The sequence below is a fragment of the Salmo salar genome, chromosome 10 (assembly GCF_965601325.2).
Source record: "Salmo salar chromosome 10, fSalSal1, whole genome shotgun sequence".
In the NCBI taxonomy this organism is placed as follows: Eukaryota; Metazoa; Chordata; class Actinopteri; order Salmoniformes; family Salmonidae; genus Salmo; species Salmo salar.
This window is the reverse complement of record NC_138300.1, coordinates 76,593,551-76,737,729: the sequence shown is the minus strand read 5'-3', so window position 1 is coordinate 76,737,729 and position 144,179 is coordinate 76,593,551. Positions and strand designations below refer to the sequence as shown.

Here is a 144,179-nt window from a genome sequence, read left to right as displayed (position 1 = left end):
ATGTCTTGCAGCTATTACTTTACAGAAAAATAAAGACAAAAATAACACGTTGTGTTCCTCCAATAGACCAGTGTCACTTTTAAATGTTGATTATAGTTGATTGATAAAATATTAACTCTGCACCTAGAATCTGTGCTGCTCAAACAGGTTTTGTGCAGGGTCGTCTCTAATCTGATCATTTACGTAGATATTTTGACATTCTTTTTCATATTAATGATCTTAATACCCTAAATGTTGTAGTGTCCCTTGACACTGAAAAAGCATTTGACAGAGTGGAATGGAAGTACCTTATGTCTGTATTATCAAGGTTTAATTTTGGTCCAATATTTATCTCTTGGATTCAAATTCTTTATAATTCACCAATGGCCAACACCCAATACTCAGCCCCCTTCCTGTTGTCTCAAGGGACAAAGCGAGGCTGTCTGGTCAGCGCAGGACTTTTTGCTTTGGTCATAGAACCCTTTGCTGCCATTGTTATAGGCTTTGGTTTTTCTATTTATGTTTTAAGGTTGGACTTTAGCACGTATAGCTCTTTAGCATGTAGGGTGCACCGATTGGTGTCATCTCGTTAGTCAGTATGTGTTACAGCTGTGCTGGTTGCCATCTCGTTAGTGGGAAGGTGTTTCACCTGTGCTGGCCCAGGTGCTATTTAAGAGTGGCTGGCCTAGTGCTCCAGTTGTCTTGAGTGATGTGGAGAGTCAACACCCTTAGTTGGCGTGCCCTATTTGATTTATAGAAAAACATTCATTTTTCTGATTTCCCTGGGTTTGTTTAATGTCTTTAAGTTTGGTGTGGGTTTTTCTTTTGTTTGCCTCTTCTTGGGCAAATTTAGTGGGTGTCTTTTAGGTTCCAGTTGTTGCTAGTCAACTTTCAGTGGACACCCCCATGAGTGTCTTTCAGAACCCCTCCTAAAATCCCACCTGTTTCAACCATTCATTGGTTGTTGTCAGTGACTCTGTTCGTTCCCCCTTCTGTTTTGAGTGCCATTTTTTGTGTTCTTGCTGAGGAACATAACACCATGATTAGATCACATGACCAAATTTAAGGAATTACAATTGGAAAAGAATACCATATTATATAATGGTATGCGGATGATGTCTTGCACTATCTTCAAGACCCCTCATACTCAATTCCAGTCCTCTTGTCATTGCTTGAAGATATGTTAACTATCTGGTTATAAAGTCAATTGGTCCAAGACAGAGATTATGCCTTCAGAAAGTATTCACACCCCTTGACTCCACATTTTGTTGTTACAGCCTGAATTTAAAATGGAATAGATTGAGATTTTGTGTCACAGGCCTTCACACTATACCCCATAATGTCAGTGGAATTCTGCTTTAAGAAAAAAAAAATATATATATATTAAAAGCTGAAATGTCTTGAATCAATACGTATTCAACCCCTTTGTTATGACAAGCCTAAGTAAGTTCAGGAGTAAAAATGTGCTTAAGTCACATAAGTTGTGCAATAATAGTGTTAAACATGATTTTAGAATGACTACCTCATCTCTGTACCCTACACATACAATTATCTGTAAGGTCCTTCAGTCGGAGTAGTGAATTTCAAACACAGATTCAACCACAAAGACCAGGGAGATTTTCCAATGCCTGGCAAAGAAGTGCACCTATTGGTAGATGGGTAAAATAAAAAGTAGTCAATGAATATCCCTTTGAGCATGGTGAAGTTATTAATTAGACTTTAGATGTTGTTTCAATACACCTAGTCACTACAAAGATACAGGCATCCTTCCTAACTCAGTTGCCGGAGAGGAAGGAAACTGCTCAGGGATTTCATCATGAGACCAATGGTGACTTTAAAACAGTTACAGGGTTCAATGGCTGTGATAGGAGAAAACTGAGGATGGGTCAACAACATTGTAGTTACTCCACAATACTAACCTAAATGACAGAGTGATGACAGAGCAATAAGGCACTGAAGTATAACTGCTAAAAATGTGGCAAAGAAATTAACTTTATGTCCTGAATACAAAGCGTTTGGGGCAAATCCAACACAATACCTGACGTAGTACCACTCTTCATATTTTTCAAGCATGGTGTTGGCTGCATCATGTTATGGGTATGCTTGTCATCGGCAAGGACTAGGGAGTTTTTTTGTTGTTGAATAAAAACCGAATAGAGCTAAGCACAGGCAAAATCCTAGAGGAAAAACCTGATTCAGTATGCTTTCCAACAGACACTGGGAGACAAATTCACCTTTCAGCAGGACAATAACCTAAATCACAAGGCCAAATATTTTTGAATCCAAGATGGCGTAGCAGTCAGACGTCTTTGTCTTTGTCTTGTCTCGTCCCATGTATATATCTTTTTATATCTTTTTCTTGGCAATCTTTTTAATATTTTTCCTAAACCTCAACTTCAAAATACTCTCCTGCAACCCGCCTCACCCAATGTGGTGTGGGTCTGTTTTTTTTTAAAAGTATTTATATTTACCTTCGAACTGGAATACCTCAACTGAAGCTAGCTAGCTAACTGGCTACCAGCTATCAGTCAGCTAACCTTTAGCTTGGAAAGTTCTCGCCAGTTCGTACAATGCGTTTCAAACCAGAGCATACCGGACCTATTTTTCTCTCCATATCCCCGGATTCCTACCGCAAACTCTGAATCCTTTCATCTGGATCATGGCAGCTAGCTAACCGCAACCCAGGTTGACTACTCCTGGATAATGTTTCCGTCCCGTAGCAAGCACCAACTAGCCTGGGGCTAGCCCATGCTAGACCCATCTCCCGGCTAGGGCTCCTGGGCTACTCCTGAAGCCCACTCCTCGGCTACAATATCCGAACCCCTTCTACTGCCGGTACGGTGCACGGAACCCCGCCGATCCTTCACGACTGGAATACCGACATAATCTGCCCGAGGATCCCAACAGGCCCCTCAGGCGCGACGTCCCCTGAAGGCCCTTTCTGCTAACCGCGGCCTGCTAGCTATCTATAGCATATTGGACTGTTAGCTGATCCACAGTCCAGTTTCTTGGACCACTATACCCATTTTGCCAATTGAACTTGGACCCCTCTGCTACTTAGAACCCTACTAATTCCACGACTGGTCTATCAACGTCACCCCACGAGGAGGCAAAAACAGACTTTTCCGCCATCGCGACGTCCCTCTAAGGCCCTTATGCTAGCCTGCTAGCCCCGGCCTGCTAACTGTCTGAATCGCCGTGTCCCCAGCCAGCCCAACCACTCACTGGACCCATACGATCACTTGGCTACGCATACCTCTCCCTAATATCAATATGCCTTGCCCATTACTGTCCTGGTTAGTGATTACTGTCTTTTTCCCCTGTAGAGCCTATAGCCCTGCTCAATATGCCTTAACCAACCATGATGTTCCACCTCCCACATATGCGATGACATCACCTGGTTTAAACGTCTCTAGAGACTATATCTCTCTTCATCACTCAATGCCTAGGATTACCTCCAATGTACTCTCTTCCTACCATACATTTGTCTGTACATTATGCCTTCAATCTACGCTATCGTGTCCAGAAACCTGCTCCCTTTACTCTCTGTTCCGAACGTGCTAGACGGCCAGTTCTTATAGCCTTTAGCCGTACCCTTATCCTACTTCACCTCTGTTCCTCTGGTGATGTAGAGGTTAATCCAGGACCTGCAGTGCCTAGCTCCACTCCTATTCCCCAGGTGCTCTCATTTGTTGACTTCTGTAACCGTAAAAGCCTTGGTTTCATGCATGTTAACAGTAGAAGCCTACTCCATAAGTTTTCTTTATTCACTGCTTAAGCACATTCTGCCAACCCGGATGTCTTAGCCATGTCTGAATCCTGGCTTAGGAAAACCACCAAAAACCCTGAAATTTCCATCCCTAACTATAACACTTTCCGCCAAGATAGAACTGCCAAAGGGGGCGGTGTTGCAATCTACTGCAGAGATAGCCTGCAGAGTTCTATCTTACTATCCAGGTCTGTACCAAAACAATTCGAGCTTCTACTTCAAAAAATTAACCTTTCCAGAAACAAGTCTCTCACCGTTGCCGCTTGCTATAGACCACCCTCTGCCCCCAGCTGTGCCCTGGACACCATATGTGAATTGATTGCCCCCCATCTATCTTCTGAGCTCATGCTGCTAGGTGACCTAAACTGGGACATGCTTAACACCCCGGCCATCCTACAATCTAAGCTTGATGTCCTCAATCTCACACAAATGATCAATGAACCGACCAGGTACAACCCCAAATCCGTAAACACGGGCACCCTCATAGATATCCTCCTAACTAACTCGCCCTCCAAATACACCTCTGCTGTTTTCAACCAAGATCTCAGCGATCACTGCCTCATTGCCTGCATCCATAATGGGTCTGCGGTCAAACGACCACCCCTCATCACTGTCAAACACTCCCTAAAACACTTCTGCGAACAGGCCTTTCTAATTGACCTGGCCGGGGTATCCTGGAATGACATTGACCTCATCCCGTCAGTAGAGCATGCCTGGTTATTCTTTAAAAGTGCCTTCCTCACCATCTTAATTAAATAAGCATGCTCTATTCAAAATATTTAGAACTAGGAATAGATATAGCCCTTGCTTCACTCCAGACCTGTCTGCCCTTGACGAGCACAAAAACATCCTGTGGCGTTCTGCATTAGCATCGAATAGCCCATGATCAGCTCCTTTGTCTTGCTCACATTGAGGGAGAGGTTGTTGTCCTGGCACCACACTGCCAGGTCTTTGACCTCCTCCCTATAGGCTGTCTCATCGGTGTCAGTGATCAGGCCTACCACTGTTTTGTCGTCAACAAACTTAATGATGTTGTTGGAGTCATGCTTTGCCACGCAGTTGTGGGTGAACAGGGGGATGAGCGGACTAAGCACGCATCCCCGAGGGTCCCTTGTGTTGAGGTTCAGCATGGCAGATGTATTGTTGCCTACCCTTACCACCTGGGTGCGGCCAGTCAGTAAGTCAAGAATCCAGTTGCAGAGGGAGGTGTTTAGTCCCAGGGTCCTTAGCTTAGTAATGAGCTTTGTGGGCACTATGGTGTTGAACGCTGAGCTGTAGTCAATGAATAGCATTCTCACTTACAGTTGAAGTCGGAAGTTTACATACTGTCACATCTGCTCCTGCTACACCCTCTGGTGTTCATCCGGTGTCTTCTTGACCTGCAGTTACTCCCCCTATACACACTCTCTCTCTCCTTCTTACTCTCTGTGTGATTGTGTGGTTGGAGGCAGGTGTGCTGGAGTCAGAGCAGAGTTCAAGTAACAGACACATCTCAACATCAACTGTTCAGAGGAGACTGTGTGAATCAGGCCTTCATGGTTGAATTGCTGCAAAGAAACCACTTCTAAAGGACACCAATAAGAAGAAGACACTTGCTTGGGCCAAGAAACATGAGCAATGGACATTAGACCGGTGGAAATCTTAGTTTCATCATAGCGCTTGGTGGTTTTTTGCGTCTGCGCTTGAAGAAACTTTAAAAGTTCTTGAAATTTCCCAGATTGACTGACCTTCATGTCTTAAAGTAATGATGGACTGTTGTTTCTCTTTTCTTATTTGAGCTGTTCTTGCCATAATATGTGATCCATTTCAGGAAACTAGGAGTATGTCGCACGACTTCACAGGAGAGCCATTTTAACGTTTGTAATTTTTTTGTCAAAATGCGTTTTTTGGCAAAAATGCCTTGAGGAACATTTTAACTTTCATGTGCCTTCTTATCTGTAAATACGAATAAAATTGTTAAATTACGAGCCTTGTTGGTTAAGTCACAGAAAAAGTCACCAACCTTCACACTAGCCGTGATTGGCTGAGATAATGAGTGGGCTGGACATGCTGAGAGAGGATTTCGGATTGGTCTGCCATATAGCAGGCTTCTGTCTGTTTGAGCTGGTCAGTCTGTGTTGGTAATTTACATTTACATTTTAGTTATTTAGCAGACGCTCTCATCCAGAGCGACTTACAGTAGTGAATACATACATTTTTTTTGTCCTGGCCCCCCGTGGGAATCAAACCCACAACCCTGGTGTTGCACACACCATGCTGGCGTTGCAAACACCATGCTCTACCAACTGAGCCACAGGGGGGTAATCCTGTTGAACGCGGCTTTTTTTAATGTATAGTGTAGTGGAGCTGCATAAGTTTTGAAATCAGTGGAATTAGAGTTTGATAGCTAAAGAGATGGAGAAAACACCTGTCTCCAGATTACATCTTCAAACTAAGGGCAACCGTGGCATGGCATCTGTGACAGTGAGACGCATCCATCATGCATGATGATAGTCTAGTGTTAGCCAGCTACATTTTCAGATATTACAAGTTTCTAATTTTGACAGAAAGTGGTTTCATTTCAAGCTAAAGTGTACTGTTAGCTAGCTAGCTAATGTTAGCTGTCTGGCTCCCTAGCTGACATTATTATTCGTATCCAAGAGCTGTTTGCTTTGCTAGTTAGAGCCTAATGTTAGCTAGCTAACATTGATCCTGGTTGGTTAGCTCCCAGCATATTCATGCACTGTTGTAACGACATGATTTGGAACTATGTTCATTGTTGTTTAACTAGCTAATATTAGCTGGCTGGCTAGTTAGCTAATATACGTTACGTGACGTGTGTGTGTGTGTGATCTTACACATTGTTTACCTAGCTAGCTAGCTACATGTCTTAGGCTAAAGTGTACAACACCCGTTGAATATGGCCTATGTCAGTAGATGTCTGCAAAAAACTGTAATGAAATTGTTGCCAGCAGAGCTGGTTAAGCTGTTTTCATGTTATCCATAGGTAAACAAGTCATCGGCCAGAGCGTCAATTGTGCCCTCTGAACGCTCCGAGAGCAAATCGAGATGGGTGAGGCTAAAGCTTAAGAGGGTGTGAACGATGCTGAATGGGTGTAGACAAAGAAGAGCTCTTCACTTCCAAAACATTCAAAGGCCATTTTCTCAAAAGTCAGTTTACAAGTTTATCAACTTTCAAAACAGAATTACTTCCCCATTGTTCCTCAAATGCAGTGTATGATATATCATTTTGTAGCTCTGAGTCTCTTTTATCCAATGTAAAAAACACAATTTCAACTGTTGCTACATAAGACTGAATCCAGGTGGTGAGTCACATATGGACTTGGTCTTTTACCAAATCTTCTGTATACCACCCCTACCTTCACCCCAGAACTCAAATACATTAAGAAGGAAAGAAATTCCACAAATTAACTTTTAACAAGGCACACCTGTTAATCGAAATGCATTCCAGGGGACCACCTCATGAAGCTGATTGACAGAATGCCAAGAGTGTGCAAAGCTGTCATCAAGGCAAAGGGTGGCTACTTTGAAAAATGTCAAATATATTTTGATTTGTTTAACACTTTTTTGGTTACTACATGATTCCATATGTGTTATTACATAGTTTTGATGTCGTCACTATTATTCTACAATGTAGAAAGGAGTAAAGTAAAGAAAAACCCTTGAATGAGTAGGTGTGTCCAAACTTTCGACTGGTACTGTATGTAATTAATTTCTATTGAACAAAAATCTGGAAATTCTGGAGTCCTATTTTGACAGTAAAATAGCAACTATAGTTGTAATTGTCATCTCAAAATACTTGACAATCACTGGATTAGGTTGCACATCAAAATATCTTGAATCATGCATTTCTGATTGGATGTGTTAGATGAAACAACTTATTGAATAGCTCAGTAGTCTATTATATTTCTTAATAAAGCGCTATGAATGACTTTATAAAATGATTACTCATTTGTGATGGGCTGGTGCCACCAACTGTAAAAGTTAGTGGCACCAGGGGAACATTTTAATCTGGAGCCATGTTATCAGGTTTCAGGTATGACCCAGATGCAGACAGTGTCGAAGAAACAAACATTTCTTTCTAGTACAGGGGCAGGCAAACGACAGGTCAACGGCAGGAGGTCAGTAATCCAGAGAGGGTGCAAAAGGTCCAGAACGGCAGGCAGGCTCAGGGCAGGCAGAACAGTCAAAACCGGGAAGGACTAATAAACAGGCGCAAGAACAGACAGGAGCAGGGGAACAAACACTGGTAGGTTTCAGGAAACAAAACGAACTGGCAACAGACAAACAGAGAACACAGGTATAAATACACAGGGGATAATGGGGAAGATGGGCGACACCTGGAGGGGGGTGGAGACAAGCACAAAGACAGGTGAAACAGATCAGGCTGTGACACGTAGTAGTAGTCAACACTTAGGGTAGGTGTTGCTTCAGGGGAAAACATATGACAGGCGCTAATAAGTCATTAGCTTGGCTTTTATAGCGTATAAGGCTTGAGCATACGGACGGATGGGCGGACGGATAGATAGATAGATACCAGGAAGTACAGAGTTGGTGGCGCATGCAGGTGTGTATTAAATGCCAGGGCCAAATTCTTGTCCCAGTCCACCCTGTGGAACTGTATCCCATCAAAGAGGACTGAGCATGAGAGCAAAATAGGACAGAGAACCTTGTTTATCAATATTGTGGGTACAGACATGGAAAAATACAATCCATAATATCAAGTGCTTAACAAATACGTATTTCTGTGTACTTCGGACACTTTTGAATGAACTCATGAACTTACTATGGGACATTTAACAGCAGAACGCTTAGCAAAATAAAACTCTGAAATTGCATGTGGAGACTTTTTTTCTTCTAAATTGCGTTGTCATCTACAGGTATTTTTATTTCCTGTGGTAGATAGTGAAACTTCAGGCCAGGATTCATATAGCGGTTTCCCACATTGTGCTTTCAAAGTTGTTTGATTTGCACAGCAGCATATCTGTTATAAAGGGGGTTGAAATACATAATACACAATCAGAAATACACAATCTTCTGTTGATTGAATCTCAGCCTTAATAAAGTTCCACCTGATCCAAGATCAGCTATCCTACTCTGAGACCACTTTATGAATACCAGCCCAGCAATTAAAAAAACAAGTTACCAGTCAATGTCCTCATCATAACAACTGTCTGGGTTTGCATCCAAGCCTGCTAAGATCTAATGCTATAAGTTAGTGTTGCAGGAGTTAGGTGGGTCACGAGTGGTCAATTGTTGTTCCTGAGCTACCTGGCTGCTCCTCTGGCTAATCTATTCATTAAAGTTGATAATGGGCTCTTGTGCTTTGGAATCCATCAAGTCACAATAATGGCTTTTTAAGATTAACAACTTTTACTGCGTTTGACTGATTGGCCCCATTTCCAAGCGCGGAAGGAAAATGCAATCGCTGCATCTGAACATGGTGTATTAATTTCATCGTCGCCACACCATCCAAGCCATTAGCTTCAAGACTCAATTACGCCAATGAGGGTGACACAGCCATAGAGGTGAGAGAGTAGTGTCAGAGGTGAAGAATGGGATGGCCTCCTGCCGCCTCCTGCTTCAGTTCCTCTGAAGAGATGCAACATGCATGAAGTGAATGGTGGCCATGGATGACAAGGAACTCAGACGGTGTATAGATTGTTCCAGGTCCTCTCTTCAACAAGCAGGTTGACTGACATGCGTGAAGTAGCGCTCACACTAGTCCTACACAAGAGTAACGATACAATCCATTTTCTCCCCTTAATCATCAATAAAATAGTTTTTCGAGAACATTAAGTTGCTCTTATACCTGTGTAGTAACACTTATTTATTAATACAATAACATTGTTAAAAAACATTATTTCAGTAATTGCATTGTGATTGCTCAACTATTACCATGTGATTATAATGCAGTTACTAAAGTACCATTTAACAACATGCTATTACAATGTTATTGCTGTAGCAATACAGGGTTATTACACAGGTAATAAAGCAAGTTAATGTAAAGTGTTACTGCGTTTTTCAATGACTCGGCAATCTGGTTGTAGACCAGATATTTTAACTAGACACTTCAGAAATTAAATGCACAGTTCAGAAAGAATCTGAGACTCTTTCCTTTTAAACTCCCAGCTTTGCTGTGGATGCAGAAATAACGGCAGACATTAGCGTCTGCCATGTTTCATACCCGCATACCGTTTAACTTTCTATAAATACCGTGGGACTCAGTCCAAGTTGATCAAGTGTGATTGAATCTGAAATGGCTCCAAATGTGGGAGCCAAGTTTTCTTGAGGGGAATTGCTTGCCTCCATTCTAGCTTCTGAAAGGGCACCCTTCTGATTTCTTCTCCAGTGGTGATTGAGCCAAACAGACAGTGGTGTCGCTGCAATATCAGTGCCCCAAAGCAAGATGTGTGTCTTTTAGAAGTGTAGAACTGAGCCATGTATATTGCTGCATTAGATACATGTAATGTGCCACTGTGTGAAAGTATCTCATTGGTGTTCATTAACTCTGATCAACACAGATGACTATGTTAAATGTCAATTGGAAGAGCTTCATTTGTTCCTTCATATCAAATCCTATTCCAGGGAAACCAAATCCCAATCCCATGTATAAGTGGATATGGATCCAAGGGGGATATCAGATATATGAAAAATAACCAGTGAAAATATCTGTTGTTGCAGGTGATATGAGTTGAACAGTTAAGACTTTAACAATACATAATGGCTGTAATGCATGTGATGCTCCACCTGCAACATTTCTTCTGACTATTTGTGATGAGCCATATGCATTATAACCAAACCTTGTCTCTGTGGTTGTACATTTAAGTGTTTTTCATTGTGTAACTTTCACATGCAACAACTTCATGAAATATTTAAGACATATTTCAAAGGCACTTTTCAGAAATGTTTTTTATTCTCTCAAACCACATAATTTTAAATGTCTAGAGCAGTGCATGAAGTAGAATGAAAAAGGAGCCTGTACTCATGGTACTGTATAAAGATCCAGTACTCAGATTCTGTTAGCCCAGCACCAGCCCACATCAACCACTGGTCTAGACGTTGATTGCTCTTATATCTCTGGACTCTTTTTCTAGAATGGGAGTGGAGGAAGCAGTCTACTACAGTAGCAGAGCTGTGCTTGTAGACCGCATTGGATGATGTCAGGGCTAGTCAAGCTTCCTCCCACGCACTATACGCCACTGCCAACTAATTGATGCCGCAAAGTTTCAACGATTAAATGTAATTTCCCTAACACTGGGGGAAAAGGGTCCATATCAGGGGATATCTTTACATGACACGTTTTTGATGTTCTAGAAAATCCAGACCATTTCCAATGCATATTTTGAGTTTTGTGGATTTTAACCATATTCGAATCTGGATATGTCTTTTAGACATGTACGATATTCGGATTACTCCGAATATCACACATGGACATTTCCTATGGCCAGATATGGACTCATTCAATATTCTGAGATACTTTTGTAAGTATAGTGTATGTGGACCCCCCTATTTCAGCCACACCGTTGCTGACAGGTGTATAATATTGAGCACACCGCCATGCAATCTCCATAGACAAACATTGGCAGTAGAATGGCTTTACATGAAGAGCTCAGTGACTTTCAACAGAGCAACGTCATAAGATGCCACCTTTCTAAAAAGTCAGTTTGTCAAATTTCGGCCATGCTAGAGCTGCCCTGGTCAACTGTAAGTGCTGTTATCGTGATGTGGAAACTCTTTAGGAGCAACAACGGCACAGCTGTGAAGTGGTAGGCCACACAAGTTCACAGAATGGGACCGTCGAGTGCTGAAGCGTGTAGAGCGTAAAAATCGTCTGTTCTCGGTTGCAACACTCACTACCGACTTCCAAACTGCCTCTGGAAGCAACGTCAGCACAATAACTGTTTGTCGGTAGCTTCATGAAATGGTTTCCATGGCCGAGTAGCTGCACACATGCGCAATGCCAAGGGTCGGCTGGAGTGGTGTAAAGCTCGCCGCCATTGGACTCTGGAGCAGTGGAAATGTGTTTTCTAGAGTGATGAATCATGCTTTGGATTAAATAGGACGATGTTGGCTTCGTTCATGCCTAAGTACAAAGGCTTAGATATGTTAGCATGTTGACACATACCCTTTCTGGTGTGCGTAATGATGGATCCCAGGACCGGTGGTTAGTATACCGGCGACATCGAACGCCAGAGGGGAGGAGCGGGAGTAGACATGACAGGAGTGGGAGTAGACGTGATGTTGGGATCCAGAATGCCCTCCACCGGAACCCAACACCGCTCCATACCCCGCCCAGTCCACCAGGTACTGGAACCGACCCCCACAATGTTAGGAGTCCAATGGGGATGTGGCGGCATAGGTCGGACTCCCCTCAATGTCCAGGGGGGGTGGAGGGGGGTCGTGGGGGACAGCATCAGCTAGGGGACCAGGAACCACTGGCCTGAGAAAGGAGACATGAAAAGAAGGTGAGATACGGTAGTCACAGGGAAGCTATAACCTATACGTCACCTCGTTGACCCTCCGGAGAACCTTGAACGGCCTCACAAACCAGGGACTCAGTTTCTTGCAGGGCAGGTGGAGTGGGAGGTTCCTGATAGAAAGCCAGACACGATCCCTAGGGTGGAACACGGGTCGCACTGTGGTGACAGTCTGCCTGCTCCTTTTGACAGCACGCTGGAGTCTCACATAAGCATCGCTCCACACTTCTTCTGCGTGCCGGAACCACTCATCAACCACAGGAGCTTCGGTTAGGCCTGGGGTCCATGGAGCCAGGGCTGGCTGAAAACCCAGAACACACTGGAAGGGGGTCAACCCAGTAGAGGAGTGACGTAGCAAGTTCTGGGCGTACTCTGCCCATGGAAGGAATCGAGCCCACTCTCACTGCCGGTCCTGACAGTGACTCCTTAGGAACTTCCCCTGCTCCTGGTTTATCCTCTCCACCTGAGGCCGGTACCTGGAAGTGAGGCTGACAGTGACCCCAAGCATCTCCATAAACGCTCTCCATACCCGTGGGGGCCACGGTCGGAGACGATGTCCTCCGGAAGGCCTTAATGCCAGAAGACCTGCTGAAATAGTGCCTCAGCAACCTGGAGAGCAGTAAGGAGACCAGAAAGAGGGACAGGACAGGACCAGAAATTAAACGACAGGATTTTGAAAATCTATCAACAACCACCAAAATGGTGGTAAAACCATCAGAGGAGGGGAGATCAGTAACAAAGTCAAGGGATTTATGGGACCAGGGACGCTGAGGCACTGGAAGGGGAAGGAGTTTCCCTGCTGGAGTGTCCGGGGGGATTTGGTTTGAATAGATACGGAACAGGAGTTGACTGGTGACATCCTGTGCCAAGGTGGGCCACCAGTATTTCTCAGAGATGGATTGGGTAGTGCAATAAATACCTGGATGTCCAGTGACGACAGCTGTGTGTGCACAGGTCAGTAGCTTATCCCCGTAGGAATGGAGATGTGCTCAGGAGGACAGTTAGTGGCTGCGGGATCCCTCGCCAGAGCCTAGTGGATGTCCACATCTATGTCCCAGACCACAGGGGCAACGACTCGGGAGGATGGGATTATAGGTGCATTTTGGACAGGACCCTCTCCCGAATCGTAGAGGTGGGACAGGGCATCGGCCTTGTTGTTCTTTGAACCTGGGCGATAGGTCAGCATGAAGTCAAAGCTTGTGAAGAAAAGGGACCACCTTGCTTGGCGCGGATTCAGCCTCCTCACTGTCCGTGTGTACTCCAGCTACCAATGGTCAGTGAGGATGACAAATGGTTCCTTGGCGCCCTCCAGCCAGTGTCTCCACTCCTCTAATGCCAACTTCAACACCAGGAGCTCATGATCACCAACGTCGTAATTCCTCTCTGCAGGGGACAGTTTCTTTGAGTAATATGCACACGGGTACAATTTCTGTGGATTATCCTGTCATTGAGACAGAACTGCCCCCACGCCCACCTCTGAAGCGTCCACCTCCACCACAAAGGATATCGTGGGATCTCGGTTTTTGAGCAATGGGGCGGTGGTGAAACGTCCCTTGAGTAGACAGAATGCCTCATCGGCTGCTGGGCTTCACACCAACCTACGGGGACGACCCTTAAGGAGAGAGGTGAGAGGAGCGGTGATGGAGCTGAAGTTCCTGATGAAACGGCGGTAGAAGTTGGCAAACCCCAAAACCATTGTAACCCCGTTATGGTTGTTGGGACTGGCCATGACCTGACCGCATCTACCTTCTTGTCATCCATCCTCACTCCCTGCGGGCTGATTTGGTAGCCTAAGAAGGAGACAGCCCTCTTATGAAATTGGCACTTCTCAGCCTTGATGAACAAGTGGTTAGCCAGGAGGCATTCCAGGACTGCTAGAATGTGAGTGATGTGATCCTCCAGGGTAGCCGAGTAGACCAGGATGTCATCGATATACACGACCACCTGGCGTCCGAGCATGTCTCTGAACACCTCGTTAATGAATGCCTGGAACACTGACGGAACATTGGCTAAGCCAAATGGCATTACCAAATGCTCGTAGTGACCAGACATCATGCTAAACTCAGTCTTCCACTCATCCCCCTCCCAGATTTGAATGAGATTGTGACCACTTCGCAGGTCCAGTTTGGTAAAGAACTGGGCCCTGCAGAGCGGTTCGATGGCTGCCGGCACCAACGGGAGAGGATACCGATACTTTGTGGTGATTTCACTGAGTCCTCTGTAATCAATGCATGGACATAATCCTCCATCCTTCTTGGCCACGAAGAAGAAACCAGCCGACGCAGGAGAAGTGGATATGCGGATGAAACCTTGGAGCTCCTCTTGGATGTAATCCTCCGAGGCCTGGCTCACAGCCATCGACAGAGGGTAGATGCGTCTGCGTGGAGGCGCTGAACCTGCAAGCAGATCGATGGCACAGTCCCACGGGTGATGAGGAGGAAGACAGGTGGCGCAGGTCTTGGAGAATACCTCCCGCAGGTCCTGGTATACCTCCGGGATGTCAGGCTGAAGGGCAACCATAGGACTCTCAACCGACGTGGAACCACAGGGGATGGGGAAGCACGTCCTCCGGCATTCAGGTGACCAGTCTGATTCTCATCCACGACCATGAGATGGTGGGGTTATGGCGTTGAAGCCAAGGGAGGCCGAGGATGATCTTGTGAACTGGTGCACTGGTAATGAAGAAGGGAATGTTCTCCCGATGAATGGACTCCATAGTGAGGGTGAGTGGTTGGGTGATGTGTGTAATGGTTCCGAATCCTAGTGGCCGACTATTGAGGGCTTGAATCGGGAAAGGAGAGGAGAGCAAGTATGAAATGATTTTAAGAGAGGAGGCAAGGGTCTGGTCAATAAAGTTCTCTGCGGCACCGGAATCCACTAACACTGTAGACACAATACATGAGGGACAGTCAACTAGTGGGATGGACACCAAAAAGAGTTTAGCAGAGAGTGATTAAGATGGAATACTCACTCCTGCCTCAGGAGGTGGAAGATCAAGTGACTTTCACTCTGCTCTTGTAGAGCCCGGATTAGGAAGTGCCGGACACCGCTGGAGCTGGTGCCCTCCTTGACCAAAATACCGACAGAGCCCCAGCTGTCTCCGTCTGCGTCGCTTCGCCGTGGGGAGGCGTGTGACCCCTACCTCCATGGGTTCAGACTCTGATCCAGAGTGTTCACTGAGGGGGGAGAGAAGCGATCAGAGTACCGACGCTCCCGAAGTAGGTTAGGTTATCCAGACGAATGACCATCGCAATGAGTGTGTCCAAGGAGAGCTTGTCATCTCGACAGGCCAGTTCCGTCTGGACCTTCTCACGCTGTCCTCTTCTGAATAGCATACAAAGCGCGGGCTCGTTCCATCTGCTGGATGCTGCTACTGTCCGGAAGGTGAGCGTGTACTCGGCATCCGTCTGGTCCCCCTGCCGTAATTGGAGAAGACGCTCAACCCCCTCTCTGCCCTCTGGGCAATGATCGAAGATACATTTAAACAGAGCCATGAACCCCTCATATGAATCTAGCTCCTCCTCTCCTCTCTCACAAACGGCCGTGGCCCACTCCAACACCCGCCCAGTCAGCAGAGATATAACCGTGGCAACCTTGGACCTACCGGTGGTGGGAGATCCCCTCTGGTGCGTAAAGTAGAGGGAGCACTGAAGTAGGAAGCAACGGCATTTAGATGGGGTGCCGTCATATTGATCGGGGAGGGACAAATGGATATCGCGACCTGAGTGGGTTGCTGAATGGGCTGTTGTGCTGGCTCCCTGGGTCGACTGGTTGTAGAGTATCCTCCGCTAGTTGACGGCAACGCCTCACAGGTATGTCCAAGACATTGCACACTGCGAAGAACTTCTCCCATAGCCGTCCCCAGTTGTGCCAGCTGGTCCTGTTGATGCCGTAGAAGGTGTCCCTGCTCGTTGACCGTCTGACAGATATTTTGTTCTCCTGCTGCTTCCATTGTTTGAGTCAGTATTCTGTAACGAAGACGCTGTGAGTCGAGAAGCAGGTGCAGGTGAAACGTTTAATAAAACAACAAACATGGAACGAAACAACATCACAGTAGCGTCTTTGCATAAACACAGGATGAATACTGACTGGGGAAGTTAGTACACCGGCAACGTCGGAGGGGAGGAGAGGGAGCAGATGTGTCCAAATATGAGATTTTTGGTTTCAACCGCTGTGTCTTTGTGAAACACAGAGTAGGTTAACGGATGATCTCCACATGTGTGGTTCCCACAGTGAAGCATGAAGGAAGAGGTGATATGGTGTGGAGGTGCTTTGCTGGTGACACTGTCTGGGATTTATTTAGAATTCAAGGCACACTTAACCAGCATGGCTACCAAAGCATTCTGCAGCGATACGCCATCCCATCTGGTTTGTGCTTAGTGGGACTCTCATTTGTTTTTCAACAGGACAATAAACCAACACACCTCCATGCTGTGTAAGGGCTATTTGACCAAGAAGGAGAGTAATGGGGTGCTGCATCAGATGACCTGGCCTCCACAATCACTCGACCTCAACCCAATTGAGATAGTTTGGGATGAGTTGGACTGCAGAGTGAAGTAAAAGCAGCCAAGAAGTGCTCAGCATATGTGGGAACTCCTTCAAGAATGTTGGAAAAGCATTCTAGGTGAAGCTGGTTGAGAGAATGCAACGAGTGTGCAAAGCTGACATCAAGGCAAGGGGTGTCTACTTTGAAGAATCTAAAATCTATTTTGATTTGTTTAACACTGTTTTGGTTACTACATGATTCCATATGTGTTATTTCATAGTTTTGATGTCTTCACTATTATTCTACAATGTAGAAAATAGTAAAAAAAAAAAAACCGAAATGCATTCCAAGGGACCACCTCATGAAGCTGATTGACAGAATGCCAAGAGTGTGCAAAGCTGTCATCAAGGCAAATGTCACGCCCTGGCCGTAGAGAGGGTTTTGTTCTCTATTTTGGTTAGGCCATGGTGTGACTTGAGTGGGTGTTCTATGTTCCTTTTTCAATGTTTTTGTATTTCTTTGTTTTCAGGCCGAGTATGGTTCCTAATCAGAGGAAACTGTCTATCGTTGTCTCTGATTAGGAATCATACTTAGGCAGCCTTTTCCCACCTGTGCTTTGTGGGATACTGTGTTTGTGTAGCTACCTGTGAGCAGCCCAGAACGTCACGCTTCGTTTTCATCTGTATTGTTTTGATGAGTTTCATATTTATTAAACATGTGGAACTCTAAGTACGCTGCGCCTTGGTCTACTCCTTTAGACGATCGTGACAGCAAAGGGTGGCTACTTTGAAAAATGTCAAATATATTTTGATTTGTTTAACACTTTTTTGGTTACTACATGATTCCATATGTGTTATTTCATAGTTTTGATGTCTTCACTATTATTCTACAATGTAGAAAGGAGTAAAGTAAAGAAAAACCCTTGAATGAGTAGGTGTGTCCAAACTTTTCACTGGTACTGTATAGACTGAATAAAAATATAAATGCAACATGTAAAGTGTTTAATGAGCTGAAATAAAAGATCCCAGAAATGTTCATCCCTCTTAGTGAGCATTTCTCCTTTGCCAAGATTATCCATCTCCCTGACAGGTGTGGCATACCAAGAAGCTGATTAAACAGCATGATCATTACACAAGTACACCTTGTGCTGGGGACAGTAAAAGGCCACTCTAAAATGTGCAGTTTTGTCACACAACACAATGCCACAGATGTCTCAAGTTTTGTGGGAGCGTGCATTTGGCATGCTGACTGCAGGAATGTCCACCAGAGCTGTTGCCAGAGAATTTAATGTTAATTTATCTACCATAAGCCACCTCCAACGTCCTTTAAGAGAATCTGGCAATACGTCCAACCGGCCTCACAACCGCAAGCCACGTGTAACCACGCCAGCCCAGCACCTCCAGAGTGGGCTTCTTCAACTGCGGGATCGTCTGAGACCAGCCACCCAGACAGCTGATGAAACTGAGTAGTATTTCTGTCCATAATAAAGTCATTTTTTGGGGAAAACTAATTCTTATTGGCTAGGCCTGGCTCCCCAGTTGGTGATGGTTGTGCCCCTGCCCAGTCATGTGAAATCCATAGATTAAGGCCTAATGAATGCATTTCAATTGACTGATTTCCTTTTATCTGTCAGTAAAATCAGTAAAATTCAGTATTCAGATCCCTTGACTTTTTCCACCTTTTGTTTTACGTTACAGCCTTATTCTAAAATGTATTAAATTGTTTTTTCCCCCTCATCAATCTACACACAATACCCCATAATGACAAAGCAAAAATTGTTTTTTAGAAATGTTTCCTGATTTATAAAAAAAAAAAACAGAAATATCACATTTACATAAGTATTCAGACCTTTTGCTCCGTACTTTGTTGAAGCACCTTTGGCAGTGTTACAGCCTCGAGTCTTCTTGGGTATGACGCTACAAGCTTGGCACACCGGTATTTGGGGAGTTTCTCCAATTCTTCTCTGCAGATCCTCTCAATCGGTGTCAGCTTGGATGGGCAGTGTTGCTGCACAGCTATTTTCAGGTCTCTCCAGAGATGTTCAATTCCGGGCTCTGGCTGGGCCACTCAAGGACATTCAGAGACTTCTCCCGAAACCACTCCTGTGTTGTCTTGGCTGTGTGCTTAGGGTCGTTGTCCTCTTAGAAGGTGAACCTTCGTCCCAGTCTGAGGTCCTGAGTGCTCTGGAGCAGGTTTTCATCAAGGATCTCTCTGTTTTTTGCTCTGTTCATCTTTGCCTTGATCCTGACTAGTCGCCCAGTCCCTGCCGCTGAAAAATGTCCCCACAGATCCTCTTCACCATAATGATGGTGCCAGGTTTCCTCCAGACGTGACGCTTGGCATGCAGGCCAAAGAGTTCAATCTTGGTTTCATCAGACCAGAGAATCTTGTTTCTTATGTTCTGAGAGTCTTTAGGTGCCTTTTGGCAAACTCCAAGCGGACTGTCATGTGCCTTTTACTGATGAGTGGCTTCCATCTGGCCACTCTACCATAAAGGCCTGATCTGAGTGCTGCAGAGATGGTTGTCCTTCTGGAAGGTTCTCCCATCACCACAGAGGAACACTAGAGCTCAGTCAGAGTGATCATCGGGTTCTTAGTCACCTCCCTGACCAAGGCCCTTCTCCGATTGCTCAGTTTGGCTGGGCGGCCAGCTCTAAGAGTCTTGGTGGTTCCAAAATTCTTCTATTGATTGATGGAGACCACTGTGTTCAAATCGATTTGGTGCCCATCCCCAGATCTGTGCCTCAACACAATCCTGTCTCAGAGCTCTACGGACAATTAATTCGACCTCATGGCTTGTTTTTTTTCTCTGACATGCACTGTCATCTGTGGGACCTTTATATAGACAGGTGTGTGCCTTTCCAAATCATGTCTAATCAATTGAATTTACTAATCAAGTTGTAGAAACATCTCAAGGATGATCAATGGAAACAGGAAGCAGCTGAGCTCAATTTCGAGTCTCATAGCAAAGGGTTTAAATTCTTACATAAATAAAGTATTTCTATTTTTCTTTTTTATAAATTTGCAAAAATATCTAAAAACCTGTTTTCTTTTTGTCATTATAGGGTATTGTGTGTAGATTGCTGAGGAAAAACATTTATTTAATCAATTTTAGAATAAGGCTGTAACGTAACAAAATGTGGAAAAAGTCAAGAGGTCTGAATACTTTCCGAAGGCACTGTAGATAAAGATATTCCCTGATATTGACCCGTTTCACCCAGTGTAATGTTTCCAGGATGAACAACAGCAAACCCAGCAAGTGCTTGGCTGCTCTTACAAGTCAAGTGGCACTTCCCATGGGCCTTTAAGTAATGACCTGTCCACAAATGTAAGCTTGGTATTTGTTTGAGCCTCCTATCCTGCTATCATAATGGATGAATATATTTATGTTGTAGGTGTGTTTGTGTGTGCATGTATGTCGCCAGGTGTTCAAATGTTCCCTCAAATGTTCCCAAATGTTCCCTTAGCTTGGTCACACACTTGAACTTGCATTTAATCAAGGGAGAGCATCCTTGCTGGTGGTGGTGTACAGCACTGATTAGATTCGGAGATTGAAAGCCATTACAGAAGGTTGGAGTCTGCTAATGACTTAAGTGCTGTTGTTTTTTCCTTTCTCTTGAGGAAGTGATTTATCTGGGCAGGGTACTTGCCCCGAACCTCAGAGCACCTAGCAGTGAATGGAGACAATGATAGACCCTTAGATCATATCACCCCTCTTTGGCCCTTTCACGATAAGCATGTATCTCTGATATCAGGATTTACGGTCTCTGTACATCAGATGTGATATTTGTCATCCATATTGGTGTACTTTGTAACGTTCAAAGGTGTCTATATCCTCATAAATCTTTTTCTGTCAATAAAAGGTTAAATATTTTGCTGGCGTCATCTTAATGTTATGTACTGTTATGTACTTACTGTACTTCAGATAATCCCTTGCAAAGAACAACAGTAAAACATTTTAAACTAATGAATTAACTAGAAATGTCCTGAAGAAAATGTGGGTGTTTGCTTTAGCAGTCTAAATGTATGGAGGTGTCCGGAGACCCATATTTGCATCCTAAATAGTAGGCTGTTTGGGTATGCAAAAATAGGATGTTTTCTAGTATGTTAAATTTGGAAAATGTTGTATGACATCCTGAATGCCAGGATGTCATACACATTTCGGCTTTTCATCTACTACAAATTCGCTGCATGCTACTGAGGAAGAAAACAGTGTTTACAGATCCACGTGTGTTTGACAAACAGCTGATAATCAGATAAGGGGATGGGCTGTACCAAAAAGAACGAATGGTGTGAAGCCATACAATTGCGCATTAGTTGACGCATTCTCAGTATGGGTGAGCCTAGTATGTTGATATTTGTTGCTTACTGCATACATTTTTACTAAACTGTATGTTCTAAATAGTATGTAGTATGATTAGTACACAGTATAATATGTACACAAAAAAAATGCAACATATTAAAAGTCCATATAGCTTAAATATCCAAGTTGGCTGGACTTCAAATTGGGAAATTGTTGAGCTCACGTGGAATTAAGCAAATCATTTTTGCTCAATTTGAGTTTAATTTGAAAAACAATCTTGAGTAAACTGAAGTTTGCCTTTGCAACACAAACAGCTGACTTAATCACACAAAAGAGCTAAGTTTGATGATGAGACCCGCAACATAAAATACTGTGTTGGCTTAAATACATTTGTCTCATTAACATATTACCCAGTGTGCCTTTTTGCAAGTTGTATTTCACTTTACTTTAGTCAATTTACTTGTCAGGGGACAGTTTTTTCCCCCGGTCATGTCATTTTATTAATAGGATTCCAGTAGTTAAATAAATGTAATTACAGTTTATTTTCCCCAATGTTACTTTCCTGTATGAGATTAGAGACTCATAATTGTTTTTTAACCTTTTACTGCAGTGGGCTAAATCAGGGTCACACAGTGTTTCTTGGTCATCTTAAACAAATCTACTTTGAAGCAAAAGTATACACCTCATACACATGGTTATGGGCTTAAAAAGAAGACACCTGTACCATGTCAGATATAGAGTTGAAATGCATTCAATATTGTATTCATCCCAATATTACACTTTATATACAGCACAGAAGAATGAAATACAATGTCAAGAAAAATTATGTGAACCCTTTGGCGTTACCTGGATTTCTGCATAAATTGGTCATCAAATTTGATTTGATCTTGATCTAAGTCACAACAATAGACAAACATAGTGTTCTTAAACTAATAACACACAAATGTATTGTATTTTTCTTGTCTATATTGAATACATAATTTGTACATTCACAGTGTATGTTGGGAAAAGTATGTGAACCCCTAGGCTAATGACTTCTCCAAAAGTTAATTGGAGTCAGGAGTCAGCTAACCTGGAGTCCAATCAATGAGACGAGATTGGAGATGTTGGATGGAGCTGCCTTGCCCTATAAAAAACGCTCACAAAATTTGAGTTTGCTATTCACAAGAACCATTGCCTGATGTTAACCATGCCTCGAACAAAAGATATCTCAGAAGACCTAAGATTAAGAATTGTTGACTTGCATTAAGCTGGAAAGGTTTTCAAAAGTATCTCTAAATGCCTTGATCTTCATTAGTCCACAGTAAGACAAATTGTCTATAAATGGAGTTCAGCACTGTTGCTACTCTCCCTAGGAGTAGCCGTCCTGCAAAGATGACTGCAAGATCACAGCGCAGAATGCTCAATGAGGTTAAGAAGAATCCTAGAGTGTCAGCCAGACTTACAGAAATCTCTGGAACATGCTAATATCTCTGAAGAGTCTACAATACATAAAACACTAAACAAGAATGGTGGTCATGGGAGGACACCACGGAAGAAGCCACTGCTGTCCAAAAAAATCTGTGGCATCCCAAGAATATTGCTGAACTGAAACAGTTTTGTAAAGAGGAATGGTCCAAAATCCCTCCTGACCGTTGTGCAGGTCTGATCCGCAACTACAGTAAAATTTGGTTGAGGTTATTGCTGCCTAAGGAGGGTCAACCATTTATTAAATCCAAGGGTTCACATACTATTCCCACCCTGCACTGTGAATGTTTACACGGTGTGTTCAATAAAGACAGGAAAACATATAATTGTTTGCATGTTATTAGTTTAAGCAAACTGTGTCTATTGATGTGACCTAGATGAAGATCAGATCAAATTTTATGACCAATTTATGCAGAAATCCAGGTATTTCCAAAGGGTTCACATACTTTTTCTTGCCACTGTATTAACCGTTCATTAATGTTGATTAATTATGAAACGATGAAAATATTAATAACATTCCACCCATGAGGCCACTAGGTCATTTGACTGCAGGAAAGGGCTACATTACAACTTTGACTTCAAAATCATCACTTCTTACAGTATCATAAACCTTGAGTGTTGACATGAAAACCACATGAAATACATACACATAGCGATCCAGGACAAATCTGAAGGCCTCCCTCTCCTCGAAATGGGGAAATCATTCAATTTGTTCTGTAGTAAGTTCCACTAGGATGGGTGAGCTGAACCAAGCTGGAAGAGGCCAGTCATGAAAGGTTACTGTATCAACTCCAAACTCAAGAGGTTGTTTTTCAAGAGAGAACAATGTGGACTCATGATTCCCATGGCTGCTCGTGCTGCACACTGACATAGATGCAGGAATACTCATTCTCTCGCACGCATGCACACACACACACACACACACACCCTCTCCCTTCCATCAGCAGGAGGGTCTGGGACCCCTGGACGGTCCATTTTGCAGTGATTTAGTGCCTGTGACATCCGCCCGGCTCACTCTTCAATAGCACTAAAAGGTTCATCCTGTCTAATGGGGTTCCTCTGCAACGCATGCAGGGAAAGGCCCCCCCACTCTCCTCCTCTTACACACACGCTCACTCTCTCTCTCTCTCTAACACACACACACACACACACACACACACACACACACACACACACACACACACACACACACACACACACACACACACACACACACACACACACACACTGAGTATACCAAACATTAGGAACGCCTTCCTAATATGTAGTTGCACCCCACTCCCCTTTTTTGCCCTCAGAACAGCCTCAATTCGTTGGGGCATGGACTTTACAAGGTGTCAAAAGTGTTCCACAGGGATGCTGGCCCATGTTGACTCCAATGCTTCCCACAGTTGTGTAAAGTTGGCTAGATGTCCTTTTGGTGGTGGACCATTCTTGATACACACAGGAAACGGTTGAGCGTGAACCCCAGCAGCATTGCAGTTCTTGACACAAACTGGTGCGCCTGGCACCTACTACCATACCCCGTTCAAAGGCACTTAAATATTTTGTCTTGCCCATTCACCCTCTGAACGGCACACATACACAATCCATGTCTCAATGGTCTCAAGCCTTAAAATCCTTCTTTAACCTGTCTCCTCCCCTTCATCAACACTGATTGAAGTGGATTTAACAAGTGACATTAATAAGGCATCATAGCTTTCACCTGAATTCACCTGGCCAGTCTGCCATGGTTCCTAATGTTTTGTACACTCAGTGTAGATGGAGTGGTTTAGACAGGGCTTAGACTGTTATTGGTTAACCTGTCTCCTACCTTTCATCTACACTGATTGAAGTGGATTTAACAAGTGACATCAATAAGGATTCATAGATTTCACCTGGATTTACCTGGTCAGTCTATGTAATGGAAAGAGCAGGTGTTCTTAATGTTTTCTATAGTCAGTGTACACACACACACACGCATATTCACGCACGCACGCGAGCACGTACGCATACACACTTTATGATGCTTTGCCCACTAATGAAAAGGAAGGGGAATTAGATGATGCCAACTGACGAACAGTTTTGTAATTGCTTTTGAAAAACAACTCTCGTTGTCATCACTGATTCTGCATTGATTCCCTGTTGTCCACTTCATGTATCCACTGTAGAGGGATAATCGGGGATTTATCCACATTCAAGAGGGACTGGGGCAGAGATAATCATTATAAAGCATTAGCCATGTTATCATAATTCATACCACTGTTATCTTTTGGCATGAGTATAACATGTTACATTAATAAAGCAGTTATGAACCCTCTATAAACCCTTCATAAGGGTACCTTAATTTAAAGTGTTACTGTGGATAATTTAGAAAGACTCGTACTCATAAACTCAACTGAGATGACATTAAAACCATTATCGGATGATTCAAATCTAAAATCTTGGATCATATGACATAAAATCCTTTGAGTTTCAGCCTGAGACGGTGGAATTGACTGGCGAGTAGCACCAAGCCAGGAGTGGATGGGACTGCAGTATGTCGTCGTTCCCAGTAGATGGCCCTGCCCACAAGTACTTCGCTGTGGGTTTATCGATTTGGCATTTGAAAAATAGCATGCATGTAACATTTTTGGAATCCTATAAAATATTTATTGCTGGGGAGGGTTTCTGTGGCCATTCATTAGATTAGCTCCGGTTTAATGAATGACCTCAATGCAAATGTGGATATCAAATGGTCCAAATGACAGTGGATTTTGTGAATGGAGCACTTAGTGACAAAAGAATGACGTCATTGCAAAGCCATATCCCTTATTAGTGTGCCAGAAGTAAGGGGCATCGTCCCATTGGCTCGCGGGTGCGTCTCATCGACGCGATTGGCCGACAGGCGATAATTAAACACCTACACAGTCAATGCACATATCCAAGTGGTGGATATATAGGCTTGTGCATCGGCACTGCATGCAACACAACCAAGAGTTGGTCTTCAAGTTGAGAGAAGTCAACTTAGGCGTTTCATATAAAGCTATATATTTTTTTTGCCCGTTGATTAACACAAAAGGTAAGTGGATTCTTTAAACCAGATTCACATGGTGGACGGACTGTATTTAGATGAAGGTTGACTTAATGGGTTGTGTCTTAGTGCTCCATTGTAACTCGTCAGATATGGGGAGTGTTGACCGGTGGGCAGTGTGATGGCGACGTTAATGGGATTGAAGTGTGGTCGTAGGGGTCACAACTCTCCCTCAGTGAGGGTCCGGTCTGCTCTGTGGTGGAGGCAGAACAGAAAAGAGGGAAAGAAAGATGGAGAGAGCGAGAAATATATAAAGAAAATGTGAGTAAGAGCGAGTGAAAGACCAAATAGTGAGTTAGAGAGAGAAAAAAACAGAAGGAAACAGCGAGTAAGCTAGAAATAGAGCGAGAGAGAGGGATGGATGAATGGAGGCTGGAGGCTCTCTGAGAGGAGAGATGGAATGCCTGTGTGTGAGAGAGTGGTAGCAGCTCATTACACTAATGTACTGGTGTGTCCCCCCCCCCCCCCCCCCGGGAGTTGGCACGCTGGATGGAGCCACTCTCCCCTCACATCGGCTAGCTTATGCTACGTCCCCTCAGTTCACACCGAGCAACATGCTTGGACCCCATTCATGCCTGGACACGCCAAGGCTCAACTCAGAGAATGTCCTGTCCTGTACTGGGGAAGGCGAGATGGAGGGATAGTTCGCTCCATGGAGAAGAGTGCAGGACTATCACGTGGATCCGTTTCCTTTTGGCTGTTTGCATGGAGCGATAGAAGGATGGATGTGAAGCTTGAGAGATCAGTGGTACTGAGCTGAGCTAGCATGGTAGAGCGGAGTCTGCCATCTCAATACAGAGTTAGAAAGAGCCATATATGTAGTAGCTCACTTCACAATTAATCCTTTAAAAACAATTTGTGTTACATTAGCCGTACAATGCTTAATCTCATTCTGGTAAATGTACGCTGATCGTTATTGTGATGGCGACCTGCTTCTCTCTTGTTAAATGTAGATGTTAATGTAATTGTATCAAGTCTGTGGAGCTCATGGGACTGTCTCTTTGCTGTAGGGAACCATGGTTATGTTGAAGATTTCTGCTTTCCTTGTTGCTTATGCCCTGGTCATTTGCCAGATGTACAGCTCACAAGCAGCCCCCTCCAGGTGAGACAGACAGACTTGCTGACAGACAGACGGAAATTAAGAAATGACACTCAACGCACACATACACACACACACACACACACACACACACACACACACACACACACACACACACACACACACACACACACACACACACACACACACACACACATGTTTAATATGACATGAAAATATGGATTGGAAGTACTACCAAATATACATTTATTATTTAATAATGAACATTTTCAGTGACATTTTGGGGGAAATTTATAATTTTTCTGTGATCAAAGGAATATAATACATATATTTTTTTCTGTGAATTTAGACTACTGATTTTTTGGGTAATTTAGTCTACTGTTACAAATACATAAATTCATATGTTCCTTAATCCAATATCACATAAGTGCACTCCAGTTAAGTGTAAAAGTGCTGTAATAATAAAAAAAAATACAATAAAAAATAAAAGTTATTTAATTTAGAAGAGACACATTTGATATATAAAAACATCCAAGCCACTCCCCGTTCTCATGAAGCTATTGATTTAGTCATAAATCTGAATTTGATCACTAGTCGGCCCTTTTTAGCAGGAGGACTGTTAGCAGATGGCTGTTTTCAATGTTGGCTAGGGTCCCTTCCAGTCTCACGTCATACCTTTTAGACTTAGTGACGCTCCGTGCATGTTATTTCTTTTCTTTTTTTACTGCGGTTGATAACTTTTGTTTTTATGCGGATCCCTGTGCTTCACCCACCCTCTTCCTTCCTCCTCTAGACCGGGCATGGAGTCCATGACAGACCGAGTCACCCTTACGGACTACGAGGCAAGAAGGTTACTCAACGCCATAGTCAAGGAGTTTGTGCAGATGACAGCCGAAGAGCTGGAGCAGCAAGAGAACGAAGGCAACGAAGGCAACAGGTACAGACAACTGCTCCTTCTTCCTTTCTTCATTCTTAACAATACCCGAGTTTGCCTCCTAGCTCAGGGCTACCAATTAAGGGATTGATGATGAATTAAACGTGATGGTCAGTATTGACGGTAAGAGCTACTTTCGTATGGAGTGGAAGTGCGTCAACGGTCCATTGACCAAACGTTTTAAACTAAGAATGAACTCGTAACAATTGTAACCACAATTGTGTTACCTGTCTGGAGATATGTCTTTTAGCCACCTTAGCAGTGTGTCCTGCTGGAGTTTAATTTAAGCCATATAGAGAGGTATGTGCTCAGACAAATTGGTTCTCCCCATTTTAAGGAGGGATATCCTACCTAATCCCCCCCAACAATATCTCTATCGTAACCCTCCCGCATGGATGAGTTTGATTTATTCATTTATTTGAATGGACGAATGTTAACAGCCTGTTTGCCTGCTGAAGATATTATATTAGCGGGGAATGCTTAACCTTGATGGATAACTGCATGCTCTCAGTTAGTGGAGGCGGAAAGAGTCGCATGACAGCGGGAAGCTATACCCGTTCTGTTCTGTTTGGGTTGATATGAGGGTGGGGTATGACGACGTTAATGGAGTTGGAGCATGGGGTTTGATATGTTCAAGTTCTTCAAGTGATTGGAAGGGAAGCATGATGTTTTGGAAATGTTCATTTCTTGCCAATGACAGCATGTCTGACAATGCGTTTTGTAGGGAAAATGCATGAAGGAAAGGGGGTGATACAGTACTAACATGAGTGAGAGAGCGACAGAGAGAGCGACAGAGAAGAGTGTGAGTGCGGGAGAGAGAGCAATCTGCATGTGTCCTGCTACTATGAGCCTGTTTTCTGCATGTTTATCTCTCCCCTCTTGACAGCATGGAAAGACCCATTACCAAGCGCTGCTCTAACCTCAGCACCTGCGTGCTGGGCAAACTGTCCCAGGACCTGCACAAATTACAAACGTTTCCCCGCACGGACGTGGGCGCGGGCACGCCTGGCAAGAAACGCAGCGCGCCCGAGAGCGAACGCTATGCAAGCTACGGGAAGACGTTTGACAGCATCTAACCCTCCGCCCTCCTCCTATTCCCTCTCTTTTCATTATCACGTCCTCCTGGTTTTTGTTTGACAAGTCTCAGTGCATGTGGATTTTTCCTGCTTGATTGACCTAAGAGCGAATCTCCCATTGCAACCCCCACTTCTTAATTTTTCTATTCTTCTTTTGACAATTCCTTTTCCGTTTTCGGCAAAGAATGACATGTTGTATCTGTTCAGACAATCAACTCTTGTAAATTACAATTATTCAAAAGAACGAATCAAAATATATCGATTTTTTTTTCACTGTGTATATTCGTATAATTTGATTGCATTTCAAATTCCTTATAACCCAAATTCCTAAGAGATAACCTAAGTAACATTCAACCATAATAAATAGTTTCTTCGTGCCGTCACCATGTTTCTTGTTCAATAAACCTATTTTTCTACCAGGAAGGCTTTTACCTTTTTTTTCTTAAGAAATAGAATATTAGTAATTAAACAATTTGTTTTATGGACCTAGCTTTGGCTCTTCCAACAATGGCATTCAATATTTTTTTCATTGCAGGATAGAGTAAATCATAGTTATTATAGCATTTCCAATACCCTTGATCTATCTCTAGAACCTTCACCAAGTCTCAAGGTAAGAATTATGATCGACTGAACCATTCTAATGATCTAACATTTTCAGAGACTATATTAATCCACGGTCTACTTTTATGTGTTTAGTTGTAATTGTTTTACTCCTGTTAATGACAATGATACTTTCATTTCATGGAGGTGTCGTAAAGCAGATGTTTTGTACAAAATAGAACAGTATTGCTTGATTAGATAAGGAAATAGTGTGTGTGTGTGTTTTGATAGTGTGTGTGTGTGTTTGTTTGTACGGACAGTTTGTGCGTGTGCTTGAGTATGTGTACATTTGTACGTGTCTGGCATGAGTGCGAACACAAATGCTTCTGTGCGTCTGTGTAATGTATGTGTATGAGGTACTGTTAACCCCGTCTCCATTCCCAAAGCAGCGTTACAGCACAGAAGCGAGCCTGCAACACGGCCACCTGCGTGACTCACCGCCTGGCAGACTTCCTGAGCCGGTCGGGGGGCATGGGCAACAGTAACTTTGTCCCCACCAATGTGGGCTCCAAGGCTTTCGGCCGGCGGAGGAGAAACACCCAGATATGAACATTCCAACAACCTTCAGGGATACGGTGAATACTCTTCCTCGTCTTTGTCCTTTCTGTCTCTGTTCTTTCAGCTATCTCTTATTTAAATTCTGTAGCTTTTTAATTAGTTAAATGCCTCACATCACCATAGGCAAATAGTTTACTTGACTAAATTAAGATACCATTTTTTGAATTAAGATTTTACATTGAGAATTGATTTCCTGTGTTTAATGAAAAATAATTGCTTGGTCTTGTTTTTTGTTCAGAGATGTACGTTTTGTGACAGACAGAAGGCGCTGGGCTCTAAGTTGTTGACTTGTCCGTTCTCTCTTCCTCTCTCTCTTCCCTTTCAGAGGTTGATCCTTCTTAACGCGATGACATCAGAACATATCTGGGGGAAAACAACAAAACAAACAAAGAGAAAAAACACACTGGCCCCTTCATCCACTCCCCCACATCTACAGAAATAAACCCCTTCGGATATTAGGACTCCTCCTCTCAATACCATAATGTTATGAAACTTTAATTTAGCTTTTGGCAAACCAGAGAAAAAAGGGGGAGAATGACAGCAACCTCCATTATGTACATTGACAGCAGAATCCCCAAATCCCAAAGAAAATGTCCACATTCCTTTTTTTTTATACATGAAATTCATTTAAAATGAATTGGAAAAAAGCACCAGTGCTTATTTATTATTATTTATTCTGTCTATAGAGCACATTTGTACCATGTGAACCATTCTCCCCGTCACTCATCCCTCCCTGTCCCCACCGGCACCTGTTTGCTGTGCTGTGCCCTGCAGGGATCGACATTAAAGATCAGCCTTCCCTAGGCTCCCTCACAACGGCTGTGTCTTGTGCCTTGATGTAAAACACTTTACATCACATGACTGTATAGTATGTATCAAGATTATAAGAAGACCACGAAGAGAATGTCACTGAAAAAATATTCAAGAGATTAATATTGTAACAATTGTGAATTTCAGCAAGATTAAAATGTATTTTAGATACATTCGGGTTTGGGGTACTTGTGTTGTTCTTCAAGGTTTAATTAAGTATTTAGGTGAAGAGAGAACTGTTGTGTTGTTGATTTTCTTTCACCTTTACTGTACATGCGATGAGTAGCTTTCAGACCATGCCGATTTTCTCCTGAACTCTCCTGAACTCGTGAATGCATTGGTCTCACTGTGTGACACACGTTGGTAATTCTACAGCACAGAAATCTGTCCAAACTAGTTCAGTCCAAACCGTTCACACTGTTTTAAACATACTGTACACAACTTGTGCCAATGGTCCTGTGACACAGAAAGGTCCTGTGACACATCCATTTCCATACAAAAGACAAACCTTTCATAGTAAATCCCCAAAAATGGAAACCAATATTGTCAAAGAAATATTTTCCTATTGTAAAACTAGACTATTCCACCTCAATTGGAGAATTCAAGCATGCTTTGTCCCAGTCACTAACCTGCATTAATACTAGGTTGAAGATAACATGAACACATTCATATGAGTTTGAATAAGAAAATAAAACTATAAAATAAGAGACAATAGAAATGAATCGCACAATAAAATCAGCGAAACCTTAAGCCAGTGTTCACTTGGTCTTGCTCAGTCTGTGAAAGCGTTGTGTTGCATTGTCTACGTCAGACAATTCAAGTGTAAATGGTATGATAAATTGTTTTAGCTTAAGAGGCACAACCCTCCTCCAACCAGCTGTTCCTCTGAGTCAATGAAGGCTTATAAGGATTCTATTACATTTCCATATTTCCATGATATCTATTTTTACATATACCGCTTACTGGGAACACCACTTCGTTTCAACATGGATAATTTTTACATTTTTTTTTACATTTTAGTCATTTAGCAGACGCTCTTATCCAGAGCGACTTACAGTAGTGAATGCATACATTTCATACATTTTTAATGTATAATAATTGGGTCATATTTGGTTGAGATGTTGATCAAAAGTTAGTTGAATTTCCAATGTGTTATCACTATGTTTTCAACAATCTAAAAGCACAACCAAATTCCAATGGAAAAACAATGTCTGATTTTTTTATTTAGTTGTCAAACATGTCTTGGGCTGTGCTTGGTTAAAACCCTGGATGGGAGACAAGGGTAGCTGTAGATCAATTCTCCAGTAGGAGGTGCTGCCCAGCGTTTAAAAAAAAAAAAAAAAGTGGATATAAAATTGAAGATCTGGTGTTGTTTTAAAGGTACAAATTCAATATACACTACCGGTCAAAAGGTTTAGAACACCTACTCATTCAAGGGGTTTTCTTTATTTTTACTATTTTCTACATTGTAGAAAAATAGTGAAGACATCAAAACTATGAAATAACACATATGGAATCATGTAGTAACCAAAAAAGTGTTAAACAAATCAAAATATATTTTACATTTGAGATTCTTCAAATAGCCACCCTTTGCCTTGATGGCAGATTTGCACAGTCTTGGCATTCTCTCAACCAGCTTCATAAGGTAGTCACCTGGAATGCATTTCGGTTAACAGGTGTGCCTTGTTAATTAACAGTTAATTTGTGGAATTTCTTTCCTTAATGCATTTGAGCCCATCAGTTGTGTTGTGACAAGGTAGGGGTGGTATACAGAAGATAGCCCTATTTGGTAAAAGACCAAGTCCATATTATGGCAAGAACAGCTCAAATAAGAAAAGAGAAACGACAGTCCATCATTACTTTAAGACATGAAGGTCTGTCAATATGGAACATTTCAATAACTTTGAAAGTTTCTTGAAGTGCAGTTCAGAAACCATCAAGCGCTATGATGAAACTGGCTCTCATGAGGACTGCCACAGGTATGGAAGACCCAGAGTTACCTCTGCTGCAGAGGACAGGTTCATTAGAGTTACCAGCCTCAGAAATTGCAGCCCAAATATATGCTTCAGTGTTCAGAGTAACAGACACATCTCAACATCAACTGTTCAGGGGAGACTGTGTGAATCAGGCCTTTATGGTCTAATTGCTGCAAAGAAACCACTACTAAAGGACACCAATAAGAAGAAGAGACTTGCTTGGGCCAAGAAACATGAGCAATGGACATTAGACCGATGAAAATCTGTCCAAATTTGAGATTTCTGGTTCCAGTCGCAGTGTATTTGTGAGACACGGTGTGGGTGAACAGATGATCTCCGCATGTGTATTTCCCACCATTAAGCATGGAGGAGAAGGTGTGATGGTGTGGGGGTGCTTTGCTGGTGAGACTGTCAGTGATTTATTTAGAATTCAAGGCACACTTAACCAGCATGGCTACCACAGCATTCTGGTATTTTATAGAAGGTTTGTCTATGTTGATATTTGGTTACCATGATGACAATCCTGTGGTGGATTTCATCCTGTATTTTTTTTAATTCACGTGGAATTGTCAAGTACAACTATTCATTTAAAGCAGGGATGGGCAACTGGTGGCCAATGGGCCGCATGCCCCCTTTTGTAGGCCCGCGGATCAATTTCCTTTTTTTACGAACTTTGTCGGGGACTCAACTTACTGTTGAGAGTTAGAATAGTAGAATACACAAGGTGCAATTTCAAAATGTGGTTGTGCATCTACAGTTCTTCCTTTGTATTGTCAGTCACTGACAGTCACTCAATTAGCCCATGTCAGCTACCATTTTTGAAATTGGTAAGTTAAAGACCGGGGGGCCCTTATGGATTTTGGTAGTCACTCTCACTCAGATATAAGTCAGGTTAAAATGTGTAGAATTTAAAGAAATTTGCTTAGAAACGGCAAACATTTCTCTGCACACTATTGAAAATGTGTAGAATTGCAGGGAATTAGCTGTAAATCTTCTCATTTTTCTCTCCGCCCCATGGCAAAATGAGCAGAATTGCATGAAATTAGTTATACAGTTGCAAAATGTTCTCTTCGTACATGGCAAAATGTGTAGAATTGCAGCAACTTAACTCTAAAACAGATTTTTGTATTTTAGAGCCCCTCAAAAGGTTAGGGCTGGCTCTGATTGCATGTGTGGGTATGGATGTGGGTAAGCAGACCTGTGAGCCACAGCGGACCCGATGATAAGTTCAGATTTTTGTGTTCCTCACCCCATCAAAGTTGTCCATCCCTGGTTTAAAGTGATCATTCTGTATTCTGGTTCCTAATTTAGCATCGAATTGCATTGTATTTCTTTTCCAGGACATGCTACAAACCTACATCACTACAGGTGTTAGTTTATAGGGCGCTGCTAAACTACTGTAGCCTGTCACCCATGGATGTAGGGTTTTCTTCTTTTTACAACAATGTTCCAACAGGTGGCGATAAAACAGCCTTTGCATAAATGGACTACATGTCACAAATCTAATTTTATTGGTCACACACATATTATGCAGATGTTATTGTGGGGGTAGCGAAATGCTTGTGTTTCTAGATCCAACAGTGCAGTAGTATCTAACAAATCACAACAATACACACATCTAAAAGTAAAAGAATGGAATTAAGAAATATATAAATATTAGATTGAGCAATGTCGGAGTGGCATTGACTAAACTACAGTAGAATTAAATACAGTATATACATATGAGATGAGTAAAGCAGTATGTAAACATTATTTAAACATTATTGTAGTGACCAGTGTTTCATTATTAACGTGCCCAGTGATTCCAAGTCTATGTATATAGGGCAGCAGCCTATAAGGTGCAGGGTTGTGTAACCGTGTGGAAGCCGGCTAGTGATAGCTGTAATTCTACAAGATCTACCAATATGAATTAAGTACTATTTACAGTAGTTTAGCAGATGCTCTTATCCAGAGTGTCTTACAGTATTGAGTGCATACTTTGTTTTCTCCGTACTGGTCCCCGGTGGGAACAATCACACAACATTACATGGTATCATCAGTATGGTGAAGCACAAATTAAGTAAGCGTGTGGCCTCTATTGTGAGTTGCTACCAGAATACCTATAGGTCAGTGCATAAGGCTTGCGTCCCAATTCTCCACTCTTCCAGAAGTGTGCACTTGCACACTCCCCATCATGGAGTTAAAAACATAGGATTGGTGTAAGCATTGCCTAGAGGGGACACTAAAGTCCATGGAGAATAAGAGCACCTCCTCCCAGCTGCCCACTGCACTGAGGCTAGGTAACACTGTCACCACCGATAAATCCACGATAATCGAGAATTTCAATAAGCATTTCTCTACGGCTGGCCATGCTTTCCTCCTGGCTACCCCAACACCGGCCAACAGCTCCGCGCCCCCCGCAGCTACTTGCCCAAGCCTCCTCAGCTTCTCCTTCACCCAAATCCAGATAGCAGACGTTCTGAAAGAGCTGCAAAACCTGGACCCATACAAATCAGCTGGGCTAGACAATCTGGACCCTCTCTTTCTAAAACTATCCGCCGCCATTGTTGCAACCCCTATTACCAGTCTGTTCAACCTCTATTTTGTATCGTCCGAGATCCCTAAAGATTGGAATCCTGCCGCGTTCATCCCCCTCTTCAAAGGGGGTGACACTCTAGACCCAAACTGTTATAGACCTATATCCATCCTGTCCTGCCTTTCTAAAGTCTTCAAAAGCCAAGTTAATTAACAGATCACTGACCATTTCGAATCCCACCGTACCTTCTCTGCTGTGCAATACGGTTTCCGAGCTGGTCACGGGTGCACCTCAGCCACGTTCAAGGTACTAAACGATATCATAACCGCCGTCGATAAAAGACAGTACTGTGCAGCCGGCTTCATCGACCTGGCCAAGGCTTTCGACTCTATCAATCACCGTATTCTTATCGGCAGACTCAACAGCCTTGGTTTCTCAAATGACTGCCTCGCCTGGTTCACCAACTATTTCTCAGACAGAGTTCCGTGTGTCAAATCGGAGGGCCTGTTGTCCGGACCTCTGGCAGTGTCTATGGGGTTACCACAGGGTTCAATTCTCGGGCCGACTCTTTTCTCTGTATATATCAACGATGTTGCTCTTGCTGCGGGTGATTCCCTAATCCACCTCTACGCAGACTACACCATCATGTATACATCTGGCCATTCTTTGGACACTGTGTTAACTAACCTCCAAACGAGCTTCAATGCCATACAACATTACTTCGGTTGCCTCCAACTACTCTTAAATGCTAGTAAAACCAAATGCATGCTTTTCAACCGTTCGCTGCCCGCACCTGCCCGCCCGACGAGCAACACTACCATGGATGGTTCTGACTTAGAATATGTGGACTACAAATACCTAGGTGTCTGGCTAGACTGTAAACTCTCCTTCCTGACACATATTAAACATCTCCAATCCAAAATTAAATCTAGAATCGGCTTCCTATTTCGCAAGAAAGCCTGCTTCACTCACGCTGCCAAACATACCCTCGTAAAACTGACTATCCTACCGATCCTCGACTTCGGCGATGTCATTTACAAAATAGCTTCCAATTCTCTACTCAGCAAACTGGATGCAGTCTATCACAGTGCCATCCGTTTTGTCACCAAAGCCCCTTATACCACCCAACACTGCGACCTGTATGCTCTAGACGGCTGGCCCTCGCTACATATTCGTCGCCAGACCCACTGGCTCCAGGTCATCTATAAGTCTATGCTAGGTAAAGCTCCACCTTATCTCAGCTCACTGGTCACGATAACAGCACCCACCCACAGCACGTGCTCCAGCAGGTATATCTCACTGGTCATCCCCAAAGCCAACACCTCCTTTATCCGCCTTTCCTTCCAGTTCTCTGCTGCCAATGACTGGAAAGAATTGCAAAAATCGCTAAAGCTGGAGACTTATATTTCCCTCACTAACTTTAAACATCAGCTATCTGAGCAGCTAACCAATCGCTGCAGCTGTACATAGCCCATCTGTAAATAGCCCACCCAATCTACCTACCTCATCCCCATATTGTTTTTATTTACTTTTCTGCTCTTTTGCACACCAGTATTTCTACTTGCACATCATCATCTGCTCATCTATCACTCCAGTGTTAATTTGCTAAATTGTAATTACTTCACTACTATGGCCTATTTATTGCCTTGCCTCATGCCATTCACACACTGTATATAGACTTTCTTTTTTTCAGTTGTGTTATTGACTGTATGCTTGTTTATTCTGTGTGTTACTCTGTGTTGTTGTTTGTGTCGCACTGCTTTGCTTTATCTTGGCCAGGTCGCAGTTGTAAATGAGAACTTGTTCTCAACTAGCTTACCTGGTTAAATAAAGGTGAAATAGGAAAAAATAAAAAAGGGAGTTTCCACTATTGTCAAATCTATCTTAGTGTGCAAGTGTAGACTTCGGAGAAGAGTGGAGAATCAGGATGCAGCCTACATACTTGTACTGGAATAGTGAGTTACAGACAGCTCCAGTTAAGATGATGCATCAGGATCAGTGAGTTCCAGACAGCTCCAGTTAAGATGCTGCATCAGGATCAGTGAGTTCCAAACAGCTCCAGTTAAGATGCTGCATCAGGATCAGTGAGTTCCAGACAGCTCCAGTTAAGATGCTGCATCAGGATCAGTGAGTTACAGACAGCTCCAGTTAAGATGATGCATCAGGATCAGTGAGTTCCAGACAGCTCCAGTTAAGATGCTGCATCAGGATCAGTGAGTTCCAGACAGCTCCAGTTAAGATGCTGCATCAGGATCAGTGAGTTCCAAACAGCTCCAGTTAAGATGATGCATCAGGATCAGTGAGTTCCAGACAGCTCCAGTTAAGATGCTGCATCAGGATCAGTGAGTTCCAAACAGCTCCAGTTAAGATGATGCATCAGGATCAGTGAGTTCCAGACAGCTCCAGTTAAGATGCTGCATCAGGATCAGTGAGTTCCAGACAGCTCCAGTTAAGATGCTGCATCAGGATCAGTGAGTTCCAGACAGCTCCAGTTAAGATGCTGCATCAGGATCAGTGAGTTACAGACAGCTCCAGTTAAGATGATGCATCAGGATCAGTGAGTTCCAGACAGATCCAGTTAAGATGATGCATCAGGATCAGTGAGTTCCAGACAGCTCCAGTTAAGATGCTGCATCAGGATCAGTGAGTTCCAGACAGCTCCAGTTAAGATGCTGCATCAGGATCAGTGAGTTCCAGACAGCTCCAGTTAAGATGCTGCATCAGGATCAGTGAGTTACAGACAGCTCCAGTTAAGATGATGCATCAGGATCAGTGAGTTCCAGACAGATCCAGTTAAGATGATGCATCAGGATCAGTGAGTTCCAGACAGCTCCAGTTAAGATGCTGCATCAGGATCAGTGAGTTACAGACAGCTCCAGTTAAGATGCTGCATCAGGATCAGTGAGTTCCAGACAGCTCCAGTTAAGATGCTGCATCAGGATCAGTGAGTTCCAAACAGCTCCAGTTAAGATGCTGCATCAGGATCAGTGAGTTACAGACAGCTCCAGTTAAGATGATGCATCAAGATCTTAGGCCTCTTTGTGAACCTGATCTGAGATAAGTGGAAACAATGAATAACACAATCACAAGTATGTATACAAAATCTCCCAGTTGGAACAGTTTGGAGCGGACCGCTATCACACAAAATCCACTGATTATACATTCCAGGGAGAGGCTTTTGCAGTGAAGACTACATTAAACTCATCCATATGTTTTAGAAGTCTAATGGCACTGAAACAATGCTATATACAATATGTGCCCCTGGAACGCTTTATTATGAATACGGCCCCTGGTGTTTGTATGTTCCTCTATGCTATTTGTCTACACAGAGACTAGACAGAACTGTGGAGCTGTACTCCATTCCCCACCAGCAGTATAGAGGCCTCATCTGTCATTTGGTTATTTTTACAGCCTTACCGCTGTCTCTCTCTGTCTGGGCTGGAATCAGCTACGGAGTAATCGGGGCCATGCTGGAATCCACATGGAAAGTTTTCTTGGATGACGGGGGAAAAAAACTCCATATTTTGATAATTGAGGGAGACTGGAGGTTGAGAGCTGGATTGGGGAGAGTTGTGCGTCTTTCTCTGCAAACCATTCCCTTTTGCCAATGAGATAAACAGACATACTGTAATAGTGAACATCTGCATTTCATTGGGTCATTTCAGTTGGAAATTAGATGGTTCGTAAGAGCTAGCAGAAAACAGCAATTTCAAGAGAGAAGGATTTACCATTGATCCAGTTCCTAGAAATATACAGTACCAGTCAAAAGTTTCGACACACCTACTCATTCAAGGGGTTTTCTTTATTTTTACTATTTTCTACATTGTAGAATAATAGTGAAGACATCAAAACTATGAAATAACACATGGAATCATGTAGTAACCAAAAAAGTGTTAAACAAATCAAAATATATTTTACATTTGACATTCTTCAAAGTAGCCACCCTTTGCCTTGATGACAGCTTTGCACACTTGGCATTCTCTCAACCAGCTTCACCTGGAATGCTTTTCCAACAATCTTGAAGGAGTTCCCACATATGCTGAACACTTTTTGGCTGCTTTTCCTTCACTCTGCGGTCGAATTCATCCCAAACCATCTCAATTGGGTTGATGTCGGGTGATTGTGGAGGCCAGGTCATCTGATGCAGCACTCCATCACTCTCCTTCTTGGTAAAATAGCCCTTACACAGCCTGGAGATGTTTTGGGTCATTGTCCTGTTGAAAAACAAATGATAGTCCCACTAAGCCTAGACCAGATGGGATGGCGTATCGTTGCAGAATGCTTTGGTAGCCATGCTGGTTAAGTGTGCCTTAAATTCTAAATAAATCACTGACAGTGTCACCCACAAAGCACCCCCACACCATCACACCTCCTCCTCCATGCTTCATGGTGGGAACCACACATGCAGAGATCATCCGTTCACCTACTCTGTGTCTCACAAAGACATGGCGGTTGCAACCAAAAATCTGAAATATGGACTCATCAGACCAAAGGACAGATTTCCACCGGTCTAATGTCCATTGCTCGTGTTTCTTGGCCTAAGCAAGTCTCTTCTTATTATTGGTGTCCTTTAGTAGTGGTTTCTTTGCAGCAATTAGACCATGAAGGCCTGATTCATGTAGGCTCCTCTGAACAATTCAAGTTGAGATGGGTCTGTTACTTGAACTCTATGAAGCATTTATTTGGGCTGCAATTTCTGAGGCTGGTAACTCTAATGATCTTATCCCCTGCAGCAGAAGTAACTCTGGGTCTTCCTTTCCTGTGGTGGTCCTCATGAGAGCTAGTTTCATCATAGCGCTTGATGGTTTTTGCGACTGCACTTGAAGTAACATTCAAAGTTCTTGACATTTTCTGGATTGACTAACCCATATGTCTTAATAACGTAATGATGGACTCTATTTTTTCTTTGGTTATTTGAGCTGTTCTTGCCATAATATGGACTTGGTCTTTTACCAAATAGGGCTATCTTCTGTATACCACCCCTACCTTGTCACAACACAACTGATGGGCTCAAACACATGAAGAAGGAAAGAAATTCCACAAACTAACCTTTAACAAGGCACGCCTGTTAATTGAAATGCATTCTAGGTGACTACCTAATGAAACTGGTTGAGAGAATGCCAAGAGTTTGCAAAGCTGTCATGAAGGAAAACGGTGGCTACTTTGAAGGATCTCAAATATAAAATATATTTTGATTTGAGCAGGTGTCCAAACATTTGACTGGTACTGTATACAACAACCCAACTCTTGTTTCAAAACCTAGGACTTTGACGCTGATTCAGTCAATTGAACAGTCAGGATAAGTGAGGATTACCTTCACACCTTCCAATGTGACTCTCTCTGCCACATACAGTGACTTCAAACACTTCCTGTTGCTAATGTCAGGAAATGAGCTAAAATTTATGAGGAAATTAGCACGTTTGGCGCCAGATTATCTGACACGCAATACTTGTATGTGTGTTTGTGTGTGAGTGTGTGTGCGTGCACGCTCTTGCATACATACAAACATGTATGAATGCATTAGTGCACATAACAGAACCTTAGGGCTCCCGAGTGGCGCAGCTGTCTAAGACGTTGCATCTCAGTACTAGGGGCGTCACTACAGACACCCTGGTTCAAATCCAGGCTGTATCACAACCAGACGTGATTGGGCGGCGCACAATTGGCCCGGGTTTGGCTGGTGTAGACCGTCATTGTAAATAAGAATTTGTTCTTAATTGACTTGCCTAGTTAAATAAAGGTTAAATAATTGAAAAAAAATAACCAACCAATTATTCAATCAAACGTGTAATAACTATGGTTAGGAGTTTCTGCGGACCTTGTGACCAGACCGGGAAAAACTCTGGGCCCTAGCAAGAAGCAATGCAGACCCGCCAAAGACTCCATGTGTTTCCTCGTAATGCAAACCACCCGACTCTTATTTAAAGCTACCAATTTTTCCAGGAGGTAGTCATTTCCAACCCTGACGTGCAACCAGACACCCTGAAAAGCTCATGATAAAAGTCCAGAAACAACATAGTCACAGCCACAACCTCTTACCTTCCCAAAACCCCTTTTTCTCCTGTGACTTCTCAGAGGAAGGTAAACACCCTTTCGCCGTGTTAGAAATGTGATTTCATTCTGCTGCGATGGCAAGTTCTGCCGTCTGGCTCTTTTTTTCACCCCTTTTCTTCTTCTTCTCCCCCTCCCTCTGTTCCCACATCTGGATCCCAGTTCCTCATTTATTTATGTGGTCTCCCTTGTTTTTGTGGGACTTTAAAAGTCCTTTACCTTGTTCACTTGGCAGTTTCTCCACAAATCTGATGAGGTCTACAATTACATTTTGCCATAACTGGTCAACTCAGCAATTACATGCTTGACCACAAATTCTCTCCAAAATACAGTGCTGCGGCTCATATGGCAGACAGAAATAGAATAGTTTTCATGTCTGTTTGGACGGCCGCCCAGCTGAAACTATGCTCCGCTGCTTGACTGACAGAGGGATGTGGGCTTTTTCTCCCCAAGAAAAACCTTAAGGTCACAAATCCTTACGAAAGACTGAGGGAGCTCCTTCCAGTTGAGCTACCAGTTCCTCAGTTAAACTGCGAGGAGAGAGGAGCTCGCAGGGCACTGGTAGAGGCTTGCTCCTCGACAATGAAAACTCCAGGGGACACTTAACCTTTACGACGCTGACCTGAGGCTGGGGTAAGTCTGGCAAACACTCCCCTTGTGTTTACTCCCTGGGAAATCACGTAAGACGGGTCTTGCGAGGTTGTCTGTACTTCTTTAAGAGATAAGTAACGTCACAATGGGATCAACTTGAGAGTTGTCTATTACTACCTGGTGTCTGACTAAGTCCTGGGTAGCATCATTTGCCTCTTGCTCACTCACCTCTAAGCTCATAGAAAGCTCAGGGCATCTTTGAGACCGTTTCTCACGGTTACCGCTGTTACTATGTTAGTTGATTCATAGACTCTGTAAGCCACATTACAATAGCATCTCCCATGGCAGTGCTATCTTCATCTGCGGGGCGGGATATTTAACTGGAGATGGAGTTAGTGCCCGTCAGGGGCACGGTGGTAGTGCCAATACTGACATATTAATGGAGTAACTTTTTGCCTAAATCACAGACAGGTATCACAGCTGTAAATGCTACATAACAACACTGTAACATAGTGTACCGACATTGATTAGGTTGCAAGAACAAAGTAATAACATTGTTATTACAACGGTAAAAGGTCTATGCATTACAAAGCAGAACAGATTATTGTTGAAAGTGGGACTATCACTTAAATGTTGTTCTGCCATTATTACCAGGCAACCCAATAGTGAAGAAATCCCAACTATGAAATAACACATATGGAATCATGTAGTAACCAAAAAAGTGTTAAATAATTCAAAATATATTTGACATTTTTCAAAGTAGCCACCCTTTGTCTTGATGACAGCTTTGCAAACTCTTGGCGTTCTCTCAACCAGCTTCACGAGGTATTCACCTGGAATGCATTTCAGTTAACAGGTGTGCCTTGTTAACAGTTCATTTGTGGAAGTTCTTTCCTTCTTAATGCATTTGAGCCAATCAATTGTGTTTTGACAAGGTAGGGGTGGTATACAGAAGATAGCCCTATTTCGTAAAAGACCAAGTCCATATTATGGCACGAACAGCTCAAATAAGCAAAGACAAAAGACAGTATATTATTACTTTAAGACATGAAGGTCAGTCAATCCGGAAAATGTCAAGAACTTTGAATGTTTCTTCAAATGCAGTCACAAAAACCATCAAGCGCTATGATGAAACTGGCTCTCATGAGGAACGCCACAGAAAAGGAATACCCAAAGTTACTTCTGTGGCAAAGGATAAGTTCAATAGAGTTTACCAGCCTAACAGACACATCTCAACATTAACTGTTCAGAGGAGACTGTGTGAATCAGGACTTCATGGTTGAATTGCTGCAAAGAAACCACTACTAAAGGACACCAATTGCTTGGGCCAAGAAACACGAGCAATGGACATTAGACCAGTGGAAATCTGTCCTTTGGTCTGATGAGTCCAAATTTGAGATTTTTGGTTCCAAACGCCGTGTCTTTGTGAGATGCAGAGTGGGTGAACGGATGATCTCCGCATGTGTGGTTCCCACCATGAAGCATGATGGAGGAAGTGTGATGGTGTGGGGGTGCTTTGCTGGTGACACTGTCAGTAATTTATTTAGAATTTAAGGCACACTTAACCAGCATGGCTACCAAAGCATTCTGCAACGATACGCCATCCCATCTGGTCTAGGCTTAGTGGGACTATCATTTGTTTTTCAACAAGACAATGACCCAACACATCTCCAGGCTGTGTAAGGGCTTTTTGACCAAGAAGGAGAGTGATGGAGTGCTGCATCAGATTATCTGGCTTCCACAATCACCTAACCTCAACCCAATTGAGATGGTTTGGGATGAGTTGGACCGCAGATTGAAGGAAAAGCAGCCAACAAATGCTCAGCATATGTGGAAACTCCTTCAAGACTGTAGGAAAAGCATTCCAGGTGAAGCTGGTTGAGGGAATGCCTAGAGTGTGCAAAGCTGTCATCAAGGCAAAGGGTGGCTACTTTGAAGAATCTAAAATAGAAAATATATTTTGATTTGTTTAACCTCTTACATCTAGACGTTCCGCTAGCGGAACACCCGCTCCAATATCCAATGATAGGCGTGGCGCGAATTACAAATTCCTCAAAAATACAAAAACTTAAATTTTTCATACATATGACTATTTCACAGCATTTTAAAGACAAGACTCTCCTTTATCTAACCACACTGTCCGATTTCAAAAAGGCTTTACAGCGAAAGCAAAACATTAGATTATGTCAGCAGAGTACCAAGCCAGAAATAATCAGACACCCATTTTTCAAGCTAGCATATAATGTCACAAAAACCCAGAAGACAGCTAAATGCAGCACTAACCTTTGATGATCTTCATCAGATGACACACCTAGGACATTATGTTATACAATACATGCATGTTTTGTTCAATCAAGTTCATATTTATATCAAAAAACAGCTTTTTACATTAGCATGTGACGTTCAGAACTAGCATACTTCCGGGGAATTTGCTAACAATTTACTAAATTACTCACGATAAATGTTCACAAAAAGCATAACAATTATTTTAAGAATTATAGATACAGAACTCCTCTATGCACTCGATATGTCCGATTTTAAAATAGCTTTTTGGTGAAAGCACATTTTGCAATATTCTAAGTACATAGCCCAGCCATCACGGGCTAGCTATTTAGACACCCGGCAAGTTTAGCACTCACCAATATCAGATTTACTATTATAAAAGTTTGATTACCTTTTGTTGTCTTCGTCAGAATGCACTCCCAGGACTGCTACTTCAATAACAAATGTTGGTTTGGTCCAAAGTAATCCATCGTTATATCCGAATAGCGGCGTTTTGTTCGTGCGTCCCAGACACTATCCAAAATGGTAAATCAGGGTCGCCCAATTCGTGAAAAAAAAAATCTAAATATTCCATTACCGTACTTCGAAGCATGTCAACCGCTGTTTAAAATCCATTTTTATGCCATTTTTCTCGTAAAAAAGCGATAATATTCCGACCGGGAATGTCCATTTAGCTAAACAGAGGAAAGAAAACAAAGCTTTCGGTCGACGCGGGCACGAGCCTGAGTCTCACAGTACTGTAACCAGCCACTACCCAAACGCGCTACTTTTTTTCAGCCAGAGCCTGCAAAGCCACGATTCAGCATTTTTCCGCCTTCTGAGAGCCTATGGCAGCTGTAGGAAGTGTCACGGGACAGCTAAGATCCTCACTCTTCAATAAACAGAGACAAGAAGAACGACACCTTGTCAGACAGGCCACTTCCTGCATGAAATCTTCTCAGGTTTTTGCCTGCCATATGAGTTCTGTTATACTCACAGACACCATTCAAACAGTTTTAGAAACTTTAGGGTGTTTTCTATCCAAAGCCAATAATTATATGCATATTCTAGTTACTGGGCAGGAGTAGTAACCAGATTAAATCGGGTACGTTTTTTATCCAGCCGTGAAAATACTGCCCCCTAGCCATAACAGGTTAAGACTTTTTTGGTTACTACTTGATTCCATATGTGTTATTTCTTAGTTTTGGTGTCGTCACTATTACTCTACAAAAGAATTAGTAGGTGTGTCCAAACTTTTGACTGTTACTGTATTTGAGAAGTGTTTGTGTATAGTAAGTGCTATTCTCTGCACAGTCAAACTGAGAGACAAAGATTCACACCACTCTTAACAGTACAGGGAATCATGTGCCCTAACAGAGAAACTGCCAACTCACTGTGCCCCCACCTCGCCCATACATCCCCCAACTTGCCAATTGCTGCCATCAAGACAACATCATGGCCTACCCTGCCTCTCATAGAGCAATATGTGCCAGAGCAATAAACCACTGAGAGGCCACGGCTGGCTGGAGTCTGTAAATCTGTGGAGTGGGTGTGGGTGGATGTGGACGCCAGCTTTGTTTGCTGTGGAAGATGACAGTGATTATAGTGATGCTAATGATAATGATGAGTAGACAACAATGATAGGTCTGTGTGCGTGTGTGTGTGTGCGCGTGTGTGTGTGTGTGTGTGTGTGTGTGTGTGTGTGTGTGTGTATGCCACGTGCATGCATACTTTCATGGTTGTGTGTTATTTGGATCTACTGACTGCTTGCCTGCCACATTAGAAGAGAGTCTCTCTCATTCTTCTCAGGCCTGTTGAACAGCTGGGAAGGGGAGTGGCCTGCCTGACTAACTAACTAACATGAACCAACCGTGTAGGTGTGGCCCCTAGCTCTGGCTCCTGACTCTACTACCATACTGTTTAATTAGATTCTCTCCATGGGTGGGGTAATTGGTGGCTTCAACTTTTTGAAAAAACCTCCTCTCTCTCCTCCATCATGACCCTCCACCCGTATTAACTACTCATCATAAGAGAGCTATGATGGGATAATGTGTTGTCGTCGCCTTTGTCAGATCATGGGTATAGCATGATTGTTGTGGGTGTGGCTGAGTCCAGGGACGACTACTATAGTTGGAACTCATTATGTTTCAGCTTACTTAAATGTGTTTTATTACAGCGGTGGAAAAAGTACCCAATTGTCATACTTGAGTAAAAGTAAAGATACCTTAATAGAAAATGACTCAAGTGAAAGTGAAAGTCACCTAGTAAAATACTTCTTGAGTAAAAGTCTAGAAGTATTTTGTTTGAAAATATACTTGAGTATCAAAAGTAAATGTAGTTGCTAAAATATACTTATGTATTGAAAGTAAAAGTAAAAGTATAAATCATTTCAAATTTTCTGTATTAAACAAACTAGACTGCATTATTTGTTTTAATTGTTTTTATTTACGGATAGCCAGGGGCACACCAACACTCAGACATCATTTACAAACAAAGCATTTGTGTTTAGTGAGTCCGCCAGATCAGAGGCAATAGGGATGACCAGGGATGTTGTCTTGATAAGTGCGTGAATTTGAGTACTTTTGGGTGTCAGGGAAAACGTATGGAGTAAAAAGAACATTATTTTCTTTAGGAATGTAGTGAAGTAAAAGTAAAATTAGTCAAAAATGTTAATAGTGAAGTAAAGATACCCCAAAACACTACTTAAGTAAAAATACTTTAAAGTACTACTTGAGTACTTTATCCCACTGTTTTATTGTAATGTCTAGCTTAGCTGGAAACTTTGTGCTTCTTGTAGCTAAGCTACCAGAGTAGGTTCCTCCAGGTAATAAATGGAGAATGAAGCTCTACAGAGACATTTAAAATAATAAAAACGTTAAAATATCCTTGTAAATAAAAATATACTAAATATACCATTAATGGGCGGGTTTCTAGACACAGATTAAACCTAATCCAGGACAAAAAATATTTCTCAATGGAGAATTACTATTTTTTGACCAGGAAAAGGCTTAATCTGTGACTGGGAAACCGGCCCATAGAGTTAATGTTTTATGGTTATCTTCTTAGATTGGTGAGCTGTTGTTTTCTATCACCATGAATTCTGACCTTCAATGATAAGAGTTTGGCCTCCAGTTAGCATTTTGCCATGCCCATGACGTTTTAGCTGTGTCTGGACGTGGCAAGTATCTTTTTCCACAAGTGGCTACTTTCCATCCTTCTCGGTTGTTATTCTCTGTCTCTCCTCTTCTGTCTGCATCTGTGTGGCCGAAGCGTGAGTCAAGGCGAGGTCAGTTCGGATTTCGCTCCCTACTGTCTGGAGTCCCTTGGCTTAATCCATCGCTCACATGGTGTCGGCCTGCTCTCGTCTTCACATTTCCAACCCAAGCTAATATTGTGTTTTTCTCAGGGCCCGTATTCATAAAGCATCTCAGTCTTCGAGTGCAGGATCTAGGATCAGTTTTTCCTTTTAGGTCATTATAAATAAGATTATATGGACAGGAAGGGACCTGATCCTCGATCAGCACTCCTACTCTGAGGTTTCACAGATTTCACCTTCAAACCCGACTCAAAGTCAGAATACGCTCTAAAACTTTGTCAGACCTCTTTTCTCTTCTCTTGAGATGTTTTTTTATGGAAACGTCCACTGCCAAAAGAGTAAGTTAGTGCAATCCCTGATGAATTGCAAATGTTTCAAAAGTTGGCAACAACTGAAGTGGTTAGCTGTGTTTAAAGACACAGTCATGCTGCTATTAGTCATGACAATACTTTGCCAGGTTAGCAGAACGTCCCTACGTGAAAGTCCATACGCAAAAACAAACTTTGTCTTCTGTTCAGTTTCATCAAGCTTCTCGACAGACCAATTGAGAGCAGAGATGAGAGCCGGGCCCATTCCAGAACCATTCCCAATTTTAGAAACATTCCAGGCAGGCATTGCCATGACAGCAAGCCGGTTGACTCCCAGCTGTTGACTTTTAACCCCGGGAAGGAGTTCAATGTATCGCCCTCCACATGGAGCCAGATGCTTGTCTCTGTCACTAATAATAGAGTAGGCTAGCATTACACGAGCTAGCCACCGCTTACATGCTAACTGCTAACAAGCTAAAGACAAGACACCTAGTCAATTGCAGACAAACGTTACCTAATGGGCCTGCCAAGGTTAAGCAGAAGCTTCTGCTGTCATTTTTATTTGCAGCACAAATGGATGACAGGCATTAACCGTTGGACATCTCTGGGTTCTTTATTGTGGACAGTAATGCATCGGCGAGAGAAAGGGGGCTTGTGACTCAGTGGAGGCTCTCCCCATTGTTGGACTCCTATTAAGAGGGTGCACGTATACTTTTCCGCGTCGTGGTGCACACACTGGTTGAATCAACATTGTTTCAATGTAATTTGTCAACATATTGTGACGTGGAATCAACGTGGAAAATACATTGTATTTGAAAAATTAAAAAATTAAAAAAATTCTACCAGCGTAGTAAACATTGAAATTCATTGGGTGGTTGAAATGATGTTAGAATGTTATACTTAATTAGACATATTTTATTTGACCTTGTTTCAATGTTGATAGTTAAATGGTATGTTTGAATCAACGTCATGCTGTCTACTTACATAAAGAGGTATATTGAAATACAGTATATTGTGAAGCTACAGTTAAACAATTTATGCCTGAATAGGGATTCCTACTGGTATGTGAGGGGTAGTGCACTTCAGTGAGAACAAGTCTAGCATCCAGATGACTACCTCTGTCCCCTGCTTAGCTTTGGAAGCAAACTGTGTTACTTTCAGCTGAGCTGTCACGTCGACCAGTGGAGACTGCTGAGAGGAGGACGTCTCATAATAATGTCTGGAACGGACTCAACGGAACGGGATCAAACACATCAAACACGTGGGTTTTCATGTGGTTGATACCATTCCATTGACTCCATTCCAGCCATTATTATGAGACGTCCTCCCCTCAGCAGCCCCCGCTGCTGTCAACACATTTAGACAGTGATCATCTTCCACACTCATTTGAGTAGACTACTTAAATAACAATGAATATATAGTTGAAAGTAACTCCTAACTTATCTCACACAAGCTGTATGTGAAAGTAAATTCAGAGTGAGGTTGAGTTTATTGACATCTGATTTGTCCAACAAAGGACACCGTCATTTCAACATGTAGCTTGATATACTATCATTCATCCACGGTTGATTCGTTGTTTAGAAGTAGTTACCATTAGCCCTATAAATAGGATGCCAAATGCGTAATATCAATAATACACTTTTACCTTTGCATATTGTGTATATGAAGGATGGTTGGTTGAATTTAAATGTAATCTACACGTTATTAATATGTTGGTTTCATGTCTCCATCTCAACCAAAAATCTAAGTTGAAAAATAGGACTAAATCAAATCAAACATTATTTGAAGTGCATTTAAAGTTTGATAGATTTTTGGTTGAGATGGAGATGGGAATCCAACATATCAATAACTAATTTATAGACAAACAGGATATTGTGAACGCAACGAAATATCAACATTTGTTGATGTATCTTCTGCTTGGATAGTACAGTGCCTTCAGAAAGTATTCAGACCCCTTGACTTATTCCATAATTTGTTGTGTTACAGCCTGAATTCAAAATGGATTAAATATGTTTTATTTTCTCACCCATCTACACACAATACCCCATAATGACAAAGTGAAAACATGTTTTTAGAAATGTTTGCAAATTTATTGAAAATTAAATACAGAAATATCAAATTTACATAAGTATTCACACCACTTTGCTATGACACTCCAAATTGAGCTCAGGTGCATCTAATTTCCTTTGATCATCCTTCAGATGATTAGAGTCCACCTGTGGTCAATTCATGATTTAGAAAGAAACACACCTGTCTACATAAGGTCCCACAGTTGACAGTATTTGTCAGTGCAGAAACTAACAATGAAGTCCAAAGAGCTGGTAGATCTCGGAGGTAGAAATGTGATGAGGCATATATCTGGGGAAGGATATAAAATAATTTCTAGAGTGTTGAAAGTTTCCAAGAGCACAGTGGTCTCCAAAAATATGGAACAACCCAGACTCTGCCTAGAGCTGGAGTTTGCAGAAAGACAGAGCATTAGGCAAAAGATCCTGTGGTCTGATGAGACAAAAATGTAACTATTTCACCTTAATGCGAAGGGCTATTTCTGTAGAAAACCAGGCACAGCTCATCACCCGTCTAACACCATCCCTACCATGAAGCATGGTGGTGGCAGCATCATGCTATGGGGATGCTTTTCAGCGGCAGGGAGTGGGAGACAGGTAAGAATAGAGGGAACAATAAATGGAGCCAAACGCAGGCAAATCCTTGATGAGAACCTGCTTCAGAGTACCACCGACTGTGGCGAAGATTTACGTTCCAACAGGACAACGAGTCCATGCATACAGTCCTTGAGTAGCCCAGCCAAAGCCCAGACTTGAATCCCATTGAAATTCCACATCTGACAGAGCTTGAGAAAATCTGCAAGAAAGCTTCCAATTGCCTCATTCACCCCCCCCCCCCCCCCCTCCTCTTTAACTATTTCCCGGGTTGTTGCTGTAAATGATCATGGGTTCTCAGTCAACTTACCTGGTAAAATAAAGGTAAAATAAAATAAACAATGGTATAAAATCCCCAAATCCAGATGTGCAACGCTGATACAGAAATACCCAAGACAACTGAAAGCTGTAATGTGCTTCTACAAAGTATTGACTCAGGGGTGTGAATACTTATGTAAATTAGATATTTATATATTTAATTTTCAATAAATGTTCCCAAAAATATAAGAACATGTTTTCACATGACCATTATGGGTTATTGTGTGTACAGTAGATGGGTGGTTTGAATTATTTTTTTTTTTAATCCATTTTTAAATCAGGCTAAAACACAACAAAATGTGGAATAAGTCAAAGGTATAAATACATGAATAACATATATAAAAACAATTTCCAAATGTAAAAGTGTATTATTAATATAATGAATTTGACATTCGATTTATAGGGCTAATGTTAACTACTTCCAAAGATCCAGTCAACCATGGACGAATGATAGCATAGTTAGCTTAACGTTGAAATGTTGTCCTTTGAGCAAATCAGATGTCTATTTAGCCTACATAAACCTCACTCCGAATTGACTTTCACATACAGCTTGTGTTAGAAAAGTTAGTTACTTTCAACTATTCAATGTTATTTAGGTAGTCTACCAAATGAGTATGGAAGCTGAACAACGTCTCAATGTGTTGACCTGATAGGTCAGCTGAATCGAGCACCTCTTGTTTCCAAAGCTAAGCGGCGTACATCGAGGTTGGTATTTGATTGGTAGACTTGCTCTCACTGAAGTGCATTACCCTTCATATACCAGTAGGAGTCAATGTTCAGGCAGGAACTGTTGGACTGTGCCTTACCATTTTATTTCAATATACCTCCTTATTTAGGTTGATAGCATGACGTTGAAACAATGACATAGATTAAAACGTAACATTTTCCTATCAACATTGAAACAAGGACAAATCAAATATGCCAAATCAAATATGAAATTCAACATAATTTCAACCAATTACCCAATGAATTGTCATGACTCTCCTGTGAGGACCCAACAGATCAGGTTACAGTGGATCAGCTCTACAGAGCTCTCTCTCTCCCACAGAGGAGGAGAGGGATGGATGTGGAGATTTAATGACACCTCACATCGATCGTAAACCATAGGCAGCAGATGATTCCTTTTGGTGCCTAATTTGGGCGAATGGAATGTGTTTTTGTGTTACAGAAGAGTTTGCCGCATAAGGACTTCAACAACAAACAATGGACACTGGGACAATATATTTCAACATCCGAATATTGGGAATGGTGAGAAATAGAGTATGGAAAATGAATGTCTATTTTGTGATGTCATTAAAATGATCAGAAAGACTGTATAACGTAACGGAAATACTGTAACTTAGGAAGGAAACACATTTTAGCTGTAAAGTTTCCACCCTATAGGATGTTAATACAATATGAAGAATGATTAAACTATGTTTGAAAAGATAGAAATGTGAGTTCAGACTTCTAACTAAGCCACACCCATAATGAGGTCAGAGTTCGTGTCAACATGATGGAACTGCCTTTCAGGCCAGAGTGCTTAAAAAGGCTCACTGAGAATTTAAATACAGACCAGAGAATGTGAGGATGTGGTCCACAAGTAGAAATGGTTAAAACTACAAGATCAGAAAATGGTAAGACCCTCTGAAACTCTTGACGAGCGAAGAAGGTAAAGACTAGACCGAACATTCACAGTCTGGAGCTGGGTATGTAAAGTAGTCTAGGACAATTGACCAAAGACGGGAGGGAAGACAGATCCCTCTCACCACCGTGTGGTACACTTGAAGGAACCGTTCTTAGAACACCCCAAGACAAAGAGGCCTACAACTAAGAAGGACATTGTGACCTCTGGTGGACAACCAGAGACTTACATCGAACCACTTCCCATAGAACCATCTATGCGTAAATAAACTCAGCTAAAAAAGAAATGTTCTCTCCACTGTCAACTGCATTTATTTTCAGCAAACTTAACATGTGTAAATATTTGTATGAACATAACAAGATTCAACAACTGGGACATAAACTGAACAAGTTCCATAGACATGTGACTAACATAAATGGAATAATTTGTCCCTGAACAAAGGGGGGATCAAAATCAAAAGTAACAGTCAGTATCTGGTGTGGCCACCAGCTGCATTAAGTACTGCAGTGCATCTCCTCCTCATGGACTGCACCAGATTTGCCAGTTTTTGCTGTGAGATGTTACCCCACTCTTCCACCAAGGTACAGTGCCTTGCGAAAGTATTCGGCCCCCTTGAACTTTTCGACCTTTTGCCACATTTCAGGCTTCAAACATAAAGATATAAAACTGTAATTTTTTGTGAAGAATCAACAACAAGTGGGACACAATCATGAAGTGGATGAAATTTATTGGATATTTCAAACTTTTTTAACAAATAAAAAACTGAAAAATTGGGCGTGCAAAATTATTCAGCCCCCTTAAGTTAATACTTTGTAGCGCCACCTTTTGCTGCGATTACAGCTGTAAGTTGCTTGGGGTATGTCTCTATCAGTTTTTCACATCGAGAGACTGACATTTTTGCCCATCCTCCTTGCAAAACAGCTCGAGCTCAGTGAGGTTGGATGGAGGGCGTTTGTGAACAGCAGTTTTCAGTTCTTTCCACAGATTCTCGATTGGATTCAGGTCTGGACTTTGACTTGGCCATTCTAACACCTGGATATGTTTATTTGTGAACCATTCCATTGTAGATTTTGCTTTATGTTTTGGATCATTGTCTTGTTGGAAGACAAATCTCCGTCCCAGTCTCATGTCTTTTGCAGACTCCATCAGGTTTTCTTCCAGAATGGTCCTGTATTTGGCTCCATCCATCTTCCCATCAATTTTAACCATCTTCCCTGCCCCTGCTGAAGAAAAGCAGGCCCAAACCATGATGCTGCCACCACCATGTTTGACTGTGGGGATGGTGTGTTCAGGGTGATGAGCTGTGTTGCTTTTACGCCAAACATAACGTTTTGCATTGTTGCCAAAAAGTTTGATTTTGGTTTCATCTGACCAGAGCACCTTCTTCCACATGTTTGGTGTGTCTCCCAGGTGGCTAGTGGCAAACTTTAAACAACACTTTTTATGGATATCTTTAAGAAATGGCTTTCTTCTTGCCACTCTTCCATAAAGGCCAGATTTGTGCTGTATACGACTGATTGTTGTCCTATGGACAGAGTCTCCCACCTCAGCTGTAGATCTCTGCAGTTCATCCAGAGTGATCATGGGCCTCTTGGCTGCATCTCTGATCAGTCTTCTCCTTGTATGAGCTGAAAGTTTAGAGGGACGGCCGGGTCTTCGTAGATTTGCAGTGGTCTGATACTCCTTCCATTTCAATATTATCGCTTGCACAGTGCTCCTTGGGATGTTTAAAGCTTGGGAAATGTTTTTGTATCCAAATCCGGCTTTAAACTTCTCCACAACAGTATCTCGGACCTGCCTGGTGTGTTCCTTGTTCTTCATGATGCTCTCTGTGCTTTAAACGGACCTCTGAGACTATCACAGAGCAGGTGCATTTATACGGAGACTTGATTACACACAGGTGGATTCTATTTATCATCATTAGTCATTTAGGTCAACATTGGATCATTCAGAGATCCTCACTGAACTTCTGGAGAGAGTTTGCTGCACTGAAAGTAAAGGGGCTGAATAATTTTGCACGGCCAATTTTTCAGTTTTTTATTTGTTAAAAAAGTTTGAAATATCCAATACATTTCGTTCCACTTCATAATTGTGTCCCACTTGTTGTTGATTCTTCACAAAAAAATACAGTTTTATATCTTTATGTTTGAAGCCTGAAATGTGGCAAAAGGTCGAAAAGTTCAAGGGGGCCGAATACTTTCGCAAGGCACTGTACCTGCAAGTTCACAGACATTTCTGGGGGGAATGGCCCTAGCTCTCGCCCTCTGATCCAACAGGTTCCAGACCTGCTCAATGGGATTGAGATCTGGGCTCTTCGCTGGGCATGGCAGAACACTGACATTCCTGTCTTGCAGGAAATCACGCACAGAACGAGCAATACGGCTGGAGGCATTGTCATGCTGGAGGGTCATGTCAGGATGAGCCTGCAGGAAGTGTACCACATGAGAGGGACGATGTCTTCCCTGTAACGCACAGCATTGAGATTGCCTGCAATGACAACAAGCTCAGTCCGATGATGCTGTGACACTCCGCCCCAGACCATGACGGACCCTCCACCTCCAAATCGATTCCGCCACAGAGTACAGGCCTCGGTGTAACGCTCATTCCTTCAACGATAAACTCGAATCCGATCATCACCGCTGGAGACAAAACCGCGACTCGTCAGTGAAGAGCACTTTTTGCCAGTCCTGTTTGGTCCAGCGACGGTGGGTTTGTGCCCATAGGCAAGGTTGTTGCCGGTGATGTCTGGTGAGGACCTGCCTTACAATAGGCCTACGATCCCTCAGTCCAGCCTCTCTCAGCCTATTGCGGACAGTCTGAGCACTGATGGAGGGATTGTGCATTCCTGGGGTAACTCGGGCAGTTGTTGTTGCCATCCTGTACCTGTCCCGCAGGTGTGATGTTCGGATGTACCGATCCTGTGCAGGTTTATTACAAGTGGTCCGCCACTGCGAGGATGACCAGCTGTCCGTCCTGTCTCCCTGTAGCGCTATCTTAGGCGTCTCACAATTTATTGCCCTGGCCACATCTGCAGTCCTCATGCCTCCTTGCAGCATGCCTAAGGCACGTTCACGCAGATGAGCAGGAACCCTGGGAATCTTTTTTTTGTGTTTTTCAGAGTCATGAGAAAGGCCTCTTTAGTGTCATAAGTTTTCATAACTGTGACCTTAATTTCCTAAGCTGTTAGTGTCTTAACGACCGTTCCACAGGTGCAGGTTCATTAATTGTTTATGGTTCATTGAACAAGCATGGGAAACAGTGTTTAAACCCTTTACAATGAAGTTATTTGGATTTTTACAAATTATCTTTGAAAGACAGGGTCCTGAAAAAGGGATGTTTCTTTTTTTGCTGAGTTTATATATATATATATGCTACCATTCAAAAGTTTGGGGTCACTTAGAAATGTCCTTGTTTTTGAAAGAAAAACAATTTTTTTTGTCAATTAAAATAACATCAAATTGATCAGAAATACAGTGTAGACATTGTTAATGTTGTAAATGCCTATTGTTCGATTACAGGCTCAAAATGGCCAGAAACAAAGACCTTTCTTCTGAAACTCGTCAGTCTATTCTTGTTCTGAGAAATGAAGGCTATTCCATGCGAGAAATTGCCAAGAAACTGAAGATCTTGTACAACGCTTTATACTACTCCCTTCACAGAACAGCGCAAACTGGCTCTAACCAGAATAGAAAGAGTGGGAGGCCCCGGTGCACAACTGAGCAAGAGGAAAAGTATACTAGTGTCTAGTTTGAGAAACAGACGGCTCACAAGTCCTCAACTGGCAGCTTCATTAAATAGCACCCGCAAAACACCGGTCTCAATGTCAACAGTGAAGAGGCGACTCGGGGATGCTGGCCTTCTAGGCAGAGTTGCAAAGAAAAAGCCATATCTCAGACTGGCCAATAAAAAAAAAAGTTTAAGATAGGCAAATGAATACAGGCACTGGACAGAGGAACTCGGAGTCGCCTCTTCACTGTTGACGTTGAGACTGATGTTTTGCGGGTACTATTTAATGAAGCTGCCAGTTGAAGACTTGTGAGGTGTCTGTTTCTCAAACTAGACACTCTAATGTATTTGTCATCTTGTGCAGTTGTGTATTCATATTACGGTGAGCATAGTTTCCAAATGTATGTACGATAAGTCCACTCTGTCTTTCCCCACCTCCTTTTCATTGTGTAACAATCTGTCATATCGTGTCAGTCCAACAGGGACTTTTATCTCATGTAAGTGTGTATGGTACTCTGTGTTACAGTTTTTGACAATTGCTTATACATGATTTCTGAAACTATGGCTCCTTTTCTTTAGACTACACACAAAACGCACACACACAACATGCAAAACGTCACATCTCTTGCAACACCAAACACTTAATTAAAAACTAGTTTAACTCTTCTCAAAATGTTTTTGCATCAACTCTACACACAAACCATCAAATGATTAGCTCTTATACACGCCAACTACACAGATGTGACAAATGTAATACACTACTATCTTGTGTCTTTTGCATGTTCAGTGGACTCCACGGCAGTTTGTCATATCTCTCACACGTACATGTGCACAAATATGTTCAGTATATATTTACACTATAAACAGAAATGTAAGGGGGGGAAATAAAATGTTTTCTATCTCAAAACATTGTATTTTCATCCAGATTTCAGGATGAACAGTAACAAATACAGTAGAAGTTAAACGAATAGGCTTGTTACTATAAAGAAGAAAACAATTAGGGTGCCTTCTGTCTCCTATTTGGGTCTGGCCACAGCACCTCATCAACATCACCGGCGATGTTCTCTCTGGCTAAACAGCGGGGGAAGTAACGTTTGGAGTGGCGTATCCAGCCCTGGCATGCCACCTCGTCTATGTCACCACAGGCCTTCTCCATCGCCTGGAGAAGGGGTATGGTGAGGTTGGCGATCGTATACCTTCCAACGCCACGCTGAAAATAACTCTTCTATTGGGTTTAGAAATGGAGAATATGGTGGCAAGTTGAGCATCAAAATTTGCGGATGGTCAATGAACCAATTGCGGACCAGAGCAGCCCAGTGGAAACTTACATTTTCCCAGATGACAACATACCAGGACTGCTCTGGCCCATTCCTCTGGTCATTGGGAATGAGGATATTATGCAGGGTGTCAAGGAAGGTAATAATGTGGGCAGTATTGTAAGGACCAAGACTGGCATGATGATGGACACCGTTCTGACTAATGGCTGCACACATTGTGATGTTGCCACCACGGTGTCAAGGGACATTGACAATGGCGCGGTGTCCTATGAGGTTTCTTCCCCTACGTCTTGTTTTGGCTAGGTTAAAACCGACCTCATCAATGTAGACATAATCATGATGCACTGCACCAGCATCTAGTTTCATAGCTCTCTGAAACAGACAAGACATTATTGTATGACAGTATGAATAGACAGAGCAGTCAATATGTAGCACAATACACTGGAATACAATACCAATGACAGGATAGTATAGCTTACTTGTACATATTCATAGCGCAGTTGTTTAACTCTGTCAGAATTTAGCTCAAATGGTACTTTGTAGAGCTGTTTCATACGAATCTGATGGCGTTTCAGGAGACTCACCCTATTTATGTTACTGAATGTTGTGTTGTCAGTGTTGTGGTGTTGCAGTTGTCGTAAACGTATGCCGTTGTTTGAAATGACCATATTCACTATGTGTTGTTCCTGCTGTGAACAGCCGGTTTCTTCCTTCATTGAAGGATCATCTAGCAATTATGCAAAAACATGATGTGAATGGTTATGGTGCAAGACTTCTTTCAGTATGAAATGAAATGTTACTGTAGTGCTGTAAGTGCTGCAGTGCTGTAAGTACAGTAGCATGGTATAGAGGGTGGGTTTACTTACCTGTTCTCATTTCGAAATGTCCGGATGACACTTGCTGCAGTGTAACGGCTCAAGTTAGGCTGGACCCTCTGCCCAGCCTCCCTAAAACTCAAACCACGGTTGAACACATGGTCAACCAAAGTGGCCCGGATCTCATCTGTGATTGTTCTCCTTCCTCTTCCTCCTTGTCCTCATCCCCCTCTTACTCTCACTCCTCTTCCTCTAACCCTGTCTCCAAAATTGGCCTCCATTGTTGTCCAAACCAAGAAAGCCAACCTGAAGCCTATTTATAGTGTTCAAGCTCTGATTTCTAAGTGAAGAAATTAGCTGTAAGTGTTTTCACACGTGAGCACTGGGTGTAGGTAATCGGTAAATGAGTGTGGCATTTTGAATGGAAGTGTTTCTCAAATTAAACACAAGACCTGTTAGTTTTGAATGATGTGTCTAATGAACTGTGTTTAGTGTTTTGCAAAAAGTGTGTTTTACAATTGCAAACTGAGTGTAAAGCAGATAATGTGCTTGCAGTTTTGCAGACTTGGTCTGAGGATTAGGTACATGAGTTAATGGTTTCACTGAGTGTGCCTCAAGTACCACTTTTAGTGTGTAAGCGATTGTACAAATTATATTATTTAGTTAGTTAATAAATAAATACATTTGTGTAGTACTGAATATTCAAAAGGGCTAGGGTTCTTGTGGATCCAGGGATATTGCGATGTTCAGAATGAGACTGATGAGGTAATAATTAATAATTGACTGTCATTGATGTAAGAGATATTTATGAATCTTTAAAGTTTAAGTCGGGAAATAGTAACTCGGGAAATATATTTTCCTGTGGTGCCCCAAATTCCTAATGAGTTAATTGTTACATGATCAATTGAATCGAGTAATAATTAAACGTAGTAGTTAATTATTCGATAAATAGCAGTCATCACATTAATGATAGTCACGTCACGACAGAATATAGGATGAAAAATATGAAAATGTTTTTCACATTTGTATGTGGAATTTTCAACGCACTTTCAACATATACATAGTTCTGATGATTATTTTGAAATTCAATTGATGTAACAACATATTAGTCATGTTAAGTCAATATATTTAAGTTTAAGTTTTACCCTTATTTCAATGTTTACAACGCTGGTTGAAATGAGAAAAAAACAGTAGTACTGTAGTTGGTGACTTTTTTTCAAATACAATGTATTTTCCACGTTGATTCCACGTCACAATACGTTGTCAAATTAAGTTGAAACAACATTGATTCAACCAGTGTTTGCCCAGTGGGGAGTTTCCTCCTACAGTATGTTACTCCTCTTCCCACCCCCCTCTCTAGCTACCTCGCCTGCCTCTCTTTGTACCTCTTGTCTTTCCCCCTCTGTCTCTACCTCATTTGTTTCCCCCTCTCTTCATTTCTACCTCCACTGCCTGTCTCTAAACCCCCCTCTCTCTCTAAGCTCTGATTGGAAAGGTGGAAGAGGTCTATGAGCTGGAAGGTCTTTTGTATTGGACTATTGGGAGATGGACTAGGGGAACTTTTGAGTTGAGTGAGTGGGTGAACATAGAAATCCATTGTGTATGTGCAGTACATATAAGGGTCATGTCTATCTATCTCCTCCTTACAGCGAGTGTTGATGCAGTGGAGGGTTCCTCAGGGAGTCTTGAGAGGAGACTTCTCAGCTGCAGCGCAAATGGAACACTATTCCCTATATAGTGCACTACTTTAGAACAGGGACCACAGGGCTCTATTCAAATGTAGTTCACTATAAAGGGAATAGGGTGACAGATGGAACGCAACCCTCCTCACTCTCTCCTCTAGTTTCTGTGGCCTCTCACTTGTACTCCCTCGCTACTTCCTTTACAAGCTGGTCTGTCCTTTAGCAATGCTAGCGAATGAAGAAGTGTGTTTCCCATGATCTCCATCCATGCCTTACCTCTTGGGAATGTGCCTGTTCATATTAAATGAGACAAGACTGAGTGTGTGACCTCTACACACCCACGTTTAATTTGAAACACCAGAGGTGTTTTTGAAGTGGCCTGTGTGCTTAGCGGTTATGTGCCAAGGTTTTTGTACATGCCCAGCGAATTTTCAGACTAAATTTACTTATCTCATTGACCCCATGCGCGCCCCATTTACCGTGGGCTTTTGATGGTGTGGTGGAATAACCCCCCCCCCCACCAAAAAACAGAATTCTACCTTGGCTCTGAAGCGATGCCTGTGTTTATTGGCATGCGTAGGGACTGGGCATAGGACTTGCCCCCCTCTCCACCTACACACACAATTCGCCCCCCTCTTCTAATGTCAACCAGCTGGGCCCCGCAGAATAATTTCAGAGTTGCAAAGGATCGTACTGCCCCGCCCTTTCCCCTCCCTCTCCTCCTCCCCTTCTTTCACTTTCATGCCCTCAAGCTTTCTGTGTGTCCCTTTAATGTAGGATTGATTCCCCACCCAATGAGGAACCCAACACAGTATCCACACAGTGCAAATGTATGGTTTGGGCATGGGATATGAAGGCCATTATTTACATGGCAGGTGTCAGTGGCTGGGGATGGATGGACAGCGGGTTGTACAGTAAATCTGGCCTATGGATTAATTGCACTTGACTCCTGTGTTTTGTAGGTCTGTCGTTCTCACAGGCAGCAAACTGTGGCAAAGCCATTATCTAACTGGGGAGCAGTATCACGGCAACTCCAAAGGCATTGGGAAGAGATTTACAGTAGAAGATTTAACCAAAATGGTGTCGTCTGCGATGGCTGAGAATTTACTTCAAAGGACCTTTTGGTTTGATCTCTTTCTTGCCATGGGAGACGAACACACCAATCTCATAAAACCTTACCAGAAATATTACGCTGTGGCGTATTAGTGCCAGATTTTCTTCGTGATGTGGCCGTTGTTTCATCAATGTCTGTGAATTCAGTCTGTCTCAAATGTTATCAGTACCGTTACCTGGCTAAATGTTCAGTACAAAGCCATCTTATCTTATTCATCAGGTGATGCCTTCATGCCTAAAGGCCTTAATACCAGCATGTGTCAAGTATACTACACACTCTTAGAAAAAAGGGGTCATCTAGAACCTAAAAGGCTGTTCCTATAGGAGAACCTTTTGGAGAACCATTTTTGGTCCCAGGTAGAATTTGTTTGTGTTCCATGTAGAATCCTTTCCACAGAGGGTTTTACACAAAACCCAAAAAGGGTTCTCCTATGGCGACAACCGAAGAACCCTTTTGGAACCAGTGGAGGCTGCTGAGGGGAGGACGGCTCATAATAACGGCTGGAATGGAGCGAATGGAATGGTATCAAACACATGAAAACAATAACATGTTTCATACCATTCCATTTACTCCATTCCGGCCATTATTATGAGCCGTCGTCCCCTCAGCAGCCTCCACTGTTTGGAACCCTTTTTTCTAAGAGTGCACTACCACACTACCTGGCCATGTGATAACTGGTCTCCAATAATGACCGTATTACAGGACTCTGTCACCTGTTGTGTTGTGTGGTCTCGTTCGCTCTCTCTACCCCATTCATTATTAATAAGAAGCTCCTGGTGTTTTTCCTCCCCTCCGCTACTCGGTGTCAGGTATAGCAACAATCTCCTCCATTGGACCAAGGCTCAGGATCCATTTGCAGCTTAAGAGTGTGTCTCAAATGGCACACTATTGCCAACATAGTGCTCTACTTTTGGACAGAGCCCAATGGGCCCTGGTCAAAAGTAGTGCACTATATAGGGAATAGAGTGCCATTTGGGAAGCAGGCTTAGACTTTCGTTGTGTCCCTGCTGCTTAGAACCATTCAGGGCCTCTATGAGCTGTGTGTTAGCTGTGGCGCGGCTTCTCTCTCGCATTATATGTATTTAGCTCACTATTTTTGATGGACGGGGATCTCAGAATGCACTTGGATATTTCTCTTGGCTTGCCGGTCATCTTTCAAAAGGTATGGCAATTACATCATCCACTATTTTTAAAGTCAATGATTTTTTATTTCTTATTGACCGTTAAGTATTAAAATGACGGTGTGTTTGTTTTAGCAGGCTTGTGGTAAAGCTATTGGGATGTTTACGGGCCCGAGTTTTATTTGGAAAAAAGGGTGAATCGTTGGCTCTTGGTGTCTAAGCAGATGAGATGGTTGGGAAACACTTTGAGATTACACTCACTTTGAAGCAGAGGTTCCATAATTTGTAGCGTATCTGTCTATGCTTGTTAGCGTGATGTTTAACAGAGCAGCTGACCTCAGAGCACACTTGTGTTTATGTGCCTTTGTATGATTGCCTGTGTGTGTGTGTGTGTGTGTGTGTGTGTGTGTGTGTGTGTGTGTGTGTGTGTGTGTGTGTGTGTGTGCGCACGCGTGTGTGTGTGTGTGCGTGCGTGTGTGTGTATATGCATTTGTGTCTGTGTCTGTGTCTTTGTGTGTGCACAAGCGTGTCTATGTAACCTGACCCAGGCTGATCTCATTCTCCCCGAGTTACATAAAGAGAGCAGGTTGCTATGAGATCTTAGGGAGAGAGCAGACCACTATAGGCAGCAGACCACTGGTCCTCTGATACAATGCCTTCGGAAAATATTTTCTGGGGCCCAAATACTTCACGCGGTTTTTGGTAGACCACTGTCGGCCTGACTTGGCCATACAAGGATGTCCTCTTATTTAGTCAAATCAATCTCTGACTGGAGCGTTGAGTCGTCCTCTCCCAAACTGGTGACTAACAAGGCTCCAGAGGGCAATTAGGAATTATTGTGGCATACAAGAGAAAACCAAATCTGCGGGACTCTCTCCAAAGCCTCATTACAGTGTGTTTTTACAGACCTTTTGTGTGTAGCCAGAAGTGGAACTAAAACTTTTATGCGGTGTGCGAAGATTGTGTTTTCTATGTGTGTGTGTGAGAGTTACAAAATTGTCACAATCGAAAGGCCAGAAAACCCTGATTTCCCTTTATTGCAAAAGAGAAAGCTATTTAGGGCAGTGAAGGAAAGTGACCTGGCTGGTCTAGCAGCATGCTGCAGCCTCCGTCACGTCTACAGTGTCGGCATAGGTTCAAATCTGGCCTACTGCCGTTTGACACAACTTCTCGCTATCTGTCAACCTCTCTACCTGTTCAATACAATCTGAAAATTCCTTAAAATACATATATTTAAAAATAAATAAATGGAGAGACAGGATTATGCAGGTAAAGAGAGACTGTTCCAGAGTGAGACAAATATGAGACATCAGATGCATCCATGTAAAGTCAGACAAGGAATGCATGTATTCACTAGGAAACAATAAATGTAGCTAACTCGGATACCTCCTGCGCCTCGACCTGTTGCTCCGGCCTGTTTTTTCCTAACTTTTATTTTGTTTTATTTTGTTCATACCAACTATCCAGCTAGCTAGGTTGCAATGGAGCCCGCTTCACCTGGAATAGCTAACAAACGTTTTCAGCGCTGTAGAAGCTGTGTTTATTACGCTCTTGTCTGGGACAATATTGACAATCTGGAGTTCCAATGCAGCAAATGTTTGCTAGCGGAGAATTACAGGAATGAGGTGGATATCCTAAGCAAGCAAATCTCAATTTTGTGCGAATTTATGGGGAAAACACAAATTGGAACTCTCCCGTTCTCAACTCCTGTGGCTGGACGCCACTCGGGCATGATGGATGTTTCCCCGCCTTGTCATCTGTCCCTATCCAAATGGCCTGTGCTACCTGGAACTTGCCTGCCAAGGAAGTCATCTCCATCTGCTTCTCCTCCTCTATCTTGTAGAGGAGTAGACTGAGAACAGCAAGAAGATTGTTCCAATCAGCACTGGTCCCATATCACAAGTCGTGGAAACCGAAGGCAGCGGCATGCTGCTAAGCGGACTGGATTAGCTGCAAGAGGTTCGGATCAGATTGACATAAGGAATAGCTTCGCTGCACTGGTGCCTGATCTACCTGTGCCTTCATCGCTGAGATTGCCTGTGTCTGCGACAGCTGTGATGACTCCAGCTACACTGACTCCAGCAGTGGCTTCGTCATCGAGTTCGGCTCCTTTTCCTCTTTCTGGATCTGGTGGGGCACTGCTTGCTGTGGGAGGTCTGGACCTATCACCAGGAGCAGCTGTTGTACGCTATCCTACTTCTCGTGGGCCCGTGAAAGGTTCAGCGAATTGTGTGAGGGGTAGGAATGGGCGGATTTCTCCATCCCCTTCTTGTTGTATTGGACAGTTCTATGGTGAGAAATGTCTGTCCCTGGAGCAAAAAACTTTGTGCTATCCAGGAGCACAAGTACAGAACATCAATAAGCTGCACCCAAACAATTTAAACCAGCATCAGGAAATTGATATCATATTTCATGTGGGATTCAATTACATTATAAAGGGCAGCTCAGAACAGCTGAAGATGGATTTTAAAGAACTGATTGGGTCTCTGCTTGACACCTACAAATGTCGCATAATATCTGGCCCTGTGCCATCCCTAAATCGTGCCATTGAACGTTTCAGCAGACTTTTATCCCTCCATAACTGGCTACAAGACTGTTGCAGCTCTGTGGGTATAACCTTTATTGACAATTTTGATACCTTCTGGAAACAAAGCGATCCACCCAAATCATTTGGGTTCCTGGATCCTTCCACAGCATTTATAAGGCTGCGTAGAGACAATTACTTATCAATGACCCAAGCCCAGCTCAGTTAATCCCTACCATTGTGTCGCTGAGTTGTCATAATGCTTCAGCAAATGTACATTATCCCAGGGGCGTTGGAAGACACAATGTAAGTAACCTAATGTATGTCCTCTGCTGATCCTACAGCTATTGTATGCAGTGGCTTGATGAGGAATTGAAAAATGTTATGGTTGAGAGGGATGAGGCAAAAAAATGGCAAATAAGTCTGGCTGCACAACCGATTGGCAAACATACTGCAAATTGAGAAATCATTTGACTAAACTGAATAAAAACTACACTATGAAACAAAGATAAATTATATAAAGAACGATAGAGCACCCTAAATGAAATTTGGGGCAAAAAGGCAAACTCAGCTCCATCAAAAACCACTGATATTGCCAATTACTTAAATTATTTTTTCATTGGCAAGATTAGCACATTTAGGCATGACATGCCAGTAACAAACGCTGACACTACACATCCAAGTATAAGTAATAAAATTAAGAAAGAGAAGCTTTGTCATTTTGAATTACGTAAAGTGAGTGTGGAAGAAGTGAAAAAAATATGTTGTCTATCAACAATGACAAGCCACCGGGGTTTGACAACTTGGATGGCAAATTACTGAGGATAATAGCGGATGCTATTGCCACTCCTATTTCTCCTATATTTCAATCTAAGCCTACTAGAAAGTATGTGACCTCAGGCCTGGAGGGAAGCAAAAGTAATGCCGCTACCCAAGAATAGTAAAGCCTCCTTTAAAGGCTCAAATAGCCGCCCAATCAGCCTGTTACCAACCTTTAGTAAACTTTTGGGAAAAATTGTGTTTGACCAGATACAATGCTATTTACTGTAAACAAATTGCCAAGAAACTTTCAGCACAGTTATAGGGAAGGACATTCAACAAGCACAGAACTTAAACAAATTACTGATGATTGGCTGAGAGAAAGTGATGATGAAAAGAAACGTCCCTTTTTCAGGACCCTGTCTTTCAAAGATAATTCATAAAAATCCAAATAACTTCACAGATCTTCATTATAAAGGGTTTAAACACTGTTTCCCAAACTTGTTCAATGAACCATAAACAATTAATGAACATGCACCTGTGGAACGGTTGCTAAGACACTAACAGCTTACAGACAGTAGGCAATTAAGGTCACAGTCATCGGACTGAGCTTGTTGTCATTGCAGGCAATCTCAACGCTGTGCGTTACAGGGAAGACATCCTCCTCCCTCATGTGGTACCCTTCCTTTAGGCTCATCCTGACATGACCCTCCAGCATGACAATGCCATGAGCCATGCTGCTCATTCTATGCGTGATTTCCTGCAAGACAGGAATGTTAGCATTCTGCCATGGCCAGCAAAAAGCCCGGATCTCATTGAGCACGTCTGGGACCTGTTGGATCTGAGGGTGAGGGCTAGGGCCATTCGCCCCAGAAATGTCCGGGAACTTGCAGGTGCCTTGGTGGAAGAGTGGGGTAACATCTCTCAGAAAGATTTGGCAAATCTAGTGCTGTCCATGAGGAGGAGATGCACTGCAGTACTTAATGCAGCTGGTGGCCACACCAGATACTGACTGTTACTTTTGATTTTGACCCCCCTTTTGTTCAGGGACACATTATTCAATTTCTGTTAGTCACATGTCTATGGAACTTGCTCAGTTTATTTCTCAGTTGTTGAATCTTGTTATGTTCATACAAATATTAAGTTGCTGAAAATAAACGCAGTTGACAGTGAGAGGAGAAATCTTTTTTTGCTATGTTTATATTCTTAGACTTCAGTGGGGCTATTGACATTATTGATCATAGTCTGCTGATGGAAAAACGTATACGTTATGGGCTTACACCCTCTGCTATATTGTGGATAAAGTCACCTGTCCAACAGAACATAAAGGGTGTTATTTAACTTAAGGTATTTAAGGCAGTATTTTCATTTTCGGATGAAAAGCGTGCCCAGAGTAAACTGCTTAATACTCGGGCCCAGAGTCAAATATTTGCAAAGTATTAGTAGATTTGGATAGTAAACACTCTGAAGTTTCTAAAACTGTTTGAATGATGTCTGTGAGTATAACAGAACTCATATGGCAGGCAACAACCTGAGACAAATCCAACCAGGAACTGGGAAATCTGAGAATTGTAGTTCTTCTTTTGAATCCCTATCGAAACTACAGTGTCTGTGGGTTCACGTTGCACTTCCTAAGGCTTCCATTGGCTGTCAACAGCCTTTAGAAATGTGTTTCATCCTTCTCCTGTTACTGGGCAGAAAATAGGAGCTCAGTCAATGAGTGGACTGCCTGGGACCAGTGAGTTGTTTACTGCGCAGGCACGTTTGGCGCGCCGCTCCTTCTTTTTCCTCTATAATGAATACGCTATTGTCCGGTTGGAATATTATCTACGTTTTATGTTAAAAAGACCCTAAGGATTGATTGTAAACAATGTTTGACATGTTTCTACAAACGGTAATGGAACTATTTGACTTTTTGTGTCTGGATTTACGCTTGCGCGTTATGCCTTTGGATAGTGATCTGAACGCATGAACAAAACGGAGGTATTTGGACATAAATATGGAGTATTTCGAACAAAAAGAACATTTCTTGTGGAAGTAGGAGTCCTGGGAGTGCATTCTGGCAAAGATCAGCAAAGGTAAGAGAATATTTATAATACTAATTCTGAGTTTAGTTGACTCCAGAACTTGGCGGGTATCTGTATAGCTTGCTTTGATGGCTGAGCTATGTACTCAGAATATTGAAAAATGTGCTTTCTCCGTAAAGCTATTTTAAAATCTGACACAGCGGTTGCATTAAGGAGAAGTATATCTATAATTCTTTCAATAACTGTTGTAAATTTTATAAACGTTTATGATGAGTATTTTTGTAAATTGATGTGCTCATTCACCAGAAGTTTTGGTGGGAATACATTTTCTGAACATCACGCGCCAATGTAAAATGGTTTTTTTGGATATAAATATGAACTTTATTGAGAAAAACATACATGTATTGTGTAACATGAAGTCCTATGAGTGCCATCTGATGAAGATCATCAAAGGTTAGTGAATATTTTAGCTGTATTTTTGTTTTTTTGTGATGCATGTCCTTGCTTGGAAAATGGCTGTGTGGTTTTTCTTGTGAAGTTTATGTCCTAACATAATCTAATTTTATGCTTTCGCCGTAAAGCCTTTTTGAAATCGGACAATGTGGTTAGATTAATGAGAAGTTTATCTTTAAAATGGTGTAAAATAGTTGATTGTTTGAGAAAATGCTGTTTTGTATTTCACGCCATGCTATTTCACTGGCTGTTGAATAGTGTGTCCCACGTAGCCCATAGAAGTTAATGGAAGCCACTCCAACATAATCCAGGTAGAATCAGGAATTCCCCAGGGAAGCTGTCTAGGCCCCTTACATTTTTCAATCTTTACTAACGACATGCCACGGCCTTGAGTAAAGCCAGTGTGGCTACGTATGCGGATGACTCAACACTATAGGCGTCAGCTACTACAGCGAGTGAAATCACTGCAACACTTAACAAAGAGCTACAGTTAGTTTCAGAATGGGTGGCAAGGAAAATGTTAGTCCTAAATATTTCAAAAACTCAAAGCATTGTATTTGGACAAATCATTCACTGAACCCTAAACCTCAACTACATCTTATAATAAATAATATGGAAATTTAGCAAGTTGAGGTGACTAAACTGCTTGGAGTAACCCTGGATTGTAAACTGTCATGGTCAGAACATGTTGATACAACAGTAGCAAAGATGGGGAGAAGTCTGTCCATAATAAAGTGCTGTTATGCCTTTTTAACAACACTATCAACAAGACAGGTCCTACAGGCTTTATTTTCTGTTCACTCGTGTGGTCAGGTGCCACAAAGAGGGACCTCGGAAAATTACAATTGGCTCAGAACAATTCAGCACGGCTGTCCCTTAAATGTACATAGAGAGCTAACAAGAATAATATGAATGTAAATCTCTCATGGCACAAAGTGGAGGAGAGATTGACTTCATTACTTGTTTTTGTAAGAAGTGTTGACATGCTGAATGCACCGAGCTGTCGGTTTAAACTACTAGCACACAGCTTGGACACCCATGCATTCCCCACGAGACATGCCACCGAAGGTCTCTTCACTATCCCCAAGTCAAGAACAGACTGTGGGAGGCACACAGTACTACATAGAGCCGTGGCTACATGGAACTCTATTCCACATCAGGTAACTGATGCAAGCAGTAGAACCGGATTTAAAAAAAAAGATAAAAATACACCTTATGGAACAGCGGGTACTGTGATGAGACACACAGGCACAGGCACACACACACATGATAAGATGTAATATTTTAAACTCTACATACTGTAACTGTCTTAATGTTTGTTGCTGGACCCCAGGAAGAATGGGGATCCTTAATAAATACAAATACAAATGAGACCAAGTTGATGAAACAATCATGATATGTACAATACATGTGAGGTGAGCGATGCGTGAGAGAGGAGAGGGAAATGAAAAGAGTGATAGGAGGAAAGTTCATACTTTGTGCCACCTGTCAGCTGGGGATAACACGCACACTTAATATGTCAGACATCCATCTTTGTCTTCTCTGATAGCAGGCTCTTTTTCTCTCTTTCATTCCGTAATCGGCCACTTAAGTCAGGCAGAAAGGAGCTCATATACCTTACTTTATAATATACCTCCCAATATGCTTCATCTCTCTCTCTCCTCTGTTTCCCTCTCTTGCGTCCCTTATTCCCCTATTCACACACTTGTTTTCTTGTAGTCTCTCCAATGAAACTTGGTTTCCCTATATGGATGATTCTATAGAAGTGATGCAAATTGCTGTCCCCAATAAAAAAAATGATATAAAAAAAGCGTAAGTCTCCAAACGTAGGAAATCTATTTACATCATGATATGTTTTAATTCATTAGTCAAGTTTGATCAAACACACATCATTTAGTGCGATGCAGGGATGAAAAAAGTAGTTAAAAAAGAAATGGAGCCTAATGAGCTCCACCACGTACCTTTATTAATAAACAAACAGAGTTTCGATCCTACAAGGATCTTTGTCAGGTTATTTCACCGGAAGTGTACCACACCCATGTTTATAGACCTAAAACAAGCACCAATTCGGCCGAGAGGCCAGTGTTTGGAGAATATATTGGCACAGGTGTTAGGCCCGAGACGAAGTCGTTGGCCGGCAAACCCTGCCAATGTATCCTCCAAACGTCAGCTTTGATGGCATTATCACTTTTATACAACGGGTTACCAACATATTCAAATAATGATTGACATATTTTCATTAAAAACGTTACTTTGATGAATTTATTCATACTAGTTCATCTTTCCACAAGATATAGTCCTGACACAAATCTAGGGTTGCTACCCAAGCCGGCTGGTTGTTCGTCCTATCGATTCAGTTGCCAGAGACCCGACCCAGTCGTTCAGTCTTTTTGTTCTGTATCTATGGATGCGACTCAGTCGTTTGTTCTAAATGTTCCATTGCCATACTGGTTGGCAATGTTCTTATCCCTTGCTTGGTAGCTAGCCAACTACGGCTAACTTACAGTCAGACAGAATAACAGTAAAGTAGCTGCATTTGCATTTGTTTAAGCTGTTTTCTAGTGACATTTATTTAGATGCATCCATAACAATGAGCTAATGAGGTAGCCAACAATGAGGTAGCCAACAAGACAGCTAACACAATCACTTCAAACAGAAGATGGAAAGACTGCAAACTAGCTGCACTTCGTTTTGTTTGACTTTTTTTCAATTGACATTTCTTTGTATATATCCATAAAAATTGCCAGCTGATTTATGATTTAGACTGGCTGAGAAACGCTGCCTGCCTGTCTGTCTCATCCCGACTCGTTCATTACTATGGGACAGCTGGAGATCGGATTTGAATATTGAAACAATGCTGCAAATGTCTGTGAGAAAGACAACAAGGTTTATGCAAATCTCCATTGTTGAAAACTGAATGTTAGTCTAAAAGAAATGTGAAATAATGTCTAGATGCTTTTTATAGTGGAGATCAAGTTTATAAATTGCTTGGCTGGGCTGATGAAACAGTGGATTGCACAGTCAGATGGAACAGAGTAAATAGTCATTTTAACATCATAGATATAGCCTGTGGTAACTTGTGGAATAGACACGAGCTGGAATGCAGTTTTAACCAATCAGCATTTAGGATTAGACCCACCCGTTGTATAAACATATTTAAGTTGAAAGGGGCAGCACAAAAACAATAATTCATACAGTGCCTTCGGAAAGTATTCAGACAACCTTGACTTTTTCCACATTTTGTTACGTTACAGCCTTATTTTAAAATGGATTAAAAAAAATATCCTCAGCAATCTACACACAATACCCCATAATGACAAAGCGAAAAACAGTATATATATTTTTTTGAGCAAATGTATAAAAAAATAATAAACAGAAATACCTTATTTAGATAAGTATTCAGACCCTTTTCTATTAGACTCAAAATTGAGCTCAGGTGCATCCTGTTTCCATTGATCATCCTTGAGATGTTTCTACAACTTGATTGGAGTCCACCTGTGGTAAATTCAATTGATTGAACCCGATGGAACATCAAAAATAGCTGTGCAGCAACACTCCCCATCCAACCTGACAGCGCTTGAGAGGATCTGCAGAGAAGAATGGGAGAAACTCCCAAAATACAGGAGTGCATAGCTTGTAGAATCCTACCCAAGAAGACGCGATGCTGTAATCGCTGCCAAAGGTGCTTCAACAAAGTACTGAGTAAAGGGTTTGAATACTTATGTAAATGTGATATTTCAGTTTTTATTTGTAATACATTTGCAAAAATTTGCTTTGTCATTATGGGTTATTATGTGTAGATTGCTGGGGAGAAAAATCTATTAATCAATTTTAGAATAAGGCTGTAACGTAACAAAACGTGGAAAAAGTCAAGGGGTCTGAATACATTCCGTAGGCACTGTATACCCTTCTTGAATATTCTGACTGTATAACCATTCATATCAGGTAAACAAACATTTGTTACAATACCCAACAGTGGTTGTCATAATTATAAATGAATCAGATGGCGTTCACAGACAATGTCTAATGGATACGTCCTTCTTTAGTCCTTTTGGCGACATGGTTTCCAATTGGAATATCCAGTAGGATTGTCTTTGTAATAGAGGTCTATTGATGTCCCCCCTTCGCCTTGGGACTTTGATATGCTCGATACCCATGTAATTTAATGAGGCAACATTGTGTCTGGCAGTCAGTTAAAAAAAAAAAGAATATATATATATATATATATATATATATATATATATATATATATATATATATATATATATATATTTAAACTTTATTTAACTAGGCAAGTCAGTTCAGTTAAGATCAAATTCTTATTTACAATGATGGCCTAGGAACAGTGGGTTAACTGCCTTGTTCAGGGGCAGAACAACAGATTTTTACCTTGTCAGCTCGGGGATTCAATCTAGCAACCTTTCGGTTACAATGCTCTAACCACTAGGCTACCTGCATAGTGACTAGACTTTTGGGATCTTGGTTTCTGATACTACTCCTATGTTCGGATATGCGTGTCTTGAGTGCCAGGCGCATTTTGCCCACATAGGCCAGGTCTCAAGGGTGTTTAAATAGACTGCATTCTTTGTAGCACATGTTATGATAACCTTTTAAAATGTATCAAAGGTTTCCTGTCATAGGATGGTTGAATGTGTGAATGGTTGAATGTGCGGAGAAGCAGAGTGACATGGGAGAACTCATGAAGGTTGAACATCAGGTGGGCTGCAGCATTCTGGATAAATTGCAGGGGTTTGATGGCATAAGCTGGGAGCCCAGCCAACAGAGAGTTGCAGTAGTCTAGATGGGAGATGACAAGGGCCTGGATTAGGACCTGTGCTGCTTCCTGTTTATTATAGTAGACTCCAGACACCCAAGTCATGGACTGTTCTCTCTGCTACTGCACGGTAAGCGGTACCGAAGCACCAATTCTGGAACCAACAGGACCCTGAACAGCTTTTACCCCCAAGCCAATGGATTGCTAAATAGTTAGTCCGGGTAGCTATTTGTTAACTATTTAACTATCTACATTGACTGTTTTTGCAACAACAACAAAAATGTCTCATCACATACGCTGCTACTACCGTTTATTATCTATCCTGTTGCCTAGTCACTTTATCCCTACCTATATATACAGTGCATTCGGAAAGTATTCAGACCCCTTGACCACCTACATTTTGTTACATTACAGCTTTATTCTAAAATTGATTAAATGACCTAGTGGATATTCCGATTACCATACCCAAGAAGACTCAAGGCTGTAATCGCTGCCAAAGGTGCTTCAACAAAGTACTGAGTAAAGGGTCTGAATACTTATTTAATGTGATACTTTATTTAGTTATTTATTTTTGCAAACATTTCTAAAAACCTGTTTTTGCTTTGTAATTGTGGGGTATTGTGTGTAGATCGATGACGAAAAAGAACTATTTAATCAATTTAATAATAAGGCTGTAACGTAACAAATTGTAGAAAAATTCAAAGGGACTGAATACTTTCCGAATGCACTGCAGGTCTAAGAGGTAGCTTAAAGGGCAACAAGGATTTTTGTGTTGTTGCTCTGCACTATTCTACTCATATAAATGTAACTTTGAGGGTGGTTCTCAAACACACCAAACAACAAATATTTAAACATCACTCTTTCCAAACAACAGGAAGTACTTTTATCTTCCTGTCCAAAGACTACCGTTAAAATTAGACAGCTGGCTAACTTTGGCACATTTACGTAAATGTTGATAAATGAGCATTGTCCCTGTCAAATAAACCTGCTAACGGAGAGTAAAGTAAATAAAGTTGTATTTTGAAAAGTTCTCTGACACTTTATTTCTCAGTTTTCTATTAAAATGGTGTGCAATGTGAAATCCAGGAAGTGAACAATCCACTGTGTGCATTCTACATGTCTCCCTATTTATATTACAGTTTGTCTAAACTTGGCTTTTATTGAAATAGCAACACTGCCATGTTTTATTGATTCTCCCATCGCCCACATGAGGCCTTTAAGTTGGCCTGTCAAAATAATATAGCCTTCAAAGTGCCACTCAATCATTTCAGACAGAGCAGTCAAACAGAGTAAGGGACCTTCCACGGAAAGCACTGACAGCTCCCGCAGTCAGCCTAGCTTCACGTAATCAGAGCTTCTCCGGTGCATGAGGAGATACACTCCATTCAATTTAAAACTTTACCTGACAACTTAAGGGTTTATGATATATTTGACAATATTCAAATATGGTCTACTTGAAAAGAATTTAGAACTAGAGAAGTACATTTCCTGAAGATAAAAAGATGTGGTGTGCTTGCTAGCTTTTAAAAAAATATTTACAGTTTTGAAATAAGAAGTAGTAGTGATAAGTGACTGCCATAGTAATGGTGGTGACTGATTATAGTTGAAGAAGTAGGTAGAGGGAAAGGTTGATTGATTGATTCGATAGGAACGGATAGCTTGAACATGTGAAAGTTGGTTTGGTGTATCTAGCTTGAACAGTTCAAGAGTTGTTATAGTGGGCTAGTAGTGGAAGTAGTGGGGACTGTGACAGTAGTGGTGGTAGTAGTAGTGGTAGTTAATGTAATAGAAGTGGTATTAGTAGTGACTGCGGCACAGCCGCGAGGCTGCTGAGGGTGAATTTTGTTCTTCTTCTTCTAAGTAAGTCAAATAATAATAATACAAATTATTTGCCTTCAGCAAGCACACCTAATTCATGTAAAGGGTTGGCGCAGCGTTCCTGGGGACCCCAAAGGGTGCACATTATGTTTGTTACCCTAGCATTAAACAGCTGACTCAAATAATTAAAGCTTAATGATGAGTTGATCATTTGAATCAGGTGTGTAGTGCTTGGGGTCCCCATGGCCAATTGGAGAAACGCTGGGTTAGAACCTTATAATCTCATGCGCACTGTATTTTTACCAAGTGCCTATTATATGGTCTTGCAAGTGCACTTTAAAAAATTCCCTTATCGCTATCAAAGAATAACTTGATACAATACCTATTATAGTTTAGGACCTATAGCACTAACCATTTCCACAGGCGGTCTTACTCTGCAGCTAATGACACAAAAAGGTGTAGAACGTTTTGACGTCTTCCTGAGAGATGCCTCTGCCTGCCTGGGGATGCTGACGGATAGAGTTCAGGAGCGCCGTAGATGTAAGAGGCTGAGACGCACGGAGCGATGCTGGGAAGGAGTGGGCGGGAGAATGCATTGGGAGAGGTGATTGGGAGGGGGGGTCCAGGTTTTTTGTTGAAGTTGCTGTTATCGAAAGTTGCTGCTTCCTGTTTTGTAGGTTGAAAGAGCCGTGGAGCTAAGGGGACAGGCGAGGGAGGAGGGGAGGGGAGGGAGGGAGGGTGCATCCTGTGCAAAGTGAGTCACTATACAGGAGTGTCAGGGCTAATTAGGCTCTCTGACTCTGAGAGTTCCATCTCCATGGCAGAGAAGGGAGGGGAGGGGAAGGTCGGTGAGGGGGGTCATCCAGAGCCAGGAAGAGGCCAACTCTCACTGTGCTGTCTCTCTTGTGGATAGTGGGATATGGCAAAGAGCGAAAGAGAGGGGGTGGACGATTTGGGGGAGAAGAGATAGAAGTAGGGAGGAAATAAACAGAGCAGAAGAGAAAGGGAGGACACAGAAGAGGGCAAATCAAGAGGGGGATAGAGAGAAAGAGGGGCAGGAGAGGACATGAGGAGGACGAGAATTAATGTCAGGACAGGGCACAGAATGGTAGTATATGGGTGATTCTACCGAAATGGTGCAAATTGGGGTTGAACATATTTGAAATATTTTTCATCATGCTCCATTCATCTTTCCCTCGATCCCGACTAGTCTCCCGGACCCTACCGCTGAAAAACATCCCCACATTATGATGCTGCCACCATCATGCTTCACCGTAGTCGATGGTGCCAGGTTTCCTCCAGACATGACACTTGGCATTCAGGCCAAAGAGTTCAATCTTGGTTTCATCAGACCAGAGAATCTTGTTTCTCATGGCTGAGAGTCCTTTAGGTGCCTTTTGGCAAACTCCAAGCGAGCTGTCATGTGCCTTTTGCTGAGGAGTGGCTTCTGTCTGGCCACTCTACCATAAAAGCCTGATTGTTGGAGTGCTGCAGAGATGGTTGTCCTTCTAGAAGGTTCTCCCATCTCCAAAGAGGAACTCTGGAGAGAGACCATCGGGTTCTTGGTCACCTCCCTGACCAATGCCCTTCTCCCTCGATTGCTCAGTTTTGAGAGTCTTGGTGGTTCCAAACTTCTTCCATTTCAAGAATGATGGAGACCACTGTGTTCTTGGGGACCTGCAGAAATGTTTTGGTACCCTTACCCAGATCTGGGCCTCGGCACAATCCTGTCTCGGAGTTCTACGGACAACTCCTTCGACCTCATGGCTTGGTTTTTGCTCTGACATGCACTGTCAACTGTGGGAACTTAAATAGACAGGTGTGTGCCTTTCCAAACCATGTTCAATCAACTGAATTTACCAAAGGTGGACTCCAAAAAAGTTGTAGAAACATCAAGACGCAGAAACATCAATGAAAACAGGAAGCACCTGAGCTCAATTTCAAGTCTCATAGCAAAGGGTTTGAATACTTATGTAAATAAGGTATATGAAAACCTGTTTTTGCTTTGTCATTATGGGGTATTGTGTGTAGATTAAAAATTATTTAATCCATTTTAGAATAAGGCTGTAACGTAACCAAATGTGGAAAAGGAAAGGGGTCTGAATACTTTCCGAATGCACTGTATGTTCTCTGCTTGTGTCAATGGGCTGCCACCCCAGCTCTACCAGAGTATAGCTCCAACAACATCAAAGCTTTTCTTAATATGAAGCTTCACAGTTCTCCCTTGCTCGACGAATGGAGAAGTATTTCAACAAAACAAGTGAAACTTGTCCTCAGTGAATCAGACTTCTGATATATTGTGGCACTTTCTCTTTAAAGTTAAGATGGACGACAGGAAAAAAAGGAGAAATGTGGAACATTTTATAAGTAAATATGGAATGGGGGGAATCCACAAGCCTTCCGGAAGATCTGATGAAGAAGAAGATGGTGGACAGAAAAAAAGGAGTAAAGTGGAACATGTTTTGAGTGAATATGGAGTGGTGGATGACACAGAACTTTTGGAAAAGCAACAGAAGGAAATTGAATGAGTGAGGATGAATTAACTGCGGTGGCAGGTGCGGTGAAGACCGCTGAGTTTGAGCCTCTTCCTGATGATGACAACGATGATTCTGGCCCAGTAGAAGTTAGATTTTTGTTGGGGAGAATTGATCCTTGTCTTCTGGTAGATCCATATGTGGTGTCAGGTTGGGTGGAAAGCAGGTTGGGGAAAGTGACTCGAAGTGGAATCGTGTAGATAGCAGAGGGAGCATGCGCACCACACCACGTGACTGGGGACAAGAACTGTGACTTGCTTTCCTCTCCGGAGTAGGGCGCCGTTAAAAGGAGTGATAACTAGGGTGGTGTTAAGTGTTGAGGAGGATCAACTGAAGCTGAAGAGTCCCGGTGTCTGTGACGCCCGCCAATTGGTGCGGCGCAGACCCAGTGGAGAGCGTGGTGAAACAGAGAAGACACTGTCTGTACTACTGAGTTTTGATGCAGAGTCTGTAACAGATAAAGTCAGTTATTCCTTGTGTGTTTGTCCTGAATCCATTACAGTGTTTTAGGTGTCACGCTTATGGTCATGTGGCAGCAGTGTGTAGGATGGAGATCCCTAGATGTGAGAAATGTGCAGGAGAACATGAGACAAAAGAATGTGTAGTATTGGTGGAAAAAGTTGTGTGTGTTAACTGTATGGGTGGTCTCCCATGGTGCTGGAGATCAGAGGTGTCCGGTGTGAGAAAAGCAGGTTGAGGTTGCCAGGATCAGAGAAGTGCAGAAGATGGGTCCAGGGTGAGGGATTCTAAGAGGATCCCTGTGAGTAGGCCGAGGTCAATAAAGAGTGATAGGAATAACATGTGCTTCAGTAAGGTTCGTTTTTTGGCGTTCATGGTCATGGTTGTCAATTGTACTGCAGGAATGGAAAGTAAATCACAGAGGATAGATATTGTGGTGGCAGCTGCGGAGAAGTACTTGGGTGTACGAGATTTTACTGCAGAAGAGTTACAAGATGTTTTGAACGATAGTGCCCCATCCTCCCAGGCTGCTGGCCTGGAATTGGATCAGATAGGGCCAAAGTAGTGGTATAGTGGTGAGGTTTTAATAGGTGCCGGGTTAGTTGGTAGGGCAATTTCTTGACAAAGTATAATGAATTCATACTACAGTAGGTGGCGGCATGCACCTATAACATCTGTTTGCAGACCGTCATAATACCAAAGAAGAAGAAGAAGAAGAAGAAGAAGAAGAAGAAGAAGAAGAAGAAGAAGTAGCATAGGGGAGAGCTCGTATACCTGAGGTTTGTAGAGACTTTGTGGTGTCTTGCTGTGTCTGAGAACCATTTTGAGAATTCAAAAATGGGGGGGTGGTCAATTGTACTAAGGTACTGGATGTGTTTACTTTGATTATCAGTATTTGTTTATTCAGATTTTACAGAAATATTTGTATGAACGTGCCTAGAACCTGTAGTTTGAATAGATGTTAGATAGCTTAATAGTTATGCTCAGTGATTTCATACACATTTGTTTAAAACTTACCAGCAGTTACCGCAGTCCATGGGCCTAAAATAAGTAACTAGCTATTTCCCCCCACTGTTAGCATTGGCAAGCCATAAGCTTGGGGCCCGTGACCCCAATTTGATAAATAATTTTTCATGACCCCACCATGTAAAAAAAAGGTGATGTAATCAATGGCCAATGGACTATGACAGTCTATTACAAATCAGTCTGACAGTACTTTTTACAGTATTTCAATCTGAAGGAAGTATGGTTTGACGTGACTGAAATCAATCAGAAAGGTATTGGGAAGTTCAGAAGATCATCATGCAATAATTATGTATGATCTTCTGTGTAGAAAATAAAGTTATCACTGATGATGTTCTTTTCCCCCCAGTCTGATTTAGTGCCTGGTTTTGTCCACACTGACACCTATGCGGCTTGTGGGCATTGTAGAGCAAAACAGTTTTATCTTTCAGTGATGGGGTTATAATATTTTGCAGCTTAAACTGTTCAAAAGGTAGAGCCACATTTGTAGGAAGAAAACAGAACTCCTCTGTTTATTACTGACATAACTTCTATGAACCAAGCGCAATTTCTTTACATTTTCAGTTTCTCTCGTGACCCCATTTTCAAATAAGGTGACCGCTAGTTCGGGAAAAAGCTAACTCAAACAAAAAATACCACTGTTATCTGGGGAATGCTCTACTTTTAGACTCACTTGAGATATCAGCTAGAGGGGATTTTTGATTCTGGAAAGAACCTGTTGATCTTTGCAATATTCTTAAACCTAGGGCAGATTGTTCAGTGTACCACTGATTATTTGGTCGTTGACTATTTGGTGTCAATCTGCTTAGCCACCTATAGTGTAGCTAGCAGCATTTTTGATATACTGGTTTGTTTCTTTTAACACCATCTCCACCCGTGCCCACCATGCTGGTGTTTATATCACTATGTGTTCCATAGTGCTACCGTAGTCTGTTCCAGCATAGCGAGCTTTTGTTGCTAGCATGCCTATAGCTTTTGTTAGCTGCCTCAGTCGCTGTGAACAGGCTCTGTTAGTGCTGCCCTGTGGGTCTGAGAGGACAGGGCCCACATTGAGACAGCCCACTGTGTGTGGGACTGGAATGCCAGAGCAGAGCAAAGTTCCGTCATGTTCCCACCACCCACCCAGCCATCCTACCCATCCTTCCCAGGCCTTCCCCTCCCGATGACAGCCCCGTAGCTGAGGTTGTGACCACAGTCTCCTCCTGTGAACCTCCTCTCATAGCTCAATTAGAGGACTGGTAGGACACTATGCCGTCTAGTCGCCCGTACTGGGCATATCAAGTCTATTTAAAGGCCAGGGAGGTCAGATGGCTGCGCTAGTTAGATACTTCCTGGGAACCCACTCTCCCAAGGGAAAACAGAGCTGTGGGATTGGTTTGAGGAATTTGTCTAGCACCACTCTGAATGTAAAGCTTTTTATTAGATGGTAAGTGGGTTTCCTTATTCCTTCTTAAACTGCATAGTATCCCGTTTCTTCTTCTGTTATATGCTATTTTATTTCCTCTGGCAAACTAATGAGGAGCTCTATAGGGCTGTATTTTGCTTTGTGTTTTTGGCTTGTGGACCCAATTGCTGAATCCAGGCAGTGGTTTCATGTAGAGACTGAAAAGGGCTTCATGTTCCCCCACAAAGCATTAAAAAGTCCTGAAAATGTATTTCTAACTGTGACTCTGCAATTATTAAGACCACAGACATTGAGGCCTGCAGACAATGACATGTTTGTCTGGAACTGTTTACAGTACCTTACACCAAATAAAGGAAAATAGCAACGACGGTGTGGTGTCTCAGTGACTCTGTCAATTGTACGGTAGCTCAGTTTTTAAATGGCCGACATTCAGGACTTTCATAGTAATCAGCATAAACCTTTTTGTGCAGTGTATGTCACATGGTTTGCTACCCCATACTGTTAAGGAATTGAATATTTTGTGGTGAATTAGCGAGATCGATCTCATGTACAATGCAGGGGCTGATAATACACGCTGGAGATGGATACTACATAAGACATCACACACGCGCACACACACACCCACACACACAAACTGCAAATGCCGCAATAAATTAAAGTGCACACCTGAGTGATTTCCCTCAGCAGTCCTTAGACACACAAGCCACTAGGCGGTTGTTATTCTACCCCATATGTGACACGGCTAAAACAGAAGTGTCCTTTGTTTCTGCACCTGAGCCGACCACATTCTCCATGGCACGGGCAGGAAGCCATTTGGACACTCAGATTTCCGTTCAGACTCGAAAATAACACTGAAACATGGTTTCCGAGGAACGTTAGGAAAATACCTCAGCAGCACTATCATTTCAAGTCAGTAAAAGACCTATATGTCAGATCTTTGACATGTTCTAATAGTACAATGATGTGCAAGTCACAAATAAAATCACAGTTTATTGGTCGTGTACAGTACACAGTTTTTCAGATGTTATCACAGGTGTAGCGAAAGGCTTATGTTTCTAGCTCCGACATTGCAGCAATATCTAGCAATACAATAACAATACACACGTAATCCACAATAAAATGTCAAGAACAACAAAAAAGAACAAGAAAGTAAGACATATTGGAACGAGCAATGTCAGCCCGGATCTTAAATATATATTTATGTGAATGGTGTGTGTATAGACAGTATGGACAGTGTACGAATAGAAAAGGTGTGTACAGCGGTAGTTATGTAGGATGAGTCATGACTAAAATACAGTATGTACAGTATATAGGCCAGCAATCTCTAAGGTTCAGGGCAGGGTACTGTACTGTCTCTGCCTTCTTGATGGTAGCGGAGCAACTACGGTGCCTTCAGAAAGTACTCACACCCCTTGCTTTACATTTTCCTCATTTTGTTGTGTTACAGCCTGAATTTAAAATGGATTACATTGAGATTTCGTGTCACTGGTCTACACAAAATACCCCATAATGTCAAAGTGGAATTATGTTTTTGGAAATTTGTACAAATGAATTAGAAATGAAAAGCTGAAATGTCTCGAGTCAAGTATTCAACCCCTTTGTTATGGCAAGCCTAAATAGGTTCAGGAGTAAGAATGTGCTTAAGTTACCCGAGAAGCCTGAACTGTCAGCGCCTCATGAGGCCTGAACTGTCAGAGCCCATATAGGGAATCAGAACCTGCTGCAACTCTGCTACGCGCACTGACAGTAGACCTCATGGTTCCAAGAACAATACTTAACTTGCGAGCCTGACATGTCAGAACACGTACCGCAAGGAACCGCAAGTCCAAAACAGAACCCCTGTCGTGACTTGGTGAAGAACACACGCGCTGCTGCATATTATCGACCAATCGATGAACAAGGCAGGCTGAGGCTCAAACCCACAGGAACCTGCAGTAACCTGGATACTGTGTACTCAGGCACTCCCAGGCAGCCTAAGGCTCAAACCCACAGGACACTGTGGTAACCCAGATAATGCGCACTTCATGCGCTGCCGCACCACATGACAGCCCAAGGCTCAAATCCACAGGGAACTCTGGTAACCCGAATAAATGCTCAACCTGCGCACTGCCTAACACCCACTCCTGGAACCAGCCATAAGAACACTAGGAGCCACACTTGGAGCAGTTACATCCAAGCGATAAAACTTCACAAAGGTATGTGAGGAACCCCAACTCGCTGCATCACAGATATCACCAATCATCATGCCCCTGAACTATGTCGAAGAAGCAACCACACCCCTAGTGGATTAAGGGTTACCACACACCGCTAGGCAACCCTTGTCATTTGCTGTCATATGCCAGGGAGATATACTCCACAATCCAATAAGAAATACGCTGCTTAGAAAGCACCCTACCCCATGTGAGAACTCCAAACAGGAAGCGTGTACTGATAGCTCGTGGAGATCCCCAACGAGCTTGGCTGACGCCAAGGCCATTAGCATGGTAGTCTTGTAGGAAAGGACCTTCAGGTCCACAGACTTCAATGGTTTAAACGGAGGCTCACACAGTGTCCAGGACCAAAGCCAGGTCCCTGAGGTCAGTACCATAGGCTTAGACACTGGTCTGAGCCGACGCATGCCTGTCAGGAACCGCCCCACCAGAGGATGAGACCCCAGGGTAGAGCCGTCAATCTCTTCATGACACGCCGACGTGGCTGCCATATAAACCTTTAATGTGGAAAAAGAAAGGCCCTGCTCAAAAAGTTATTGCAAGAACATCAAAATGTCCACCAAAGAACCTTAAACATGCACCACTTATGTATATAACCTTCTCGTGGAGGGCGCACAAGCCGACTGTATAGTCATAATCACTATCCGTCAATTTCAACCTTTTCAGGGCCCAACCCCACAGATCTGTGGTTGTAGGTGCCAAACTCTCCCGTGCGCCGATGACACGGAACCCTTCAAGGGTCCCCGCCCAACAGGTGGATCATCTCTGGGAACCAGGGTTGTCTGGGCCAACGAGGAGCCACAAGATTCAATAACAGACTCTCCTGACGGACTTTCGCCACGGTGGCTTGAATCAGGTCCACCAGAGGAAAATCATAGCGCAGGGTCCGAGGCCACTGATACGCCACACCACTGGTTCCCAACAGAGAGCCCAGCCAGATTGCTCATTGAGAAAAACAGACGACAATGCAAGTTCTCATGATACTTAAAGATGTACGTCGGCTCTGCTGAAACGGTCCTATATCTGGGCAACCACCGAGGGGTGCAGTTTCCACTCCGTAGAGATAGGATCCCCCCTGGAAGGTAGATCCGCACCCACGTTGAGAGATCCGGGAAGATACGTTAGAAATAAGCACTGCTCCATATGAGCCACCACCATCCTATTGTCGTACCTTACCAACATATGCTGGCCCTCCAACATCAGAAGGAAAAGCACCAGCCCCGGGCTGGGCACCTGCAAGCTGCCTCAGTCGCCAGATCGACGGTGTTTCCTCCGACATATTGGTGCGGCTGGTTAAGCAAGCCGTGTGTCAAGAAGCAGTGTGGCTTGGCAGGGTCGTATTTTTAAAATTGCAACCCCCGCAAAAAAAGGGAAATTGCAAGTTTGTAAAATGTTGTTGATCTCTATAACATAATTTAAGAATGATATAATTCCTAATATGTTGTTGTTTAGCAATGTTTGTAATTCTTGTAAAAATATGCTCTACCAGGCGGTTGAAGGAATTCAAGGAATGCTATTAAGTCAATGCTAGTGATAATAGACAATGGAGAAATATTGTTATGGGATTTATTTGTCTGTGCAAATACAAAAATCCTTTAAAATCCATATGATTTCCTGTCTGCCTGTTATCTTCAATACAGTATGTTTCACAATATCATTCAGTACATGTAATTGTACTGGTATTCTAAGCATATAAACACATTAACTTACATGCATTTGAATATTCATATTTTGACACAAATGTATCATATTTTATGAATATTTTATATCAGTCCTCATTTAACTAGGCCTATCTTCATTAAGTAAATTAAGCAGACAATGTAAATTCTTATATAATTTATGAGATCTATTAAGTCTATGCAAATTCCAATACAAAATTTGTTTACTCTAATTGCGCAACTCAACCAGCTGGTTGAGAAGTTTGCGATGCATTATCCATCACACTTTATGTAATGCAAACCCAAAATTCTTAATTTATGAAATATACTGAGTCTAAATACATGTTTTGCAGACAAACATTTTTTAAGATATTTTTTTCTTGGTGTTCCAGTTAAAGGGTAAAGGCAGGACCAGAAACTCATACGCCACACCCTCAAAATTAAACCTCAAACTTTCTGTGGGGAGGATGTATAGACACATAAAAAATGCATTCTTCAGATCTATGGATGTGAACTAATTGCTGGGACGCACCGACTGCAATAGCCGGCGAAGTGTGAGCATTTTGAAGTCCAGGATGGGACGCAACATTCCTTCGCTCTTGGGAATTAAGAAGCACTGGCTGTACCAACCGCTCTCTACTTTTGACACAGGGACCACCTGAATCTCCTCTCTCAAGACAGGCGCTATGACCTCGGGGATCATTGACGTAATGACGCCACAAAAAAGAGGAGCACAGCGATCTGCAAACTCTACCCCCTTGTCACTGCCCTCATCAGCCATGGTGAAACGCCACTGGACGGAGCACGCTGCCAGTCTCTCATACAGTATCTCCTGAAGGGGCAGAATGCTGCTCTGAGGACTGGGATCATTAGTTTTTTTCTGTCATGCTTTTTTAAATATCCACCACTATTGACAACTGTGTGTCTGAATGTGGGGAAGAAACTGTTTATTATGCCCACATCTGGACGATATCGCACTCTTGATACCCCTGAACAGAGAGGAACCTTGGGTAGAAACAATGTGTTTTGTGGTACAGCCGGTCTGATACCCGGCCCACACCGGGTTCGGCAAATCGGTAACTTGCCCCCATTGACGAGCCACTTGGGAGCACTGCAGTCACCCTAAATGCTTGGGGAGGAGGAACAAACCCCCAGCCTCCAGCTATGGTCGCGAGGTCTGCTTCTTCCCCTGCGCTGTGGAGGAATCTGCTTTCACCCCACTCTCCTTCGACCCAGAACGGTGTCTGTGCCAAGACGTCCGCCGCTGCCCAGAAGCACCAAGACGGTAAAAAAACCGACCTCTAATTCCTGGAGGAATTCCACTGCGGGGGAGAAGACAACCAGTCCACCGCCAGGTGATCTTCCGTCCTACGACACAGCTCCGTCAAAGGCGTATTAACCACCCCTTATAAATACAAAGCCGGGGCTTTAGGCTGCCACGGACTGATGTCATCTGACTCACACTCTGAAAACCCTCCAGAGCCAACCAGGGATAGTATACAGTGTATCATCCCCGTAATCCGGACTCTGAACACTGCCAAAGAAAACCGGAATGAGTCTCACTTGGCTCTCCCGGCCTCAGACAACCCCATTCCCGAGGTCGCTTCACAGGAAGACCCTTTGCCAGCAGCCGCAATCTTTCGCATAATGTCCTAAATGGCAATTTTTTTTATAAGGAATAAGCTCAGGAAATATTTATATATTTAACATATTTAACCCCTTATTTTTGTTGCCACAAAACTGCTTCCATGCTCCCATTCATTTGTCTGGGTTACCTTCAGGCGAGTTAGTAGGCCAAACCGTTTGGACGCTACAGACAATTGTGTGAGGAGACAAATCTCCAGGTTTGACAAACAGTGCCATAGCTATGCCACTTTCCACCACAGATGCGGAATGGCGACAAGCGGATGCGGTGGATTCGCAACCCATGCAAAAATTATCTGATGTCTAGCTTAAACTGACAGATTTTGATGGGGATTTTTTCATCATGTTCATTAGATTGACTCTTAAGGATTTGAATCTAGTAATTTTGAACCTCGACGTCGAAACCGGATAAGAAAGGTGACTTTTTCCTATCAACAGATTCTAGCTAGCCAGCTGATTTGTTTTCTTTTGAATTCCTTCATTGAATACCTGCATTGAAGTTATCTCCTGGAGGACTACAAAGGACCACGAAGTACAGGAATGGGAGACACTCACATATTTTACTCAAGTGGATTCCATCTTAGTCTCAAAAGGATTAAACAAACCCTTAGTAAGGAGCTCAAAAATGTACTTCTTCCACTTTGGAATCCTTGTGGAAAAAACTCAAACATCCAAGATGACGAGGCGTTAGGAAATCCATTAATAAGCCAAAAGAGTCCACACAGAACTGTATGCCTCCCTCTGTTGCCCCTCTCGCGGCTGAATGTTGTGGTGTTGACCGCAACAATTTAAGAACATTGCCCAAAAGCCCAGCCATCCCAGCCCACTCCACTCGCCAGTCACCTGGCAATTTTGCTCTTTTTAATACTCATCCCTGAACAACAAAGCCCTACTCATCAGTGACATTATTGTGGACGAATGTGTTGATGTTCTGTGCCTAACAGAGACATGGCAACAACCTAATGACTATTACCTGCTTAACCAAGCAACGCCACTTGGCTATGTTTACCTTGTCAAACCTTGTGCTCTGGGTCGTGGAGGTGGGCTTGCTGTCCTTCATTGGTCTTACTTGAAGATCAAAGTCACACATGTACTGCAGGTAACCTCTTTTGAACATATAGCCTGTACAATATCTGTCCCTCATCCACTGCTTATAGTCCTCATCTACCAGCCACCTTAAACCTCTACAATCCTCTTTTCTGAGTTAGCTGAGCTCTCTGTGTCTTGCCAAACTATTGTTAGGGGACTTTAACATTCATGTGGACTCTGAAGGATGTGCTTTTGCCAGAGACTTTATGGCCCTTTAGGATTGCTTCAACTTTACATAGCATGTAAACTTCCCCAACCATGACAGAGGCCATGTACTTGACCTTGTGTGCACAACAGGCATGGCTCCCTCCAACCTGTCAGGTCTGGAAAAACCCATATCTGAGCATGAGGCCATACTGTTCAGTGTGCCCGCCCCCATGCCCAAGCCCAACAACAAGTGCACCATCACCTAGAGAAATATAAAAAGAATTAACACAGCTTGGATATGCTGCAATCACATGACACCCCTGAACCTCATGTATCCTCAGTGACTGACCTGGTGGCTCATTATAACATTGAGCTCTCCTCCCACCTGGATGCTCTGGTTCCCCTTAAAACAAGGGTGGTCTCCGTCAACATCCCAGCACCATTGTACCCTCCTGAGCTGCGTGCCATGAAAGCCATAAGATGACAACTAGAATGGCTCTACACACGGACAGAGCTTATTGTCCATAAGGAGGCCTACCAAGACCACAAGGACTTACTTGCCACAACCAAATCTGCCTATTTCTCCAACATCATAAGGAATGAACAAGGAAACCCAAGACTACTCTTCTCAACCATCAACAAACTTCTCCGCCCATTGGACAACCCCTCTCTCACAATCACCTCTGACCTCTGTGACAGTTTTCCTGCCTCCTTTCAAAACAAAGTTGATGCTATTTACCAACAGCTGCAACAATCTTACCCTTCATATTATTAAAATGTGCTAAAAAACAGTATGTGCATTTTCCCACCAAAGGTATTACCATCAAACTGACTTGTTGCGGATAAAAGGCTGTGCGTGATGACATAGTGCAGATAAAAACAACTTTGATTCATTTTTTATCCGACATGTACTTTACTCGCATAAAATGTTGGATAAAAACCTGGCTAGTGATAATATCAGATTTGCTCTCTCTAAGCAGAGTATTGTACTTCTGGTCCCAAGACTGTAGTGAAATAGTATTCACTTTACTCTCTCTCTCTCTCTCTCTCATAGTAGATTTGTCTAATTGACTTCTGTCGTTATTTTTCTCACCAACAATGGCGATTTTAGCATGTATATCTTGGTGGGGCAATAAAATATTTTGTTGATGCATGCCAGCAAAGCCACTATTCAACACTAAACAATACATTAATTGCACTATAACGGTGACAAACGGTGCCAACAAACTGTTAGGGCCTTCCCTGTGGCTCAGTTGGTAAAGCATGGTGTGTGCAACGCCAGGGTTGTGGGTTCGATTCCCACGGGGGGCCAGTACAAAAAAATAAAATAATATGCATGTATGAAATGTATGCATTCACTACTGTAAGTCGTTCTGGATAAGAGCATCTGCTAAATGACTTAAATGTAAATGTACATAAAGCTGTCCCAACAGCAGTCACAACACCTTACCACTGCTACACCTGGCTATCAGCAGAGCCTTTTCTGGCAGTGAAACGGTTCATTCAGCCTAATTTACTGCCTTTTAAAAAAACATAGCTGATATGGCTGACTTGTTTGAACAAATGTGGTTTCTACTGACAATTGAGATGTACAAACTATGGTATAAGGGGACAACGAGCGGATAAGAGGCAATCCGTAATTTCGATGAAGACATTAATGAGCGAGCTAGGACGGACGTAGTCAATATAACTAGTTGTTCAGCCCTTTTGAAATGTACGGCGACAGAATTCAAAACATGGGCCATTCTTACAGTATTCTCCCTGTACACCAACTTAGAACCGTATGATAAATAAAGGGGGCACATAAGCAGACAATGAAAGCTCTTACAATATTTGATGATAACATTTCTCTAAAACAGGCTATAGGCTAAATTTGCACCACCAAGTCAGAACAGTAGGCTAAGTTATGTAGTGAAAAGGGAGCAAATTATTAGGGTGAGGCACATGGGCTCCTAACAGCTTACTACACAACATACACTTAGTATTACTTTCTTAGCCACAGTATACATATATCCCTGGTATATTAAATCATTTATGCAGCAGCATACAAGACATTGTTGGACTCACCTTGTTGTGCTGTGCTCACTTGAACAGGAAGGTGGTGCGGCGGTGCTTCTTGTAGGCTCTAGAAAGAGGCCCAAATCCCGACTTGGAATTCAGAGTTGGATGACCATTCAAAATATTTTCTGTATTTTCCCAGCCAGAGCTAATTTGATCTGAGTTCCCAGTTGTATTGAACTCACTGTAGTATTTTCTGGCCCATGGCATTACCCACTTTTTCGTGATATCCAAATGGTAGTTACGATCTTGTCTCATTGCTGCAATTCGCCTACGGACTCAGCGAAGGTCGAGAGCCAAGCCACACTGCTTCTTGACACACTGCTCACTTAACCCGGAAGCCAGCCACACCAATGTGTCGGAGGAAACACTGTCAAACTGACGACCGACCAGCCCACCACAAGGAGTCACTAGAGCACGATGAGACAAGGACATCCCGGCCAGCCAAACCCTCCCCTAACCCGGACGACGCTAGGCCAATTGCGCACTGTCCCATGGGTCTCTCGGTCACGGGCGGCTGTGACACAGCCTGGGATCGAACCTGGGGCTGCAGTGGCGCCCTAGCACTCATTGTTGAATTTGCGATTTCCAACTTGTTGTGTAATGTTTATGTCCAGTGGCCGATGAGCACCGATACATTTTATTTATTATTTATCTTCATATGACAAGGATTGAAAAGGATTTTCCTGTAGATTGCTGACTTGATGCATGATGATGACTCCTTGTTTAGTTTGCTAGCTAAGTCTTTGAAAGTAGGATGTGGACATAATCACTCCAATCAAAGCTAAGGTAGATATAACGTGATTTGACGTAATTTTATCTGTGGTCAATGACCTTGAGCCTTGTTGGATGGGCACTTCTAATGTAAGTCTATGGCAGCACCCAAGAGGCTTGAATCTTTTAGCTCTACCCGTACATTTTGCGGTGACGTAGTGTCTCCATGAGTGACAGAACACTGAGCCAATCACGACGCAACTAGAGAACATTACCAACCCCTACACTTCGTATTTTCCACTAGCTGCCCCACCACCACAGAAAGCACTGAGCTAGGCTGAAACACCTGCATTTCGGAGCTGCCTTACTCAAGAAAGCAGAAAAGAGACCATGTTTGTATGCGGCTTTATTAACTCAATGATTAAAAAAATATTTTGTTTACATTGTTTGCAAACTGATATGTAGATTAAAAAACATGAGCTGGCTGTCACGTCCTGACCATAGGGAGCTCTTATTTTCTATGGTAGAGTAGGTCAGGGCGTGACTGGAGAAGCAGGGATCCTGGGCTTGGGAGGAAAGCCAGGAGTGGAGGACATTCCGGACGTGGGACGAAATCATGGCAGGAGACAGAAGCCTGCCATGGAAGCAGGCGGAGGCAGCGAAGGGACAACAGCGACGACACCGGGGTTTGTGGCCACAGAGAAAGCCGAAAAGACAGCCCGAAAAAGTTTTTTGGGGTGGGCACATGGAGTCGTCGGCGGAGCCGAGGAGTGAGTCAGAGACCGTCGAGGAGTTATTGGATAAATTGGAGGAGAGTGAACAGAGGGGTGAGTTAGAGACCTTCGAGGAGTTGTTGGATAAATTGGAGGAGAGTGAAGCGAGAGAGCTGTTGGTTTGGCGTAGTATGCACGGCATTCGCCCTGAGGAGCGTGTTAGCTGTCCGATGCCACCTGATTCAGCTCCCCGTACTCATCCTGAGAAGTTTGTTAAAGTTCCGGTACAATTGAGGCCGGCTATACACACCAGGTCACCAGTGCGCCTTCACAGCCCAGTACGTCCTGTGCCAGCTCCTCGCACTTGCCGTGCGAAGTGTGTTAAAGTTCCGGTACAATTGATGCCGGCTATACGCACCAGGTCTCCAGTACGTCTCCACAGCCCGGTACGTCCTGTGCCTTCTCCTCGCACTCTCCCTCAAGTGCGCCTTCCCAGTCAGGTGCATTCTGTGCCTGTTCCTCGCACTCTCCCTGAAGTGTGTGTTCCCAGTCCGGTACGTCCTGTGCCTGTTCCTCGCACTCTCCCTGAAGTGCGTGTTCCCAGTTCAGTACGTCCTGTGCCTGCTCCTCGCACTCTTCCTCAAGTGCGCCTTCCCAGTCCAGTACGTCCTGTGGCTGCTCCTCGCACTCTCCCTCAAGTGCGCCTTCCCAGTCAGGTACATCCTGTGCCTGCTCCTCGCACTCTCCCTGAAGTGCGTGTCCCCAGTCAGGTACATCCTGTGCCTGCTCCCCGCACTCGCCCTGAAGTGCGTGTCACCAGTCTGGTGCCACCTGTCCCGGCTCCACGCACCAGGCCTCCAGTGCGCCTTCACAATCCAGAGCTTCCGGCGACAGTACCCAGTCCAGAGCTTCCGGCGACAGTTCCCAGTCCAGAGCTTCTGGCGACAGTTCCAAGTCCAGAGCTTCCGGCGACAGTTCCCAGGCCAGAGCTTCCGGCGACAGTACCCAGTCCAGAGCTTCCGGCGACAGTTCCCAGTCCAGAGCTTCCGGCGACAGTACCCAGTCCAGAGCTCCCGGCGACAGTTCCCAGTCCAGAGCTCCCGGCGACAGTTCCCAGGCCAGAGCTTCCGGCGACAGTTCCCAGGCCAGAGCTTCCGGCGACAGTTCCCAGGCCAGAGCTTCCGGCGACAGTTCCAAGTCCAGAGCTTCCAGCGACAGTTCCCAGTCCAGAGCTTCCGGCGACAGTTCCCAGTCCATGGAACCTCCAATGACGGTCCACGGTCCGGAACCTCCAACGACGGTCCACGGTCCGGAACGTCCAATGACGGTCCACGGTCTGGAACGCGTTAGTGCCCAGTCCAGGCACAGCATCCAGTCCCGCTCCATGGCCGGAGCCTTCCCCTGTGCCGATGCCCAGTCTAAGCACGGCGTCCAGTCCAGCTCCAAGGCCAGAGTCTTCTTCTGCGTTGGTGCCCAGTCCAGGCACAGTGTTCAGCCTGGGTCCAGCAGGATGAGCGGGTTCATCGGCCCGCACCAGAGCCGCCATCAAAGCTGGCAGATCCGTGGGATGAGCGGGTTCTTCGTCCCGCACCAGAGCCGCCCCGATGCTGGTGGATCTGCGGGATGAGCGGGTACTTTGCCCTGCACCAGAGCCGCCACCGACACTAGACACCCCCCCCTAACCCTCCCTTTTTGTTTCAGGTTTTGCGGTCGGAGTCCGTACTGTCACATCCTGACCATAGAGAGCTCTTATTTTCTATGGTAGAGTAAGTCAGGGCGTGACTGGGGTTTTTTGTAGTTATTATTTTCTATGTGGGGTTCTAGTTTAGTTTTTCTATGTTTGGGTGTTTGGTATGATTCCCAATTAGAGGCAGCTGGCTATTGTTATCTCTAATTGGGGATCATACTTAAGTAGCATTTTTTTCCACCTGTGGGTTATGGAATATTGTTTTGAGTTAGTGCACGTAGCATCTCTGTAGTCACGGTTCGTTTATTCATTTATTGTTTGTTTTGTATTTTGCTAAGTTTCACTTTATAATAAAGATGAGGAACGCTACTCACGCTGCGCCTTGGTCCGTCTATACACACGAACGTGACACTGGCACACACCCAGAAAAAATAGTTTGTGTGGAGGTGCTGACTAACGGTGATGCCGAAACGTTGGTAAATACCCATTCAATTGCTGGGAGTTTATACATGGAGTGTGCGACTTTCTTTATTTTGATAGTTTACGCAAACTGATATGTGACACGTATTAATGCCAAAATAACATCCAAACAGGTGGGGCTCTGCCACTGAGCAGCATAATGGCAACAACTGTTCAACAGCCCTTATTCAAATTGGACACACTTATGCAAAACATTTCTGTTTGCCATTTCACACACGTTAAAGAGTACCAGAGGAGCTGTGTATGTTAATTTGTGACTGATGGGAATGAAATAAGTGGTATATAAGGGGTTATTCACATCTATTGATTCAACAACACTCATCATTTAATAAGCCAAATCACGGTGGCCAAACCTGTTCCAAGTCACTGGGTCAGAGAAGTTGACTATCTCATATGAGTCTCATATGTAGCTATGTGCTAATCATAGTCCTACAGTAAACATGAACTCTGTAATCATTCCACAGCAGGATGCCATTAACTAAATGGATTATAATATGGGACCGGCCCCCCCTCATGCCATGGCGGGTTTTAAAAATTGACTAATCTATATGGGATACATCAATAAAAATGCAGAACAAAATTTGCAGGCACTTAAGAACTTCAGCTCCTTTGCTTGGGTTCAAAGTGGAGAGTTACTGGCTGGCAGCCAGCCAATAAATTAGAAGATAAGAAATATTATTCCACTGGCACACCGGGGCCTATAGCTATTTAAAACGGGGGCTTTATTGATAATTGAATTACTCTGGTAAAAAAAGAATAGTAGGCTTGAATGCAGATCAATAAGGAGAGATTGTAGTGGATACGGTGCCGTGGAAACTACACAGCCAAAGAGGCAGTGTGTGTATGTGTGTGTGCGTCAGCGCGTGTGTGCATCTGTCTGTGTATGATTATGTAAAGTGTTCAGGTCCTTCTTTTAAAATGTTCGATTTAGGATTCTAATAAAGTATCAAATTGTGTTCAAGTGGATACGTGATGCAATAAATTGTGTATTACTTACTCTACATTACTATATGGTGAAATTGATAGGAAATAGCAATGTGTGACTTTGGTTTGTCTAATAATAATTGAATGTTGTTTATTGCAGGTGCTGTGCTGAAGTGGTATGGACACAGATAGAATGGCTAGTCCTCAGAGCTCCAGAATGGCCACTCCTCAGAGCTCCAGAATGGCTAGTCCTCAGAGCTCCAGAATGGCTAGTCCTCAGAGCTCCAGAATGGCTAGTCCTCAGAGCTCCAGAATGGCTAGTCCTCAGAGCTCCAGAATGGCTAGTCCACAGAGCTCCAGAATGGCCACTCCTCAGAGCTCCAGACACAGTAGCTCTGTTTCATCATCTCCAATGAGGTAAGTGCACACGACTCGCATGGTGCACATATGACATAATAAGCTTTGTCTGTATCTACGGAACTGTCAGTCTCGCATCAGTCTCATGAGACACACACCAACACACACACAGCTGTGCACACATTCAAGAATGCAAGGACCTATGCATGCGTACACAAATACAAACACACACACAATAACACACACGTATAGTCTACACAATAATGTTGTGTACACTGTTGCTACTAATAGTAGTAATACTGGTAATAAAATAACTTCAGATTCAGATCTGTAAATGGGTCTAAAAATACATTGGCTATATGGTGTCATTATGCAGTCTTTGCCTGGGTTTGAGGGTGAATGCATCACCGCCCTGACGCTATTAGGGTGGGGTGTGTCTCTGAGCACACACACACACACACACACACACACACACACACACACACACACACACACACACACACACACACACACACCACACACAAACACACACACAGTCTAGGAATAGACGTATCCCTCCATGTACGCAAATACATTCAAATGCACTGTGCTGTTTCGTATACTGAAGATTCCAACATATGGCACTCACATAGAGACAGTCAGGAATGCACATGAGACGTGCTCTCACACACTTACTTTTCAATCAGATTCAAATGAATCGCATACACATGAATCACATACACATAGGAATAAAAAAAGAACATACACATTTGCAGATATTGCAAAAACATCTGCATCTACATAGACATACACTGAAATAAACCCTATAAGAAAACAGAGGACACTACTCCTGCATGCAAACTGTTTGGTTGGTTACCTTCTGCCTCAGGTTCAAGCCTGAAAGAGGCCATGTCATGCACTGCAGCCAGGATACCAGCAGTTTCATAATCAGCCAGATGTGCGTGTGTGCTCTTTTACAGATGATGTTATGTGTGCTTGCGTGCATAGGCCTACTGTGTGTGTGTGTCTGTGTGTCTGTGTGTCTGTGTGTGTGTGCGTGCGTGCGTGTGTGCGTGAGTGTGTGTGTGGTGTGTGGGGAAGTGAGAATATGGAGCCCATTCCTGGACTGCACTTTAGAGCTGTCAGTCTGCTTTGCGCTGATGGAAACATCTGGAAGTCAGATGTCTGCCTCATACCCCAGATCCCAATCACCGTCTCTTAGTCTAGGGCAGGGCATTTTTATCCCATGTGCTACTTCAGGAGGAGTGTATGCGACAACCTCAATCATGAAAGCACAGCAGGCTAATTAATTGGTATATACACCCTAGGGTTGCAAAGCTACCAGTAGTTTACCAAAGTTACCGTAATCTTCAGTAATTTTGGTAATTAAAGGAAAATCTATGGCAATCTATCGTAACTTTAATAATTGATACTTGAATAACTAACTTTTTTTCAAATTCATAAATAGTATTCATATTGTCCATGAGTTTATAGTAGATAGACCATATGGTTCAAGAGAAAATTGCCTAATTAATGAAAAAAGCATCTAATGAACTATTATTTTCAATTTACTCTGCAAGTCTTCCAACTATTGACGTTTTCTTTACAACTGCCACCAGTACGACGCCAAAACATTGACAACAAACAAGTAAAATAAATTAGTGTGTACATTTTTTTAATTTCATGCTGAAACCTTCATATTAAACACCAATGGTATTCACTAAATTGATGGTTTATAATTAGGATAATGTTTTACAGCTTTGTCATTCAATTTTTTACATTATAATCATCTTATTTTATTATTTAATATTTGACATGTGATAAGGCTCAAACAAAAGTCCTTGCAGGCAAGATTATAATAAATTGCTCCAAGTAGATGTTTGCGGTGCTAATTCTAAAAAGAGTCAATGTAAAAATATATCCAAAGTGAAAAGCACACTTTGAAAGTTTCCAGTTATACCCTCCCTTTGCAACCCTAATACAGCCTGAAACATTTGTGTGCAAAATTGTGTAAATGTTCCTTACAAGCCAGAATGTTAAGTAAAATGACCTTTGAACATACTCTAGCGCTTGTCTGTGCGGTTTATCCTTCAGCTGCTCTAAAGTTTTGACAAAATATCCACAGGAAAGTATTGTTTACCTGACTATTTAGACAGTGGGTAGGTATATTCGGCTCTGCACCGAGATAAAGTTGGTTAGTATGACCATCTGTAGAGCATCTATCAACAAACTACACTACATGATCAAAAGTATGTGGGGACCTGCTCGTCGAACATCTCATTCCAAAATCATGGACTATGGAGTTGGTCCCCCCTTTGCTGCTTAATAGCCTCCACTCTTCTGGGAAGGCTTTCCACTAGATGTTGAAACATTGCTGCGGGGACATGCACTGATGTTGGGCGATTAGGCCTGGCTCGCAGTCAGCATTCCAATTCATCCCAAAGGTGTTCGATGAGGTTGAGTTCAGGGCTTTGTGCATGCCAGTTCAGTTCATCCACACCGATTTAAAAAAAAAACATTTCTGTATGGACCTCGCTTTGTGCACGGGAGCATTGTCATGCTGAAACAGGAAAGGGCCTTCCCCAAACTGTTGTTACAAAGTTGGAAGCACAGAATCGTCTAGAATGTCATTGTATGCTGTAGCATTAAGATTTCCCTTCACTGGGCCTAGCCCGAACCATAAAAAACAGCCCCAGACCATTATTCCTTCTCCACCAAACTTTACAGTTGGTGCTATGCATTGGGGCAGGTAGGGTTCTCCTGGCATCAAACCCAGACACCAAACCCAGATTCGTCCGTTGGATTGCCAGATGGTGAAGCGTGATTCATCACTCCAAAGAAAGCATTTCCACTGCTCCAGAGTCCAATGGCGGCGAGCTTTACACCACTCCAGCCGACGCTTGGCATTGCGCATGGTGATCTTAGGCTTGTGTGCGACTGCTTTGCCATGGAAACCCATTTAATGAAGCTCCCATCAAACAATTATTATGCTGATGTTGTTTCCAGAGGCAGCTTGGAAGTCGGTAGTGAGTGTTGCAACCGAGGACAGCTAATTTGTACGCTCTTCAGCACTCGGCGGTCCCGTTCTGTGAGCTTGTGTGGCCGACCACTTCACGGCTGAGCTGTTGTTACTCCTAGGCATTTCAACTTCACAATAACAGCACTTACAGTTGACCGGGAAGCTCTAGCAGGGCAGAAATTTGACAAACTGACTTGTTGGAAAGGTGACGGTGCCACGTTGAAAGTCACTGAGCTCATCAGTAAGGCCATTCAACTGCCAATGTTTGTCTATGGAGATTGCATGGCTGTGTGCTCGATTTGATACACCTGCCAATCATTTGAAGGGTGTCCACATACTTTTGTATATGTATCGTGTATCTATGGATAATCAATTGTTGCTAAGGTTATACTTAGTGTTAGGTTTAAAGAAAGGGTTAGGGTAAGGGTTTAGTTTAGGGTTAGGATAAGGGTTAAGGTTAGGGCTAGGGTTAGTAGATAGTTAGTTGAAATGTTACTGATAGTCTGTAGAGCATCTACAGATGGAATATCCAAATAAAGTGTCACCCAAGTGGTTTCTTCATCCCTTCCCTTATCACTCATACCTTTCTGTCAATTCCACTCTGCAATGCTATCATAAACAGGAAAGACTAGACATTCTTTGTATTCATATGGAATCTCCCAGCTCAAGCACTGCTATTGTGGCAAAGACTGTTTGCCAAATGTAATGACATTTTTCAAATTGAACCTTTATTTAACTAGGCAAGTCAGTTAAGAACAAATTCTTATTTACAATGATGGCCTACCGGGGAACAGTGGGTTAACTGCCTTGTTCATGGGCAGAACGACAGATTTTTACCTTGTCAGCTTCGGGATTCAATCCATCAACCTTTTGATTACTGGCCCAATGCTCTAACCACTGGGCTACCTGCCAATGTAGTGCACGATTTTCCATTCATGTGTATTTAATGTTCAGAACCCAATAAGCATTCTTGCTTACTACATTTGTATACATGTTTATTTCTTTGTGTGGGACAAGAGTCTCCTTGTTTCCGTTTCCTCTGCTTCTCCAAAGCCTCAACGACCTGCTCTTCAAAATCTCACAGCTCATTCAGCCTACATTTTCCCCCAGACTGTCTGAATGTGGTTCTCTTGTGGTATCTGAATAATATTCATATGTGGTGCCAGACATTATATGGTGCCATTCATGCAAACCAGACATTGAAGCACATGTGGGTTCACAAGCTACAATAGAGCTTTTCTTATTGGAGACCTAAGTAGAAATCTTTTGCTGAGAAGTCTAAGAGCGTTTGTCTCTGGCTCCCATCAATTGTCCTTACTTGGGGTTGGAACCTTCCAATTGCCATACCTTTTCTGCCCCGGATGTGATTCAGTTGTTATGCATTCACACAGCACAGCCAAACTAGCCGCTTATGAAGTGAATTCAGTCTCCAAAGACATTTGAAGATTTACACAGCCCAATGCATCACTGAGTTACTGTAACGTACCAGGTGGAGGTTTCACAATTGGTGATTGTCTGGTGTAGTCCCATGTGGCTCCCATAGAGCATGGTGCTTGCAATGCGAGTTCCTCCTGCCCGATAACTCGCGCTGCGCTTGATCGAAGACAGGTGGCCTTCCCAACACCGCTGGGCTTTACTTGTCTGTTTACCATACAGCGCTTATCGACGAAGCACCCAAGCACCAAAATATAGTTATATACACATAGTTGTAACTATAAATAGCGTAGCATTGGCGTTGAAAGTTGAACGTGTTTATCTCTCCGTGCCTGGATGTTTGTCTCTGTGATGCAATTGCGTGACACACAAACAGAGCGTCAAGTCACACCAGAGAGAATGCTAGCAACATGCTAATGCTATGCTAGCACTGGGCAATGCTTTATTTCGCTCTCAAAACACTGACTCGCTGTGCGATGATGATGAATTCCCTCAGCGAAAAAAGTTTAGCCTCAGCCCCGGTTGGTTGGTCTCCATCACTAGAGGTTGACCTCTCTCTGCATCTGACGGGTTGTCCCGAGACACTGATGCATCCCGGTTACCGTATATGGGCCTCAGCGCAAGTTAAGCTTGTGACGATTGCCAAGAAGCACTGCTTTCAGCGAGGAAACTGAAAGAAGAACCCGCTTTGCCAATTTTAAGGATTCCATTTTGGAGAAATCTGACACTTTATGCAGAGTGGTGAGAGATAGTTAACATCTCAAACATAAGGAGAATGGTTCAATTATTGACGTGGCTGGTGTTATACTGTATATTCCTTGTTATATGCATTGAACATTTTGTAGGTTCGCTATCAAGAGGAAGGCTAGTAGGCTACACTATCCCAAAGAGCAGCCCCATTAAGCATTTTCCGGCGGTGACGTCTTTTTTGTGTGTTTGGTTCAGATTTGGTCCGGTCTGGACTTGATTTAGCCCAAACATAGAGGTCTGTAATTGGTTCAGATTTGGTCCGGTCTGGACTTGATTTAGCCCAAACATAGAGGTCTGTAATTGGTTCAGATTTGGTCCAGTCTGGACCAAATCTGAACCTATCATACATAGACATCTATATTTCAAGTTTGGACAGCACAGTACCTCTCATTACGGTACACTGAACATTAAATAAAAGTAGAGTATAGTACAGTAGAGTACAGTGCAGTACAATACAGTAGAGCACAGTAAAGTATAGTGTACTGTGTCCTACTTTACTCTAATGCACTCTACTGTACTCTACTTAACTAAACTTTACTGTACTCTACTTAATTAAACTCTACTGTACTGTAGTGTGCTCTTCTCCACTGAATTAAACTATTCTGTATAGTACCGTACTGTACTCTACTGAATAAAACTTGACTCTCATGTACCATACTGTGCTCTACTGTGCTTTACTGTACTAATCTGTGCCGTATTGTAATGTGATGTTCAAACTTGTGAAACATGGCCTAGACATCTATCATTCGTTCAGATTTGGAGCTGGTCCGTATCGTCCAAAATTTGACTTATTTGTAACCGTTACTGAGAATGTTATTGTAGTTGATGTGGTCTGTTGGTTTATTCTGTAAATTGGAATGCATTGAATATCATCACTGACAGTTGGAAGCACATACTATGTGACTGACCGCCTTGATTCAGTCTTATGTAGCAAAATTTGAAATTATGTTTTTTACATTGGATAAAAGCAGAGACACAAATCTACAAAATGGTATATCATACACTGGATTTGAAGAACAATGGGAAAGTAATTCTGCTTTGAAAGTTGATAAACTTGTAACCTCACTTTTGAGAAAATGGTCTTTGAATATTTTGGTACCAACTGGAGAGCTCTTCTTTGTCTACACCCATTCAGTATTGTTCACACCCTCTTAAGCGTTAGCCCCACCCATCTCTTTAAGGGTTGATCCAATCGTTCTGTACTAACAGCAGCAGTCAAGCACCCAAGCTAACTGACTAACTTGCTAGCTACTTCCAGACACAAATGAGAGAACATCTCACTGAACATTACTCGTCCTAGCAGAGCTGGTTAGACTGTTTTTATGTTATCAAGAGCGTTGGTGACTGCAACTGTGTTGTCAGATTGTCCGTTTGTAAATTGAGAGCATTTCGCTCTCGGAGCGCACACTGGATGCTCTGGACAAGAGTAGGGTTGATCCAAGCATTGTGAAATGGCAGTCAAGCACCCAAGCTAACTGGCTAACATTCACTAGCTTGCTAGCTACTTCCAGACACAAATGAGAGAACATCCCATTCTGACCATTTTACTCCCCCTAGCAGAGCTGGTTAGGCTGTTTTCATGTTACCCAGAGCGTTGGTGACTGTAACTGTGCTGCTGGCAACAATTTCATTAAGCTTTTTTGCTGAAGTTTACTGACACCGGCCATATTCAATGGACGTTCATTCATTCATTAGTTATTCTGCGCTCTGGCACACTCAGACGAGAGTGCTCTGAAATCGGAGTAGATGGCCAGACTGAATATACGAACACACTGAAATGGTTACTTGCATAGTGGAGTCTTTTGTTTAGACATGTAGCTAGCTAGCTAAACAATGAACCATAATCCCAACTCATGACATTACTACCAACCAGGTTCAATGTTAGCTAGCTAACATTAGGCTATATCTAGCCAAGCAAATGGCTCTGAGATATAAATAATAAGATCATACACGTAAAGTTAGCCTGCAAGCCAGCTAATGTTAGCTAGCTAGCTAACAGTACACTTTAACTTGAAAGGAAAAGACTACGTCAAAATTAGAAATGTGTAATATCTGTAAATGTAGCAAGCTAGACTATCTTACCCATATACATCATGGTTGGACGCTTCTTCCTGTCACGGATGCCATAGTTGCCCTTAGTTTGAAGATATAATCCGGAGACAAGTGTTTTAGCTATCATACTCTAATTTCACTGATTTTAAAACTCGGTCCTCCAGAAAGAGGAGAGCAACACTTATGCAGCTCTACTAAGCAATTTAAAAGCAGCGTTAGACAGGATTACCTACACATACTAACCAGCTCAAATAGACAGAAGTGTGCTATATGGCAGACCAATAGAAATTCCTCTCTCGGCATGTCCAGCCCACTCATTATCTCAGCCAATCAATGCTAGCGGGAAGGTTGCTCACTTTTTCTGTAGCTAAACCAACTAGGCTCATAATTTAACAATTTTATTCATATTTACAGATGGCATACAAGTTTGTTATTAAGGCACATGAAAGTTCAGATGTTCCAGAAGGCATTTCTGCCCAAAAAAACGCATTTTGATTAAAAAAAAAAAAAATACGTTTAAATGTCTCTTGTGTGAAGCAGCGACCCGCAACATACACCTCGTTTCCTGAAACGGGTTACATTTTAAGAGACTTGATTTATTTATTTTTGTTATATAATTCTTACTTCATTGAGAATGTGTGTGCTGTTGAAATTTGGCCATAGAATCAATAACCGAAAAATTCATATTTAAAGATGTATTTTTGATGTCCGGAAAATACATATTTTCACCTTTCATTCAGCACCTAAAATGCACCTGATTTCAACGTATGGAAAATATGTATTTTCAACATTTGGGAAATACGTATTTTCGACATCTGGAAAATGCATATGTTCACCTTTTAATTCAGCACCTAAAATGCACCTGTCGTCAATGTAATTTTGCTTACTGGGGCCCTAGATAGCATACTCCGCCTACAAACTACACTGGGAATGACTGCTGTCCTCTATTTATAACTACTAGTTCCTTTCCACCTCCGCAATTCATTGTGCGAAATACAATTCTCCAATTTTCTTTTCTCTTCAGCACATTGTGCCGAGACATGCTCTGTGTGCAGAATCAGAATTATATAATATTACACTGTTATTTGCGTCTATCACAGTCATAAAGATTAGGAATAAAGCTTAGTCACAGCCTACCCTACTGTGAAATGGTCTATGAGAGACTATTCATTTTTTTGGCTTTGTGTGTCTTAACGGCGCTACTCTAATGTACAGTATGTTGTGATTGTGTTGTCAGACGCAATGGACGTGTGCTTCACACATTAACATCAATTATATCGCAAATGGAACCAGGGAGGAATGATGGAGCTTATTTACTATCCACGATTCTTTTGGGCCCTATTAGCCGGTACTATGCTCTGTGACATCATTCTCAGAGGCTCATAAAGGGCATTGCCACACACACACAGACAGGGCCGGTCCTAGCCTTTTGAGGGCCCTAAAATGTATTTCTCATTTTAACATTTCAATTTAGCATTTAAGAATGTCATTTTCAAAGTAGCACTGATAATTCTCCATAAAATGCACATTTAAATGATTTAACTGTTAAACAATTTAATGTTTATGTACAGTGCCTTCAGAAAGTATTCATACTTCTTGACTTATTCCACATTTTGTTGTGTTACAGCCTGCATCAAAATAGATTAAATTGATTTCTTTCCCACCCATCTACACACAATACCCCATAATGATAAAGTGAAAACATGTTTTTAGAAATGTTTGCACATTTATTGAAAATTAAATATAGGAATATCTCATAAATATACATAAGTATTCACACACCTGAGTCAATACATGTTGGAATCTGCATTTCTTTGCCATTTTTTTTGCAATTTTACTTTAGTGCCTCATTGCAAATAGGATGCATGTTTTGCAATATATTTATTCTGTACAGGCTTCCTTCTTTTCACTTTGTCATTTAAGTATTGTTAAGTATTGTGGAGTAACTACAATGTTGTTGATCCATCCTCAGTTTTCTCCTATCACAGCCATTAAACTCTGTAACTGTTTTAATGTCACCATTAGCCTCATGGTGAAATCCCTGAGTGGTTTCCTTCCTCTCCGGCAATTGAGTTAGGAAGGAAGCCTATATCTTTGCAGAGACTGGGTGTATTGATACCCTATCCATAGTGTAATTAATTACCTCACCATGCTCAAAGGGATATGTTTTTTCCATCTACCAATAGGTGCCCTTCTTTGTGAGGCATTGGAAAACCTCCCTGGTCTTTGTGGTTGAATCAGTTTTTAAAATTCACTGCTTGACTGAGGGACCTTACAGATAATTGTATGTGTGGGGTACAGAGATGAGGTAGTCATTAAGAAATCATGTTAAACACTATTATTGCACACAGAGTCCTTGCAACATATTATGTGAGTTGTTGAGCACATCTTTACTCCTGAATTTATTTAGGCTTGCCATAACAAAGGGGTTGAATACATTTCAGCTTTTCATTTTTTCATTAACTAAAAACATAATTCCACTTTAAAATGATGGGGTATTGTGTGTAGGCCAGTGACACAAAATCTCAATTTAATCAATTTTAAATTCAGGCTGTAACATAACCCCACCTCTTCACTGCCCAATCCCACTAACATACATCATGTCTCCATGTATCTCAGACCATAGTTTTCCAGGCTCCGGAAGCCGGCTGACACCGGGGCCCCATCTCTCTGTCTCTGTATTTCTGTCACTGCGCCTCGAGTGTGTTTACACTCCAACCACTGTGTAAACGACTCTCCCTTGTCCCCCAGCCTCCAGAGGCGGAGAGAGACGCCTCATCTTCACAGTCCCCGGTCTGTGATAACACAGCCGCTGGCACGGCCGACCCCATCCCTGGCCCCCTATGTAAATATTTGTCATCTCCCGCAAAACTGGAGTGGGCTTTTTCACTCCCTTTTGGAAAACAAACCTATTATTACTATGATTTGCTTCAGCGGAGGTAGGGTCATTTTACTGGAGGTTTTGTGTGTATACATTCATGTAATTCTGGAACCTCTAGTTTTTTAAATTCCGAAATGATCTGGACTTGTACTGTGTCTGTGTGCCCCAAGTAGGTTTTAAAAGCAAATTCCCAGACTGTGCATTTTCTGACTGAACCTTAGAATAACTCGCTTCAGATCACGATGATAATCACAATATTGTAGCGTGAATTATTATATTTTTTACGTATTTTTTTTTACAATGTTAGAAGGTGGCAATTATTTAAATGAAGATTTAAATACATCAGCTGGAAAATGTGTTGCATGTGACACAATCACCAGCTTTTCTATTCCAATCCATTTTAGATTCAGTGATTTATTTCAAATGTTATGGTCATGTTGAGAGGACCTTCTACAGATAGAAAATGTCCCTCATAGTGTTTAATGAAAACAGCTATTTCTGTCAGTAAACTTTTAAGATGATCATTGCCAGCATTAGATGTAAGCATGGCATGATATTGCGGGAGAAATCCAAACGTGGTCATTTTCCTGTTTTCATTTTTTTTATACACCATTGAGTCATGTTCACCTGGTAAAATGTTGCTCGGGCATCTCTGCAGGGCTTGTGAAACAAATGGCAGGCAATTAAATCCCCTGACCCTTCCAATCTCCCCGTCACCCGTGACACATTACTAATTAGCGTCCACTCTGTTGAGAGGGGGGTCCAGGTGGGCTGCAGAAGTGCTGCCCGTCTGATTGCTGGGGTGACCTGGTGGGTTGCAGTTTTCAGCAACCATGGCTGTGTCGTGTCTCTGCAGCATGAAGGTGGGTGCACCATCAAACCATTAGAATGTGGACACACACACACAGCTCTCCTGGGCTAATTGGCTAGGGACACTATCGGCATCAGCAGCTCTATCTGGGCCTTCAAAGGAAACATTTTATTTTTCACTTTTGTATGTCCGAGAGACAAGGTGCAGCCGAGGAAAAAAAGGCCCAGCTCTTGAGTTGAGAGAGTTAGAGCTGCTCCTCTTTTCCTCAAGAGCTAGGCCTATTTTCGTCATGTCACTCCCAACTGATGAAATCAATCACATGATACCTTTTGAGAGTGTGACCTTTGACCTTGAGAGTAGCACCCCTCTTCATTAGGAAGCAAATGAGAGCATATCTCCTCTCCAAAGTGAGTGGGTTTGTGGGATAGATATTTGAACCGGTGAACCTCATCATTATGGATGATGTCGGAAATCTCTGCCTACAGCTTCCCATAATGCATCCCCACGTCACCGCACCGAGGAGACGAGTGACAGGGCGGAGGACGATGTCGATTCCCGAAGTTCAAGAGTAGAGTTAGGATTTGATTTGTTTTTTTTTGTGTGTGTGTGTGTGTGTGTGTGTGTGTGTGTGTGTGTGTGTGTGTGTGTGTGTGTGTGTGTGTGTGTGAGAGAGAGAGAGAGAGAAAAAGAGAGAAACATTTAGAAAAAGGGAGAATGCCTACACTTGTATTTCCAACAAAGTTGGAATTCTGTAGTGATAATGAAAACATGACACTTGTTCATAGTTGAGTATAGTTATTTTAACCGTTAACTCAATCAAACTGTAGATATTCTAATAGCTATATTCCAAAAGGGGATATATTCAATTATGTGTCATTGGATGACTCATTTCAGTCTGCCTCAGACAATAGTTTGGTGAAATCAGATACCACACCACTGCTGACCTCATAAAACAAATGGATGGTTTTCTTTAGTAAACAGACACACTCAATAGTGACTGATATTGAAAATACTCTCGATTGGAAACGTGCCTTCTCAATGGCACGACAATGTTTACCCAGCTCTGTGTAAAAAGCTGAAACTCGATACGTGCGGAAAGACAGAATAAAGGCAATGTTTGTTCCTATGGGTCAATAAAATTCATGATACCAGACAATGCCAGACATGCATCATCATCATCCATCATCACCATGGTCCTACAGTGATTCAGAGCTAAATTTGTCTCAAAGGCAGGCTTTGACTATTCAAATTGGATTTTTGGTTTGTTTAAAGTTCGCACATAATGACGCTTCCTTTTAGCACCCAATCACCCAATGAGATTGGGGTATTATTAGAGATGCCAAGCTTCCGGTAGTTTACCAAAGTTACCGAATCTTCAGTAATTTTGGTAATTAAAAGAAAATCTATGGCACTCTCTTAACTTGTTTCATTAATTAGGCTATTTTCTGTTGAACCATATGGACTATCTACTAGAAACTCATGGACAATATGGACACAGATATAAAATACTATATGGATACATTTTTAAAACGTTATTCAAGTATAAATTATTAAAGCATCTAATCAACTATGGCATGGGTGTCAAACTCATTCCACGGAGGGCTGAGTGTATGTGGATTTGATTTTTTTTCCTTTCAATTAAGACCTAGACAACCTGGTGAGGGGAGTGCCTTACTAATTAGTGACCTTAATTCATCAATCAAGTACAAGGATGGAGCGAAAGCCCCGCGGACTCTCGGCCCTCCGTGGAAGGAGTTTGACGTGAACTATGGCATTATATATTACACCCAACATTTTGACTTGGTCTTGGGTGTTTATGTGCTGGCTCTAAATAAATCAAAAATACTAAGCATATAACTTTGATATCCTGCATGTGCTTTTCCCTGTGGATATATTTTTACCTTGACTATTTTTGGAATTAGTGTCGCAAACTTCTACTTGGAACAATTTATTATAATCTTGGCAGCGAATGACTTTTGTTTGAGCCTCATCACATATATGAATATATAAAATAATGAAATAAGATGATTTCAACATTAAAAAAAAAAATTGAATGACAAAGCTGTAAAACATTGTTCTAAATATAATCCATGTGATAAGGCCACAGAGGGCCAGAGATAATTAGACACTTGTGAAAATCTGAAGTACCCAAAAGGGCCACTATAGATGTGTTGTGATAGATTACATAAAATCCTTGAAATATACGTAAGCTTCGAAAGTTTCCAGTAATATACCCTCCCTTTGCAACCCTAATCCTGATGCAATATCCAGATTAACTCATTGACTCAGTATTTACCATGAATGCCAGATAGTCTGAGTTTGGTGTAGAACAGCATTTCCTAAACTCAGTCCTGAGGACCTCGTTTTGGTTTTTGCCCTAGCACTAGACAGCTGATTCAATGAACTCATCATCAAGCTGAGGACCCGAGTTTGGGAAAGCTTGGCGTAGAATATAGATTGGTGAACCTCCACCCCTATGTTTACTCAAAGCAGAGGAGGGTGTTGTAGCGATCAACCTCTCAGCCTCCTTAACGCTGGGTTGATTTCACTCATCCGGAGAAACCCCTCTGGAAGCCTCCAGTAAGCCCACGTTCATTAGGTTCAATAAGCCTGGAGAGAAAGAACCCACTGGGCACAGACGTCAATTCAACGTCTATTCCACATTGGTTCAACGTAATTTCATCGATTCGACCAGTGTGTGCCCAGTGGGAAGTGTTTGGTCTGTTCGACCCAGTGGATAACGCAGTCTCTCCACCGAGGTGAAATAATAGGTTTGACTAACGAGTCCTAACACCACCAGTTATTGGTGGGTATTTGACCTCACTCCCACACTATTGATTCTGAGATCCCTGGGTATTTGATCTGAAAACTTGGCTGCTCTTGGGGATATCAACTAAAGGCTAGAGCAGCACTGACGAGATCTCATTTCATGAGCAATCAAGACTATATGTTTTGTATGGATATGGAAGAATCAACTTGGTCTCGCAAGAAACATAAAAATTGTCTGATTCCGATTCGTAACAGCCTCCTCTTTTTTTTTATCCGTAAATGCTAGCGCACCAGGTTAAGTTTAGGCATGTTAGGGAAAGGTTAGGTTTAGGCATGCTAGCGAGTGGTTAAGGTTATGGTTAGGCTAAAGTTTTGAAAACAAAAACACACCTAGATTTGAACCGTCTCGGCCCGTACCTGTGTGAGGAGATCCGAGTATGCTTGTTTCATTGGAGTAGCAATATTGGGACAAGTTACGAATATGTGATACTATCTCTGTCATGACTACCCAAAGTAGATATGCATGCTCTAAACCACTGGTCACCAACCAAGGCATTCCAAGTCGATCACCAAACGTTTTTGTAAAAAACCCAATAAAGCCTATTTTTTTTGTATTTGTTTAGTGCTGTTGGAGGTAGGTGCACTTGATTCAGCAGCCCTAGCGCCGGGAAAACAAAATGTTCCCATTTCAAACCATTTCATGTGTCTGGAGGTGGAACTCCACCTACCCGGCAGGCCCAGGGAGCAAATCAAATGCACCTAAAGGCCTACCGCTGGCCAATCACATAGCTCAGATCACTGTGTCTGCACAGTTTCCTCGAGCCACAGACTGTAAAAAGAACCCTTGAACGCACAGCAAAGTTGATACTGTGAGATTTCAAAACATGTAAAGCTATGACTAGAGAGATACTCAACGAATACACCAAAGAGCTGCTGTTTTTATGTGTAACTTCAAGTTCTTACTCAGCACTTTCAACACTTTGTTCAACATCTTTATAAACCATAAAATACGCGTTCTCACTACTTTCACACGCTACAACCAGCACTGCAGCTGCAATGAATGAGTACAGCAAAGTGTTCCGATAAGCTTACATTGTTATTATTCGCGGCGTGTGCCTTTTTTAATAGCAAGGAATATTTCACTTTCTCTGGTCATAGGAGTAACAACATGACTTGGTGCGTGAGGCAGAGCAACTTCAATTTCGTTATCAGCTGGAAGACCGCGCCCCCTTTTCTCAGTGGAGGGAAGGAGGGCGGAGGCACGGCACATCGGGTGAGAGGCAGCCTCAACGCTACTCCTCCCCTCAGACTGACCATCAGATGCAGGCCATCAGTCCATAAAAAAAGCCAATTATTATGCTCACTTAGCTGGGCTACACAAGAAATATAACAAATGATCTGTTACCAGTGTGATCATATACCTACATTTGGTAAATATCATTTCTAAATGGTCAGAGAAGAACAACATTGGCAGGGCAATTCAAGCATAGTCAATATGCAGTGATAATGTATTGGGCCTATAGCCTACTACACAAACCTCATTGACACAGAACAGTTTTTAATTGGTTAATGTTGCATAGGCTTACATTTTTTTAAGTCATATAAAAAAAAAAATCTAAGAGGTAAATCTCGACTTGCATTTTGACTCAAAGTGATCTTGACTCAGAAAAGGTTGGTGACCACTGGTCTATACTCACATTACCTGTGTGTGTTTGTGTGTGCCTGTATGTACATGTGTGCGTGCAGCAGGATGCACTCGCTCCAGGTGGACTCGGTGCAGCGCTGGATGGAGGACCTGCGTCACATGACGGAGGTGGAGTGCATGTGCGTGCTGCAGGCCAAGCCCATCGGCGTGGAGGAGGACACCCAGGGCGAACTCATCGTGGCCACAGGGGACCACGTGGCCCGCAACAACCTGCAGACGCTGCTGCGGCGGGCGCTGGTGGTCAGCACCGAGCTGGGCAAGATGTTCCAGCGGCTGGAGAAGGGCCGCTGGCAGCGGGTCCACAGCACCGCCGTCCGGGCAAACTGCCACGTGCGCTCGCTGGTGCATGAGTATAGCGCCGCTCGCAACACCCCCGCAGAGATGCAGAAGGTGAGGATGGAGGAAGGGTGGACTGGGCTGGTTGAGCAAGTGGAGGTTGGAGGGGTGGTCTAAAACTCTAGGGAGAAGGTTTAGTGTTGTGGCACTGCCCATTGTCTATTCCACGTTGGTTCAATTTAATTTAATTGAAATGACGTGGAAACAACATTGATTCAACCAGTGTGTGCCCAGTGGGTGGCCTTCTTCTGGGGGGGATGAGAACCGGCTTTTTTTTAAAGGAGTTTAGCTACTTCCTACACTCACTTGTTTAACACCAAAGGAGTGCTGTTGAATCATAACTACGCGCTTCCAGTAATCTTCTGACTGTGTGATTCTACTGTATTTGCATTTGTTTGGCTCTTAGTCAGTAACACTAGAGGGACAAATGAATAAAGACTTCCGGAATACTCTCTTGTACATTTGCCGCATGTAAATAGTCCCTATTATAGGTCCCATACGCTATTCATGCCCAGAGCAAAATTCAGACAAAAATGATATTAAAATGAGTCTCTGAGAGCCACCCGTCTGGTTCCATCTTGGACAGGCTGCTGAAGACACAAATTAGCCGCCACGGATGGCCCTTTCCCTAAAGCAGTTCATGCAGGTTTCCCGTCGAGTGGAATCACACTTGCACCGTATGATCCGGAGTACACTCACTTCATCCATTTTAAAATGATGTGAAGGTTCCGCTTCTGTTACGGCCTGATCATCCGCCGCGACTGGAGAATTGCATTAGCTTCTGCTTTGTGTGTGTATGTATGTACTGTCTGTGTGTGCGTGTGGGTTTTCTACTGTCTGTGTGTGTTTGCCTGTGTGCATGTGGGTGTTTTACTGTCTGCGTGTGGGTGTTTTACTGTCTGCGTGTGGGTGTTTTACTGTCTGTGTGTGGGTGTTTTACTGTCTGTGTGTGGGTGTTTTACTGTCTGTGTGTGGGTGTTTTACTGTCTGTGTGTGGGTGTTTTACTGTCTGTGTGTGGGTGTTTTACTGTCTGTGTGTGGGTGTTTACTGTCTGTGTGTGGGTGTTTTACTGTCTGTGTGTGGGTGTTTTACTGTCTGTGTGTGGGTGTTTTACTGTCTGTGTGTGGGTGTTCTACTGTCTGTGTCTAATGTGTGTTTTGTCTTATTGTAACTTGAAATGTGCCTCTCCTTTTTGAGTGCAGTATGAGAAGTCTTTGCTTGAGAAGTGCATGGAGCTGACCACCATAACAGAGAGGTAAAACATTCATACAAAACTCTTAATGACCTCTGAATATTGTCATACACATTTGAACACAGTAGCTAAACACGTGTTTATGTTCAAGGTTTATCCAAACCATTGCCCTCTCTTCTACAGATGCCTTCATACCGAGGATGAATTCTTCCTGAAGTCCATGAGGGAGGCCATTCACGAGATCCTCACTGATGTCAGCGATTCGTTCAGCCACATGATTGACATGGCCCTGGCCAATGAGATCCAGGTATGAGGCTTTGACTACACCCAGAATTCTCTTTTGACCTACTTAGGCCATTGGCACACTGGGATTTAGATTCCTAGAATTTTGAATGGAGCCAATGCTTTCTCAATAGAAGTCATCCGTTGCCTGATGAATGACAACGGATGATGACTGTCCGACAAAAAAAACCCAGAAACTGTCAACTTTTGATGGGCAAAATCGTCAGAGAATAGTTGACTTGAGTTGTACCATTGACGGACAGAAACGGACAATGATGTGTTCATGCCTTACTCATTCTTGATGTGGTTGATAGCCACTTACACACACACTCCACAATCAGACCCATTCCTGGCTAGCCCGTTATTCTCCCTGATGTATTGTTATAGAGACTAAAAAACAAATCAGAACAGTTCAGGAAGGGTGAATACTAAGGTAAACATTTACCAAGTCTAATATAGCCGCCACTATAATATGGGATTACATCATTCCTGCATCGCTGGTTTAGACTTTCGCCTCTATTTCAATGATCACAATAGTGTGGAGTATGAACTGGTAATAAGGAATTGCGTACTGAGTTCAAAAGAAAATGAAACCTGTATTCAGATAATGAAATGACGCTGAGTTTGTTGTATATAATATTGCATATAAACTTAACCACAGTGCTATCCACAATACAGTCATTAATTAGTGCTAATATTGATCTTCCAAAACTTCCTCCTTTCATTGAAATTTCACTTGCTGCTTCCCTTGCTGAAAAGAGATGTCAATCTCAGCGACTTTCGTGTGTGTGTGTGTGTGTGTGTGTGTGTGTCGGTCCCGGGGTCCTCTCCAGATCCTGATCAGGCAGATTGAGTCATCAGACAGTGTGTACACCATCGGCAGTGCCATCAGCAACCTGCTTTCCCTCACCCAGGACGGCCCGCAGCTCTGCAGAATCATCGCCAAGGTGAGACACACCCCTCAGACAGACCCACCCTTGTGTCTGCATACACACAGGAGGACCATTATGTGAGGGGATGATGGTCTAGGTCATTTTCATTAGGACACGCAACAGATCCCCCCCCCCCCCCCCCCCCCAAAACATTATGCAACAGAAATTGAGCGTTTCTTATTGGACAAGTGCAAGTAGTTCCTCCCTGTCTCAGTCTGTTTTCTTCTGTTTGGTGCAAAATGAACATGGCCCTGCTACATCCCCATGTTAACGCAGTCCCACCTCTCTCTGCCATCAACTTCCCCATCCTTCCACATGAACCCTTGGCCCAATCCCAAACAGATCCCTGGGCCTGTTCACTCTTCCTTGCAGATCGTAAAGGGGCTAGGGATTGATTTGGGATTGGGCACCCACCCACCATAATAAGCTCTATAGCTAAAGAGTAATTTGCTCCAGGAGATAAGAGGGGACAGGCCAGACACTATGTCCATGTGGCCATTAGCCAACCAGACGCTTCCAGGATGCTCTTGATAAGAATCCCCCCCCCCCCCACACTCATACACACACACCTCCCTTGTTGCCAGATGAGATCAATACTGTCAGTTACCATTAGGACTGGGCATTGATCACACAGCCTCCCCGCCTCTGTATTACCTATCACTCCGCTCTACCTTCCCCCATGCAGCATCTCTCTCTCCATTCTGAGAACCCTCAGAGGGCTGGTTAAGAAATCATGGCTGCCAATGGGGCTAATGAATACGGAGCACAAAACATCTGTTGGCATCTGAATTTATTACTCTGCTTTCTTTCTTAAGCCTTTGTCTCTCGGGTGGATAGCCAAGCTCCTCTGTCATCTTTGTGCTTTGGTAGCGCTGACATCCCCCTTCTTTTTGCTGTTGAATATCTGCCATTTGCCATCTATTTCCACCCCTCTCCGTGCCCCTACTTCCTGGAACTGTTGATAGATGTGCTTTTAGTCTACGATGTGCTGCATAACGGACTGCGATAAAGTCTGGCAGTGGCGAGATGAGAAGCTCGATGCAGCAGGTCCGATGAATGTACTGGAACCCAATCAGGTGTCCAGTGTGCTAACTTGACTCCATGAGATGAGGGTGTGTGCGAAGCCTAGCCTGTTTGTTGGAGAGTCTGTTTTTAGCCCGGAGTATGTTACTGTATAATTAATTGTCTGTTGGTGTTTCAATCACCGGTGTTTAAATCCTCCCACCAACCACTATGTATTCTAGGTCTGCTCATTCTGCACAGTATATACAGGCAGTGCTCACTCATGTTCAATGCACACCCTGCTTCCTTGCCAGACTCACGCATGAGTATTGTCCATAGCCTAAATATGAATTGAGCCATGAAAGAAAGACATTTGATTTAGCATGAGGAGAATAGACAGAGCTGCGTTTTGGTGCATATACAGTACCAGTCAAAAGTTTGGACACATCTAGTCATTCCAGGGTTTTTCTTTATTTGTACATTTTTCTACATTAAAGAATAATAGTGAAGACATCAAGCCTATGAAATAACACAGATGGAATAATGTAGTAACCAGAAAAGTGTTAAACAAATCGAAATATATTTTATATTTCCATTTCTTCAAAGTAGATACTCTTGGCCTTGATGACAGCTTTGCACCCTCTTGGCATTCTCTCTACCAACTTCATGAGGTAGTCACCTGGAATTCATTTCAATTATCAGGTGTGACTTGTTAAAAGTTAGTTTGTGGAATTTCTTTCCTTCTTCATGCGTTTGAGCCAATCAGTTGTGTTGTGACAAGGTAGGAGTTGTATACAGAAGATAGCCATATTTCGTAAAATACAGCTTAAATAAGCAAAGAGAAATGACAGTCCATCATTACGTTAAGACATGAAGGTCAGTCAATCCTGAACATTTCAAGAACTTTGAAAGTTTCTTCAAGTGCAGTCGCAAAAATCATCAAGCGCTATGATGAAACTGGGTCTCATGAGGAACGCACAGGAAAGGAAGACCCAGAGTTACCTCTGCTGCAGAGGATAAGTCCATTAGTTACCAGCCAAATAACAGACATATCTCAACATCAACTGTTCAGAGGAGACTGCGTGAATCAGGCCTTCATGGTCGAATTGCTGTGTCTTGGTGAGACACAGTGTAGGTGAACAGATGATCTCCACATGTTTGGTTCCCACCGTGAAGCATGGAGGAAGAGGTGTGATGATGTGGGGGTGCTTTGCTGGTGACAATGTCTGTGATTTATTTAGAATTCAAGGCACACTTAACCAGCATGGCTACCACAACATTCTACAGCGATACGCCATCCCACCTGGTTTGGGCTTAGTGGGACTATCATTTGTTTTTCAACAGGACAATGACCCAACACAACTCTAGGCTGTGTAAGGGCTATTTGACCAAGAAGAAGAGTGATGGAGTGAGATGGTTTGGGATGAGTTGGACCGCAGAGTGAAGGAAAAGCAGCCAACAAGTGCTCAGCATATGTGGGAACTCCTTCAAGACTATTGGAACATTATTTCAGGTGAAGCTGGTTGAGAGAATGCCAAGAGTGTGCAAAGCTGTCATCAAGGCAAAGGTCGGCTACTTTGAAAAATCTCAAATATAAAATATATTTTGATTACTACATGATTCCATATGTGTTATTTCATAGTCTTGATGTCTTCACTATTATTCTACAATGTAGAACATTTTAAAAATAAAGGAAAACCCTTAAATGAATAGCTGTGTCCAAACTTTTGACTGGTACTGTACATTGGAGGGCTACAGGAAGAAGAAGTAAGACCACGTCATGATTTAATGGGAGTTCACTAGCTTGCTGTTCACCTTCTGTGATTATGTACAGTATATGGATCTAAATGTCGGCCATGTCTGCAGATTCCACAAATCTACATCTTGGCTCTCCTGCAGCCGTTTGAAACAAATAAAAAGCTGGGGTGTAAAAGCATAATCTAGTTATAATTGTAGCACACAATCGTCACGTGAGTCCTGTTCAAACCATGCGGGAGTTCCCACGGAGTTCAGAAACATTTAACATGGGGAGTTTTCAGATCCATTACTAAGACACACCATGTAAGGACAGAGGCTGTGTTCTCTCTCTCGCTTTCTGACTCTCTTTGTCTCTCTCTCTCTCTTTGTCTCTATTCGCTAAAATGAATAATTAGGCTTCCCAGAGACAAACCATATGTTAACATGTCAAAGACAGCTTCATGGATAAATCGTGGATGAATCATGGATTCATTCAAACCTTGTGTTGGAGAGGCACCATTTACTTGATTGATTTAGATAGAGTTCAGACTTTTTGAACTCCATCAAAGGCGACGGCCATGCAGGCATTACATCATAAATGTAGATCAGCTCTTTCATGAGTTAGTCTCGTGCTATACTTCATACACTTGCATGTGTGGTAAGTCTACTGTAATGCCATTTTTTTCTGAATCCACTTTCACAAACACACGTAAAAACGCCATTGAGTTGTATGACGTGATATGAAAAATATTTAAATATTCACATATAAAGCAATGGGTAAACCTCTTTCCTCTCCTCAAAACATTTACTATTTATCACATGGGACATCCTGGTCAAATAAAGGTTCAATTAAATTGAAAAAATGCATTAAACCTGTGAGGGCTAACATCAACAACTGCGTCACAGAAAAGTAATGAAACGATTACAGGACTCCTCCATTAGATTGAAAATAATAACTTGTTTTGGAGTTTCGCTCTTTAGAATGGGTGGAAGATTGAATGAAGAATGCTCCTCGGGGATTGGCTAAAATGTTTGGTGCTTTGGTTTTCTAGGGAATGTATTGCGTGGGCAGAGAAGGTAAGAGTGTTTAGGGTGTAGGGGGAGGACGATTAGCCACTCCAGGTTTGGCTGTGTGGCCCTATCTGTGCATGAGACATACCACCACCTCCTATAATGGGCCTTATTAGGATAATGGTGGTAGTTACAAGACCTTGTCTTGCAGGTAATTCTATCAATCTCCATGGTGAATAGAATTCTGCCAGCAAGTGTTTTTGTGAGAGGAAATGGCAGAATGTGGAAATGACAGACTGCTTACGTTTGCTTACCCTAATCTACAATGCAAAAGACATAAACAACCATTATAGGAAGCATATCAAAACCTTGTGCTCAGACCCTTGAACATATCAAACCCTTGTGCTCAAAACTTAATCATGATTAAATAGTCATTTGGATAGCTTGTCAGGTTGGCAAGCACACTGATAACTGTCAGCTTGAATACTCAGCCTTGTTGGGTAATCAATTGTTAGCCAAAAGTGTCCAATGGACTAGCCATCTTATTTTATACTGTTGGCTAGCCTATTGGAAGGTTTGACCTAGCACAATGTGTTCTGTTTCTTAGTTTGTCTGTTTGGTTTGAGGGACTATCAATTTGACATAAGCTCAGGCTAACTTGTTTAGCACTGAGCATTGTTTGCGATGCTAATGATGCTAATGGTGTTGTTTTTGTCTGTCCACAGGAGGGCGCTGTGGTGGCACTGTTTAAGATCTGCCGGCAGGACTGCTTCAGCGACCTCTACGCACATGCCCTGAGGACGGTCGCCTCCATATGTTGCGTGGAGGAGGGCATCAACCAGCTAGAGAAGGTACTGTAGTGCAGAGTTTAAACATGTAGACACTAGCGCACACACACATTCAGAGGTTGGTACTCACCGATGTGGGCAGTGGAATATGTCCTGCATGCACTCCAGAAAGCTGCCCAGGTGCTGGGTGGAGGTGTGGTTGGACACCACTACTGGTGTCTGATACACAAACAAAAGGATTTACACAGAAACATATGGATGCAGATACAAACTGACACACATACAGTACCAGTTAGAGGTCGACCGATTAATCGGAATGGCCGATTAATTAGGGCCGATTTCAAGTTTTTATAACAATTGATAATCGATATTTTTGGACACCGATTTGCCGATTATTATTTTTTTTATACACCTTTATTTAACTAGGCAAGTCAGATTTTCAATGACGGCCTAGGAACGGGGGTTAACTGCCTTGTTCAGGGGCAGAACAACAGATTTTTACCTTGTCACCTCGGGGATTCGTTTTTGCAACCTTCCGGTTACTAGTCCAATGCTCTAACCACCTGCCTTACATTGCACTGCACGAGGAGCCTGCGTGGCAGGCTGACTACCTGTTACGCGAGGGCAGCAAGAAGCCAAGGTAAGTTGCTAGCTAGCATTAAACTTATCTTATAAAAAACTATCAATCTTAACATAATCACTAGTTAAACTAGTAATATCATCAACCATGTGTAGTTATCTAACGTGTCCTGCGTTGCATATAATCGATGCGGTGCCTGTTAATTTCTCATCGAATCACAGCCTACTTTGACAAACGGGTGATGATTTAACAAGCGCATTTGCAAAAAAAGCACTGCCGTTGCACCAATGTACCCAACCATAAACATCAATGCCTTTCTTTAAAATCAATACACAAGTATATATTTTTAAACCTGCATATTTAGTTAATATTGCCTGCTAACTTGAATTTCTTATAACTAGGGATGTGACGTTGTGTTACTTCTCTTGTGTTCCGTGCAAGCAGTCAGGGTATATACAGCAGTTTGGGCCGCCTGGCTCATTGTGAACTGTGTGAAGTCCATTTATTCCTAACAAAGGCCATAATTAATTTGCCAGAATTGTACATAATTATGACATAACATTGAAGATTGTGCAATGTAACAGGAATATTTAGACTTAGGGACGCCACCCGTTAGATAAAATACGGAACGGTTCTGTATTTCACTGAAATAATAAATGTTTCATTTTCGAAATGATCGTTTCCGGATTCAACCATATTAATGACCAAAGGCTCATATTTCTGTGTGTTATTATGTTATAATTAAGTCTATGATTTAATATTTGATAGAGCAGTCTGACTGAGCGATGGTAGGCAGCAGCAGGCTCGTAAGCATTCATTCAAACATTCATTTGCCAGCAGCTCTTCGCAATTCTTCAAGCATTGCGCTGTTTATGACTTCAACCCCCGAGATTAGGCTTTTGTAACCGATGTGAAATGGCTAGCTAGTTAGCAGGGTGCGCGCTAATAGCGTTTCAAACGTCACTCGCTCTGAGACTTGGAGTAGTTGTTCCCCTTGCTCTACATGGGTAATGCTGCTTCGAGGGTGGCTGCTGTCGATGTGTTCCTGGTTCGAGCCCAGGTAGGAGCGAGGAGAGGGACGGAAGCTATACTGTTACACTGGCAATACTAAAGTGCCTATAAGAACATCCAATAGTCAAAGGTATATGAAATACAAATCATATAGAGAGAAATAGTCCTATAATTCCTATAATAACTACAACCTAAAACTTGTTACCTGGGAATATTGAAGACTCATGTTAAAAGGAACCACCAGCTTTCATATGTTCTCATGTTCTGAGCAAGGAACTTAAACGTTAGCTTTTTTACATGGTACATATTGCACTTTTACTTTCTTCTCCAACACTTTGTTTTTGCATTATTTAAACCAAATTGAACATGTTTCATTATTTATTTGAGGCTAAATTGATAGTATTTATGTATTATATTAAGTTAAAATAAGTGTTCATTCAGTATTGTTGTAATGAATTTTGTAGGAGAAGTATCGGAGTCAGGCGCAGGACACAGGGATGAGTGCAAACAAAACGTTTTACTCAAAAACAATAATCCAACTTCTCCCACAGCAATAAAACATGGTTGGGAGAAACACCTCCAACAACTACAAAACAGGAAACAATCACGGACAAGACAAACAGGAAAGCCAGAGGGTTAAATAATGAACATAATCAGGGAATATGAAACAGGTGTGTAAAATTAAGACAAAACCAAACGAACAGGGAAACATAGATCGGTGGTAACTAGTAAGCTGGTGACGTCGATCGCCGAACGCTGCCCGAACAAGGAGAGGGGCCGACTTCGGTAGAAGTCGTGACAATTGTTGTAATTGTCATTATTACAAATAAATACTTTATTTTTTTATTTAAATCGGCCGATTAAGTTCATTAGAGTTACCAGCCTCAGATATTGCAGCCCTGCTTCACAGAGTTCAGGTAACAAACACATCCCAATATCAACTGTATAGAGGAGTCTGCGTGAATCAGGCCTTGGCCATGGCAAGAAGAGACTTGCTTGGGCCAAGAAACAGGAAATCTGTTCTTTGGTCTGATGAGTCCAAATTTGAGATTTTTGGTTCCAACTGCTGTGTCTTTGTGAGACGCAGAGTAGGTGAATGGATGTTCTCTGCATGTGTAGTTCCCACGTGAAGCATGGAGGAGGAAGTGTGATGTTGTGGGGCTGCTTTGCTGGTGACACTGTCTGTGATTTATTTAGAATTCAAGGCACACTTAACCATCATGGCTACCACAGAATTCTGCAGTGATATGCCATCCCATCTGGTTTGGGCTTAGTGGGACTATCATTTGTTTTTCAACAGGACAATGACCCAGCACACCTCCAGGCTGTGTAAGGGCTATTTGACCAAGAAGGAGAGTGATGGAGTGCTGCATCCGATGACCTCGCCTCCACAATCACCCAACCTCAACCCAATTGAGATGGTTTGGGATGAGTTGGACCGTAGAGTCAAGGAAAAGCAACCAACAAATTGTCAGCATATGTGGTAACTCCTTCAAGACTGTTGGAAAAGCATTCCAGGTGAAGCTGGTTGAGAGAATGCAAAGAGTGTGCAAAGCTGTCATCAAGGCAAAGGGTGGCTTACTTTGAAGAATCTAAAATATAAAGTATATTTTGATTTGTTTAACACTTTTTTGATTACTAAATGATTCCATATGTGTTATCTCCTAGTTTTGATGTCTTCAGTATTATTTTACAATGTAGAAAATAGTAAAAATAAAGAAAAACCCTTGAGGTGTGTCCAAACTTTTGACTGGTACTGTACATCCATACACTAAAACGTTTGTACTAATAAGCAGCAGACGATAGGCAGACAGGCAGACCAGACAGTCAGACCAGACAGACAGGCTGAGAGACAGACAGACACAGACTTCTTTCCATTGGTCTGCTGGAGTGAGAGTGTCGGTGGGAGATGTTTAGTCTCCCTGTGGGCAGGTATAATGCTCCTCTAATACACACTGGGACTGTAGGCCTCACATATGCATGGCATATTTTCACAGGGGCGCAAGTTTATTTTCACAGGTGAAAACATGCTAACAATGAGAGTAGCGGGAGACTTGGCCACGTGAGCGATGCTCGCTGATCAGGAGCTCACAGATACCGTACAAAGGAGCGTTTATTTCACTGCTCACCATGGGCTCTTTGCAGGTTGATTTATGTAACGTTGCGTTTCAATTTGCTCTGCAAGCAAGAATTTTAGGTTGGTAAGAGACCACTGGACCTAGACACAGTTGACGGATAAATGTGTGCGTGTGGTGTGTGTGTGTTTGAGTGCGTAGCGTGCACGCCTGCAAGTTCTCGCGCTTTTCGACCTATATAAACAGTCTTTTCTGTGTTTTTTCCCTTCTTTTGAGAATAAACAAAAAACACAAAGTATCTCAACCCAATGGCAGCCATGAAAGACAAATACAATCCCATTCACTGATTAATGATGCCACACCGGCGTCTGTGTTTGCTCAAAGAGCAGCTTGGAGAACAGAGGCAGTCAGGTGTAGAAACGCCAGACAGAACAAGAACGACAATGGGCCCCAGATTAGATCCAATGCCTCCGGGGGGGGAACTGTTGCTGAAGTTGATGCTACGAACCGAACGCAAGCCATCGCTCAGCCGCGACAACCACACCTGTCGCAGTTGCCGGGTGATGGAGAAAAGGGACTGATTCCCACCTTTTATCTCATTGGTTGGAAACTGTTTGTTTACGTCTGTTGGGGCATGTGGTTAAAACAGTAAGGGCTCGATTCAATAGGTATCGTGGAAGTTCAGCGTTACAGCTTGATTGAAAATTAAAGGCAATGTTTCCCGCGTTAGCGGAGACTGCATTCACGGTAAACACTGCATATGTCGGCTCAATCGGAAATGACTTCATCATTTCTGTTGCGCAATCTGTAATGTTTCAGCGATACAGATTAAATAGAGCCCTAAAATATCACAAATGATCACGATGAAGTTTAACCTCCATGGTCGTGGAGCTTGGTTGAATGTCTACTGCACTAGGAGACAAAATTCACACTGACAAAAAGTACATAGTATTTGGGCAGCTTAACTTCAGTACAAAGTTATTATATATGCCCCTTTCAAAAAGTAGGTAGTAGACATTTGTTATTAGGCTACAAAACTGTCATAAATCAAGCCATGTGAGTGTCTTCTTCCTTCCGATGAGGAACAATTTTAGGAAGAGACCCGGAGTAGACCGGGGGCAAAATGTGAATGAGAAGTTCATCTCAGTGCAGAATATTGCTGAGAAAGACGGGAGTTTGAGGTGGATTGTTCTGCGTCAATGGGCACACTGGTGACGGATTAGGAGCCAGAAATATGGAGTTGTCCTATCGTGAAGCTCATAGTGATGGTCTTCAGGAAATGACTCTGACAGGTGAATCTGTGATGGATAGTTTGTATGAGCTCACTCAAACAATTCTACTCAAGCTGAGATATAAAAGCAAAAAGTGGCAATTATTTCAATGTTTTTCTGTTTGCGTGCTCTGTATTGTAATTTGTTCGCTACTCTTACAGACTAGACCGTCAAATTCTTCAAAGGGCAGAGTTATACAGGTTATTTGTTTTAAGGTAATATCTGTGCTAATATTAATAAAAATACACATTTTCTTCCACAGTATATTTGGGCACTAATATATGCTAGGTCACTGGCACCACTGCTCAAAGACGCAAGGTCAAAAAAGTTTAGTGTAGCAGTGGGAAGTGTACCAGAGTTTTGTCTGTACAACATTGCCACCATGTGGATAAAGATTTTATTTCCAAACCTGGATGAAAAAGTCCACTGTATAGACAGACACTCCTCATTCGACTCAACTTCCTTGGGTTGACTCGCACTCTCTCTCTCTCTCTCTCTCACACACACACACACACACACACACACACACACACACACACACACACACACACACACACACACACACACACACACACACACACACAAACATGCTATGTATGTCTCTTAGTTTGCCTACCCCTACCACACAACACACACGCATACATACACATACCCACCCACAACCCTTGGCCACCTTAAACAATGTCCAATCAGAATTAAGATAAAAGCAGGGCAAAAACATCCAGATACATTTTGGGGAGGATCTTAGAGCACCTGATATTCCCAGGCGGTCTCCTTCCAGCAGTGGTGGAAAAAGTAACACATTTACATACTTGAGTAAAAGTAAAGATACCTTTATAGAAAATGACTCAAGTAAAAGTGAAAGTCATCCAGTAAAATAGCACTTGAGTAAAAGTCTAGAAGTATTTGGTTTTAAATATACTTAAGTATCAAAAGTAAAAGTATAAATCCTTTCAAATTGCTTATATTAAGCAAACTAGACGGCACCGTTTTATTTATTTTTTATTACAGATAGCCGGGGGCACACTCCAACACTTTGACACCATTTACAAATGAAGCATTTGTATTTAGTGAGTCCGCCAGATCAGAGGCAGTAGGTATGGCCATGGGTTTTCCCTTGATAAGTGTGTGAATTGGACCATTTTTCTGTCCTGCTAACCATTCAAAATGTAACAAGTACTTTCAGGTGTCAGGAATGTAGTGAAGTAAAAGTTTTTTTTATTGCAATTCCCCTTTTCACCCTACATTTGTATCAGAAGTCTGATGGAACTATGTTGTGATAAGAGTGTCAGCTAAATGACCAAAATGTAAACATTAATACTTTCAAAGCATGCTGGATATTATTCTAATGACCTCCGTCGTCGAAACAAGGCCAAATGCATGTACAGTGCATTCAGAAAGTATTCAGACCCCTTGAGTTTTTCCAAATTTTGTAACGTTACAGCCTTATTCTAAAAAAAAAATATATATATTATATCTACACACAATACCCCATAATTGCAAAGAAAAACAGGTTAAGCATTTTTGCAAATGTATATAAATCAAAAAACGTAACTATCACATTTACATAAGTATTTAGACCCTTTAATTAGTACTTCCTTGAAGCACCTTTGCCAGCGATTACAGCCTTGAGTCTTCTTGGATATGATGCTCTAAGCTTGGCACACCTGTATTTGGGGAGTTTCGCCCGTTCTTCACTGCAAATCCTCTCAAGCTCTGTCAGGTTGGATGGGGAGCGTCGCTGCACAGCTATTTTCCAGTCTCTCCAGAGGTGTTTGATCTGGTTCAAAACTCTGGCTGACACACTCAAGGACATTCAGAGACTTGTCTCAAAACAACTCCTGCGTTGTCTTGGCTGTGTGCTTAGGGTCATTGTCCTGTTGGAAGCTGAACCTTCGTCCCAGTCTGAGGTCCTGAGCGCTCTGGAGCAGGTTTTTATGAAGGATGTCTCTGTACTTTGCTTCGTTCATCTTTCCCTCGATTATGACTAGTCTACCAGTCCTTAACGCTGAAAAACATCCCCACAGCATGAAGCTGCCACCACCATGCTTCACCATAGGGATGGTGCCAGGTTTCATCCAGACGTGACGCTTTGCATTCAAGCCAAAGAGTTCAATCTTGGTTTCATCAGACCAGATAATCTTGTTTCTCATTGTCGGGAGAGTCCTTTAGGTGCCTTTTGGCAAACTCCAAGCAGGCTGTCATGTGCCTTTTACTGAGGAGTGGCTTCAGTCTGGCCAATCTACCATAAAGACCTGATTGGTGGAGTGCTGCAGAGGTTATTGTCCTTCTGGAAGCTTCTCAGAGGAAGAGGAACTCTGGAGCTCTGCCAGAATGACAATTCGGGTTCATGGTCACCTCCCTGACCAACACCCTTCTCCCCAGATTGCTCAGTTTGGCTGGGCGGCCAGCTCTAGGAAGAGTCTTGGTGGTTCCAACTTCTTCCATATAAGAATGATGAAGGGCACTGTGTTCTTGGAGATCTTCAATGCTGCAGAAATGTTTTGGTACCCTTTCCCAGATCTGGGCCTCGACACAATCCTGTCTCGGAGCTCTATGGACAATTCCTTCAACCTCATGGCTTGGTTTTTGGTCTGACATGCTCTGTCAACTGTGGGACCTTATATAGGGGCGGCAGGTATCCTAGTGGTTAGAGCATTGGACTAGTAACCGGAAGGTTGCAAGATCAAATTCCCGAGCTGACAAGGTAAAAATCTGTCGTTCTGCCCCTGAACAAGGCAGTTAACCCACTGTTTCTAGGCCGTCATTGAACATGAGAATTTGTTCTTAACTGACTTGCCTAGTTAAATAAAGGTAAAATAAATATAGACAGGTGTGTGTGTGTGTTTCCAAATCATGTCCAATCAATTTAATTTACCACAGGTGGACTCCAATCAAGTTGTAGAAACATCTCAAGGATGATCAATGGAAACAGGATCAACCTGAGCTCAATTTTGAGTCTCATAGCAAAGGGTCTGAATACTTATGTAAATAAGGTATTTCTGTTTTTTATAAATTTGAAAACATTACTAAAAACCTTTGTCATTATGGGGTATTGTGTGTACAATTTTTAAATACATTTTAGAATAAGGCTGTAACGTAACAAAATGTGGAAACTTCAAAGGGTCTGAATACTTTCCGAATGCATTGTATGTAGGGCTTAAAAATGATAGAAGAGTTGACCATGGAAAATACAATATGTGGGTATGGGGCTAGGCTAATGTGTGTGTGTGGAATGTGTTATGTACTGAATTCCCTCAGATAAAGTTTGATGCAGTGTAGTAAAGTACTTAAGTAAAAATACTTTAAATCACTACATAAGTAGTTTTATGGGGTATCTGTACTTTACAATTTATATTTTTGACAACTTTAACTTTTACTTCACTAAATTCCTAAAGAAAATCATATACTTTTTACTCCATACATTTTCCTTGACTCCCAAAAATGTTGAATGCTTAGCAGGACCGGAAAATGGTGCAATTGACACGCTTATCAAGAGAACATCCCTGGTCATCCCTACTGCCATCTGGCGGACTCACTAAACACACATGCTTCATTTGTAAATTATGTCTGAGTGTTGGAGTGTGCCTCTGTCTATCCATAAAAAAAACAATAAACTAAAACAATGGTGCCGCCTGGTTGGCTTAATATAAGGAATTTGAAATTATTTATACTTGTACTTTTGATACTTAAGTATATTTTAGCAATTACATGTAATTTGATACTTAAGTAGTATTTTACTGGGTGACTTTCACTTTTACGCGAGTTCTTATCTATTACATTTACTCAAGTATGACAATTGGGTACTTTTTCCACCACTGGTTTGATGCCACTGAACCAGTTGCTACGTTGTCGTGTTATCCTTATGTTTAGCATGAGGAGATTTGACATAACAGAATGTGCTTGTCGTTGCGTGTAATGTGTCAATCCTTCTATACTCTAGGTGGATGGGATCCTGTGCCTGGCTGACATCCTGACCGATGAGAACAGTGCTGAGGCGGCGAGGGCTGAGGCAGCGGCGGTGGTGGCCCAGATCACCTCGCCTCACCACACCTCCACCCAGCACTTGGGCAGCTTCTTAGAGAGCATGCAGGACATCGTCACCGCCCTCATCCGTGAGTTGCTGTACTTGGTTGCTGTACTTCAGGGATTTGATATGGCCACAGGTCCTTGAGCTAGATCATTATTCATTCTGAAACACTTTAAAGGCCCACGCTTTAATACGAAAAACAAAAGAACGGCAGCTAACTTTGTTCTGGGATGGGGCTGCGGAAATGTGACCACTCTCAAATTCATAGACGGAGCTATGAATGTAAGGTCAAGATGAGGTTGAGATGATTTCCGGAGATAAACGTGTGCATGTGTTTCTTCCAGAGTTGTGCGAGAGTGCCTCCTGTGGTGAGGTCTTCCTCCTGGCGTCTGCTGCCCTTGCCAACATCACTTTCTTCGACAGCATGGCCTGTGAGATCCTCCTTCAGCTCAACGCCATCCACATCCTCTTCCAGTCCTGCAAAGACCGCCAAAGAGTGGATACTCCCTACTCTAAAGATCAGGTAGAAGACACACTGATCCATAGCTAAAATGTGTTGAGCGTGGTCAAATCTCTGGTGTAACATGCCCTATTGACTGTGGTCCTTTTTAGGTGGTGACCATCTTGGCAAACCTCTCTGTTTTGGAGCAGTCTTCATCTGAAGTCCTGCAAGAGAAGGGTATGCAAAAAAACTATGTTTTTACTAGTATTTGATATCTCAAGTTTCAAGTTTTATTAGTAATATGTCCAGGATACACATGGTATATACAGTTCAATGGAATGTTTACTTGCAGGTTCCTTCTCATCAATGCTACAACAATAAGAAATAATAAAATATAAGAATATGAACATTTAGTAAATGGCTCAGTAGAACAGAATAAACGTTTTAGCATAAGTATAATACAGGAAGGCACTGAATGAGGATGACTTCACAATTGACATCTCCACACGTGTGTTCACTGGTCATGATGGAGAAATTGATTAATATCAAAGAATGCTATCAAAATTATTGCAGATAAATGACAGAATCACACAGGACAGCTAAAGGGAAAAACCCATCCATTGTATTGCAGTTAAAATCCTCAAGATGGCAACGTAAACCCACATTTTTGTCATGTTGCCTGCTTCTTCAACCCTATTAGTTTGTCGTCTGACCTGTTGTTGTTTATGTTTTGTATTGAGCCCCTGCCTCTGTGTTTATCTATTTTTTCATATTCTGTGTGTTTTGTATCTATGTCCTCTTACGGCAGGGCCAGCCCGCCCATGAGGTAGGATTAGGCGGCCGCCTATTGTGGCAAATTGACAAGGGCGGTATTTTCCAAGTTAATTGACAAAGACGCACCTCTAACAACACATAAAACCTCACATAATTCTGCCCCAAAACAATTTCTCTCAACCAGTGGCATTTGGGTTTTTGGTGAGCGCCGATGCTGCCCTGTGATAAGCAGTGCACACTTTATTTCATGCACGTTACCTCCGATCAAATAACCTAAATAGTGCACAAACAGGTCAAAGTAAAATGGACAAAATGGAATGGACAATGAAGATACTCTACAACTGCTGTCTAGGAGTTTCAACTCATGGGCTAAATTGTCATGAATCAGTGGTTTCAAGTTTGTATCCATCATTTTTTTACGAGCTGATCATAGCGAAAAAGAAAATACTTCTGCATTTCCCTCTGTGTAAACATTGCAAATAAGCTCAGGATAATTCCTGATAAAGTTTGGTAACTGATATTCAGAGCTTAAATAGCCAAATTGATTAGTCTCAGAAATCAGGAATAATAAAGCCAATGCAACGGCCTGTTTTACAAATGGTGGGCCTACCACATGGATGGCCATTCATAAAATTCCATTGTGGGCTGATACTGTAGGATACACCCCAGTAAGCACGGACTGATGTCTTTCTTTGGTCCTGTCTGGACATCTTTTTTTTGTGTTTTACAAACGGTAAGCCTACCATGTGTATGGGCATTTATAAAATTCCATTGTAGTGGAATTTTTTTTCTTCTCCATTGTACTGTAGGCTACACCCCAGTAAACACAGGCTGACGCCGACATCTTTTTTTTGGTCCTGTCCAGACATCTTTTTTTGGCCCAAACATACACATCAATGTTTGGTTCAGATTTGGTCCAGTCTGGACCGGCCTTGAATTGGTCCAAAAAAGACATCTATAAATTACAGATTTTCAACTTTCCTTCAGAACTGAAAAATTATCCTGTTTTCAACATCCGGAAAATACGTATTTTCAATGTCTGGAAAATACGTATTTTCACCTTTTGTTTAGAACCTAAAATGAACCTAACTTCAACGTCTGAAAAATATACTGAACAAAAATATGAACGCAACATGTAAAGTGTTGGTCCCTTGTTTCATGAGCTGAAATAAAAGATCCCAGAAATGTTCTATATGCACAAAAAGCATATTTCTCTCACATTTTGTGCACAAATTTGTTGACATCCCTATTAGTGAGCATTTCTCATTTGCCAAGATAATCCATCCACCTGACAGGTGTGGCATATCAAGAAGCTGATTAAACAGCATGATCATTACACAGGTGCACATTGTGCTGGGGACAAAAGGCCACTCTAAAATGTGCAGTTTTAAATGCCTTTTCAACATACTTTTGCTTACTGGGACTATTCTAGATTTGCAGGGTATAGGAGGGCTACAATTTTTTGGCCTTGTCTACGGCGGGAGAACGGCCAGTAGCGGGCATGGTCTACGGCAGGGCCCCCAAGTTTTCTGAGCCAAAAACAATGTATACACTTTTTTTATTTTATTGTTGGACATAAAATACTGTAAAAACCCCAGGAAATCAGCTCCAAGTGATTTTAATTTAAGAAATCTGTTCCCAAGTATTACCACGCATAATAGAGACATGGGATCGTATACAAATGTAAACAAGGTTTGAAATGATTATGTTTTAGTCAAACATATCTGTTTGGGCTTCTTGCGGTGAATTTGCAGTCTACAAATTATTTGTAATTATGTTCATGCCCCCCGACCATCCGCTCAAGGAAAGAATCTGCCCGCGGTTGAATTTAGTTGATGATCCCTGGTCTACGGCCTCTGACTGTCTGTGTTGTGTGTCTACGTACTCTGACTGTGTCTCTGTTGTTTGCTAGGTATTGAGAGACTGCTCCAGCTGCTGGGCGAGAAGCCATCCTCCTCCAGTCCATCGGAGGGTGCGGCATGCGAGCGGGTCCAGCAGAAAGCCGCTGTCACACTGGCCCGTCTGAGCAGAGACCCGGACGTGGCCCAAACAGCCATCCAGCTGCGAGGTATAGGCCATTGCTCTGGGGTCAAGTTTCCCCTAGGTACAGATCTAAGATTAGCTTCCCTCCCCCAATCCTACATTTCACAATTAGTGGGGAAAATGCTAAACTGATTCAAGATTAGTGTTTAGAGGCAACATCCCCCTAATTCATAGGCCATCGGCTTCTCTGCTACTTAAGCGTATAGCATTTAGACTCTCAACTGCTGTTTTGGCCTTTTACTTTTTATTTGCATTCAAGATCTCGACTGGGATGACCCCACTTTTGAGACATTTTGGTGTGATGTGTCCAACTCGCAACAGAAGTTCCCTCTAGGGGGGATATCTATTTATAAGAACTGATTTTACTAGAGGAAATTCTTACCTTTGAAGCCTTTTTTGGCTCTCTTAGGGCTCGATTCGGTATAGCGTGATTCAAATTTAAAATCAAAGCAAATCAAATTACATTTTATTGGTCACATACACATGGTTAGCAGATGTTAATGCGAGTGTAGCGAAATGGTTGTGCTTCTGGTTCCGACAGTACAGTAATATCTAACAAGTAATCTAACAATTCCACAACAACTACCTAATACACACAAATCTAAAGAGATTAACCTCTCTAGGCTAGGCGGGACGAATTCGTCCCACCTACGTAACAGCCACGGCTATCCTGTGGCGCGATTTTCAAAACCTTCAAAATCCTATTACTTCAATTTCTCAAACATATGACTATTTTACAGCCATTTAAAGATAAGACTCTCGTTAATCTAACCACACTGTCCGATTTCAAAAAGGCTTTACAACGAAAGCAAAACATTAGATTATGTCAGCAGAGTACCAAGCCAGAAATAATCAGACACCCATTTTTCAAGCCAGCATATAATGTCACCAAAACCCAGAAGACAGCTAAATGCAGCACTCACCTTTGATGATCTTCATCAGATGACAACCCTAGGACATTATGTTATACAATACATGCATGTTTTGTTCAATCAAGTTCATATTTATATCAAAAACCAGCTTTTTACATTAGCATGTGACGTTCAGAACTAGCATACCCCCCGCAAACTTCCGGGGAATTCGCTAACATTTTACTAAATTACTCACGATAAACGTTCACAAAAAGCATAACAATTATTTTAAGAATTATAGATACAGACCTCCTCTATGCACTCGATATGTCCGATTTTAAAATAGCTTTTTGGTGAAAGCACATTTTGCAACATTCTAAGTACATAGCCCAGGCATCACGGGCTCGCTATTTAGACACCCGGCAAGTTTAGCACTCACCATAATCATATTTACTATTATAAAAATTTCATTACCTTTTGTTGTCTTCGTCAGAATACACACCCAGGACAGCTACTTCAATAACAAATGTTGGTTTGGTCCAAAATAATCCATCGTTATATCCGAATAGCGGCGTTTTGTTCGTGCGTTCCAGACACTATCCGAAATAGTAAAGAAGTGTCACGCGCTTGGCGCAATTCGTGACAATAAAATTCTAAGTATTCCATGACCGTACTTCGAAGCATGTCAACCGCTGTTTAAAATCAATTTTTACGACATTTTTCTCGTAGAAAAGCGATAATATTCCGACAGGGAATCTCCTTTTCGGCAAACAGAGGAAAAAATCCCAAAGGCGGGGGCGGTCGGGGTCACGCGCATAAGCTAGTGTCTCTTGATGGGCCACTTGAGAAAGGCGATAATGTGTTTCAGCCTGGGGCTGGAATGACAACATTCTGTTTTTTCCCGGGCTCTGAGCGCCTATGGACGACGTGGGAAGTGTCACGTTAGAGCAGAGATCCTTAGTAAATGATAGAGATGGAAAAGAAGTTCAACAAATGGTCAGACAGGCCACTTCCTGTAAAGGAATCTCTCAGGTTTTGACCTGCCATTTGAGTTCTGTTATACTCACAGACACCATTCAAACAGTTTTAGAAAATTTAGGGTGTTTTCTATCCATATGTAATAAGTATATGCATATTCTAGTTACTGAGTAGGAGTGGTAACCAGATTAAATCGGGCATGTTTTTTATCCAGCCGTGTCAATGCTGCCCCCTAGCCCTAACAGGCTAAATAAGAATATGTACATATAAATATATGGATGAGCGATGGTCGAGCGGCATAGGCAAGATGCAATAGATGTTATAAGATACAGTATATACATATGAGTAATGTAAGATATTGTGGCAGACGGCAGGGAGAGGTGAGGGGAGTAGTGATTGAAGGGAGATACCTTGCAGCCCGCTGGCTGTGGTAGATGGACTTCCTGCCCCAACGAGGAGAGCCTGTGGATCATTAAGCCAGGGAGTGCTTGGGGATAAAAGAGGAAGCGGCCTGCACAAAGGTGCAGAGAAAGGAGAGGGAAGCGTATGTTATGAAGAGTGTGAGAAGTGTGTGATTACCTGTTGTGACCTGGACTGTCTGATTACCTCCACTGTGTACCGAACCGGTTTGGCTGGGGACCTGAGATTTAGGATTACCCCTGGAGAACAGAACGGACAATGAAAATGGATTGTGGACTGTGAAATGGTTGGTGAATTCCCCCCTTTTCCCCAGTGTGCAAAACTCCCTAATAAACTCCACATTTGCATTCTAGTTGTGCTCCTTGTGCGTGTTTGGTTATTGAACTTGGTGATGTGGAAACCCCACATCGTTGAACCTGCTATATGTGGTGGAGAATGCAGGCAACCCAAACCAAACCCAATAACTAAACAGACACAGAGCACAATGGAAGCATTGGTGAAAGAGCTGGTGGTGGTGAACATAGCCCTTTGAGGCTTACCTCGAAGGTTTGGAGAGGATGGCGGAGAGCAATGGCCCCATGAGCAATGGGCCAGCCGGCTAGCACCCTTCCAGTCAGGCATGGCACAGAAGACCTATCAGGATCTGACGGCTGACCAGGAGACACATTGCGAGGGGCTGAAAAAGCAAATTATGCGCCGGTATGGTTACACCCTGATTAGCAGGGCACAAAGATTCTATGATTGGGCGTATGATCCTACAGCATTCCCCCGATCATAAATGCATGATCTAATTAGACTGGCCAAGAGCTGGCTAACTGCTGAACCACTAATGCTCACGCCCATTGAGAAAGTGGTCATAGATACATTTCTATGCTCTCTCCTGTTCAAAGCTAAAAGGTTAGCAAGCCAAGCTAACCCGCAGAGCGCAGATCAGCTGGTGGAACTGTTGAAGGGACAACAGGTGGTTTTGGAGTTCCTGCACAGCGGACAATCACGGAAGGCGGAACCCTCCACTCGCCTGAAGGAGCGGAGGACCACGCCAGGACCCCGGCCAAGGATGGAGGGGACAACAACAGCCAACTCCCCGAGACAACGCGCTTACTGGACAGCAGGAAATGTCCTTCGGCCTCAGGGACAACGGCAAAGGGACAACACATGGGGCCAGTGGGAGTCGTCCCGAACCTGCCTGTGCCGGTCCTTATTGGGAGGGATTTCCCGATGTTCCACCAACCGTGTACCAGTATGTCCGGAGACGTGAGGAACTGAGGGAACCAGAAGCCCGGAGAGGTGGGAGGGATGCCAGAAGGAGGGATGCCCAGATGTGTGGATTCCAGGAAGTGGAGGGGGTAATTCAAATCACCAACCCCCATTTTTCTATAAAGAAGTTGCTATATCAGGTTGTGAAGAATGACGAATGTATGTTGTTGTTGTTGTTGGTGCCCCATCCCTTTGTACCATCTGTCCTGCAGTTGGCGCACTCCCACCTTCTTGGGGCTCACCTAGGGGTGGAGAAAACCTTAGACAGGATCAAGGCACGATTTTATTGGCCGGGGGTGAAGAGAGCAGTGGAAGATTACTGCCACAGTTGCCCAGAGTGCCAGCAGGTGGCGCCTAAACTCCACTTTCGATGCTCCTTAATTCCCCCACCTATTATTTCAGTCCGTTTTCAGCAGGATCGCAATGGATCTCGTGGGACCTCTACCCAAGAGCAACCGAAGGCACCAATACATCCTAGTGATTCTGGAATATGCCACCAGGAACCCGGAAGACATTCCCCTGCGCACTATGGCCACCAAGGGAATCGCACGTGAGTTGTTTATGCTGTTCTCCCGAGTAGGCATCCCCGACGAGATATTGACCGACCAGGGCACCCCGTTCATGTCGCGAATCATGAAGGATCTATGCAAACTAATGAAAATAACCCAGTTGCACACCTCAGTGTATCACCAGCAGACCGATGGGTTGGTGGAACAATTCAATCGAACCCTGAAGCAGATGCAAAAGAAGGTGATGGAGGCAGACAGAAAGAATTGGGACCAGCTGCTACCCTACCTGATGTTCTCGATCCAAGGGGGAGCAGCTGAACCAAGTACAGAAGCAGGAGCTGAGGGAGTTGGTCGGCCGGAACCAGGATGTGTTCTCCAGTGACCCAGGACACACCAATCTGGTAAAGCACAGCATCATCCCCGAACCCGGGAAAAAGGTGAAGTTGCGACCCTACCGCATACCGGAAGCAAGGAGAGAGGCTGTCAAGACCGAGGTAAAAACAATGTTAAAAGCTGATATAATCGAATAGTGAGTGGTGCAGCCCCATAGTGTTGGTGCCGAAACCAGACGGCACCATTCGCTTCTGTAATGATTTTAGAAAGGTAAATGAACTCTCAAAGTTCGACGCCTACCCCATGCTCCGAATTTAGGAATTAATCGAATGGCTAGCGACCGCCCGCTTTATCAGCATGCTCGACCTGACGAAGGGTTATTGGTAGGTGCCCTTAGCTCTCGAGGCACGGGAGAAAACTGCTTTCGCCACCCCTGATGGACTGTTCCACTACAAGAAGCTGCCCTTTGGGCTGCACGGGGCCCCAGCCACCTTCCAGAGGTTGATGGACCAGATTCTCCATCCCCATCGTGAGTATGCGTCAGCCTACATCGATGATATTGTGATCCATGGGAGCAAGTGGGAGACACATCTAAACCAGACGAGCACGGTACTGCAGGCCTTACGGGAGGCGGGGCTAACAGCAAACCCAAAGAAATGTCGGCTTGGCCTGTGGGAGGCTGAGTACTTGGGGTCCTTGTCTGCCCGCCCAGGTGATGAGGACAGAAGAGACGGAAAAAGCCTTCAAGGACCTAAAGGGAGCACTGTGTTCTGGACCTGTGCTGGTGACCCCGGACTTCCCCAAACCACAGGAGGTACAGACTGATGCATCCAAAACAGGGGTGGGTGCCGTCCTATCACAGCTACAAGAAGGTGAGGAACACCCAGTCATGTACATTAGCCGGAAGCTGTTGCCGTGGGAACAAAGATATTCTACTGTGGAGAAAGAATGTCTAGCGATCAAGTGGGCACCTGGTGATGCTGAAATATTACTTATTGGGACGGCACTTCACCCTCGTAATGGACCATGCACCACTAGTTTGGACGTTACAGAATAAGAACACCCCCTGGTTCCTATCCTTACAGCCCTTTGCTTTCTCTGTCGTACACTGATCAGCCGCAGCCCATGGAAATGCTGATGCCCTCTCCAGAAGGGATGCTCTAGGGAACTGGAAGGAGATACCTTGCTTGCTGGCTCCACCACCCGAGCCATATATGGACTTCCTGCCCCAACGAGGCGAGCCTGTGGTTCATTAAGCCAGGGAGTGCTTGGGGATAAAGAACGGAGTGGCCTGCACAACGGGGCAGAGAATGGGAAAGGGTGTGAGGAGAGACAACTAGCTGTCTGATTACCCCCACTGTGTACCGAACCGGTTTGGCTGAGGACTCGAGTTTTAAGATTACCCCTGGAGAATGGAACGGACAACGAGAACGGATTGTGAAATGGTTGGTGAATTCCCCCCTTTTTCCCAAGGTGCCAAACTCCCCATTTGTATTCTAGTTGTGCGTGTTTGGTTATTGAACTTGGTGACGTGGACACCCCACACCCTTGAACCTGCTACAATATGTAAACATTGTTAAAGTGTCATTATTTAAAGTGACTAGTGATCTATTTATTAAAGTGGCCAATGATTTGAGTTTGTATGTAGGCAGCAGCCACTCAATGTTAGTAATTGCTGTTTTAACAGTCTGATGACCTTAACCTCTCTAGGCTAGGCGGGACGAATTCGTCCCACCTACGTAACAGCCACTGCCAGCCTGTGGCGCGATTTTCAAAACCTTAAAAATCCTATTACTTCAATTTCTCAAACATATGACTATTTTACAGCCATTTAAAGACAAGACTCTCGTTAATCTAACCACACTGTCCGATTTCAAAAAGGCTTTACAACGAAAGCAAAACATTAGATTATGTCAGCAGAGTACCAAGCCAGAAATAATCAGACACCCATTTTTCAAGCCAGCATATAATGTCACCAAAACCCAGAAGACAGCTAAATGCAGCACTCACCTTTGATGATCTTCATCAGATGACAACCCTAGGACATTATGTTATACAATACATGCATGTTTTGTTCAATCAAGTTCATATTTATATCAAAAACCAGCTTTTTACATTAGCATGTGACGTTCAGAACTAGCATACCCCCCGCAAACTTCCGGGGAATTCGCTAATATTTTACTAAATTACTCACGATAAACGTTCACAAAAAGCATAACAATTATTTTAAGAATTATAGATACAGACCTCCTCTATGCACTCGATATGTCCGATTTTAAAATAGCTTTTTGGTGAAAGCACATTTTGCAATATTCTAAGTACATAGCCCAGGCATCACGGGCTCGCTATTTAGACACCCGGCAAGTTTAGCACTCACCATAATCATATTTACTATTATAAAAGTTTCATTACCTTTTGTTGTCTTCGTCAGAATACACACCCAGGACTGCTACTTCAATAACAAATGTTGGTTTGGTCCAAAATAATCCATCGTTATATCCAAATAGCGGCGTTTTGTTCGTGCGTTCCAGACACTATCCGAAATAGTAAAGAAGTGTCACGCGCATGGCGCAATTCGTGACAATAAAATTCTAAGTATTCCATTACCGTACTTCGAAGCATGTCAACCGCTGTTTAAAATAAATTTTTACGACATTTTTCTCGTAGAAAAGCGATAATATTCCGACAGGGAATCTCCTTTTCGGCAAACAGAGGAAAAAATCCCAAAGGCGGGGGCGGTCGGGGTCACGCGCATAAGCCAGTGTCTCTTGATCGGCCACTTGAGAAAGGCGATAATGTGTTTCAGCCTGGGGCTGGAATGACGAAATTCAGTTTTTTCCCGGGCTCTGAGAGCCTATGGAAGACGTGGGAAGTGTCACGTTAGAGCAGAGATCCTTAGTAAATGATAGAGATGGAAAAGAAGTTCAACAAATGGTCAGACAGGCCACTTCCTGTAAAGGAATCTCTCAGGTTTTGACCTGCCATTTGAGTTCTGTTATACTCACAGACACCATTCAAACAGTTTTAGAAAATGTAGGGTGTTTTCTATCCATATGTAATAAGTATATGCATATTCTAGTTACTGGGTAGGAGTGGTAACCAGATTAAATCGGGTATGTTTTTTATCCAGCCGTGTCAATGCTGCCCCCTAGCCCTAACAGGTTAAGATCGAAGCTGTTTTTCCAGTCTCTCGGTCCCAGCTTTGATGCACCTGTACTGATCTAGCCTTCTGGATGGTAGTGGGGTGAACAGGCAGTGGCATGGGTGGTTGTTGTCCTTGATGATCTTTTTGGCCTTCCTGTGACATCGGGTGCTGTAGGTGACCTGGAGGGCAGGTAGTTTGCCCCCGGTGATGCGTTGTGCAGACCGCACCGCCCTCTGGAGAGCCTTGCGGTTGAGGGCGGTGCAGTTGCCGTACCAAGCGGTGATACAGCCCAACAGGATGCTTGCAATTGTGCATCTGTAAAAGTTTCAGGTTTTTAGATGACAAGCCAAATTTCTTCAGCCTCCTGAGGTTGAAGAGGCGCTATTGCACCTTCTTCACCACACTCTGTGTGGGTGGACCATTTCAGTTTGTCTGATGTGTATGCTGAGAAACCTGAAGCTTTTCACCTTCTCCACTACTGTCCCATCGATGTGGATAGGAGGGTGCTCCCTCTGCTGTTTCCTGAAGTCCACAATTATCTCCTTTGTTTTGTTGAGTGAGCGGTTGCTTTCCTGACACCACACTCCGAGTGCCCTCACCACCTCCCTGTATGCTGTCTCGTCGTTGTTGGTAATCAAGCCCACTACTGTTGTGTGTGTGTGTGTGGTCTGCAAATTTGATGATTGAGTTGGAGGCGTGCATGGCCACACAGTCATGGGTGAACAGGGAGTACAGGAGGGGGGCTGAGCACGCACCCTTGTGGGGCCCCAAGTAATGTTTATGGAGACTGCATTAAGGATAAACGCTCAATCGGAAATGACCTTAAATTTGAATCGCGCTATACCGTGGATCTCCGGTGATATGGATTGAATCCAGCCCTAAATCACAGTAATCAAAGGAACTTTATGTAGAACAATCTGCAACACAATTGCTAAACTAACCATGGTCTTCCATTTCTCCAGCTGTTCCTCGACTAATCGAACTGTGTCGCTCACCAGCAGAGAGGAACAACAGCGACTCTGTTCTGGTTGCATGTCTGGTATGTATTAGATCTTTGAGTATGTGTTAGTATGATTGTCTGTGTACAATAGTTATATTCCTGAGAATGTGTTTGAACGTGTATTGTATGTACATTTTTAAAGCCTCTGCTATGTATATTTCCCATACACCTGTACTGCACTCTGAAGTAATATCTTTCCAGTGCATAAGTGTACCTAATTACTTAGACGTAAGTAATGAGAGGTTGATGTCCATGGGGCAAAGTAGAAAGACACTGCAGTCCTTGCATCTGAACCAGTCTTCTCATTATAAGGAGATCCCGCTATGTAGCCGGGTATGCTTAAATAGGCACATATCATACATATTCCTGTTCATCCTTTATCATTCAGTCAGCCTGCTCATAATTGATAAGGCCAGATCACAGGCTAGATAAAGAGCTCTTTAGATCTGTGTGTAAGAGTCATAGGCTTAATTAAGACTGCTGGATGGCTCTTGCACATAAGGGCTATCTCCTTCACTGTTTTACAGTGTTTGCTATAATCAAGTCAATTTAATAGGATTTTTTTTTAATCGCTATCGTCAGGGGTAAAATTGAGATATTGTAGGACTTGAACCAGCCTTCAAAGAGGGTTGGCATTCAGAGATAATGTTGTTAACTGATATGTAAATATGTGGTATTCCCCTGCTGCAGAACTGTAATTTTGTTTCATACTGCCATGCTCCCTCTTGTTTTAATACAAAATACTGAAGCAGTCATGCACTGCAGTCAGTCAATCCTCAGCCCATCAGCAAGTAGCTGAAGTATTTACAGTGTCTTCGGAAAGTATTCAGACCCCTTGACATTTTCCACATTTTGTTAGGTTACAGCCTTTTCCCTCATCAATCTACACACAATACCCCATAATGACAAAGCAAAAACGGGTTTTAGAAATGTTTGCTAATATCACATTTACATAGGTATTCAGACCCTTTACTCAGTATGACGGTACAAGCTTGGCACACCTGTATTTGGGGAGTTTCTCCCATTCTTCTCTGCAGATGCTCTCAAGCTCTGTCAGCTATTTTCAGGTCTGTCCAGAGATGATAGATCGGGGGCAAGTCTGGGCTCTGGCTGGGCCACTCAAGGACATTCAGAGACTTGTCCTGAAGCCACTCCTGCGTTGTCTTGGCTGTGTGCTTAGGGTCGTTGACCTGTTGGAAGGTGAGTCTTTGCCCCAGTCTGAGGTCCTGAGTGCTCTGGAGCAGATTTTCATCAAGGATATCTCTGTACTTTGCTCCGTTCATTTTTGCCTCGATCCTGACTAGTCTCCCAGTCCCTGCTGCTGAAAAACATCCCCACAGCATGATGCAGGGATGGTGCCTGGTTTCCTCCAGACGTGACACTTGGCATTCAGGCCAAAGAGTTCAATTTTGGTTTTATCAGAGAATCTTGTTTCTCATGGTCTGAGAGTCTTTACACGGAACCCAAACCAGCTGCGCGCGTGCGCCATCGTGCATAAATGTATTTTGTCCCCCCACACCAAACGCGATCACGACATGCAGGTTAAAATATCAAAACAAACTCAACCAATTACATACATTTTGGGACAGGTCGAAAAGCATTAAACATGTATGGCAATTTAGCTAGCTAGCTTGCACTTGCTAGCTAATTTGTCCTGGGATAAACATTTAGTTGTTATTTTACCTGAAATGCCCAAGGTCCTCTACTCCTACAATTAGTCCACACATAAAACTGTCAACCGAATCGTTTCTAATCATCTCTCTTCCTTCCAGGCTTTTTCTTCTCTTGACTTTATATTGCGATTGGCAACTTTCATAAATTAGGTGCATTACCGCCACTGACCTCGTTCGTCTTCAGTCACCCATGTGGGTATAACCAATGAGGAGATGGCACGTGGGTACCTGCTTCTACAAACCAGTGAGATGGGAGAGGCAGGACTTGCAGTGCGATCTGGGTCAGAAATAGAACCAATTTCTATTTTAGCCCTTGGCAACGCAGATGCTCGTTGGTGCGCGCGAGCAGCGTGGATGCAATAATTGAATAACATGGATTTCTACATTTCTGTCAGAATGACCATCTGTCACGCCCTGACCTTAGAGAGACGTTTTATTTCCTCTAGTTTGTTTAGGTCAGGGTGTGATATGGGGTGGGCAATCTAGGTTGTGGTATTTCTATGTTCCATTCTATGTTTTCTATTTCTTTGTGTTGAGCAGAGTATGGTTCCCAATCAGAGGCAGCTGTCTGTCGTTGTCTCTGATTAGGAATCATACTTAGGCAGTCCTTCCGTGTGGGATCTTGTTTTTGGTACAGCTCAGTAAAGCCTGCAGAACGTGACGTTCGGTTTCTGTTGTTTTGTTATTTTGATTTAGTGTTCTGAGTTACAATAAATATGAGCACTTTCCACGCTGCACCTTGGTCTACTCCTTTCGACGATCGTTACACCTTCGGGTTCTTGGTCACCTCCCCGACCAAGGCCCTTCTTCCCTGATTGCTCAGTTTTGGTACCCTCCCCCAGATCTGTGCCTCGACACAATCCTGTCTCGGAGCACTAAGGACAATTCCTTCGACCTCTTAGCTTGGTTTTTGCTCTGACATGACTTTATATAGACAGGTGTGTGTGTGCCTTTCCAAATAATGTCCAATCAATTGAATTTACCACAGGTGGACTCCAATCAAGTTGTAGAAACATCTCAAGGATGATCAATAGAAACGGGATGCACCTGAGCTCAATTTCGAGTCTCATAGCAAAGGGTCTGAATACTTATGTAAATACGTGTTTTTTTTATTTATATATATTTGCCAAAAATTCTGAACCTGTTTTTGCTTCGTCATTATGGGGTATTGTGTAGATTGCTGATGTTTTTTCTTATATTTAATCCATTTTAGAATAAGGCTGTAACATAACAAAATGTGGAAAAAGTCAAGGGGTCTGAATACCTTCAGAAGGCACTGTATATCTGCGAATCAGCAATATCTAGCTCTATAGTCTATTGCTCTACAGGTAACTGCCAAAATAAAGGAAACACTTGAGTAAATGATGGATACAAAGTATATTGAAAGCAGGTGCTTCTACACAGGTGTGGTTCCTGAGTTAATTGAGCAATTAAAACATCCCATCATGCTTAGGGCCATGTATAAATATGCCCATTATTTTGGCTACCATGGATAGAAGAAAAGATCTGGGACTTTGAAAGAGGGGTCTTAAAAGAGCACAGCGGGTTTAAAGGGTGTGTGTCTCAGTCACCAGATCTCAACCCAATTGAACATTTACGGGAGGTTCTGGAGCGGTGCCTGAGACAGTGTTTTCTACCATCAACAAATTATGGAATTTCTCATGGAAGAATGGCGTCGCATCCCTCCGATAGAGTTCCAGACACTTGTAAAATCTATGCCAAGGCGCATTGAAGCTGTTCTGGCGGCTCTTGGTGGCCCAACGCTCATTTTGTCAGTTACCTGTATATAGATTAATCTTATTTTATGCTATGTCATGTGCTATAGTGCAGTCATTGGAATAGATGTTGAGTGTCTTCACTGATCCATTCCCCTCCTTGTGCTTTGCAGGCTGCCCTGAGGAGGCTGGCGGCGGGGTGTCCAGACAGCATCGAGGCCGCCGACCACCAGCAGCTGATCAAGCCCAGACTGGTGGACTCTTTCCTGCTGTGCTCCAACATGGAAGAGAGCTTTGTATGAGAAGATCCAGAGCAGAGGGGTTGGGTGCTCAGCAGTGGAGGCTGCTGAGGGGTGGTCGCCTCATAATAATGTCTGGAATGGAGAAAAATGGAATGGTATCAAACACGTGTTTGACTCCGTTCCGCACATTATCATGAGTCGTCATCCCTTCAGCAGCCTCCACTGGTGCACAGGTACTGGGGGAGTCGCAGTGAGCTTTTGTTTCAGCTTGAGACTTAAAAACACAGACAAAGGAAGGGTTGATGAAATCAGTCCCTATATCCCAACGCACGCCTTGACTGTTTACCAAAGAAATCTGAGCATGAACGGAATTGCCGTTAGTCATTTCAGAACTTCCATTCTCAGAGTACATATCACCAAAATTTGAGGACAAGCTGGTAAGCTAAAATAATGTACATGATGGAAGCATTCATGAATTAGTACCAAAATCTCCTTAGTGTTTTTAACACCCACAGTGTACATATGGGACCATCATTAAACCAAGTGTTAAAAAGTCAGTGGGTGTTAGAAATGTACAAAGTTACCCATAATGAATCAAGAGCTGTTTTTTAAAGTGTTAGGCTCCTAACACTGTGGGTGCTAGAAAGGAAATTCAAAGTGACAGATAATGAACCAAGAACACTTTAAAGGTAGACTCAGCGATATGACGTAGAAGCAGAACGTAAACAGCGGTGGGTCAATTTCCGCAACAACAGCGTTGAAGCGCAAGGCTCAACTTCTCCACTATTCTGGTGCCCTGGCAACCACACTATGAACAACCTGAAGTGAACCTGTGCACACGTGCAGAAACTGTGTGACTGTATAGTCCTGTATCTTGCTCATCTCAATATCTGAGGTGCTGCTCGTTGCAACATTTCACCGAGTCTACCTTTTGAAGTGTCAGGCTCCCAACACAGTGTAGGTGTTGGAAATGAACAGCTTGTTGGTCAGTTCCTGCATCATTTTAAAATCAGTCAGTTTGTCAAAGATTTCACTGACTGTCTATTTTACATCTTGTCAGCTGCCAATTTAATGGGTTGTTAATATATTAGAAATTACTATTGTGCTCTGTTACTTTCAGATAAGAATTTGTAAAATGAGTTTGTGGCACAAACAGTATCTTGTCAAGGTATTTGATTACATGATCTAATTAAACCTCCCTAGTTCAGAGTTAATAAAATAGGTTACTGTTTGGAGCAGAAGACGACTCCTGAAGTAGGTTTATCTGGCAACAAAGTTATTTGAAATTGACCATATTGTATTTTACAATCTCGCCTTAGATCTCAAACATTGTATTTGCTACCAAGAAACATAAATGGATCGTAAAACACAATATCTGCAGTGAAACTGTTTTAAAAAAGATATATATTTAAAAATAAATGACATTGTATAGCATGCATATACTGTAATAAAGGGAGCATATCTTATAACGGAATGTTGTGTTTGTTTGTCACTGTCAAGACAAGTATCCATTCAGAAACTGACTCCATTGAAACTCGGCTTCACTACTGTGCTAATGTGACCAGAAAAAGCTATGAAGAACAAGAGTAACACGGCACGCCAAAGGTAGAACTTGGCTCATCAAAGCGAGACCATGTCACAGGAGATGACTGTTCAATTATCAATGATGCCTTATATCCCTTCATAAGGCCTAATGAGGGCCTAAGGTCCATAGCCACGCCTCTCTCACGAGAGCTGCTACACTGCCAGACATACATCTCCAAGGAACAATGCTCAAATTTGTTTCTTTATCACTAACAAAATGATGTCGTCCCCACAGTGACCGTACGTACATACCCCAACCAGAAGCCATGGATTTCAGGCAGCATCCGCACTGAGCTAAAGGCTAGAGCTGCCGATTTCAAGGAGCAGGACTCTAACCCGGAAGCTTATAAGAAATCTCGCTATGCCCGCCGACGAACCATCAAACAGGCACAGCATCAATACAGGACTAAGATCGAATCGTACTACAGCGGCTCTGACGCTTGTCAGATGTGGCAGGGCTTGCGAACTATTACAGACTACAAAGGGAAGCACAGCTGAGATCTGCCCAGTGACATGAGCCTACCAGACGAGCTAAATTACTTCTATGCTCGCTTCAAGGCAAATAACACTGAAACATGGCATGAGAGCACCAGCTGTTCTGGAAGACTGTGTGATTATGCTCTCCACAGCCGATGTGAGTAAGACCTTAAAACTGGTCAACATTCAGACGGATTACCAGGATGTGTACTGCGAGCATGCGCTGGCCAACTGGCAAGTGTCTTCACTGATATTTTCAACGTCTCCCTGTGCGAGTCTGTAATGTCAAAATGTTTTACCTGTTAGGGCTAGGGGGCAGTATTGACACGGCCGGATAAAAAATGTACCCGATTTAATCTGGTTACTACTCCTGCCCAGTAACTAGAATATGCATATAATTATTGGCTTTGGATGGAAAACACCCTAAAGTTTCTAAAACTGTTTGAATGGTGTCTGTGAGTATAACAGAACTCAAATGGCAGGCAAAAACCTGAGAAGATTCCATGCAGGAAGTGGCCTGTCTGAGAAGTTGTGTTTCATCTTGGCTCTTTTTATTGAAGACTGAGGATCTTTGCTCTAACGTGACACTTCCTACGGCTCCCATAGGCTCTCAGAGCCCGGGAAAAAGCTGAACGATATCGAGGCAGCCTCTGGCTGAAACACATTATCGCTTTTGGCAAGTGGCCGATCAGAGTACTATGGGCTTAGGCGCATGCCCGAGTCGACCGAATGCTTTATTTTCTTTTGTCTGTTTACCTAAACGCAGATTCCCGGTCAGAATATTATCGCTTTTTTATGAGAAAAATGGCATAAAAATTGATTTTAAACAGCGGTTGACATGCTTCGAAGTACGGTAATGGAATATTTAGATTTTTTTTGTCACGAATTGCGCCATGGTCATCACCCTTATTTACCCTTTCGGATAGTGTCTTGAACGCACGAACAAAACGCCGCTGTTTGGATATAACTATGGATTATTTTGAACCAAACCAACATTTGTTATTGAAGTAGAAGTCCTGGGAGTGCATTCTGACGAAGACAGCAAAGGTAATAACATTTTTCTTATAGTAAATCTGACTTTGGTGAGGGCTAAATTTGCTGGGTGTCTAAATAGCTAGCCCTGTGATGCCGGGCTATCTACTGAGAATATTGCAAAATGTGCTTTCACCGAAAAGCTATTTTAAAATCGGACATATCGAGTGCATAGAGGAGTTCTGTATCTATAATTTTTTTAATAATTGTTATGCTTTTTGTGAACGTTTATCGTGAGTAATTTAGTAAATTCACCGGCAGTGTTCGGTGGGAATGCTAGTCACATGCTAATGTAAAAAGCTGGTTTTTGATATAAATATGAACTTGATTGAACAAAACATGCATGTATTGTATAACATAATGTCTTAGGGTTGTCATCTGATGAAGATCATCAAAGGTTAGTGCTGCATTTAGCTGTGGTTTGGGTTTATGTGACATTATATGCTAGCTTGAAAAATGGGTGTCTGATTATTTCTGGCTGGGTACTCTGCTGACATAATCTAATGTTTTGCTTTCGTTGTAAAGCCTTTTTGAAATCGGACAGTGTGGTTAGATTAACGAGAGTCTTGTCTTTAAAATGGTGTAAAATAGTCATATGTTTGAAAAATTGAAGTTTTTGCATTTTTGAGGTTTTCGAATAACGCGCCACGGGATTACACTGGCTGTTAC

General features: G+C 42.8%; 2 protein-coding genes across 4 annotated transcripts; both read left to right on the top strand.

Moving 5' to 3' along the window:
- Nucleotides 1-25,410: 25,410 nt before the first annotated feature.
- On the top strand, nucleotides 25,411-30,752 carry calca (calcitonin/calcitonin-related polypeptide, alpha). Of its 3 annotated transcripts, none has more exons than XM_014124090.3 (5): nucleotides 25,411-25,524; nucleotides 26,547-26,638; nucleotides 27,390-27,533; nucleotides 29,596-29,781; nucleotides 30,090-30,745. In XM_014124090.3, the coding sequence occupies exons 2-4, from the start codon at nucleotides 26,553-26,555 to the stop codon at nucleotides 29,753-29,755; spliced, it is 390 nt and encodes a 129-aa protein (XP_013979565.2). In that variant the 5' UTR covers nucleotides 25,411-25,524; nucleotides 26,547-26,552; the 3' UTR covers nucleotides 29,756-29,781; nucleotides 30,090-30,745.
- A 10,513-nt stretch (nucleotides 30,753-41,265) lies between these two features.
- On the top strand, nucleotides 41,266-141,886 carry insc (INSC spindle orientation adaptor protein). Its single transcript, XM_014124676.3, has 13 exons — nucleotides 41,266-41,749; nucleotides 93,191-93,447; nucleotides 108,829-109,177; nucleotides 110,327-110,379; nucleotides 110,500-110,623; nucleotides 111,432-111,545; nucleotides 116,006-116,131; nucleotides 124,949-125,120; nucleotides 125,380-125,558; nucleotides 125,648-125,714; nucleotides 128,164-128,319; nucleotides 136,750-136,826; nucleotides 140,349-141,886. The coding sequence occupies exons 2-13, from the start codon at nucleotides 93,209-93,211 to the stop codon at nucleotides 140,475-140,477; spliced, it is 1,785 nt and encodes a 594-aa protein (XP_013980151.2). The 5' UTR covers nucleotides 41,266-41,749; nucleotides 93,191-93,208; the 3' UTR covers nucleotides 140,478-141,886.
- The last annotated feature ends 2,293 nt before the right edge of the window (nucleotides 141,887-144,179 follow it).

Bases quoted from the DNA above. Each gene is read 5' to 3' on its own strand.
- calca (XM_082956571.1), top strand. From the start codon at position 26,553: ATGGTTATGTTGAAGATTTCTGCTTTCCTTGTTGCTTATGCCCTGGTC. The intron at 26,639-27,389 runs GTGAGACAGACA...TTCCTCCTCTAG, and splicing joins TCACAAGCAGCCCCCTCCAG to ACCGGGCATGGAGTCCATGA. The intron at 27,534-28,416 runs GTACAGACAACT...CCCTCTTGACAG, and splicing joins GAAGGCAACGAAGGCAACAG to CATGGAAAGACCCATTACCA.
- insc (XM_014124676.3), top strand. From the start codon at position 93,209: ATGGACACAGATAGAATGGCTAGTCCTCAGAGCTCCAGAATGGCCACT. The intron at 111,546-116,005 runs GTGAGACACACC...GTCTGTCCACAG, and splicing joins TCTGCAGAATCATCGCCAAG to GAGGGCGCTGTGGTGGCACT. The intron at 125,715-128,163 runs GTATGCAAAAAA...GTTGTTTGCTAG, and splicing joins TGAAGTCCTGCAAGAGAAGG to GTATTGAGAGACTGCTCCAG.